The sequence below is a fragment of the Saimiri boliviensis genome, chromosome 11, assembly GCF_048565385.1.
Source record: "Saimiri boliviensis isolate mSaiBol1 chromosome 11, mSaiBol1.pri, whole genome shotgun sequence".
In the NCBI taxonomy this organism is placed as follows: Eukaryota; Metazoa; Chordata; class Mammalia; order Primates; family Cebidae; genus Saimiri; species Saimiri boliviensis.
In genome coordinates, this window is record NC_133459.1 from 19,998,818 (window position 1) to 20,111,976 (window position 113,159).

The 113,159-nt window shown below is 42.4% G+C and overlaps 2 protein-coding genes across 8 annotated transcripts; one reads left to right on the plus strand and one right to left on the minus strand.

Annotated features, from left to right (window-relative positions):
* Positions 1-9,053: 9,053 nt before the first annotated feature.
* Positions 9,054-112,916, minus strand: USP48 (ubiquitin specific peptidase 48). Of its 7 annotated transcripts, none has more exons than XM_039474155.2 (27): positions 112,556-112,916; positions 88,780-88,900; positions 87,308-87,464; positions 83,443-83,570; positions 82,970-83,094; positions 82,231-82,339; positions 78,516-78,649; positions 77,082-77,164; positions 66,381-66,560; positions 60,737-60,862; positions 59,617-59,766; positions 54,675-54,872; positions 53,420-53,534; positions 52,323-52,453; positions 47,454-47,525; positions 37,955-38,079; positions 37,684-37,806; positions 37,343-37,404; positions 36,952-37,062; positions 35,503-35,633; positions 34,410-34,516; positions 32,094-32,198; positions 25,517-25,672; positions 21,158-21,283; positions 18,495-18,543; positions 10,968-10,994; positions 9,054-9,588 (listed from the first exon to the last, which is right to left on the minus strand). In XM_039474155.2, exons 1-27 carry the CDS (start codon positions 112,687-112,689, stop codon positions 9,566-9,568), a joined length of 3,108 nt encoding a protein of 1,035 aa, XP_039330089.1. In that variant the 5' UTR covers positions 112,690-112,916; the 3' UTR covers positions 9,054-9,565. The 7 variants fall into 7 exon arrangements, with proteins under 7 accessions (XP_039330089.1, XP_039330088.1, XP_074236348.1 ...); XM_039474154.2 differs by having other exon boundaries at positions 60,737-60,865; positions 112,556-112,915; XM_074380247.1 differs by lacking the exons at positions 9,054-9,588; positions 10,968-10,994 and having other exon boundaries at positions 15,870-18,543.
* On the plus strand, positions 108,574-109,145 carry LOC120366031 (ubiquitin-ribosomal protein eS31 fusion protein). Its single transcript, XM_039474157.2, has one exon. It carries the CDS (start codon positions 108,620-108,622, stop codon positions 109,088-109,090), a length of 471 nt encoding a protein of 156 aa, XP_039330091.1. The 5' UTR covers positions 108,574-108,619; the 3' UTR covers positions 109,091-109,145.
* Positions 112,917-113,159: the final 243 nt, after the last annotated feature.

The following is a 113,159-nucleotide window of genomic DNA, read 5'->3' on the forward strand; positions in this document are numbered from 1 at the left end:
GGAGGAGAGTGGGATGAAGACGAGAGTGAAAACCCAGGCGCAGAGAGTGGATGCAGACACCACCTCAGCCTGACTTCCAAGGCCCTGGGAGAGTTAGACTTGCCCCAGGTCCGCAGCAAGTGAGCGGCCTGCCCACTCGAGTCCCCTCTTGGATGGTCAGCAGAGCCTGAGGCTCCCGTGCCCCACTCCTCACCAAGGGGAGCCCTCACCCACACCTCTTCCTGTTCACTGAGCTCCCTCCCAAGGGACAGCCCACAAGAAGCAAAGAAACACTCAGTGAGTCTGCAAGGCCAGAGCTGCGAGGGACAACGGGTGAGGGTATAGTTGGTGGCTCCAAGGTCATGAACTTAACACAGAACATTCATGTTCCAGGGGGATCGCTGAGATATCTGGATCTCACCCCAATGTTCTAAGAACTGGGAAAACAGGCTGCAAAAGGTGCAAAGACAAAGCTCTGTCTAAGTCTTTTGGAATTTGTGGGTCAAGCTGACAGGGTCCTCCAAGGTCAGCATGTCCAACAGGCCCACTTGACAGATAAGATTTAGGGAGGGGAAAGTCCAAGTCATGTACTCAATGTATTTTCTGGGCACCTGCTGTGTGCTTAAAACCACAACTGTCACTCCCAGCTCCCGCTGTTTTCCCAGCGACATGGGCTGCATTTCATAAAAGATCTAAGGTCTTCAACAACCCTTACATCAGCCTCTGGAGGATCTGAGACACACAGGTCTCCAGGTTTTCAGCCCCACAGGAGCTGGGGACCAGATCCCTGTTTCCCGGTCAACACGCTCACCCAGGGGAGAAGAGGTGAGTAAAGGGGAACAGCAGGAAATGCCCCACCCTCATCCCACCCACCCACGTGTGAAAGGGCAGAGGGGCAGGTGGGAAATCAGGCACTTGTTCTTTCCAGTCCTCTGTGTTGACTTCTCCTCCCTGCAAGCTTCCCCGGCTATGTGTGGCAAACAGACCCCTGCCCAGGGGGGTTTCTCAAACTTCTAAGAGCACAGGAGCGGTCTGTGGACGCAGATTCAGATTCGGTGGGCCTGGAGTCTGAGCTCCTGCAATTATAATGAAGCTTCGCAGTTCATTGCAGGTGCTGCCCGGCCGCAGACATCCTGAGCAGCACTGGTAGAAACAAGGCAAGTTGTCAGGGTAGGAGGAAGACTCCTGCAGCATCACAAGCTCACTCAGGGCACACCTGACCCCAGGGGCCCTTGGATCTTCTGCCTATGAATACACTAGGACTATATAGTTGGCTCAAACAGTGTAATAAAAAGGGAAGAAATGGAATGAGGCTGGCCAAGGCGCTTTGGGAGATGGTACAGAAGGCTGTGTGGGGTAGCAACTGCTCCAGACAGGTATGTCCTGCAGGGCTCTGGTCCTGGGAGATGCTTGGTGAAACACATCCTATTTACGAAATGCCAACTGAATGCCTATAGACCTTTAAGGGCAGCATGTACTGGAGCTGGCTCATCTACAGCAGGGGCGGGCCTTGCAGATCTCAGAAGTGCACGGATTCCAGGATCCTTTTAAATGCCATGTCTCTACCTATCCTTTGGCTTTTTTTTAATGCATTACTCCTTGAATTCAATTCGGAACACAATCTCAATGCTGTTTCTTGCTTCCGTAAGTCCTGTTCCAAAAGGGCCCCTTTCTTCTCCATGCTGTAAGATAGAGAGCTTCAACTCTAGCCAGGCATTGCTGATGACTGCTGATCCCAGAGTGCTGAGCGTCCCACCTGAGCTGGAGGGAGGGGGCAGATGGAGACCCTGGAGATGCAGAAATGCAGCCAGCCAAGGAGTACAGCTGTGTGACCTCCTTTATGGTCCCATAACCTTTTGGAGTCTGGATCTGCAGACTCCAAGGCCCCTAAGAGCCCATGAGCCTAATAGCATGGGGGTACTGAATGTCCCCAACCCTGACTGAGTAGACCTAAGAATGAAGGCTCTATTTCTTCTTTATAATCAAGGAGCTTTTCAATTACAGCATTTCCCCCTTTACAGAAAATCTCCCTCAATGCAAGAGGCCTATAATCTCCCATGTATCCTGGGGGGCACCATTCTGAGACTGCGAGGGCCGCTGGCGAGGAGGCAGCACGTGCTGTAGGGGGCTGGGCACAGAGCCTGGCATGGAGCCTAGCTACTGAGGGGGAAGATTGGACAAAGGCCCTGGAGCTTTGCTTTCCCTGCCCTATTTCAATCCAAACCACTTAGGACTGACCACTCATGCATGGCTGCCTCTGGGCACAAGCCTTGTCTCAGACACTTAATATGCTGCGACCCAGCCACCATCTCTGTGCCCCCTATCACTGCGAAATGAAAGCTGGCTTTAAAAATCTGGCATCCAAGAAGGCTGGAGAATGAAAACATGGGTGGCATCAAAGTCAACTCCAAACAATGCATGAGGCTGTGGGTGGGGGAGGGGGAAAAGATCCTAAAATGAGAATGATGCCTCTTGGAAATAACTCCCTATCTCTGCCCACCTACTCCTTCCCAGTCAGATCAAACGGGAGAAAAACTAAGACAGGGATGGCCCACTAGAGCAAGCAGGGAAACCAGACCCCAAAGCAGCAAGTCCTCAAGGTGTGCTGTCCATGGAGCAGCAGGTTAAGGTCTAGGAAGGGCCGGCAAGGAGGCTAGGCTTCAGGGGTGGCTTGGAGCAGGACAGTTCCACTCTAAGCAGAGCAAGACAGGATGAAGAGTGGCAGTCGGCACCATGGCACATGCATCAGGGAAGGACCGTAGGCCCCCGTCTGGGTGGGAGGCTGCCAAGCTGGTGCAGCAGACATGGCAGAGACTACTGGGAGACCCACCCTGGGGTTAGAGGTCCCTGGATCATGAATGTGAACAGTTAGGAAGTCCCTGTTTTGAGGACAATGAAAAAAAGCCTGAAGGTGGGGACAGGACTGGTCAAACCAAAGTCATAACAGGAGCTCTTCCCCAAGGAGCCACGGGAGAACTTCTAACAGATTCTAAAGTAGTCGTTCATTTTTCCTTACTGAGGACGAATCATGTGGGCCGCTGTAGGAATGCAGTGGTAAGATGGCCAGAGTCCTGCTCTCAGGGAGCTACCACAGTCTAGCACTAATTAGGCTGATTCACTTGGTGGGGATGGAGTGGTTTTAGGTGCAGACATAAAATCCAGCCTGGCCCTAACTCTGGCTTCGAGTTCAAGAAATAAACAATGCACTCTAGAGTTCCAGAACTGCAGACAGTGTTCTAGCATGACCTGGGGCCTCTTACATCTACAGTCAGAGACATGCTGTGGATGAGTGAGAAGATGCTACAAAAACTCCAGACACAAACCAACCAGAGGCAGCTCAGAGATTAATACAGCAGAAGTCCTGAGAGGTATCCTGTTTGGTGGCTTTCCAAACGTACTGCCTGGAGCTTCCTCAAGGGAGTGGGTGGGCGTGGGAGGCGGCCCCATTATCTCCATCCACGGAGTTCATGTTTGACAACTTCTACACATCCCACTTCCATTCAGAGAGAACACCGAGGCTCAAAGGGGAACAGACTTGTCCAGGATCATAAAAGGAACCGGTTGCAGTTCAGCATTCCCTCGGTTACAAAACACCAGAGCACCAGGGAAAGGAAAACCCAGATACCATTGTGCAGAGGCCAATGTGCCAGCAGGCAACAATCCAACCTAGGCAGTGGCTGCCTCGGCCTCTTGGCCTCCCTGGAGTGTGTGCCCCACTTCCTGTGGCTGAGGGCCTGCCTTGCCTGGCAGCACTAATGCAGATCTGGAATTCAAGCTGCCATTCCAGCTGCTGTTAGAAGGCTGGCTCCCTCCCTGCCCGAGAGCAATTTCACTTCAAAGGCCCTCCAAGTCCTTGAAAGCAGGGTTTTTTTTTTTTTTTTTTTTAAGCATGTTGGGGAGAAACAGATGATGCCCTCTATTTGAGATCAATACAGTAATTATGTTGGACAAGCTCTTAGGGCTAACTTCAGGGGGAATTCACAGCCTCATGAATGAGGAGTGTGAAAGCACACAGAATGAGAGGGACCAGCGCTTGTGGGATGTAGCCCATTCCTCAGTAGGATCCCCTTCTGCAGCAACCTTGGTCTGGCCTCTGCTGGATAAGACACAGCAGAGACTCAATCCATTACAAGCTGGTGCAAGTCCCAATTCTAATGTCAAACTAGGTCAAGCACGGTGGCTCACAGCTGTAATCCCTGCACTTTGGGAGGGAGAGGTGGGTAGATCACTTGAGCTCAGGAGTTCGAGACCAGCCTGGCCAACATGGTGAAACCTGGTCTCTTTGGGAGGCTGAGGCACAAGAATCGCTTGAACCCAGGAGGCGGAGGTTGCAGTGAGCCAAGATTGTGCCACTGCACTGAAGCCTGGTGACAGAACAAGACTCAACCTCTAAAATAAAAGGCAAATCAATGTCACTTTGAAGAGGTCATACAACTGGCAAGCCACAATGAATTCTGCAACCTCCTCTTTCCTAAAATCTAGTGAGGCTCAAAGAGATCAGATCCTTAAACCTCACCATATGCAGAAATCTCACATGGTTTATTTGATAAGAACTGGTTCTATCATTTGTTGGGGGAGGGGAGACATAAGAAATATCCGTTTCATGTACTCTACCCTTGAATGGTATTATTCATTAAGTATCACCAGGTAAATAAATAATGAAAAACCACAATTCTCAGACCAGGAAGTGACCTCTGAGTGCCAGCCACAGGACTCCGCATGGCTTTGCTTCCAGTGCCCGCAGAGCCCTGCCTCATAGGCTCGAGACATCTGTTCCTGATGTTCTTGGCAATGACAATCAAAACAACTGAAGCTGCCCCTTTGGGGCAGAAACTGCCCATCACCAAGACATAAATCTTCAACATGCATTCTAAGCGTGTTTGAAATACCTTTCAACATGACCCTGCGAATAACACCAAACTGATAAGCATTGGCTTCATTACCCTTATGGGCCAGGAGGAAAGATCTAATAACAGGATGCTCAAACACCTGGCTAGTCATCATTTTAGCTGGAAGGGCTTGAAGTAAAAGGTAGTTTCTAAAGTTCTCTCAGAGAAGACGCTCCAGATAGCTTGGCTAGGTAGTTAGTTAACAAGACCTGTTTTTGAAGACTTGCAAGAGATTTCCACAGCATTTCCTCAGAAAGGCTAGTTTTTCCAAAAACAAAGAATACAAAGCCTTTTGTTTGTTTGTTTTTTGAGATGGAGTTTCACTCTTGTCACCCAGGCTGGAGTGCAATGGCGCAATCTCGGCTCACCGCAACCTCCGTCTCCTGGGTTCGAGCAATTCTCCTGCCTCGGCCTCCCAAGTAGCTGGGACTACAGGGGTGCACCACCATGCCCAGCTAATTTTTGTATTTTTAGTAGAGACGGGGTTTCACCATGTTGACCAGGATGGTCTCGATCTCTTGACCTCGTGACCCACCCATCTCAGCCTCCCAAAGTGCTGGGATTATAGGCGTAAGCCACTGCGCCCAGCCCAATACAAAGCCTTTTACCTTAACAGTATTTATTATTGCTTAATCCTCTGAATGTAGTAAACAAAAATTGCAAATACTGCCATTTTTAGAGATGAAAAAACTAAGGTAAAGCAAGATTAAGTAACTTTTCTTAGTTACAAGGTCAATGGTGAAATTATCTGTAACACAGGTGGTCCGAATTCTATAGCTTCACACTTTCAACACTTGCCTATGTTTATGTGTTATCTGGATAGCCGGCAGACTCCTGAGCCCAATGAACGGCCATAACGGAAAAAAACCATCAAGGTTTAGGATATATGGGATGCAGAAGTGGTTCTCTGTCTTCCAACAAGACTGTCTACCTGCCACACAGGACCTAACACAGAAATGTTGCTCAGGGTAGCCAATGAAGCGCTACCTGCCATTTTACCAATGTTCATAATTTATACTTTTTTTTTTGGGGGGGGGGGGATGGAGTTTCGCTCTCGTTACCCAGGCTGGAGTGCAATGGCGCGATCTCGGCTCACCGAAACCTCCGCCTCCTGGGTTCAGGCAATTCTCCTGCCTCAACCTCCTGAGTAGCTGGGATTACAGGCGCGCACCACCATGCCCAGCTAATTTTTTATATTTTTAGTAGAGACGGGGTTTCACCATGTTGACCAGGATGGTCTTGATCTCTTGACCTCGTGATCCACCCTCCTTGGCCTCCCAAAGTGCTGGGATTACAGGCTTGAGCCACCGCGCCCGGCCCATAATTTATACTTTAATGAAAAACAGAGGGTTCCCATCATGTTGATAATCAAATCCCCAGCCAGTATTTCTGCCCAAAGAATGTCTAGATGGGTGGATGGGCAGGGGGTTAGTGATGCCAGCTTTCAGAATTATTAATGTTGCTGTTGACAAAACCCTGTACCCTGGGGTGGGGTCGGGAGTATGGGGTGTTACCATAGATGTGAAAAAAAATTTTTTTTTTTTTGGTGACAGGGTCTCACTCTGTTGCCCAAGCTGAAGGCAGTGGTGTGATCACAGCTCACCACAACCTCGAACTCCTGGGGTCAAGCAATTCTCCTGCCTCAGCCTCCTGAGTAGCTGGGATTACCAACATACCTGGCTAATTTTGGGGGGTTGTTTTTGTAGAGATGAAGTCTCATTATGTTGCTAAGGCTGGGAAAATCTTCTTAAAATGAAAAAATGCTGCCTTTTTGTCTGCATGCACTCTGTTCGCAGACCCCTGTAACACTGAATAAGCTGAGGACTGAAATGCCCCAGAGAAAGGATGTGATTCTGTAACAGGAAAGACAGGCTTTCCTGCTCACTTCACTTCAGCAGTTTGTTTAGTCAGAGATAAATCATCCCTTGGGTTTTTACAACAGGTCATTCAACCTGAGCGTTAGATTCCAATATTAACCAGAGTCTGATGGACAGATAGATCTACGACCACATGGACCAACCAAAAGGACATTTAAAATAACCGAAAAATTCACTCTGGATTATGATTCCACTGAAGTAAAGGGACACTCATATCTTTTTAATTTGGCAGGAAAGTAATTCTAAACAATAAAGTTCATAAATACACAGAAAGATACTTATTCCCCCAGGGAATGAAGACATCCAAACGCAACCTGTACTTCAGTTAATGGCAACAATCTGTACTAGTGTCGTATGTTGTATACATTAGTTTGAGATCAAAGAATGGTCAGAAATATAAAGAGGAAAAGACTCAAGCTTCATAATACAGTACCTCATACAGGAGACTGATCTAACATAAAAAAGTACACATGCATGGCATTAGAACCCCAACAGAAGGAGTCTCTGCACTTTTCACAGTCCAGAAGGCAAACAGACTCCATCTATTTGTAATTACAGATGAAATGAGAATTGGGCTTCAGGTTATACCTTTACCCTGTACAAAGTGAGAAGGGTGACAGTGCAAAGCCATTTAATACAAGCATATGCTTCTTAGCAACGCTGCCTACTATGGGTGGGAGAGGCCCAAGCCCAGGGTTTCTAAGAGCACGGGAGTGGCCTGTGGATGCAGACTCTGATTCAGCGGGTCTAAGGCCTGAGCTCCTGCCTTTGTAATAAGGCTTCATAGTGTCGCTGGAGCTGCTGGGCGGCAGACACTTTGAGCAGTGTTGACAGAACAAGGCAAGTTGTCAGAGCAGGAGTTAGACGACCCTGAGCCGAGGGCAGACTCCTGCAGCCTCACCCCTGGGCAGAGATAATAAATAAACCAATACCAAAGTAGGTACTGGCCTGAAAGATTTACAAAAGGCTGTTATTTTGTACCACTGCAGGAGGAAAAAATGCCCAAGTAATAAATTTTAAAACTGTTATCAACCGCAAATTGGGGAAAATGTTACCAGATTTCTGGGGGCTACTAACATTTTTATGTCAACCCCCTAAAAGCAGCTTCTCTGTAAGGAAAAGGAAGCAGCTTTATCAAGCATTGTGCAAACTTTTACAGAAGTCTTTACCTTGGGAAAGACTAAGTTTGTATTACTACTTTTAGGCTCCTGCATTCATTTCTTTGGAGCTAATAAAACAATGAGATCTAAAAATCAGGATCCGTCAGCTCAACTTCAAGTCCTTTCCCTGTGTCAATGCAAAGGCCAGAAGAGATGGTCCCTTAGTGCCGCTCCTAGGACGGTTTCTGAGGGGGCTGTGTGCCGCTCTAACCTTCCCCCACAGGCTCATTACAGACCCCCTGCCTCCTCAGGGGGCACAGACTGAATACATTAGAAACACGGAGGGGAAACACAAACACGAAGTTAGAATCTTACCAAGCAGCCATAATTACACTGATAAAAGGAGCTATTCAAAAGGGATGCTGCCAAGGTTACCGAGTCTAAAATCAAAATCTGCCTCCCCATCCATTATCTGAGTTTGAATTTTCATGAAAGGGGGGAAAAGGCTTGCACAAACCCAAGGCCAAGCAAAGTGTTAACAAGAGAGATGCCTAAGCTAGCATCTCAGCCACAGACATGTACATACCTACTCAACAGAGGGAACTTTGTTTTTGAGGAAAAACTCCCTTATTAAGTTCAATTTTTAAAAATCCTTCAATATTCTTAAGAATATTGCTTCAGTTAGGTGTTAAGAACAATAATCCTGAGTTGGATGAACAGCACATCCCATCCATATATTATTTTCCTTTTAAATACAATGATCTGAAAGATCCTCTCAGGGTATTTTGGAAGAATGCTTTCAAAAAGGGAACTGAGGTCCAAGAAACAGTGACATGGAGGATAGGAGGAAGAAATATTATAGAAACCTTGTGTTTTCCGAATGTACTTCAGTCTGATTTACTCTTCTGATAGGTAGATTTTTTTTTTTTTCAAACGTGCCAGGTACATTTCCCACTTTTGAATAACAGCAAAACCGGAGGAAGATGCTTTCACATGTAATAAATGTTCTCCATCCTTTCTGAAATGCACCAAAGCAAAAGCCTCTGAAGTCAAAAACTGAGACATAATTCCTTGCTCATTGCAGGAGACAGCAGGTGCCCCCTCCTGTACCCAACACCAAGAGACAGACGGCTGGGCAGGTGTAAGGCGGGTGGCGCTGCAGCGGACATGCAGGAGTCTAAATCTGAAGACACTTTTCCACACCTAGGACAAGTTCTTCACTTTCATGCTTTATTGAAAGTAGAATATGAATCAAAGACAGGCATCGGTAAGCAGGTTATGTCTCTAAAATTACTTTTCGTTCAGAGCAGAATGTTGTCCCATCTACTGTGATACAATCCTTTATGGACCAACGCATCTGGTATGAAACTCAAGCAAGGAAATATAACAGAACTTTATTCCCTCCCGCGGCTATAAATCTGGTATGTAAACATGATTTACTGTTACTGCTACTAAACTTGTTCTCTCTTTACTTGCCCCCTCCCACCCACCACCCCCCTTAAATATAAAATTGGAAACATTTCCTTCAAGTCTGATGTCCGTCAGTGCAATCTGCTTTATTTGACATAAGGCATTTGGGACAGTCACTTTTGAATGGATCTGCCTTTTGGAAGGGACATGTAATGGTTTAATTCTTAAATCCACCTTTGTTTAATGCCCTAACATGTCAAACTCCTCTTCCCCTCTGGTCATTTCTTAGCAGTCAGCAAGTATTCAAAGATTAATGTCCAAGAAGACCAGTACCTGGGAAAAGAAACACACGTGGAAGGATAGTTGTGAACTACAGATTAAAAGTTCACTGATTCCATTTACCAAGAACATATCATCAAAGGGAACATCCGACTTAATAAATGAACACAGCAGCAGCTTTGTGTTGGAGGATAAGAAAAAATATCAGCAGACTCCAGGCTCTCTGTTAAATCACATTTCTGTTGAAAGACATGTCCTTCCTATGTGCATCTTCACACAGCTAACCAGATTTTACTGATGCTTTCATTTAATGACTGTTTTTCTTTTTTGAGACAGTTTCACTCTTGTCACCCAGGCTGGAGTGTAGTGGTGCAATCTTGGCTCACTGCAACCTCCACCTTCTAGGTTCAAGTGATTCTCCTGCCTCAGCCTCCTGAGTAGCTGGGATTAACAGGCACACACCACCACACCTGGCTAATTTTTGTATTTTTAGTAGAGATGGGGTTTCACCACGTTGGCCAGGCTGGTATCAAACTCCTGACCTCAGGTGATCCACCCGTCTCAGCTTCCCAAAGTGCTAGGATTACAGGCGTGAGGCCCCCAGCCCGGCCAATGACTGTTTTTCATAAAGCCATTTTTTTTTTTTTTTGCTTTGTTTTGACCCCAACAGGAGTCCCTTTGCAGTGGTAACATGCAGACAACAAAGCTGTGCGTAGAGGAAGACGGGAGGCTGGCCAATAGGTTTGTCGCTTATCTCATTTAGCAAGGAACGCCTGGTATGCGATTCAAACTCATTCCTTAGCAAAATCACAGCCTGTCATGGACTTTTGGAGTGACCCGTAAAGAATCAACAGAGCAACAGTAAAATCCACGTCAAAGGTCTGTATTTGATGACTTCTTGAATCTTACTGGTGTGTGCAACTACATGGCCCAGATGTAGTATAAGCACCACCATGTCCCCTCTTGAGGTAATAATCCAACAGATGCTTCAATGCTAAGTGACTGATTAAATCTTTTCACTGGACCTGATAAAATCTGGCAAATTCTTGTACCACTAGTTCTTAATAGTTAACATAAGCAGTTTAGCTCTAGGAGGGGACTCATAGGAAGAACTGAGAAAAGGTTAAAAATAAATCTCAAAATGCCACTAGCTAATTTCCCAACCTCCTATAAAATAAGAAAGGGAAGGCCAAATCGACATCTGGCAAGAAACAGTTCTAACACACAGGCCCCAGCTGAGGCCCCATCTGAGGCCTGAGTGTTGAAAAAGATAATGAAGAAGCTTGAATAAGAAATGCATTTAACCGAAATTAATTTCAGTCATGAGACTCAGATTGGATTAAAATTTAAAATCAAATTACAGTCCTCGCTTTAATAGAAAATTACAGGATGACTCTGACATTCATGAACAAAACATGACAAATATAACTTACCTTTAAACCCTTCTTCTGGCATACAAACTGAAAAAAGGAAAAAAAAAAAAAAAAGAATTCCAAATTGGAAAGATTGTCGTGACAGACAGTATAAGATCACTTCAATGCTTAAGGATAAGAGTTTAAGTAACTTTTGATTACCTTAGTCACCGTGTAATAATCGTCTTTGAAGTTATGGATGTTACTAATCTGAGGACAGTCTTTTCTGTTTTTATCAAAGCAATACGCATCATCTAAAAAGTAAAACGCTGACAAGACTCAGTTTGCAACTAGAGCACACAAGGTGCACAACTCTAGGAGTGGCCTGGGGGAAAGCCACATAACTTGACTCCTGCGAAGCGGTCTCTCCCCTTCCTCTGCCCAAGTTCTGGAAGGAGTCGCTTTTGACTCATGTAGCAGCTTCTTCTGTATTTAGCCTATTTCTAAATAACATGCTTATATTGCTATTTCATAATTTTGTTTTTATTTTTTGAGAGGGAGTCTAGCTCTGTTGCCCAGGTTGGAATGCAATGGCGCAATCTTGGCTCACTGCAACCTCCGCCTCCTGGGTTCAAGTGATTCTCCTGCCTCAGCGTCCAGAGTAGCTGAGACTACAGGCACACACCACCACACAGGGCTAATTTTTGTATTTTTAGTAGAGACAGGGTTTCACCATGTTGACCAGCTGGTCTTCCAACTCCTGATCTCAAGTGATCCACCTGTCTCAGCCTCCCAAGATGCTGGGATTACAGGTGTGAGCCACCATGCCTGGGCTATTTCACAATTTTTCCTAAAATCTACTAACTTCCTCAGTGAATGATGCAAACGGCTCTTCTACTGCTCACACAGTCCCCGCCCCCACCCCATCCTCCTGATGAAGTGGCATGTGTTGTTGTTAAGCCAGTTTTCAGTACTGGCATTATGTTTACTCCGTTAATACCAGTCACAGTTGAATGCTTTGGTGCACCATGGTTGTATTTCCTATGTGGTATGACTTGGGTCTTTCTGAGCTTGGTAACTACTGCATTAGTGATGTGTTTCATTTTCTCTGTATTTATCACCAGTCTACATATAAACTCTGAAAGACCTGTAACCTCTTGAAGGCAGTCTTCATCACTTCCATTTTTCCTTGTGGCATCCCTCCCTGAAGCTTGCATCCCACTGCTCCAATATGGATCAGGTATCTTCGCTGCCTGCTGAAGAACAGCTCTGAGACTTCCCTTTACCATCTTCCAGGGCACCTTATCCTATGCTGATCCCCTGTTTACTGGGTCCACTCTTCATTTCTTTCTTGATTTAATGTTTAAGAAGAACAAGAAGAACACATCCTCACACAGTATCTCGGCAGATGGTGCATGACAGATCAATCTTTTGAGGCCTTATGTATGTTCAAAGAGCCATCAGGTGTGAGGGTAGAATAAAGTCAGTTTAGTTACAGAATTCTAGATTGGAACTCACTTTCCCACAGGATCTTGTGGGCACTGCTCCATTATCTCGTCTTCCTGACTTCAACCTGTGAATTCGATCGGCTTTCCCTCTGTACCTCTAGATGCTTTCATGACCATTTTATCCTTAGTTTTTCACTTACTGTAACAAACCCATGGTGCAATCACTTTTTATTTCCATGAACTCTTTTCTATTCTCCAAATGTTCCTTTTATATAGTTCCTCTTGCTATTGTTTGTTTGCTTCCTATGCTATTTCCTTGATATCTCTTGGTATCAGGCTCTTATTCCTCAACTATCTGGCTGCTCATTTCTACCTAAGTATGAGGTAGTAAAAAGATGTCTGGGCCGGGGCATGATGGCTCAGGACTGTAATCCCAGCATATTGGGAGGTCAAGACGCATGGATCCCAAGGCCAGGAGATCCAGAGCAGCCTGGCCAAAAAAAGTAAAACCTCATCTCTACTAAAAATACAAAAAACTAGCTGGGAATGGTAGTTAAGTGCTTGCAGTCCCAGCTACTTGGGAGGCTGAGGCAGAAGAATCGCTTGAACCTCAGAGGCAGAGATTGTAGTGAGCTGAGATCACGCCACTGCACTTCAGCTTGGACGACAAAGCAAGACTCCATCTTAAAAAAAAAAAAGATGTCTGTGAAGTCTGAGGATTTGGGTATAAACAAAAGGAAAAACAAATGTCTGAAAGCTCTGTTCAGTGGGCACTGGTGGGATTAACTGAAGGGTACCTGGGAGATGAACCAGCTTTTAAAAAATACCAACAAGGCAGGGCACAATGGCTCACATCTGTAATTCCAACACTTTGGGAGGCCAAGATGAGCAGATCACCTGAGGTCAAGAATTCAAGACCAGCCTGGCCAATATAGCGAAACACGGTCTCTAGTATAAAAATTAGCCAGGCCGGCCAGGCGCGGTGGCTCAAGCCTGTAATCCCAGCACTTTGGGAGGCCGAGGCGGGTGGATCACGAGGTCAAGAGATCGAGACCATCCTGGTCAACAAGGTGAAACCCCGTCTCTACTAAAAATACAAAAAAAAAAAAAAAAAAAAAAAAAATTAGCTGGGCATGGTGGCACGTGCCTGTAATCCCAGCTACTCAGGAGGCTGAGGCAGGACAATTGCCTGAACCCAGGAGGAGGAGGCTGCGGTGAGCCGAGATCACGCCACTGCACTCCAGCCTGGGTAACAAGAGTGAAACTCTGTATCAAAAAAAATAAAATAAAATAAAATTAGCCAGGCCACAGCTTTAAAAAAAAAAAAAAAAAAAAGCCAGGTATGGTGGCATACACCTATGCTACTCAGGAGAATGAGCCAGGAGAATCACGTGAACCCCAGAGGTGGAGGTTGCAGTGATCATGCCACTGCACCCCAGCCTAGGTGACAGACTCCGTCTCAAAAAACAAAAACCAAACATATTATTTGTACATATATATTGGGTACTGGTGATATTTTGATACATGCATTCAATGTATGATGATCACATCAGGGTATTTAGTATATCCATCACCTTGAATATTTATTATTTCTTTTTTTTCAGACAGGGTCTCAATCTGTCACCCAGGCTTGAGTGCAGTGGCATGATCACAGCTCACTGCAGCCTTGAACTCCTGGGCTCAAGCAATCCACCCACCTCAGCCTCCCAAGTATCTGAGACCACAGGTGCAGGCCACCATGCCTGGCTACTTTTTAAAAATTTGTAGTAGAGTCAGGGTCTCACTATGCTGCCCAGGATGGTCTTGAACTCCTGGGCTCAAGTGATCCACTGCGCTCGGCCTATCATTTGTTTGTGCTGGGAACATTTCATGATCTTTTCTACTAGCTCTTTTGAAATATACAACATATCACCCTACTGTGCTATTGAAAACCAGAACTTATTCCTTCTATCATATTGTATGTTTGTACCCATTAACCAACCGCCCTTCACACGCCCTTTCCCACTCTCTCATAACTATCATTCTACGGGCCCAAGGTTAGCTTTTGTAGCTCCTACGTATGAGTGAGAAAATACATTCTCTCTATTTTGGAGCCTGGCTTATTTCACCTTACATAATATCCCCTAGTTCCATCCACATTGCTGCAAATGACAGGATTTCGTTTTGTTAATGGCTGAATAGTATCCCACTGTACGTGTACATATAAATATAATGTTTTTTATCGGTTTATCTACTGATGGACACTTAGGCTGACTCCATACCTCAGCTGCTGTGAACAGTACTGCAATAGACATGGGAGTGCTGATATCCTTTTGATACACTGATTTCTTTTCCTTTGGATAAATACCACTAGAGGGATTGCTGGATCATATGGTAACTGTATTTTTAGTCTTGAGAAACTTCCATAATGTTTCCATAACGGCTGTACTAATTTACATTCCTACCAACAGTGTATAAGAGTTCCCTTTTCCCTTTTCTCTGCATCCTAGTTACATGTTATTGTCTTTTTGATAATAGCCATGCTGACTGGGAGAAGCTGGTATCTCACTGTGATTTTGATTCACATTTCCCTGATTAGTGATGCTGAACATCTTCCATACATCTATTGTCCACTTGTATGTCTTCTTTTGAGAAATGTCTACTCAGATCCTTTGCCTGCTTTTTAATGAGATTATATTTTCTCCCATTCTACAGGTTGCCCCTGCAACTCTGATTATTTCCTTTGCTGTGCAGAAGCTTTTTAGTTTAATATAGTCCATTTGTTTATTTTTGGTTTTGTTCCCTGTGCTTTTGAGGTCTTTGCCAAAATCTCTGTCTAGACCAATGTTTGAAAGCATTTCCCCCCATATTTAATTCTAGCAATTTCATAGTTTCAGGTTTTACATTTAAGTCTTTAATCCATTTTGAGTTGATTTTTTTTTTCTTTTCCTGAGATGGAGTCTAGCTCTGTCGTCCAGGCTGGAGTGCAGTGGCGCAATCTCAGCTCACTGCAACCTCCACCTCCCGGGTTCAAGCAATTCTACTGCCTCAGCCTCCTAAGTAGCTAGGATAACAGATGTTCACCACCACGCCTGGCTAATTTTTGTATTTTTAGTAAAGACGGGGTTTCAGCATGTTGGCCAGGATGGTCTTGATCTCCTGACCTCGTGATCCACCTGCCTTGGCCTCCACAGTGCTGGAATTACAGGCATGAGCCACCTCACCCTGCCTTGAGTTGATATTTATATATAGTGAGACAGAGGCCTAGTTTCATTTTTCTGCATATGGATATCCAGTTTCCCCAGCATCATTTATTGAAGAAGATAGCCTTTCCCCAATGTATGTTCTTGGTGCCTTTGTCATAAATCACTTGGCTGTAAATACATGAAATTGTTTTGGGGTTCTTTATTCTGTTCCATTGTCCTATGTTTTATACCAATACCATGCTGTTTAGGTTACTATAGCTTTGTAATATATTTTGAAGCCAGGTATCATGATGTCTCCAGCTTTGTTCTTTTTGCTGATAATTGATTTGGCTATTCATGGTCTTTTCTGGTTTGACATGAATTTTTTTTTTTTTTTTTCCTGAGACGAAGTTTTGCTCTTGCTGCCCAGTCTGGAGTGCAACGGTGCAACCTCAGCTCACCACAATCTCTATCTCCTGGGTTCAAGCAATTCTCTTGTTTCAGTCTCTCGAGTAGCTAGGATTACAGGCATGTGCCACCATGCCTGCCTAACTTTATATTTTTAGTAGAGACGGTGTTTCTCCATGTTGGTCAGGCTGGTCTTGAACTCCCAACTTCTGGCAATCTGCCCGCCTCAGCCTCTCAAAGTGCTTGGATTACAGGTGTGAGCCACTGCGCCCAGCCTCCATATAAATTTTGGGAATTTTTTTTTTTTTTTTTTTTTTTTTGGAGATGGAATCTCACTGTTGCTAAGCTGCAGTACAGTGGTGCAATCTCGGATCACTGCAACCTCTGCATCCTGGGTTCAAGCAATTTTTCTGCCTCAGCCTCCCAAGTAGCTGGGATTACAGGTGCATGCCACCATGCCTGGCTAATTTTTGTATTTTTAGTAGAGATGGGGTTTCACCATGTTGTGACCTGCCTGCCTCAGCCTCCCAAAATGCTGAGATTATAGGTGAGTCACTGTGCCCAGCCCTTCGATTTCTTATATTAGTGTTTTGTAGTTTTCCTTGTAGAGGTCTTTCACCTTCTTGGTTAAATTTATTCCTAGGTATCTAATCTTATTATTATTTTGGTAGCTATTATCATCAGAATTGCTTTCTTGATTTCTTTTTCTTTTTTGAGATGTACTCTCTCTGTCATCAGGCTGGAGAGCGCAGCGGTGCGATCTCGGCTCACTGCAATCTTTACCTGCCAGAGTCAAGCAATTCTGCCTTGGCCTCCCTAGTAACTGGGATTACAGGTGTGCGCTGCCATGCGTGATTAATTTTTGTCATTTTAATTAGAGATGAGGTTTCGTCATGTTGATCAGGCTGGTCAGGAACTCCTGCCCTCAACTGACCCAGGTGCCTCAGCCCCCCGCCCAAAGTGTTGGGATTATAGGAGTGAGCTACTGTGCCCGGCCGCTTTCGTGGTTTCTTTTTCAGCTAGTTCCTTATTGGTACAGAGTAATGCTAACTTTTATATGTTGATTTTTGTTAGGTGAACATAATAACCACTACACTACAGAAATTCACTTTGTACACTGATTTTTGTATCCTACAATTTTACTGAATGTTTATCAGTTGTTCTAAGAGTGTTCTGGTAGAGTCTTTAGGTTTTTCTACATATGTAAGATCGTGTAGGCCCCGCATGCTGGCTTACACCTGTAATCCTAGCATTTTGGGAGACCCAGGTGGGCGGATCACTTGCAGCCAGGAGTTGGGAGACCAGCCTGGCTAATATGGCAAAACCCAGTCTCTAGTAAAAATACAAAAAGTAACTGGGCATCGCGGCATGTGCCTATAGTCCTAGCTACTTGGGAGGCTGAGGCACAAGAATTGCTTGAACCCAGGAAGTGGTGGCTGCAGCGAGTTGAGATCCTGACACTGCACTCCAGCCCGGGCAACAGAGAGACTCTGTTTCCAAAACAAAACAAAACAAAACAAAACGTCATCTGCAAAGAGAGACCATTCAACTTGCTCTTTTCCAATTTTGCATGCTTTTTATTTATTTCTCTTTCCTAATTGCCCTGGCTAGGACTTCCCATACTAGGTTGAATTAACAGTGGTGTGAACGGTCATCGTTGTCTATTCCAGTTCTTAGAGGAAAGCTTTAAGCTTTTCCCCATTAGGCGTGATGTCAGCTGTGGGTTTCTCACATATGGCCTTTATCATATTGAGGTATGTTCCTTCTGTGGTTAATTTGTTGAGACATTTTACCATGAAGAGATGTTAATTTTTATCAAATACCTTTTCTTTGTCTATTAAGATAATCATGTTATTTTTGTCCTTCATTCTGCTGATGTGATATATTGATTTGTAAATGTTGAACCATCCCTGCATCCCTATGATGCAAGAAATCCCACTTGATCATACAGAACCAGACTTTTTACATCCATTGGTTATTTTCTTGACTTGGCTAGTTTCCCAGGAGAGAAATCCCTTCCCATCCAGAGGGTAATGGGCTGCCCAAATTTGAGCAAAGGGCTGGGAGATGGTCTTCTATTTGGTTTAGGCTTTGTCCCAACCTTTCTAGTTTAATTTTTGCAAGTGTGGAAACACATAATTCTGGGTGCCCATCTGAGGTCCAGGTGGGGATGGGTAAGTGACAAGGATGTGAAGGATAGGGAGCTATCCAACTGCTTCTTATACAGTTTTGCAAAGAAGTATCGTGTTATCTTGTTTTTAGGCTCACACCTCATTCTCACCTTCAGAGGTACCTGGGCCTCTAATTTGTGTGTGCCTGCAATTCGACTTGGCTTTGCTTCTTGTTGATCCCCTCCATCAGCAGGCTGACATTTACTTCAGCTTCCTCAGGTTAGCTTCTCAAGTTTTTGTAGCTACTGTTCCCTCCTTTCTATGATCTTTTAAGACAAACAATGTATTCTACCTTAACATGTGGAAGCTTTTTTCAAGGTTAAAAGTAAAAGTACTGTATGTTAACGCTCCAGTATGTAAAATCCCACCTCCTTCTAACACCTAACCAGCAGATTCCTAAAACAAATTCATCTTTACCTTGCATGACATCATCCATTGCAGCATAATCTGCAATTGGTTCATCAGCCTAGAAAACAAATGAAGACAATTCAAAACCACAAGGGAGTGGGAGTCTGAAATTGGAAGTATGGCCCATGATTCAAATACTGATATTGCTATAAGACACAAACACACTGTTCCAGCAGAGAACTCAGTTTGCAAGTTGAATAGTGGATGCCCCGTTGGCTATGGGTCTAGAATCAACACCTCAGAAATGGTATACTGCGTGTGAGAAGAGGAAAGGCAGGGGGGACTGTTTTCCCTTTTTTTTTTTTTTTTTTTTTTTTTTTGAGATGGAGTTTCGCTCTTGTTACCCAGGCTGGAGTGCAATGGCGCGATCTCGGCTCACCGCAACCTCCACCTCCCGGGTTCAGGCAATTCTCCTGCCTCAGTCTCCTGAGTAGCTGGGATTACAGGCATGCGCCACCATGCCCAGCTAATTTTTTGTGTTTTTAGTAGAGACGGGGTTTCACCATGTTGACCAGGATGGTCTCAATCTCTTGACCTCATGATCCACCCGCCTCGGCCTCCCAAAGTGCTGGGATTACAGGCGTGAGCCACCGCGCCCTGCCTGTTTTCCCATTTTTAAAGACCCATTTAGACATGGAAATGTTTAGACACCCTGGGGTTACTCAAGACTGATTTAACCAACGTGAGTTAAGACACTGGTAGTGGCAGTGAGGGGTAGAAATAAAGTTAGACTGGTCCTCTCAGAATACCAATTAGGTTAAAATTTTAATTTTGTCCCACTTCACCAGCAAGAGCAGGATACCTATTTCCTTTTTAGGAGGAAGCTTATGTCTGAGCTTACGATGAGGTTAGCTGCAAGGATAACGAGGCCAATGACCAGTACAGACTCTAGCTGCCCATGTGAAGTACAAACCCTTGAACCTACAGTTCCAGGAAATGCAGAAGGTTAAACAGAGGGAGGAGTAGGTGGTAGGAAGAGGGGTGTGTGTGCATGGATGGGGTAGATATGGCTATGCCTCATCATTCCAGGGCCTGACTTTATCACACCAGAACTGGGGCTCCAGGGTTTGGAAAGCACACATTTTCACAGTTCAAAATAAAAAACCTGAGCAATTATTCTACCACATGATGTGGTGGTATTTGGCATAGTAAGAATTCTTTTGGCCAAGAAGAAACAAAAGAGGCAATGGGAAGTGACTAGGCCTTTAGGGAGGGTACAAATTTGGGCAAGAGAGGCTGGTTCAATGCTTTTTGTTTGTTTGTTTGTTTGAGACGGAGTCTCACTCTGTCACCCAGGCTGGAGTGCAGTGGTGCTATCTCAGCTCACTGCAACCTCAACCTCCCAGGTTCAAGCAATTCTCCTGCCTTAGCCTCCTGAGTAGCTGGGACTACAGACGCATGCCACCACGCCCGGCTAATTTTTTTGTATTTTTAGAGATGGGGTTTTACTGTGTTGGCCAGGCTGGTCTGAAACTCTGGACCTCAGGTGATCCACTTGCCTTGGCCTCCCGAAGTGCTGGGATTACAGGCACGAGCCACTGCACCCAGCCTCAATGACTTTTCTTTGACAGTATCTTAGAGGCCCCTACTTTCTAAATCATCTTCCATATGTACTAAATCCAAAACCAATTTCCATACCCAGGACAAGAATCTTATTAAGTTGTGTATTTTGACTGCTGCGACGGAGCCTTGCGTTTTACCCTTGCTTCCTACCTTGGCTGGCTAGTACTTTTGAACCAAAAGGAAGAGAGGAGATGCTTTAATACTATGAAGTATGGTTAAGTAATTCTGCTGAACTGAAGTTAGAGAAAAGGTTAGGGAGGAGGTTGAATCTACTTTTAACAAAAACTATGAAAATCTCAGCAGAGATAGATTTTAAAGTATAAAATAAGTTACTATTCACACTGGTCACAAGTCTATCTTCTACCTTTTTATTATTATTATTTTTTTTTTTCTTGGTGGGGCAGCATTTCATATTAAGTTGCAAACATCAGTATCATTAGTGTGGTGTTAAGAACAGATCCATCTAGTCAAAAAAAGGAAAAAAAGTTGGGGTGGGGGGAGTGGAGGGCATTGGGGAAAGGACACCACAGAAACTTGGTGACCTGAGACCAGATCACTCAGCTTTTCCCCTTGAAATGACAGTCAATCCTCAGTGCTCAGAGGGCTACAACCCAACATGACTCCCTTCCTCCCAGTCTGAGGGGAATGGAAACTAGATTGGTATCTCGAGAAGAACCGGGGCACTTATGACAGAAAATCAAACAGGAAAAATCAGGTGTGGGGCTTAGCAGTTGGTGAGTGTGATTATACGACTGCCCTGCCCTACCAGGGAACAGGAAATCCCACAAAGGCATAGAAACTGAACTAGGTGATCCAGGAAAGGCCAAGAAAAGCCTTCACTTTCACCTTCTCAGGATACCAGCAGTTGCTGATGTTGTGGCATTAACAGCACCTACTGTAACACACAAGAACAAGATATGACGATGTTCTGACCTTCTCTAAGTCTCTTGCGGCTCAGCCAGAGCTGGGCTGAGCTGTAAAAACTCACAGCAGTCATTTACCACTACCCTCTGCTGAAGACCCAAGGCATCCTTTAACCACCATTTCACACAGTTTACACATACTTATGTAACATTTAAAACCTTGAGGCTAAGGAGCTGTTTGCTTACCTTTAATAAAATGACAGATTCAGGAATGACGCCAAGGGTGCCTAGGGTGGCACAGTCATCACTTAGAATCTTTCCATCAATCGACAAATTCTGGTCAAAAGGAGCAACTGAAAATGCATGCATGATCTGTGCCAATATAAAAGAGACAAAGTCCATATAATACAAAATACTGAGACTTACACCCTATTTGAATAAATTATGCACAGATTCTTAAAACACAAACAAAAAGGCTTCAGAGTACAAAACCACTATTGCTTACAGTCAGCCAACTTATTACACTCCTACTGAGGCTATCATCCCCGATGTATCTGGGAACATCCTTAGGAGGTCTGGTAGCGTACTGGGGAACAATTACACACATAGATGCATTTGTTCCTTACCATACCAGCTTCCCAAGGGTGGAGGTGTGGGGAAATAAAATGAGTAAAAAATGGGGCTGGGCTGATGGCTACTCTGAGGCTTAGGCAAGGTCATCACTCTCACCCCACCATTCCCAGGCCCCATTCCCTTTCATAAACAAGTCAAGTCAAAATCCTTTCTTTTTGTTTTTGTTGGGACAGGGTCTCATCTGTCACCCAGGCTGGAGTGCAGTGGTACAATCATGGCTCACTGCAGCCTTGATCCTCCCACCCAAGCCTCCTGAGCAGCTGGGACTACAGATGTGCGCCACCATGTCTGGCTGATTTTTAATTTTTTTGTAGACATGAAGTCTTGCTACGTTGCCCAGGCTGGTCTCAAACTCTCAGAATCAAGTAATCCTCCTGTCTCAGCCTCCCGAAGTACAGAGATTGCCACTGGACCTGATCCAAAACTCTTTCTTAAAACCATCTTTAAATTCTCTCTTTTGTTCCTATTCCTTTAGCAAATGGTCTGGGGTATATAATTCAGCCCTCAGAACTGTCACATATTCTTAGATTGAGTCTTGTCTCTAGGAAACAAAATACGAATTTCTGAAGGGTAGGGACCATATGCCCCACCCTAGTTCTGGCTAGGTGTTAAAAATTAAATACATTCCAGGATGAGTGTGGTGGCTCATTCCTGTAATCCCAGCACTTTGGGAGGCCAAGGCAGGCAGATCACCTGAGGTCAGGAGTTCAAGACCAGCCTGGCCAAAATGGTGAAACCCCATCTCTACTAAAAATACAAAAATTAGCTGGGTACGGTGGCACACGCCTGTAGTCCCACATACTTAGGAGGCTAACGCAGGAGAATCACTTGAACCTGGGAAGCAGACGTTGCAGTAAGCCAAGATTGCACCACTGCACTTCAGCCAGGGCAACAAAGCAAGACGATGCCTCAAAAAACAACAACAACAACAACAACAACAACAACAACAAAACCCCACACATTCTGAAATACTGGTATACATAATATTTAAATGTTTTTATAAATTCAGAAAGGTATTTTTTTTAATTTTATCACTTCTGGGTATGGGCAGAAAAACCATTCTGCCCTGTCCTGCACTCTATTCTTTGGATGTGGAAAGACAAAAGGAGCCTCACAAATCAACCCTGAACTATGCGTGTAACAGGGCCCAAGAGCTTGACAGGCCAGGGTGATGGAGACCAGAAAAGTGATTTTAATGATGGCACCAAAGACAAGAACAAGGATAACAGCACTGGCCTCCTCCCTAACTGCTGGGACAGAATCTTACCTGATTTCTCAAAAGAATAACAGCACCAGGATGACCTAATTAGAGATCTGTGGCTAGCAATGAAAGTGCACTGGCATCATCAATGGTCTTCATGAAGCAATAAGCAGGAAGTACCAACAGGACAGTTCTATGAAAGCCAGCTCAGCATGCAAACATGAAGCAGGGGCATATCCAGCCCTACACCAGCAAGTGTTCTGCAACCATGACGATCAAGCAGAGCTATGGTGGATGTGTATAATATCAGAGCTGCTGGACTGTAGAAATGCTCCTTTATGCCCTTAAATGCTAAGTGCTTTTGTACTATCCTATGAAACTGGACAAATCTCTCTAGATAGAAGTGCCACAACTGAGGTGCTGACGTTAACACATTATATTCTGAGAAGGGACAAGGACATTGAGATGATGCCAACAACTAATGAAGCATTTATTAAAAAGGTACCATGTGTCAACTACTGTTTTAGATGCTGATAATATAAAAGTGAGTAATCCCACCCTGGAGGGGTTCCCAGGAATGAGGTCAAATCAAAGTTGTGAGGATGGCAGCAAAAGGTATGTGCAGGATCTAGGGAGCACTGGGGGACAGACTGTTCCATGAAAGGGGCCAAGATAGGTTTCACAGAAGAGGCACTATGAAAGATGATAGGAGAAGATGGAACAGGCCTACCAGGGCAGGGAGGCCTACAGTAAAATAATCCATAAACTCTAAGTGCTAGGAGAATGCCTGAGTATAAAGAACACGATAGAGTCTGCGTAACAAGCAGGCGTGGCATTCCTGGTCTTTGGAGTGTAACAGGAACCATGAAAACCCTGTTGCTCTCAGGGAGGGGCTCTCCTCTGCTTGCGATGGTGGGAGGGGCTGAAATAAGAAAATACAGAAGCAATCGCCTCAGCTGCCAGCCATTTCACTTCTGTGCCAAAATGTTCTACTTTCTCAGGCAGGCACTACCACCCACCCACTAAAGATCTATCTTTGGGAAAATGAAATAATACAATTAAACACTGCACATCTTTTGAGAAAGGAGCTGAACAAATTGTACTTCATTAACTTCATGTGATCAAAGGTGGATGAATTAGTAATTAGACACAGCAAGCTTTAAAAGGTTTCAAGCAACTATATATGGTAGATATGTCTAGAAACAAACACTTAAAGATTTGCAAAGGCTGTTATCCTGCTAACTTAGAAATGCAGTATCCCCAGAGGAAAGGCCCCATCAATCACTAAAACATGAAATACACGCCTTAAGAAAATCACCCACCACCACCACTGAGGATCACGTACATGCCCACCACAAACTCCAATGCTATCCAGGCTACCAGGCTCATATCTAGTTGAAGCTTTACAAGCAACCATCACTATATAGCAAGGGGAAGTGGGTGACATTTCCCTGCCCCTTCTTTCACTCTGGTCTGCAGTGGTTCCTGAAGCAAGAGTGGAGATGAGAAAGCCATTTAAGAAGAGCACATCTGGGGGCTGTGTGAACAGCTGCTGTCTTCTAGCAGCTCATTCATGCAGGTAACATGCTCTCATATAGAAGGATTATTTCTGCTGACTTTTGGTTTATTCTTTAAAATGGTAGTCCATAATAAAAGCAGCACAGACTTTAAAAAATGTCTTTATGCACAGGGGTTCTTTTTTTAATTTAAAGGTTTTTCACGTTCGAGGTTTCCCAATGACAGGCAGAAAGCTGCTGATAGAAACAGGGTTTCTTAGATGTCAAAGGCACAATAACAGAGTAAAGATATTATGCCAACATGCTTATTTTCAGAGCCATGGGTTCAACCAAGGGAAATACTGTTGTCAGGACAATCTGGAACACATAACACCCTCAAAGGAAGCCTGTACTTTTGCCTCAATTATAATGATAAATATCAGCAACAAGAAAAATGTGTAACCAGTAAACTATGCCACATAAAAGTAGCAAAGAAGGAAATCTGGTCAACTTTTTGGATATCTATCAGTGACTGAAACAGATTAGGGGCCAGATTTTTTCATGGACATCTTGAATTTATCAGTTCCTTCTGCCTAGATTTGAGATTTACCACTGGAATGCCCATTTATAGTATTTCAGTATTGATACCAAGAAGTAACAATATCATGAAACCATTTAATAATGACTGCATTACAGCTACCGAACTGATCTGTAAAGCTAATGTATGCTTTAGGGTGGGGATGGGGATGGACAAGGCATCATCTAAAATGAATCTTTGTCACAATTTTGAAAACATCACTGCACAAAGAAAGGTAAAGATAACTTTAAAACTCTATCAGATAGACTTGTCTGCCACCAAAAACACTGTGACAGCCTAGTGAATAAGCAATCACTAATCGCTAACAATAAACTGCCTTTTTTCTCCCATTAAATTTCACAGCAGTTCCTGGTAACAGGCTCCAATACCTATTAAGTGGTCAAAGAAAAGCATACAGCACAATAAAGTGAGAGAACAGCTATCCTGGCACAACCTCAACATGTGACAAATTAAATGGTTCCTAATGTTTCTCATTATTGGAAAGCCACGCAGAACGGCCCACATTTCCAGAATCAAAATTCACTTTCATCTTCATAAAATGATTTTTGGCTATTTTGAAAACTTTAAGTCTTTTGGAAAAAAACACATATACACACATACATAAATATAGGTGGAAAGCAGGAATTCATGAAGGCCCTCTTAAGTCCAGAGCAGACTTGAACCAATGTTTTCCTCACCTGAATTTTCAATTCTTTTAACGTCTGGTTAGCAGAAACGAGAAGTGCCTTCTCACCACGAACTTTTCTATGTCGCATACTTCGGCGAATAACTTGCTTTTGATAGGCTATATAATTTTGATGGGATATCTTTTGCCGCTTTGTTCCACCATTGCTCTATAATGGAGATTGAAAATGAAGAAAGCACTGAAATTATCCAGTGTGATCCTTGCTCATTAAGTTTTTTAGGCAAACAAAAGCCGTTTACTTATTGGTCCCTTAAACATGTGAAACTCAATGTGAACAATGAGTAGAGACTAGTGAGACTTTCTTAGCAGGTTCACATATAATTGATAAAAGAATGAGTAATACACACCTCTAATTGCATGTAAGCAGTTTAAATGTTTGTTTGAAGAGACAGTTAAGGTTTGGCAAGGGGGCTCAGACCTATAATCCCAAGAGTTCAAGACCAGCCTGGGCAACATATTAAGACCCATCTTGACCAAAAATGAGCCAGGCGTGGTGGCATGAGCCTGTAGTCCCAGCTACTTGGAGGCTGAGGCAGGAGGATCACTTGAGCCCAATAGTTCCAGGCTGCAGTGAGCTACAATCACACCACTGTACTCCACTCTAGTGACAGAGAGAGACTCCGTCTCTTTTATAAAAAACAAAAAGGAGAGAGATGACATTTAAAATTAAAATGATTAAATCTGACCTTAAATCAGAAAAACATAATAAACTAAAAAACTTCAGGATTACAAAATTTAGTTCATAAACAACCTGAACTGTAAATATATTCTTCTCTTTTTAAGAATGACATGGAAACTAAGTATAAACTGCTGCAAATTTAAAAATATAAAACCTTTATTTAAAAAATTAAACTTAACTAAAAACAAGACTGTATCACTTGTCCTAATGGCAAAATATAGTCTCACTCATAAAATATTCTTGCAAAAATGTTAAATCTGGATGTAATCAAACATTTACACACACCTTTCAATTTACAGAAACTGAAATATAGGGGATATACAAATAAAATAAGTAACATAAGGAAACAGTCAGCCAAATATAGAACATGGGACAATCTAAAAGAAATCAAATTGGTCCAAGTTCAATGTCAAGAAGGGAAAGAACTGGGTGTGGTGGCTCATGCCTGTAATCCCCGCACTTTGGGAGGTCAAGGTGGGCAGATCAACTGAGGTCAGGAGTTCGAGACCAGACTGACCAACATGGAGAAACTTCATCTCTATTAAAAATACAAAATTAGCTGGGTATGGTGGCAAATGCCTGTAATCTCAGCTACTTGGGAGGCAGAGGCAGGAGAATCGCTTGAACCCAGGAGGCAGAGGTTGCAGTAAGCTGAGATTGTGCCATTACACTTGAGCCTGGGCAACAAGAGCAAAACTCTGTCTTATAAAAAAAAAAAAAAGAAGAGGAGAAAGAAAGGGGGTGGAGAGGAAGAGTAACTGTTCCAAATTCTAAGTCTAAAGTGATACAAACAACACATATCCTGAATATATACGGGTCTGAGGGGGGAAAAATGTTCAAGACATATCTGAGGATGGGTATTATAAGACAGTAGGGAGTTTTCGTTAGTTTTCTTATTTATGAGCACATTATTAGTATTATATAGGGCATTGTCTTCATTTTTAGAGGGGAAATGTCATGATGGCCATGACTACCTAATGGTGCTATAAAAAGGATGCACACGGGTGTGCATGATACATGCAGTACTAGTCAAAAAAACAAAAAACCCACAGATGACAACCAAATATCCGTCTACAGTACTCCTATAAATCCCTCATCAAGAGGTTAACAGTCAAGAGTCTGCCTTTTTTTTTTTTTTTTTTTTTTTTTTTTACCAAATGTGGTGGTGGTGGCCAGGGGGGTTGGGTGAGAGGTACGGGGGATATTCGTCTAACCAGGCTAGGGAATAAAAGAAGCAGGAATTTTAAGGAAATCTTTTCCTCTGGTTTAATTAAAATCTGGATGAGGTAACCTCAAGACCCTGGCTCTGGTTTCCACAGTTGTCACTGAGTGTCAGCTGTGCATAAGCAGAGTGGTTTAGCAGTCATTACGGACACAGATGCCACATATTCATTACGCACGGGCTCCACAGTTTACAAAGCAGAAGGTGATCAGGACCCAAACACAGAAGAGCATTTGTTCAGGGTGCTGACCACTGGTGAGACACTGCCTGAGGCTAGTTAAGCTCTAGCCCCGAATCTACAGAGGCAACTGGGTGGTTCTAAGATTCGCAAGAAAAAATTAAATGCACATGTGGGTTAAAAAAATAAAATGAAAGTTGATGAAACATTTTTCTCAATCAATTGAACCAAAATTCTACAATCAGGAATATAAGGAAAAATATCTACATCAACATATAATTTTATTTTAGAAGTACAAAACACAATCAAAAAACAAAACCCTAATCATCAAACGAGATAGATGGTTTAATAACTCTGATTTTAAATGGGTCTAAAGGCTTTTCCTGGAATTATTTCTTCTTAATCTAGAGGATTTAAATCCAACTTAGCTGACAAAAACAAAAACAAAACAAAACAAAAAAAACCAGCCCACCGGTTTTAGAAGGCTTTCAGTTACCTAAGTGATACCCAATACTGAGTATATTATTAACCTAAATTTCTAGATGAAGTCAAAGGAATCGGGTTGATCTAGCTTAGAGAAAAGAGGAAAGGGGATTTGTTTATCTCCACTATGGACAAGCAGAATTGCATCATTTTTTATTGCAGGGATTTAAAGCAGCAATTACAGAAGCTACGTATATACTGAGATATCTATGTGATGAGGAGGGTGACATTTTGAAAATGCTGAACATTTTTCAGGGACTATCTAGTCTTTTCCAAAGAGGAAGGTTACACTTGAGATTTTTTTTGAGCCAAAAATTTTTTGTGAGAACAAAATGTGAAACGTTCTAGAGTATTACAACATCCAAACAAGGAGAAGGAAGACAGAAGAAAACTATGAAGTATAAAAAATAATTACAGTATAAAAAGCGATGTTCCCCAACATTCTCTATCGTATTTATAAATGTGAAATCTGTTGTCATCCACAATTGAGCAGAGTGATTCCACATCCACTTTGAAAAAATTGCTGTGGTCATGACCACAGTGAATAAAAGTAGACATTCAAAATAAGTTCACTTTCTAAAATCTAAGTCACTTGAAAATATAGACAGTTTTTCTAAACCACTCTTAGGGTAAAAACCAAAGCTTGAAATAACAGAAAGTAAAGACAGTGAGAACATCATGTCAAGTTTAACAAACTAGTTTACAAAGTTAACCAGAGAACAGAGAATTAGTGACAACAGGCAATAAATGATGATTCCCAACTGATTATTAATCCACAGTACTAATAATAATAACTAAAACATATGGTACTGCCAGCCAAACAGACAAAAGAGAATGGAGTCTTGAATCAGGATGGATATGTACACCCACATGCATGTGCTTCCATGCGCTTGCGCGTGCACACACACCCCCACACACCCACTCTCTCTCTCTACTTTTTTTTTTTTTTAAGACAGAGTCTCACTCTGTCGCCCAGGCTGCAGTGCAGTGGCATAATTTTGACCCACTTAAACCTCTGCCTCCTGGGTTCAAGCAATTCTCCTGCCTGCGCCTCCCAAGTACCTAGGATTACTGGCCTGTGCCACCATGCTTGGCTAATTTTTTTTTATTTTTAGCAGAGACAGGGTTTCACTATGTTGGCCAGGTTACTGTCAAACACCTGACCTCAAGTGATCCGCCCACCTTCGCCTCCCAAACTGCTGTTATTACAGGAGTGAGCCACTGTGCCTGGCCACACACACACTTTTAATATTATTGACTAAAAAGCAAACAATCTAGTTTGCACAAATGTTGCTTGAAAGATGGCTTCTATAGACCACAGAGATGGGGACATGAAAACAGAGTTGACAACAGGGTAAAGAGGAGCAGCAAAGTCACTTCTGCAAACACTTGTCAAGACATGTTAGTACTGAGTTGACTAATACGTCTCGACAAGAGTCTGCAGATGTGATTTTGCTGCCCTTCTTTTTCCTGTTCCTTACACCAAGGAACACAAGACATATATATGCACACTGAGTTTAATAAGGGTATCATTTATTATAGAAAAATACCGCCTTTAAACTGAAAACCTGCAATCTCATAAAGTGTACAGATTTGGTTAGCACTGAAGCAAAGGTCCCTCCAGTGCTGACTGACTGAATGAAATACAGATTGGGAAGGACAAGAGTGGCTGAGCATTGTCACAAACTGCATGATTTTGCTTCTTCATAGGTGTTTTGAGTTTATTTTATGAGCTCCAATAAGCCATGGAAAACAAATGCTGATATCTCTTTTACACCAGTTGGGAAACCACAAGTAACATTTACTTCGGGGACACCAAGACTCAAATCAAGAGGGCTTTTCAGACTCTCTTAATCCATGTTAAAAATGAAGTAACAGTATCAGTGTGCAGATAGGCCAACAAGCCCAGATACCGCTGCTCTGTCACAGATGCAGCAGATGGCTATTATAACACTTTTATTCTTTCAGGGAGAACACTATCCATAATTTCACTACAGTATTTTAGTAGTAAAGACAGAAAACAAACATCTCATCTGTTAAAAATAAAACTTTAACTAGAGTAGAAAATCCATGAGTTTAAAGTACAAAATATCCTCCAATGTGGGGGTCTGACGTTTTGAGAAGCTGAAACTTATCTCCACCTACATTAACCATATTCCCATGTGATTTCCTATTCTCAAAAGACAATTTTTGAGACAGTGGCTAACATACGTAATCCCACTACTTTGGGAGCCAGAGGCAGGCGGATCACAAGGTCAGGAGTTTGAGACCATTCTGGCCAACATGGTGAAACCCCGTCTCTACTAAAGACACAACAACTTAGTCGGGCATGGTGGCGTGTGCCTGTGATGTCAGCTACTTGGAGGCTGAGGCAGAAGAATCGGTTGAACCCAGGAGGCAGAGGTTGCAGTGAGCTGAGATCATATCACTGCATTCCAGCCTGGGCAACAGGGCAACACTCTGTCTAAAATTAAAAAAACAAATAAAAAGACAATCTTCTAAATTTTCACCATGAATACGCAGAATATATTCAAGCCAACGAAATAAGAAAACCCTAACAGAAAACAGTCCGAACATTTTTTTTTTTTTAATTTATTTTATCTGAGACAGGGTCTCTCACTCTGTTGCCCAGGCTGGAGTACAGTGGCACAATCATAGCTCACTGTAGCCTCGAACTCCTGGGCCCAAGCGATCCTCCCGCCTCAGCCTCCAGAGTAGCTGGGACTACAGGCACATGCCACCATGTCCAGCTAGTTTTTTATTTCCTGTAGAGATGAGATCTTGCTATATTGCCCAGATTGGCCTCAAATTCCTGGCCTTGAGTGATCTTCCAGCCTTGGCCTCCTGAAGGGCTGCAATTTCAAGTGTGAGCCACCACACCCAGCCCAGAAAACAGTTCATGTTAGAAGAATCTAAAGTGTGCTACAATGAAAAATGAAAGACTAATGCATCAGCTCATCTGATGATTTGATTAACATCTTAATTAGAGACTTTACATACTCCATTAAGGTTATTGTTTGTAATGAGAATATCTGAGTTAAATAAGTTTTTCATAAAGTTTCTGAATGAGCAACAAACCAAGATATTTGTCTTGTTGTTTGTTTGTTTTGAGACACAGTCTTGCTTTGTTACCCAGGCTGGAGTGCAACGGCACAACCTCGGCTCACTGCAACCTCTGCCTCCTGGGTTCAAGCAATTCTCCTTCCTCAGCCTCCCAGCTGGGATTACAGGCATGTGCCACCATACCTGGCTAATTTTTTTGTGTTTTTAGTAGAGACGGAGTTTCACCATGTTGGCCAGCCTGGTCTCAAACTCCTGACCTCAGGCAATTTACCTACCTCGGCCTCCCAAACTGCTGGGATTACAGGCATGAGCCACCACGCCCAGCCTTGATATGTGTCTTGTTTTAGTCTTCTTTCTCAGCTAAAAAATTTAATAATTACATTGCATTTTAGCCTTTTTTAACTTAATAGCAAGAACTATATTCATTCTGAAATCATGTGGCCCATGGCTTTTCATGAGAAGTCAGGACAGCTGCAGCATGCCACCAAAACTAAGGAGAGAGAAAGGAAAGACAAGGATGGGAGCTAAGAATGAATAACCCGGCCGGGCGCGGTGGCTCAAGCCTGTAATCCCAGCACTTTGGGAGGCCGAGGCGGGTGGATCACGAGGTCGAGAGATCAAGACCATCCTGGTCAACATGGTGAAACCCCGTCTTTATTAAAAATACAAAAAATTAGCTGGGCATGGTGGCACGTGCCTGTAATCCCAGCTACTCAGGAGGCTGAGGCAGGAGAATTGCCTGAACCCAGGAGGCGGAGGTTGCGGTGAGCCGAGATCGCGCCATTGCACTCCAGCCTGGGTAACAAGAGCGAAACTCCGTCTCAAAAAAAAAAAAAAAGAATGAATAACCCATATAGGGTACAGAGAAATGCCCAGGGGCTTCGAGTAGCTGCTCTATGAGAACAGCAGAAAGTAAAACAATGAAAAGCAGCTTCAACTCGTACTTGATTGAAGTCTGGATCTTTTTCTCCATCTGGTTTAGCTTCTTCCTTGTCCTCCTCTGTTTCAGAACTACTCACGTTCAGCTCTGGAGCCGAATCCTTCATCACCTGAATGTGCCAGGACAACAAAGAGAAGTAGGTCAGACCCTAGGAAGGCATGCTATGGAGGATGTGGGGGCTGGGACAGGCAACCTTTATCAAGGGTAGGAATGCTTTTAACATGGTAGGACTATAGACTGGAGAGCAGATGAAGAATTAAGCCTTCTTGGTATTCTATGCTCTTTAAACATGTTAGTTTTTTTACCCTATTTCTTATTCTTGTAGTATTTAAAGTGTTCAACATACATTTAAGAAGTCTCTGCAGAGCAGTTATTATTATCAATCTTGTACAATGATGTTAACTTTACAGAAGTTTGAAGGTGCCTGACACCTTCCCGAGCATACTGATTGCCAAGCCTTTTCAAGTTCTCAAACTATTCAGGTGGCAGGAGTCGTATGCTCTTTAAGAACTGAGAAAATGGCCAGACGCGGTGGCTCAAGCCTGTAATCCCAGCACTTTGGGAGGCCGAGGCGGGTGGATCACGAGGTCAAGAGATCGAGACCATCCTGGTCAACATGGTGAAACCCCGTCTCTACTAAAAATACAAAACATTAGCTGTGCGTGGTGGCGCGTGCCTTAATCCCAGCTACTCAGGAGGCTGAGGCAGGAGAATTGCCTGAACCCAGGAGGCGGAGGTTGCGGTGAGCCAAGATCGCACCATTGCACTCCAGCCTGGGTAACAAAAGCAAAACTCCGTCCCCCCCAAAAAAAAAAGAATTGAGAAAATGAAAGAAAGAAGAAGTGATCCCTTGCAGAACACTATGAAATACTGCTATTAAACTACAATGAAACTTTAGCTAATTTGAATAGTATTTTATGATAGAGAACAAAAGATTTAAGAAAATTCTAGAGAGAGAAACAGAGACATTTATACTCATTAACTTCATTTTCTCAGCAAATTAGGTAATGAAGGCCTTAGTTTATTTGACTTGTAAAGCAGAACCCTCGGCCTCCAGAGCATAATTTGTAAGTTACTCTTCTAAACAATGTGTTTGAAAACCAACATCAAATTAAATGTATTCCATTTTGTCTTTAATCCCAAAACCATGGAATTAAATTATTAAACTATCTAGAGATCTGGGTCAGGATCTACCCAAGAGCCATCCCTAATATAATAAAAATGCTTGGAAATCCAATCCAAGCAAGTATTAACACCCTTACTTCCTAAATACATCCAGTTGATTTCACCTATCCTTGCAGGTCAGTGCAAGAGGCTCTAACTGGCCTCTCTTATTCCCATTAGGCCCTCACAGCAATTCCAAACACTATAGCCAGGGTGACTTCTTTTAAACTATAAATCAGATCATATCATGGCCTTGATTGAAACTCTCCAGGGGCTTATACCTACACTGGGAATAAAACCAAATCCTTGGTATGATGTATAAAACCTAAAAGAGTATGGGTCGCTCATTCCATATCATGATACCTTCTTGGAAAAAACTTTATTCTAGACCAGCAATAGCCACTCTAGGGTAACCATTAGCCATATATAGCTATTTAACTTCAAATCAACTAAAACTGAATTCTTCAGTCACACGAGCTACGTCAAACACTCCACAGCCACACATGGCCAGTGACTACTGCAGTGTGCAGCACAGATACAGAACCTAGAATCTGTTGATTGCCACGGAAAGCTCTATTGGACAACACTGTTTCAGGTGCAATGGTTTTCAGTCTGCTGCATAAGCACAACAGGCTTATCCTTTTGACCTTTGCATTCTTTGCCTGGAACACACTTCCCAGGCTGCATCTCTGACAGTTAGGGGCTTAGGTAAACACAACTACTTCTCCAAGCCTCCTCTCCTGTCCCCCTATCTAACACTAACTTCCACTTTAACCTGCTAAACTTCCTTCAAAACAATCATTTCTGTGTGAAATCATATGAATTTACAGTTTATTCCTGATCTTCCTCACTAGGTACCTATAATTTTGAGAGCAGGTATTATACCTGCCTTCTTTATCATTGTTACCTCCAGCACTGGGACCATTCCTGGCACACAGCTGACATTCAATAAATATCTATGTATCAATTATTAACAGACTAAATATGATCACACAACTGTTCATTTTCAATTGTTGTCCAATTTCAATTCTGATGCCAAACCATTCTGAAGGAAGAAAAATGCAGTTGTAGGCAGACCCTTAGTGCAAATACAAGAGCAAATCAAGTCAGAGCATGCTTGATCATTACTAGTCATCACCACAAGAGGGACCAGTACCTTTTTATTATCCACAACTTTATGGACATAGATGGTGGCTTGAGTGTACTCACGCAGGTCCCTCTGCTGCTGGCACAGTAAGCCTTCTCTGCATTCTGGACAGAGTTCTTTGGAAAAAACAAAAAGGGAAAACAGAAGTGGCTGAGGAATCACTGTTAAAGAATCAAAGATCTAAGAACATATATCTTCTAATCTTGTGGCTAAGAAAAAAAAGAAAAAAAAAACATATATCAAAGTTACTAGTGTATATTCATTAAACTCTTTTTTTTTTTTTTTTGAGATGGAGTTTCACTCTTGTTACCCAGGCTGGAGTGCAATGGCGCGATCTTGGCTCACCGCAACCTCCGCCTCCTGGGTTCAGGCAATTCTCCTGCCTCAGCCTCCTGAGTAGCTGGGATTACAGGCACGTGCCACCATGCCCAGCTAAGTTTTTGTATTTTTAGTAGAGACGAGGTTTCACCATGTTGACCAGGATGGTCTCCATCTCTTGACCTCGTGATCCACCCGCCTCGGCCTCCCAAAGTGCTGGGATTACAGGCTTGAGCCACAGCGCCCGGCTCATTAAACTCTTAATAACATTTCTTTTTTTTGAGACGAGGTCTTGGTGTGTCAACCAGGCTGGGGTGCAGTGGTATAATCATAGCTCACTGTAGCCTCAAACTTCTGGGCTCAAGCTGTCCTACAGACTCAGCCTCCCAGCAAGTAGCTCAGATTACAGATGTGTGCTACATTTTTATTATTTTGTAGAGATGGGGTCTTGCTCAGGCTGGTCTCAAACTCCTGGCCTTAAGCAATCCTTCCACCTCAGTCTCTCAAAGTATTAGGATCATAGGTATGAGCTAGTGTGGTGGCCCAAATTATTAATTATATTTTCAATTAACTGTTATATTCTATTACATGCAAATGATAAGGAAATCACTTTATTGTTCATAAATAAACATACAAATAATGAGATGATCATAAAAGAATTTCAACCTAGGGAGTTTGGACCACCACATGATCTTTAACTTTAAAGCAGACAACACTGACATACCCTTTCTTCTTAAAATGGCAGCTCTTAACTATAGAAACCAAAAGCAATATGAAAACTTACTAGGCTCAGAAATATACTGTGTTTCTGAAGGATTTACATCTCCCACTTCAATTCTTGTGATTTTAATTACATGATCCACAACAAAGAGCTTTTGTATCATTTGCCACTCGCTGGGCCATATGAGAGCTATACTGTGCAAAAAAACACAACATGCCTTAAGACACATGGAGATTAAGAGAAATAACATAATACATTACTCTACTAGACCATAACCATCAACACTAATATTTAATCAAAAGGAATTAGAGGGAAAAGATACATATCATGAAGAATAGTTTTTCATACAAAGGAATGTTACCACAGCAACAAAACTAAATGAACTGGAATTACACGAATCAACATGGTTAGATCTCAAAAACATAATTGAGTAAAATAAGTTAGTTGCAGAAGCATAAATACAGTATGATGCCATTTATATAAAAAGTTTTAAATATGCAAGACATTATGTGCTTTTTTTTTTTTTTAAGGAATACTTTCCGAGACAGATAAATTTTAAATTCAGGACAGTGGCTATTGTGAGAGGAAGAGAGGGATAAAGAGAGAGAAGCAGACACAGAAGGATAAGCACTGAGGGGTCTTTGATCATATCTCAACCATTTAACTTTTAAACTGGTAACGCACATTTGTTTATTGGTATAGATATTTTCCCGAAAGTCTGACATTTGCAACAATAACAATGACAGGAAGAAAGGGAGGGAGTGAAGAGAGTGAGAGAGCAACAGGAAAGGAGGGGAGCAGAGAGGGAGAAAGAGGTAGGTAGAAAACGTGGAAGAACAGATGAACTCTGAACTCCCTTAAATGATGTTAAAGTACTAAAATATGAATAATAAAACTCTAGCTGAACCCCAAAGGCATTTTTATTTATGTCTTTCAATTTCCTTTTCCTGATTTTCTGACAATGTTGGAGGTATTCTACATTCTCTTATATAATTATTTTTGGCAACATCAAGGGAGAAATTCACAGATGAACAAACACCTCTAAAAGTACTTAAAGCATGGAATAAAATTTTGGTTCTAAGACCCTAGGATTCCAGATGACCAGTGCAGTGGCTTTGCTCTGCCACCCTGCTATCCTCCTCTAATTGTCTGACGACTGGCAGCTGCAGGAAAAAACCTACAACCAAGACCATGTTGATTCTGTGATTCTGGAAAAGAAGTCACAGTGCTGGTCACCAGCAGGGGGAAGGTGGGAGAAGAAAGGGTGGCTGTGTTGTCTCCAAGAGGGACAAGGAATGAGCAAAAAGACAAATGGCCTCAGGTGGTCTCTTGTCTTTCCTGGAGAAGTAGTCTTTTTCTTTTAAAAGGGGGGGAAAAAACCCCACAATTCAGCAAAGGACTAAATTCTTAAAATAGACTATGTTAGATGAGAAATTTCCTAAACATACTTTATTAATCATCAAAAAGTTTAGAAAGAAAAAAAAAAAAATCACATGAAGAGAAGGAACTCACAGTTTAGAATCTTCTTTGGTCATGGAAGCAAATGTAAACATGAGGCCCCCATGGGGACACAAAAGAGCGCTGTTCCCAACAGATGACACAGGGCTGCACCTTGCAGGCTTTCTACTCAAATGAGACAAGGAGGAGAAATATACCTAATTACTGCATGATGAAAGAGAAGATTTTAAATAATTATTTCAAAATCAGAGATATATCTAAGAAAATATTAGTAATTACATGTCTTTCTTAGGACTATTCACTTAATAGAAAAGAAAGCTTTCAGTGTGTGCTGGTGAAAGTAACTATGAAGGGTACCACAAACAGAATCCACAAAATCTTAAAAAAATACCAGTCAACCAAACAATAACAACAATAAAGGAAATAAAACATGTTTTGTTTCTACCTAACAAATTTCCGCCACTCTTCTACAAAGAACTGAGACACGATATAGAGGACATCTGTATCCTAGAACACAAAAATCACAAAACAGTATCCGTCAATTCACCGCCTTCTTAACACAAATTCTTTATAATATACTTTGGTTATCCTTATTCAAGTTTTATAAATAAAGTGAAAACACAGTCCTCTACCAAAAAATAGCAGGCTGGAGTAAATCCCCTGGTTAGATAACTAAACAAACGAGAATATGAGAAGTTCTGGGTTGTTCTGAAATAGCTCATTGGGAACTTGGCAAGGGGCTTAAAAAGAAAAGATGCATTCTTTCCTTTGTGGGAATCATTATACCTCTGGCCAGTTACTGAGACACGGTCTGTTTTTATCCTGGAACAAATTTGGGAGAGAAGTCTTTTGCTCGTTTGCAATCATCTTATGTAAGGCTTCATTTTCTTCCCCTTCTCTTTCTAAAATCTGAAAGAGAATGAAGCAATCAACTGTCTCCTGCTGACAGCACATGACTTGCCTCCTCCCTACACCCCCGGCAGAAGTTGAATTCCCCTGGGAAGTCAACCCAGGGAGCTGTCAAGCCATTTTCCCAGATGTCAGCAGCATTCAGTACCTTGCACTGTGAACAGCACTCTTTGTAACTTGGAAACTCAGGAGCCTTTGGAAAGTACTGCTGCAGTTTGCTCCAAGCCTCTTTAGAAACAAGCCTTCTTTCATTTTCAGATATGCATAACTCACCTGAATTAAAAATAAGACATATATTTAAGAAAAAACAGTTGGAAAAAAGTCATTAACTATTTCCTATTTCTTAAACTTAATGAAAATCCATAGGTGTTCATTTCTTGCTTTGCTAAAAGTGTTGTATTTCTCGCTCTGTTTTCAAAAATTTGTGAATTTCCAATTTCATTTTATTACTAAAGGAGGTAGCTATTAACCTCAATTTTATGTCCTGAATCTAGGTCTGTGGTCAAAAAAAAAAAAAAAAAAAAAAAATCACGAGATAAAAAGAAATGTACAAAGCTAAAACCGTGCATTTTCTATCTTTCTCTCTGCAAGGGAGGAAGTAGCCAAAAATGGGATTCCAGGAGTCCTGGGACCTCTGTGTCAAAGCAGGAGCTGCTTAACAAAATTATACCTATCCCACACTCAAAGGTTATCATTTCCTACAGACTTTATTGTCTCCCATTTGACTAATCTTGAAATCATACTGCATTAAAATATTTTAAATCTGTGCCCAGCCATCACAGGACCATTGTTATCAATTCAAATAGAAGATAAAGCAATCTAATGTTCAATCTGAAAACCATCTCCAGTCAAGCAACAACTTGTTTGCAATTTGTTTTGAAGATCCCCTTCAATCTTCAAAAATCCCAGAAGACAATAGAAATAATGCTAGTCACTGCCACTCTTCCAGGGCCTTTCTCCTCTGGTGCCACTTGCGGTTATATTTACTATAGTTACAGCTGTTTCTAAGTGATAAATTAGTGAACTTCACTTATCTACCCGTATCAGTCATTACCCAGAAAACAATCTAAATTTCTCAAGTTATGTTTGTTTCTGTGCCCATTAGCAAAGTACCTACAGATTTATTAAGAGTAATAAGCCAGGGGCTTTCTAAATATGTCCTACACTTTACATAATAAATGCATTTAGAAAAATGAATATAACCAGGGAGAGTAAAACTAGCAAGTAATAAAGCTGGGATACAAAACCAGGTCTATAGGCCAGGCACAGTGGCTTGCTCCTATAATCCCAGAACTTTGGGAGGCCAAGGCAGGTGGATCACTTGTTAGGACTTTGAGACCAGCCTGGCCAACATGATGAAACCCTGTCTCTACTAAAAACACCAAAATTAGTCACATATGGTGGTGCTTGCCTGTAATCCCAGCTACTAGGGACACTGAGGCAGGAGGATCACTTCAGTCTGGGATGCAGAGGTGCAGTGAGCCAAGATAAGCACCACTACACTTCAGCCTGGGGGCCACAGAGAGAGACTTCATCTCAAAAAACAAAAACAAAAACAAAACAGATCTCAGGCTGGGCATGGTGGTTCACGCCTGTAATCCCAGCACTTTGGGAGGCTGAGGTGAGCAGATCACGAGGTCAGGAGTTCGAGACCAGCCTGGCTAGCATGGTGAAACTCTATCTTTACCAAAGACACAAAAATTAGCTGGGCATGGAGGAAGGTGCCTGTAATCCCAGCTAGTCGGGAGGCTGAGGCAGGAGAAGTGCTTGAACCTGGGAAGTAGAGGTTGCAGTGAGCCAAGATCCTGCCATTGTACTCCAGCCTGGGTGACAAGAGCATGACTCCATCTAAGGAAAACACACACACACACACCACCACCACCACCACCACCACCACCAACAACAACAACAACAACAACAACAACAACAACAAACCCAGGTCTATAGCTCATTTGAACCCCACAAGATACTTTAAAAAAAAATTTTTTTTAATTTATTAGAAAATAGAGTCTCATTCTGTTGCCCAGGCTGGAGTGCAGTGGCATGATGCCAGCCTCAACCTCCTGGGCTCAAGCAATCTTCCTGCCTTAGCCTCCTGAGTAGCTGGGATAACAGGCTCATATCAGCCACCATGCCTGGCTAATATTTTATTTTTATTTTGTAGAGAGGGAGTCTCTCGAACTTCTGGTTTTATGCAATCCTCCCTCCTTAGCCTCCAAAAATGCTGGAATTATAAGCATAACCCACTGTTCCACGGTCCCAATAATTTGTAAAACCTCAAAATGCAACTGAACTTCTACCCCTCACATCTTCTGGAGCTTTGAATAATCCTCAAAGGATTATTTTGCTTTAATAAACTTGTTACTAGAGAAATGAGGTCACAATGTAAACATGTATTTGCTTTCTGGGTAGACTGTTATTTAAATTTCCCATGAGTCTATGAAAACTTATTCTAACATACCATACCCATCCTCAGACACAACTAGGGAATTTATTTTTTAAAAATGAAAGAAAAAGTTAATTGGATTATCAAACCTTAATTTATTAAGGCCTTATGGTGAAATACAATGTAACCATAAAAAAGATTAAGGTAAATTTCCATGACCTAATTTTGAAAGAAGTCTATGGCAACTATAATATTTAAATGATTGCCGTTTTATGCTTTAAAAAAAAAAAAAAAGATTGTTTGTGTGTGGTGTAACCCCATTCGGCTTTGAGGAAACAGTAATGCAAACACACACTCATACTTTACTATGCAATGAACAGAGGAGACCCAGCCATTGTGGCTACATGGTTCATTTTCATGTGGGGGAACTTTTAGGTAGTGACTGGCTTTTATGTGGGATAAGCGTTTCTCATATGATTAGGAAAGAACAACCCAAATTCATTTCTGAAATCCGAATAATATTAGTCATTTTACTATAGTCTAGTTGATCATAAATATAGTCCTTCATTTTTTTTTCTTCTTCTTCTTTTTTTTTTTTTTGAGACGGAGTTTCGCTCTTGTTACCCAGGCTGGAGTGCAATGGCACGATCTCAGCTCACCGCAACCTCCGCCTCCGGAGGTTCAGGCAATTCTCCTGCCTCAGCCTCCTGAGTAGCTGGGATTACAGGCACGTGCCACCACGCCCAGCTAAGTTTTTGTATTTTTAGTATTCAGACGGGGTTTCACTATGTTGACCGGGATGGTCTCGATCTCTTGACCTCGTGATCCACCCGCCTCGGCCTCCCAAAGTGCTGGGATTACAGGCTTGAGCCACCGTACCTGGCTGCCATAGTCCTTTTCATTTTACTTCTTAGCTGAGTTTCTAAATTTAATTTCCCATCATTCTAAAAATTATTACCATAGTAGTTAATATATCATTACTATTTGCTGATATTAATGTAATTAATGACAATGAAATAAATATACTTGAATATTGTCTATGACCTCAAAACAGTTAATTAAATTTGGGTTGTTCTTTTCACTGTGACATATAAATTGTTAGAAATTAAACTTGTATCCTGCAATGAATAATGTTATTTCTTAAATTTTAAGAGGAAGCCAATCAACTATATCCATTCTATGAGCAATACCTCCCAAAACAAGATCAAACCAGTCAAGAGAGATTCAATTCACTAAATCCAAAGATTCTTTTGCTATAAAGAGAAATCTAGTTAACAATGAATTCAGAATCTGGATAAATGACCCTCAACCCCTCACCCTAAATCTAGCTCAAACTGTATATAAGAATTTGGACCTCAGGACAGCTCAAGAAGTACTGTACTTTCAAAATAATAAAACAAAACACAGTCATCATCAAGCAAACTAGGTGTAATAAACAAGATATACAAGGTAACACTTAAAAAATACAAAGTATTTATAAGTACAAAATACAAAGTATTTTGTTACAAAGTAACAAAAGCATCACTTAAAGGAATACAAAGTAAAATGGATAAGAAAGCTTGATACATATACTATCTATATTATAAAGCTTGGTATCTGCAGCAAATACTGAACTCTACAATAGTAAATCTTCCAATGGAATATAATTCAATAATTAATTCACACAAAATCTGCGATATATCAACTACATACAAGACTTTAGAAACATCATTAAATCACATCACATTAAACATCATTAAATCACAATAAAGAATTTTTTTAAAAAACTTTTATTTTTAGAGATAGGATCTCACTCACTCTGTCACCCAGGCTAAAGTGCAGTGGTGTGATCATAGCTCACTGTAATCATAGTCTCCTGGGCTCAAGCAATGCTCCTGCCTCAGCTTCTTGAGCATCTAGGAATACAGGCGCATTCCACTTTGCCTAGCTAATTTTTATTTTATTTTTTAAATAGAGATGGGTCTCACTATGTTGCCCAGGCTGCTCTCAAATGCCTCAACCTCTTAAAGTGCTGAGATTAAAGATGTGAACCACCACACCAACGGAGTCATTAACAACAAAAAAAGACATATAGCTACAATGATGAAGAAAATAGAAGGAACAACAGGGATAAAAATTACAAGGGTTTCAAAGAAGGTGAATGCGACACAATTTAAAAAAACTAACTCTAAGCCGGGCGCGGTGGCTCAAGCCTGTAATCCCAGCACTTTGGGAGGCCAAGGCGGGTGGATCACGAGGTCAAGAGATCGAGACCATCCTGGTCAACATGGTGAAACCCCGTCTCTACTAAAAATACAAAAAATTAGCTGGGCATGGTGGCGCGTGCCTGTAGTCCCAGCTACTCGGGAGGCTGAGGCAGGAGAATTGCCTGAGCCCAGGAGGCGGAGGCTGCGGTGAGCCGAGATCGCGCCATTGCACTCCAGCCCGGGTAACAAGAGCAAAACTCCGTCTCAAAGAAAAAAAAAAAAAAAAAAAAAAAACTAACTCTAAGTTGGCAAAAGTCAAGACGTAGCCAGATTTACTACAATGCAGAACTGTCTCCACAGACCCAAGAATTGGGGGCTCGTGAAGTAAAGGTAGGGATTTATTAAAATGAGAGAAGGGGGCCAGGCGTGGTGGCTCAAGCCTGTAATCCCAGCACTTTGGGAGGCCGAAGGCGGGTGGATCATCATGAGGTCAAGAGATAGAGACCACCCTGGTCAACATGGTGAAACCCTGTCTCTACTAAAAAATACAAAAAATTAGCTGGGCATGATGGTGGGTGCCTGTAATCCCAGCTACTCAGGAGGCTGAGACAGGAGAATTGCCTGAACCCAGGAGGCGGAGGTTGCGGTGAGCCGAGATTGTGAGATCGTGCCATTGCACTCCAGCCTGGGCAACAAGAGTGAAACTCCGTCTTAAAAAAAAAAAAAAAAAAAAAACTAAACTAAAATGAGAGAAGGGATGGAAAGTCTATTTAAGAGGTACGTAGTCAGATGCTCAGTCCCCTTCTCTGCCCTTGAGATCACTGTCCCCTCTAGCCACAAAGGACTACATGCTTATTCTTGGACAACAAAACCTAAGGCCCCTGCACAGGGGACACAAAACGCAGAGACGAATGAGGTGACAAGCTGAGACAGGGATAATTAAACCTTTCCACTACTGAATGCAGGAACTCTTAAGTCCTCTTCTCTCCACATCTTCAGAAGAGTGATAGCAGGTCTGAATTTTCCAGGCAGGCAAACGAAAGATGCTTACGGAAAAACCTTAGTGGCCCAATAGCAGACACTGCCACTGGAATTTCCCAGTGAAACATGCTGGCCAGGGCAGCAAACTAGTGAAGCTGTCACCAAGACCCTCCAAGACACACTTGGCTTCCACAGAGTGCCTAGCATAATAAATGAACCCATACAACACTGGGGACAAAGATCTTACAAGTCTACCAGAAACTGAAGTGGAGAAAAATTACCTATAAACAATGGCTTTGGACTTTTGAATGGTACACCCAGAGCAGTACTACAAAAGTCTCTCAAATGTTCACAGAAAAAATATTTCCAACAGACAATTAAAAACCTAGGAAAAACTATCCATTCAGTGTGGTGATCAAGACAGGTGACTCTTGCCTTTCCATGCCTCAGTTTACTTACTCATCAGTACAATCAATGTGATAATATACCAAGTGTCCTCAAACTTTTTACACAGGGGGGCCAGTTCACTGTCCCTCAGACCGTTGGAGGGCCACCACATACTGTGTTCCTCTCACTGACCACCAATGAAAGAGGTGCCCCTTCCTGAAGTGCGGCGGGGGGCTGGATAAATGGCCTCAGGGGGTCGCAGTTTGGGGACGCCTGTAATATACTGATAACACAGGGTTGTTACAAGATTAAGTGAGTTGGCCAGGCACTATGGCTCATGCCTGTAATTCCAGCACTTTGGGAGGCTGAGGCAAGCAGATCAGCTGAGGTTAAGAGTTCAAGACCAGTTTGGACAACATCTCTACTAACCATCTCTACTAAAAACACAACCATCTCTACTAAAAATACAAAAATTAACTAGGAGTGGTGGCGCACAACTGTAGTCCCAGCTACTTGGGAGGCTAAAGCAGAAGAATCAGTTGAACTCAGGAGGTGGAGGTTGGAGTGAGCTGAGATATTGCACCACTGCATTCCAGCTGGGCGACAGAGTGAGACTCCATCTCAAAAAAAAAGATTAAGTGAGTTAATATTTATAAATGCAGAAAACTAAAGGCAAATGGTAAACATTCCGTAATTGTCCACTATAATCCTCCTCCTACCAACATCATCAGTACACCTCCAGAAAGAGGTTTTAATATAAGCACTTTAGTAAGTAAAGTGAATTTCTTAAGTAAGGCAAGGTATCCTAAACTAGAAAAATTTCATCCTGGACACATGGTACACTGACAGATAATGTAACACAAAAACAAAGGTAGAAAACTATCCTTTAAAATTAAACTAGAGAACAAAGTATGGCATCAAAGCACTAGAGTTACAGATCAAGACAACGGCCTACAAAAATAACAGCCCTTGGATACAATTTATTTCCTTCTTTCCTTCTTCCTTTCTCTGCCTTTCTCCCTCTCTTTTCCTTCCTCCATTTCCTTCCTTCCCTCCCTCTCTTTCCCTTCTTCCTTCCCTTCTCTCTCTCTTCCTTTCTCTCTCTCTCGCTCTTTCTCCCTTTCTTTTTCTTTAATTTTATTTTGAGACAACGTCTTGCTCTGTCACACAGGCTGAAAGCACAGCGGCATGCAAATATGGCTCACTGCAGCCTCAACCTCCTGAGCTCAGGTAACCTTGTCAATGCAGTCTCTCATGTAGCTGGGACCACAGGTGCACAGCATCACCACTCCAGGCTAATTTCTTGATATTTTTGTAGAGATGGGGGTCTTGCCATGACGGCCAAGCTAGTCTCAAATTCCTGGACTCAAGTGACCCTCCCACCTTGGCTTCCCAAAGTGCTGGGATTAAAGGTGTGAGCCACCGTACCTGGCCTGTTATGTACAATTTCTGACAGGGTGGAGAGTACAGCATGTGTCCTGAAATGACATTCAGCTTTGCCATGCTTTGTGGTCAAAACTGTCAGTACTGAAATAACGTGGTCAGAGGTGGGCCGGAAGAGTAAAGGTTAGTGAGCTGAGGAGCATGAAGACAATCTAAGTTCCAGCACTGTTTTAACCAGTTGGTAGCACCAAGCATGAAACAGTATTTTGCCACAGATGCTTCAACTGTCAATGTGGAGGCACTGATCTGTGCTGTGAAGGTTAGAAAAGGTGATATGTGAGCGTCACTAAAAACGACACCTCCTTTTAGCTATTCACCCAAACTTTCTTCCCCTGTTCATTTCCTCATGCTATTCAGCACTCACAAGGTCAGCTCACCTTCTCCTGCTGTGTACCTGTAGTGTAAAAGGTCAACTGGTAGACAGGGTGATATGACAGAAAAGAACAGAGGAACTGGGGATCCACAGAGACCAAGACCCAAAGGTACACTCCACTGTAGCCCCTTCCTAGTTGTGTGGCCTATAAATGGGAATGCCACTTACCTAGCAAGCTACAGTGCAGTGAGATAATCCAGAATGCAAGTACCACTCTAGTGACAATCATCACTAGTGTCATCAAGGGCACTTCATATAAAAGTGTTACTGTGGGCTAGGTGCGGTGGTTCACACCTGTAATCCCAGCACTTTGGGAGGTCAAGGCAGGCAGATCACGAAGTCAGTTCAGGACCAGCCTAACCAACATGGTGAAACCCAGTCTCTTCTAAAAAATACAAAAAATTAGCTGGCTGTGGTCATGCATGCCTGTAATCCCAGCTACTCAGGAGGCTGAGGCAGGAGAATCACTTAAACCCAGGAGGCAGAGGTTGCAGAGAGATGAGATCACGCCATTGCACTCCAGCCTGGGCAACAAGAGTGAAACTCCAGCTTTAAAAAAAAAAAAAAAAAAAAAAAAAAGTGCTTGTGTACATCAGGGATAAGAATGAGACATCATCCATCCACTGGCTCATACTGAACTGATGAAAGAACTAAAATTATAAATTTATTAGGATCAACAGGAATCCCAAATATTAGCAGTAAATTAGCACATAACAAGAAATACATGAACATGGGTTAACAAAATGAACCACTGACAAGTCAACTTTACTGTGTCATATTTATTGTCCTATTGATTTTATTTTAAAGAGATGCGTACCGCACTCCTGTCCAGGCTAGAGTGCAGGGGGGTCATCATAGCTCCCTCTAGCCTCAAATTTGTGGCTCAAGTGATCCTCTCACATGACCCTCCTGAGAAATTGGGACTGCAGGTACATACCACCAAGCCCACTTAATATTTTTTAAGAAACAGGGTCTTACTATGTTGCCCAGACTGGTCTCAAAATCATGGGCTCAACCAACCCTTCTACCTAAGCCTCCCTAGTAGCTGGGATTATAGGTGCAAGCTATGGCACTCAGTGCTCAGATTTTTTGAAGGTGAGAAGGGGAACTTATTAAGTAGAAAGCTTTGAGAAAGAGACATCTGCTTGACTTTCAGAGTGCTATTAGAATAGAAAACTGTGTCCAATATATGAATCCCTTGTACAATCATCTTGTAAAAGCTACTTATTAAAAGCATTCACCAAGAACAAGCAAAAAAACACATGAATACATAGGATTAAATAAGGATTTAGAATTTAGTATGTTAAGACTATCTAGCACATAGTACTCAGCAGCTGGTCAATACACAAACAAGAAACAAAACCAGGCGGAGCCCCAGTGGCTCATGCCTATAATCCCACCACTTTGGGAGACAAAGGTGGGAAGCAATTTAAAAATTAGCTGGGTGTGACAGCGAATGCCTATGGTTCCAGCTACTCAGGAGCCCAAAGCAGGAGGCTCAGCTGAGCCCAGGAGGTTGAGGCTACACTAAGGACAGTGACAGAGCGAGATTTTGTTGCACAGATAAAAAAATAATAATAAAATAAATTAAAAAACCACAGATAGCTCTAAGAAGATGAAGAAGAAACATACAGGCACTATTTTCAAAGTGTTTAACTTGGACAATGACAGTTACGGGAAATAACTGAAATTCATTAAGTCAAATTCAAAAGTATTTCAATAGGACAAGTGAGAAGAAGTTTTTTCTCCAAAGATTTCCTCTAAATATGGGGAAACTGTATTTGAAAAAACTTCTTTCCCAGGTAAGATGTGAGAGACACTGGCATGAAAGCCAGGCAGTAGAAGCTAAAAAAGGATAATAAAACAGAACTCATTTATGCTTCTAGCTTACCATGTGGACACAGAATGTCTTCATTAAAATTTAATTCCTCCTCCTCTTCTTTTCTTTCTTCCTTTGATTCATCTATTCAAAAGAAATACAAATGATATCTGCTGCGGTTATTGTACTTAAACTTCAAAGCAGCAGAGATACTACGCTGCACAATTTGGAACAAAGAAAACTTTAAAAATCTGAAAATTAGACCCAAGTGATTCCTACACAGTTCTGCTAAAAAGTGTTATATTTCTTTCCCTTAAAAGGAAACAGGAACATCTCAATGACAGTTAACTTTTAAAGATTTAGGTTATGCAAGAAAATGTGCCTTTTTAAATTAAAAAAAAAATGGAATGTTTCTATTAATTCTAGTTAAGGTATTGAGAATACTGTGTCATAAGCCAAGTTAATCATCTACATGTCATGGCATTTTCACCTACCCACACTTGTAGGGAGTGAACACAAAGCTTTAAAGGCAAATGAAATAAGGACTTAACCTTTAACATCAAACATAGTCGTCCCCGCTGATCAGTGGAGGACATATGTTCCAAGACCCCAATGGATGCCTGAAACCTCACATACTACCAAACTCAATAAAAATCCATTGGCACATTTCTGTTCATGTCTTCCACCCACAAATTTAATGCCTTTTCCATCTTAACAGTTATCACACTGTGGCCATAACTTGCAGCTTGAAGTTTGACAACAAAATTATCATGAATTTTCTTCCTTCTTAACAATTTCACAGACAGATTTGTTCCTGCAGATCTTAGCAACCTCAGCATACAATTTTTTTTTCTTTCTTTCTTTAAGTTAAGAACTTACTTCCACCTTTCCACTTAAAGGAAGCACTTTGTGGCTTCTTTCTGACATACCTGAATTGCCAACATTACCACTCTTCCACTTTGAGATCATTATTAGGTAAAATAAGGGTGACTTGAACACAGGCACTTCTACAGTCAATCTGATCACCAAGAGGACTGCCAGGTGACCAGTGGGTAGCATGTATAGCATGGAAAAGCTGGACACGGAAAATTCACGTCGCAGGCAGGATGAAGCAGAACAGCATGAGATACGATATCATCATACTACTCAGAACAGTGTGCAATTTAAAACCTATGAATTGTTTTCTGGAAGTTTCCATGTAATATTTTCAGACTGCAGTTCACTGCAGGTTAACTGAAACCATGAAAAGTAAGATCTTGCATGAGGGAGGACCATTACATTTTGCTTTTCTTGTTAACATTTCTCTTCCAATATCTGCTTTTCCTACTTTTCTACACTGTGTCACTATCAATATGTAGTTGTATCTACTGGGAACAGAATCAAATGAAGAAACCATTATCCATGGGTTTTCCAGGTTAATATTTCACACCTTTTTTACTACAATTAATGCATACAAAGAGTATTTGCTAGTCATTTAAAAACTGAAGCAGAGGCCAAGGACAGTGGCTCATGCTTATAATCCCAGCACTTTGAGAAGACAAGGCAGGCATATCGCCTGAGCCCAGGAGTTTGAGGACAGCCTGAGCAACATGGCGAAATCCAATCTCTACAAAAAGTACAAAAATTATCTGGGGGGGGGAAAAAAGAGAAAAAAAAAAATAGAAAAAAAATTATCTGGGCATGGTGGCACATGCCTGGGGTCTCAGCTACTCAGGAAGCTGAGGTGAGAGGACTGCTTGAGCCTATGAGGTGGAGGCTGCATGGAGTTGCGACTGTGCCACTGCACTCCAGGTGGGGTGACAGAGAGATCCTGTCTCAAAACAAAAACAGAAACCAAAACAAACAAATTACCACCACCAACAGTAAAAATGCCCATGAAAGTAAAATTTAAACATGGGCACAGGAAGAACATGACTGGATAATTCTGTCTCTTCTTTTTCTGTCACACATACAAATCACTTCTCAAACCTAAGAAGATGGTCAACCTCAGTAATATTTTGAAAAACGTTAAGCCACTGCACTTCAACCTGGGCAAAAAGAGCAAAACTTCATCTCAAAAAAAAACCAAAAAACAAAAAAACCTGATGTGACTAATGTATTCTCTATATTGACAAAAGCATGCAAAAATGAACCCCCTAATACGTATGTATTGAAAAAAATTTATAGGTCAGTATGTGGCAATTATAAATATTTATAATTTATAATATTTATAATTCTCTGATCCAGCAATTTCCAGGAATTTATTTCTCAGAAATAATCTGAAAATTCTGTAATGATGTTAAGTACAGTACACAAAAGGACCCGCATAACATCAATGTGTATATACTAATCATAAAAAAATTAAAATAGAACCAGACGAACATAATGGATCCACAAAATAAAATGCAGTCAATAAAAAAATTTAAGGCCGGGCGCGGTGGCTCAAGCCTGTAATCCCAGCACTTTGGGACGCCGAGGCGGGTGGATCACGACGAGGTCGAGAGATCGAGACCATCCTGGTCAACATGGTGAAACCCCGTCTGTACTAAAAATACAAAAAAAATTAGCTGGGCATGGTGGCGCATGCCTGTAATCCCAGCTACTTAGGAGGCTGAGGCAGGAGAATTGCCTGAACCCAGGAGGCGGAGGTTGCGGTTAGCCGAGATCGCGCCATTGCACTCCAGCCTGGGTAACAAGAGCGAAACTCCGTCTTTAAAAAAAAAAAAAAAAAAAAAAAAAAAAAAAAAAAAAAAATTTAAAAGAAAAGGCTGTATGTTTTGACAGGGAGAGATGTAGAACTGTGCCCATATGAGCTCCATTATAAACAGCCACTATTTACAGTGATTGTATCTGATGGGAAAGCTTTGAAGTCCTGCTCTGTCATATTTGTGCTGTCTGAAGCTTTTGAAATTTTTAACGGGAAAAGAAGAGAGGCATATTACTATGAAAGAAACATGAAAAATAGTTTTAAGCTAGGCCAACATGAAGGCAGTTTCTATTATGGCATCCACTTTTACTAAAGATGAAGGCACACTGATAGATAAAGAGGCTTTAAAAAGTAGTAAATAAATAATTACCACTAAAACCACTAAAATTATAGTATGGTTTTTCAAATGACAGGACAATAAAACTCAAATTGATGTTAAGTTCATGAATTATATAGCACAATAAAATGTTTCAATTTAAAAAAAAAAAAAAAAAAAAAAACAACTCAGCTGGGCATGGTGACTCACACCTGAAATCCCAACACTTTGGGAGGCCAAGGCAAGTGGATCATGAGGTTGGGAGTTCAAGACCAGCCTGGTAAACATAGTGAAACTCAGTCTCTACTAAAACACAAAAATTAGTTAGGCATGGTGGTGCATGCCTGCAATTCCAGCTACTTGGAAGGCTGAGGCATGAAAATCACTTGAACCAGGGTGGTGGGGGCATTGGGGCAGAGGCTGCAGTGAGCCAAGATCAGGCCACTGCACTCCAGCCTGGGCAACAGAGTGAAACTCCATCTCAAGAAACAAACACAAAAAAAAGTAAAAACTTTTCAAGTTTGAAAATGTTAACAATCACAGCTCAAGGAGTTTAAAACTAATACTGGGTTGGTTTCCTCAAAAAGTAAGCTAGTGATATGTAAAGATCAATACCAAATAAAATATAAAATGATAGCAATGGGCCAGGTGCAGCGGCTCACACCTATAATCCCAGTACTTTGGGAGGCCAAGGTGGGAGGATCGCTTCAGCATAGGAGTTGTAGACCAGCCTTAGCAACATAGTTTGGCCTCATCTCTAGAATTTAAAATAAATAAAAACTGGCAGGCCGGGCGCGGTGGCTCAAGCCTGTAATCCCAGCACTTTGGGAGACTGAGGCGGGTGGATCATGAAGTCAAGAGACTGAGACCATCCTGGTCAACATGGTGAAACCCCTATGAGGAGGCTGAGGCAGGAGAATTGCCTGAACCCAGGAGGCGGAGGCTGCGGTTAGCTGAGATCGCGCCATTGCACTCCAGCCTGGGTAACAAGAGTGAAACTCCGTCTCAAAAAAAAAAAAAAAAGCTCATTTACCTGACAAAGGCAGTGTGGCGGATAATCCAAAACCCAAATGTACTGAGCATACAATATACTATGCCAATGTGCAGTAGACTTAACCTTTCTTTAAACTCAGCCTACAGCAGAATTAATATTCATTTTGCATGTGATTAACTAGACAGAGCTTGAGCCCAAAGCATGACAGGTTATAAAGGAAAATTTTACATGTGAGTTGCTGAGTCCTTGCTGAATTTCAATGGCTTAAAAATCTTTTATTTGTTCTAAGCTATTTTTGAAAGCTGGTAGTTTAATAAAAATTGTATTTAAAATTACATGGATGGGTATTAAACCTATTTTATTATTATTATTTTTTTTTTTTTGGGGGGAGGAGACAGAATCTCACTGTGCACAATCTCGGCTCATGAAAACCTGCAACTGCAACTCCTGGGTTCAAGCAATTCTCTTGCCTCAGTCTCCCGAGTAGCTCGGACCACAGGTGTGCAGGTAGATCACCTGAGGTGACCACCCCTGGCTAATTATTTTTGTATTTGTAGTAGAGATGAGGTTTCACCATGTTGCTCAGGCTGGTCCTGAACTCCTGACCTCAAGTGATCGACCTGCCTCGGTCTCCTGAAGTGCTAGGATTACAGGCACGAGCCACTGCACCCAGCCTAAAATTGTTTTTTTGAGAAACAGGGTCTCTCCAATACAAGATGCAGGGAAAAAGAGAAAAAAAAAAAAAAAAAGAGAGAGAGAAACAGTCTCACTCTGTTACCCAGACTGGAGTGCAGTGGGGCTAGCATTAACTCACTGTAGCCTTAAACTACTGGGCTCAAGTGATCTGCCCACCTGAGCCTCCCACATAGCTGAGACTACAGGCATGAGCGACTTACACTTCCATCATAATTTCACAATGATCTACACATAGGTTTAAAGTGTTACCTTTATTTAAGGTGCTGCCGTTCATCTTTCCGTTGCTTTGTTCTGCATCACCGTCTTGCTCATCTAGCTGTTCAAGAGCTAGCTGGCGCCAACTCCGCAAAGAAGACTTCCCCACCCAAAATCCATCATTGCTGCGGAAGAGAGAATGTTAAACCATACAAGTAACATTCCCTTTTTTTTTTCTTTTTCTTTATATTTATGGACACACTGGATACTGAGTAAATGAAGAAACCTACAGCTGTATTTTGGAAGGGAGATGTGATGTTATGTGCTTTACTCAGCCTATCTCTCCAGGGAAAAAGAAACTTACGGAAGTGCTTCTGACCATTCTGGGCAGTATATTTGAGCCTACAAGTAACATTTCCAAACGGGGTCCTCCCTTATTTCCCCATAAAAACAACTGGCAGGGTACAGTGGCTCATGCCTGTAATCCCAGCATTTTGGGAGGCTGAAGTGGGCAGATCACCTGAGGCTGGGAGTTCAAGACCAGCATGACCAACATGGAGAAACCCCACCTCTACTTCTAAAAATACAAAAATTAGCCAGGCATGGTGGTGCATGCCTGTAACCCCAGCTACTCAGGAGGCTGGGGCAGCAGAATTGCTTAAACCAGGGAGGTGGAGTTGTGGTAAGCTGTGATTATGCCATTGCCCTCCAGCCTGGGCAACAAGAACAAAATTCCGTCTCAAAAGAACAACATCAACAAAAGTAAATTACAAACACTCAAAATTGGCTACGGTGTATGTAATTGCTTTTAACCTACTTCCTACTTTTCATCATTTTCACTGTTCACTATTGAACTGCAGGGATCTAATATTTTGTTTCCATTCTAAATATTATCCTGCTTTTCCTACATTCATGCCAATCAGACCAATCAAATGGCAGGATGGAATACAGTGGCAAAGGCTACCTGACCCAGCTTTCTTTATCATTGTCACAGGGCAGTCACTGCAAAATTTACTTTTGATCTGGCCCTGCCATCCACTTTATCACCCTTCTAAAAATCCCAACGGCCTATGTTTAACAAATAGTGGGCTGCTTGGTTATGACCTCTTAAAAATGTCTTAGTTTATCATAATGTTCACTGTGCAACATACCCTTTTACTGCTACTTTTAGCAGATTATTAACAGTTTTATAATCTTCATTTAGTTGGTTCTTCAGACGTAATATGCGACAACGTTCTACTACACATTCCTTACACAGGGCTTTCACTACAGGCAAGAAAGAATAAAAGGAAATATATTTCATTCAAACAGATTTCCTGTTAGGAAAATGTTTTCAGCACTTCACAAACAGAGACATATTCTAAACCAAAGTCACAAATTTGGGCAATATAGCAAATAATTGATGTATACCCTAAATTATTTTACTAAGACAATTAGATACCAAGATAGCAATATTGTTATTTGAATAAAGAAAAGAAGAATAACAGACAAAAAGTTGTATTATACTAAAAGTACCTAAGTATCTGACAAGGTTTACATGCAATTTTTATGAGATGATAATCAAATAACTAAGGTTCTAGGTGGGGGGAGTAAATATAGTAGATAATTATAAATCATGATCTTCAGGTGAAAGTTATCTTCAAAGCACACTAATGGGGAAAAGAAAAATGAAGGGCCTGGTTTAAAACAGAATTTTTAGGAATCATCTAAAATGTGAAAGCTCTTCCCACTGCATGGTTTATCAGTTGTGAATTAAGAAGAGAGGCAGGTATAGTGGCTGCCAGCCTGGCCAACACAGTGAAACCCCATATCAACTAAAAATAAAAAACTAGCCAGGCGTGGTGGTGCATGCCTGCACTCTCAGCTAGTCGGGAGATTAATCAAGAATCACATTGCTACCTCACAAATCATCACAACCCAGGAGGCAGAGGCTGCAGTAAGCTGAGATCACACCACTGCAACTCTAGCCTGGGTGACAGAGCAAGACTCGGTCTCAAATTTAAAAAAAAAAAAAACGAAAAGAAGAAGTCACTATAACATGGAGGTACAAACGTACAATTAACCAGACAATGGCTCGAGTACTTTAAACAGTATTATCCAGATTAACTAACTACCACCAGACAATTTTCTCAAAAGGGCCCTATTTTGTCTTTCAGAGGGTTTAACAAAATAAAAAACAAACCAAAAAAACCCCAACTACATTCACTCCCCACTACCTTAGAACCTCAACCCTCTAAGAATAGCATCAGTGGCTAAACCACTTTATTTAGCAAATCCTTTTTGCAAAGTGTAAGGAACATCTGATCTAAATAGCTGGGGTCAAATCATCATACCACACTCAAAAAACCGTAAGATGAAGATTTAATGAGGTGCTGTTTTTTAAACAAAGAGGACATCTTGAATTACCAGTTAGTCTTGGACCTCCTCCATATCTACTATAGAAAATGTCAGCTGCATATTCAGATATCCTCTTCATAATCGATATTTTATCTGGGTGAAGTTTGTCATGGGAACACAGGCAAGCGTGATTATCAATGGGTTTGGTAGGTGTTGATTCATCCAACCACTTTTGCAGCCACTCCAGAGAGACAAACTCATAGGGCTCTGAGAAAGCAAGCATCGGAAAGAGCCTATGTATTTTTACAGTTTTTTGACTAAGTGATACATTCATTTTTCTCAAAAGACAATGCAAACTCTGTCCAGAGTTAGCAGAATCAGAAGAATTGTTGTGTGGGGGAAGATGTTTGATTAGTATGACACAAAGCTCCAGTTAGGTGCCACTCCTCTGAGTTCAATGCTGAGTCTGCACAGTGCCCTATGAGATCGGCTGGTATTATTAACCGCATTCTACAAGACGCATCCACAGAGAGTCTTGCTTGACAGCACAGCAGAGCTTTGATCAGGACACGCATGTTGGTTGACTACACGTCATGCTCCATTACTACCTCACAAATCACACAACCTCATGCCCTACTATGTTTATTTCATGAATTATTTTTTGTGAGTACTTCTCACACATACATGATAAACATGTGAAAATTAAAATAAGCCAAACTGAGCTCGAAGTTAGAAATTAACCTTACCGGCTATGACCACACTTCAGAAGCCCCTTTTAACCACTGAACTTTCTTCATCCAAGATAATACTGATAGCAATTTTGAAAAGGTATTTAATCCCCCCCACATCCATGTCATGATCTATTCATTATATTATTATTTATTTCAAGAAAGTAACCTATTTTAAACAAGCTCCAAGATAAAGTACACTAGAACTGAGTTATCATCAATTTTGGATTTGCAAAAACTAAAAGACAAAACCAAACACCTCAAAATGAATTTTAATTTGGGCAAATGAAGTCCCAGAGTTCCCTAAAAGCCAAAATCAAAGATAAAGGGCCAGCTTTGATTACTTACAAAGATTTCCAGTGAGTCCCAGCATAAAACATAGAAGAAAACATACAGAGGTTGAATTTATATTTTTGTATTATATACTCCTTCTGATGAGATCTGAGGGATAGATACTGCAATGCAAAGCCCATTGTGACCAGGTTTTATACTCCCCAGAGAGGTACATGTCTAGAAAACTAACTCCCATTTTAATTTTACAGTAAATCATTTCAATTTGTACAAAAACAAAATTTGGCACTGTACATCAACTAAGAACCTTCTGACTGGTCAACTTGAATGTGGCTGCAGAGGTAGAGCACAGGACTATGAGTCGAGGCCACGGTCTAATCGAAGTTCTGCCACAAAGAAAATGAACCTAAGCAAGTCACTCAAACTCTCTTTGCTTCAAGGCTTTTATTTGTAAAATGAAGGTAATAATACCTGCCTTCTACCTACCTCACAGGGATGTTGTTGAGTATAAAAGATAAGCTATGTGAAGCATTTTGAGCTTTTTGGAAGAAAAGAGATATGGAAAAGTTAATTATACATTCACATAATCTTAATACATAAGAGAGGAGACCTTGGCCAGGAACTGTGGCTCATGCCTGTAATCCCAGCACTTTGGGAGGCGGAGGTGGGTAATCACCTGAAGTCAGGAGTTCAGACCAGCCTGACCAACATGGAGAAACCCCGTATCCACTAAAAATACAAATTTAGCTGGGCGTGGTGGCACATGCCTGTAATCCCAGCAGAGGCTTTGGTGAGCTGAGATAGCACCATTGTATTCAAGCTTAGGCAACAAGAGTGAAACTCTGTCCCCCCCAAAAAAAAAAGAGAGAGAGAGAGAGAGAGAGAGAGAGAGAGAGAGAGAGAGAGAGAGACCTTAAGATGCACTGGATGTGGCCGGGCGCGGTGGCTCAAGCTTGTAATCCCAGCACTTTGGGAGGCCGAGGCGGGTGGATCACAAGGTCGAGAGATCGAGACCATCCTGGTCAATTTGGTGAAACCCCGTCTCTACTAAAAATACAAAAAATTAGCTGGGCATGGTGGCGTGTGCCTGTAATCCCAGCTACTCAGGAGGCTGAGGCAGGAGAATTGCCTGAACCCAGGAGGCGGAGGTTGCAGTGAGCCGAGATCGCGCCATTGCACTCCAGCCTGGGTAACAAGAGCGAAACTCCGTCTCAAAAAAAAAAAAAAAAAAAAAAAAAAAACCAAAAAAAAAAAAGATGCACTGGATGTAACACAGCTGTTGCACTTTACAGTATATCATGGTATGGCTAATTACATTCAAAATGCCTCTCCACTTTATTTGCCATTTATCAGGCTTATTCTGCCAGGGATACAGAGTACACTGGGTATCTGGGGAATGCAAAGATAAATGATCCCTTTCTGAGAGCAAAATAAAAGTCTTAGCATTCTCTAATCTCTTCTCAAGGACAGTCACATAGATTAAAATGGTGAGTAATATGAAGGCTATCAAAGGAGAAAAAAACAGGATTGTGATAAACAGCAACATTCAAGAAAAATTCACTCGGCATTCTAGTTTCCCCAACAGCTGGGGAAGAGTGGACTGAGGGCAGTATCTGTTACCGCTAACTGAAAGAATAAACCCTAGGAATCCTGGCCGTCACAATGAAAAGAATCTAGGAAAGCTAAAAATGCACAATGCCCTCCTTGCCAGGGATGTCTGCAGGAATTCAAAGCCTAGGGTGACTGTGACCCTGACTGTTCAGCAACAATGTGACTCAAAGGCAGTTACTTCAAGACAACATTTTCCAATCTCATAGAAAACTTCCAAGGGAAGCATGATGTTTTGGTTTTTGAATTGCCCAATATAAATTTAATGTAAGATACAATGATTAGAAAAACTATGTATGGTTTTATAGTTAAAGGAGTAAGAAAGAAAGCAGAGAATAGGCCTATAATTCTAACCTAATACCATGCTTATTGCTAACTCAGCAAGTGTTCCAGATTTCATTTTAGTGCTCTGCGCTGTGGGCTCCATGAAGGAAGAGTGAATATGGTCACAGAAGTCTTTCTTTCCATTTTCAGTCTCTATCATCACAAAGAGTTGCACTGATCTCTGCCAAGAGCTTGCCTGAGAATACAAGCGGAGTACAAGTCTCATAGTTAAGGCAGATTTTGCTTGTGGCTAAGTTTTTACCATACAGATGTTTCCGCACTAGAAAAAGACTCTAAGTAGGCCCCTCTAATATAACCCTCGTATTTGTGATTCAGTAAACTACAAACATTGTAGTTTATATCCTTCCAAAGGCCATAGATATAATCAACTCCAAATGAGGAGCTGATTGTACACAGGGAAATGTACATTTTGGTTCAAAGTTCTTCCTAATTTAAAGAAACAAAACAAAACAAAATGTAGATTTTGAACATGACACACTTTCTTTGAAAAGTTATAAAGTCTAGAACAATTAAAGCATCAAAAACACTTGAAACATTTTACCTAGAGATAATTTAAGTATATATTTCATGGAAATAAAAAGGGCCAAAAGCACATTTCTAGTGAGGCTTAGATTTTAGGATAAGTGATCTTTCCTTAGATATGTTCACACACAAAAATAAGATTTAGAAAATGCGTGACAAAAGATTTCTCTTGCCAGCACAAAACCATGCTCGTTAACTTTGAGATTCTACATAATTTTAGAATGCGGATTTTCTACAATATAAATTTACTGCAAATGGAAAATAATTATATAGCTCATAATTGGTAAAAGTATAAATAACACAGAGAAATATTCTAAGAATATACGCATATTCTAAGAACATAAGGTTCTTATATGCTGAATGAAAACATCCAAAGGAAGCACAGTACTAACTTGACATATATCATCTTTGAACTCTGTAGTTCTAAAGAGTGGTTCAAATGAGTATTTCACTTTAGACCCAGTTAAGTCCCTTTCTCTTGTCCAGTGGACACAGGAAACCATGAATAAAGTTCAGAAAATAGATTTCTAGGTCCTGACACCTTTGAACAAAGACCTATAAATTTATAGATTTAAATTCTGGGTTCATTTCCAAATCATTTCCAGTTAAATTAAGGTCAGGTTAATTGATAATGCCAACCCTTGGACAGAATTAAAGTAACAGATTACAAAGAAGGGTCAGAATCAAATTAAAATTCAGTTAAAATCTATTCTTATAGACTCAGTAATTTAGGTTTACATTTTAAGTTATACTAGTAATGGAAAATTAACATATTAAAAAGACAAACAACAAGTATAATTATGCTTAAGTATTTATTTTCTAAAGTAAGGACTAAATTGTCTCTCTTCCTTAAGTAGGAGTTAGGTTTGGGAATTCATGTCTTTGAAATGACAAAGATAACTTAATACAAATGGCACATCAGCCTTTAAAAAGGCTTAATTTGGTTTCATTTTGAGACACCAGGTAAACCTGAATAAGCATACACAGAAAAGGGATAAACTGGATTATGTAGGATAATTCTAAAAAATCAGGGGTCAGCAGAAAGCTTTTCTACTCTCAACATAATATGTGATACTAAATTTCAACTTAATCTAATAGTATTAAAAAAAACTGTACTCATATAACAGAATGTCTGTTAATACTGCTAGGTCACAAAGTATCCAAAGAAACAGAATAGTCAAGTTGCTTTTTCCATAGTAATCCAATCGGATTTTTCTTAAACAAGTCAGTATCTCACAAAATATAAATATCTACAATACTCATGGATGCAGAGTGCTGACCTAAATGTTATAATTTATTAACAGCTTCCCGTTTTTAAAAGTACAAGGTAATGAAATAATATGGTATGCTACACATCAAGTTACTGCTGGTTTACAGAGTACTTTTAGAGTGTTTAAGCTGGCTTTAGTGGGTTATCAGAAAGAGTAAGTTTAAGCAAGTTTCTTCATATACATTTGTGAATATAAAAAAACAAGGCACTTAATGGCAACAGTGCTGTCCCAGAATATCTTACAGACCAGCTCCAGCAGGTAACCTTTGGTACAGCTCCTTAACCTCTTCGTGTTTTGCTTTTCCTTTATCCACACTTTGCTTACGCATCTCAGCCATTTCAATACACCACTCCTCAAATTTGGAATTATCCCGATCTACCAGCTCTTGAAGAAAGGCTATTCAAACAGAAAAACAAAAAACAACTTTATCCTTGTATTCAAATACAGTGAATCATGTTAATCTCTAAATTATATCAAATACTGATTAAAACAATGGCAGAAATTCCAACTATGGTTTCCTTGTCTGATAGAAACCTCCAACCTGAAGGCAGAAATAAAACTGAAGACAGCCACTGGAATACTAAGTTGATTCTCCTCACCTAGCTCTCCATGGTATCAGCCTCCCAGAAAATTCAAATGGCTCAAAATCACCACTTTAGAATAGATGACACCACCAAGCTGAGAAAACTGCTGAGTAAAATGACTAAGACTATCTTCGGGGCAGCAGCAATGCTACCTTTTTATTAGGAAGTCTAGAAAATCCATAAATAATTGGATAAAATTCACAAATACTCTATAAGCTGAACCAAAGAAAACCAAATTATATTTTAAATACATGTCTTGATTACCTTCCCATTTTTTCATGATTTCATTGCTTTGTTTCAGATGTTCATTTCTTTCTTTTTTTTTTTTTTTTTTGAGACAGAGTTTTGCTCTTGTTACCCAGGCTGGAGTGCAATGGCACGATCTCGGCTCACCGCAACCTCCGCCTCCTGGGTTCAGGAAATTCTCCTGCCTCAGCCTCCTGAGTAGCTGGGATTACAGGCACGTGCCACCATGCCCAGCTAATTTTTCGTAGTTTTAGTAGAGACGGGGTTTCACCATGTTGACCAGGATGGTCTCGATCTCTCGACCTCGTGATCCACCCGCCTCGGCGTCCCAAAGTGCTGGGATTACAGGCTTGAGCCACCGCACCCAGCTGTTCATTTCTTAAAAGTAAATATGTGACTAATATTTACTTTCACCAACATTTATCATATGGAATCAATTTATCATAATAAATAAAAGCAATCTATTTGTTATCATTAATGTTTGAGCATGGTACTCTAAAACACCTGCCTGATATAATCCAGGAAAATTGCCTTACCTGGAACTTGAACAGTAGTGTTGGGCTTTTCTTGAGTCTGCAGTCTATAAACCAACATATATGCATTTCGAGAGCAATGAGTTCCTTTGCCGCACTTGGGTTTACGTGTCTGAGACTTAGAAGGTTCTGCTGAGATAGAGAAATCAAAAGGTACCTTAACTTAAATACATAGAGTTTGCTTATTCTTTAGTGGGGCTATAGAAAACAATTTCCAAAATATACACCCAAGTCACATTAACACGAATCTAAAACAGTCAAAGGCCATACAAATTTGACAGATTCGTTAGCTTTTAACATTTAAAAAAGTTTACTGCCCCTATTGCCTGCCACATTCCATTTTCAAAAGATGAAAAGAAAATATATTTTTCTAGGGAACAAACCTGGAACAACAAAAAAATCACTCTTGCTATAAGTTGATTTTAATGTTAGGCTTAATTACAAAAATTAACTGAAGCAGGGCACAGTGGCTCGTGCTTGTAATCACAGCACTCTAGGAGGCCAAGATGGGCGGATCACTTGAGGCCAGGGGTTCAAGACCAGCCTGGCCAACATGGAGAAACCCTGTCTCTACTAATAATACAAAAATTAACTGGGTGTGGTGGTGCACACCTATACTCTACATACTTGGGAGGCTGATGCAAGACACTTGATTGAACCGGGGAGGCGGAGGTTGCAGTGAGCCGAGATTGTGCCACTACACTCCAGCCTGGGTGACAGAGAGAGCCTCTGTCTCAGAAAAGAAAAAAGTTAAGGGCCGGGCGCGGTGGCTCAAGCCTGTAATCCCAGCACTTTGGGAGGCCGAGGCGGGTGGATCACGAGGTCACGAGATCGAGACCACCCTGGTCAACATGGTGAAACCCCGTCTCTACTAAAAATACAAAAATTAGCTGGGCATGGTGGCGCATGTCTGTAATCCCAGCTACTCAGGAGGCTGACGCAGGAGAATTGCCTGAACCCAGGAGGCAGAGGTTGCGGTGAGCCGAGATCGCGCCATTGCACTCCAGCCTGTGTAACAAGAGCGAAACTCCATCTCAAAAAAAAAAGAAAAGCCGGGCGCGGTGGCTCAAGCCTGTAATCCCAGCACTTTGGGAGGCCGAGGCGGGTGGATCACGAGGTCGAGAGATCGAGACCATCCTGGTCAACATGGTGAAACCCCGTCTCTACTAAAAATACAAAAAATTAGCTGGGCATGGTGGCGCGTGCCTGTAATCCCAGCTACTCAGGAGGCTGAGGCAGGAGAATTGCCTGAACCCAGGAGGCAGAGGTTGCAGTGAGCCGAGATCGAGCCATTGCACTCCAGCCTGGGTAACAAGAGCGAAACTCTGTCTCAAAAAAAAAAAAGAAAAAAGTTAAAGTAAGTTTTAAGCCGGGCTTGGTGGCTCACGCCTGTAATCCCAGCACTTTGGGAGGCCGAGGCGGGCAGATCACAAGGTCAGGAGTTCCAGACCAGCCTGGCCAATACGGTGAAACCCCGTCTCTAAAGAATAAATAAATAAATAAATAAATAAATAAATAAATAAATAAATAAAATAAGTTTTAAAATAAAAATAGGCCAGACATGGTGGCTCACATCTGGACAGCATGGTGAAACCCCGTCTCTACTAAGAATTCAAAAAGTAGCTGGGAATGGTGGCACATTCCTGTAATCCCAGTTACTCAGGAAGCTGAGGCAGGAAACGCTTGAACCCTGGAGGCAGAGGTTGCAGTGTGCCACTGCACTCCTGCCTAGGGAAAAGAGTGAAATTCTGTCTCAAAAGAAATAAATACATAAAAATCGAGACTGATGCAATCACTGAAGGGAACATGGGACTTCAACTCTCCTGGAAATATTTTATTATTATTATTATTATTTTTTTTTTTTTTTGAGACAGAGTCTCCCTCTGTCTCAGGATGAAGTGCAATGGCACGATCTTGGCTCACTGCAACCTCTGCCTCCTGGGTTCAACTGATTCTCCTGCCTCAGCCTCATGAGTAGCTGGGATTACAGATCCCTGGTTCATCTTTGTAGTTTTAGTAGATATGAGCTTCTACCATGTTGTCAAGGCTGGTCTCGAACTCCTGACCTCAGGTGATGTACCTGCGTCAGCCCCACAAAATGCTGGCATTACAGGCATGAGCCACCACGACCAGCCCATTTCATTCCACTTTTTAAAATCATGTTATTTAAGGCCGGGTGTAGTGACTCACACTTATAATCCCAGCACTTTGGTAGGCCAAGGCAGGAGGATGACCTAAAGTCAGGAGTTCAAGACTGGCCTGGCCAACATGGTAAATCCTTGTCTCTACTAAAAACACAAAACTTAGCTGGATGTGGTGACACGCACTTGTAATCCTAGCTACTGGGAAGGCTAAGGCAGGAGAATCACTTGAACCCAGGAGGCAGAGGTTAGAGCGAGCAGAGATCATGCCATTATACTCCAGCCTGGCAGATAAGAGTGAAACGCCATCTCAAAACAAGAAAACAAAATATGCTATTTTATTTTTTAGGTCAATTAAATTTAGATTTATTTTTATGATTTTGACTAAATTAAAGAACTTCTGTTTACTAAAATGATTACTGAGCTAATTTTTATTTTTCTAACTGTACATATACATTTTATATATACTTTTATTAAAAAATAACATTAAAACAAATACTTGTACACCAAGCAATCATTTAACAATAAAAATATTTTCAGCTGGCCACGGTGGCTCATGCCTGGAATCCCAATTTTTTGGGAGACAGAGCCGGGTAGATCATGAGGTCAAGAGATCAAGACCATCCTGGCCAACATGATGAAACCCGATCTCTACTAAAAATACAAACATTAACTGGGTATAGTGATGTGTGCCTGTAATCCCAACTACTTAGGAGGCTGAGGCATGAGAATCATTTGAATCTAGGAAGCGGATGTTGCAGTGAACTGAGATCACACCATTGTATTCCAGCCTGGGTGACAGAGTGAGATTCAGTCTCAAAAAAAAAAAAAAAGAATTAAATGCTAACAAGCAGAAGCATTAGCCACCCGTCTCTATGAAGTAAACAGCAAGTGGAAAACATGAAGTATTTCAGATGACAACTACAGCACATGAAAATGATTTTCCAATTGGGTTTCAGTGTTCCAGGTAACTTTCCAAGAGGTTATGGAGGCAGATCATTTGAGGTCAGGAATTCAAAACCAGCCTGACCAACATGATGAAATCCCATCTCTATTAAAAATACAAAAAATTAGCCAGGCATAGTGGTGTGCATCTGTAATCCTAGCTACTCAAAAGGCTGATGCAGGAGAATCACTGGAAGCCAGGAGGCAGAGGGTGCAGTGGGCCAAGATCATGCCACTGCACTAAAGCTTGACCAACAGAGTGAGACTCCATCTGAAAAAGAAAAAAAGGGGCTGGACGCAGTGGCTCACTCTTGTAATCCCAACACTTTGGGAGGCCAAGGCGGCGGATCACCTGATGTCAGGAGTTTGAGACCAGCCTGACCAACATGGAGAAACCCCATCTCTACTAAAAATACAAAAAATTAGCCAGGCATGGTGGTGCAGGCCTGTAATCCCAGTTACTTGGGAGGCTGAGGCAGGAGAATCGCTTGAACCTGGGAGGCGGTGGTTGCAGTGAACCAAGATCAAACCATTGCACTCCAGCTTTGGCAACAAGAATGAAACTCTGTCTCAAAAAATAAAGAGAAGAAACAAAGAGGTTATGGGCATTTCTAAAGAAATCCAGTTTTCAGATCCTCAATTAACCATGTTCTTTCCTAAAATGGATCTGCCTCAACACTGAAGTCCCATGATGGTTTCTACTTCTCTTTCACAATCATTTGATTCCCATGTCACAAAAGAAAGATATAACCTCTCAGTGACAGACGAGGGTCTTAACTATCACATTAAGATATATTTATAAAAAAATACATTTACAGTAAAAAATTTTACTGTTTAATAAAATTTATAACATACCTTTATGAGTTTTATCAATTAAGTAGTAATATTCATAATTTTAAAAACACCACTCTATCCAGAAGTACTTTTTTTTCTGAGACCGTGTTTTGCTCTTGTTACCCAGGCTGGAGTACAATGGTGCGATCTCGGCTCACCGCAACCTCCGCCTCCTGGGTTCAGGAAATTCTCCTGCCTCAGCCTCCTGAGTGGCTGGGATTACAGGCACGTGCCACCAAGCCCAGCTAATGTTTTGTATTTTTAGTAGAGACGGGGTTTAACCATGTTGACCAGGATGGTCTCGATCTCTTGACCTCATGACCCACCCACCTTGGCCTCCCAAAGTGCTGGGATTACAGGCTTGAGCCACCGTGCCCGGCCCAGAAGTACTTTTTAACTATTTAGAGCTTTATAGTCACAAAAAACTTAGTATATTCCAGAAGAATAAAATTCTCCCCAGCGGGTGGATCACGAGGTCAAGAGATCGAGACCATCCTGGTCAACATGGTGAAACCCCCGTCTCTACTAAAAATACAAAACATTAGCTGGGCATGGTGGCGCATGCCTGTAATCCCAGCCACTCAGGAGGCTGAGGCAGGAGAATTGCCTGAACCCAGGAGGCGGAGGTTGCTGTGAGCCGAGATCGCGCCATTGCATGCCAGCCTGGGTAACAAGGGCGAAACTCCGTCTCAAAAAAAAAAAAAAAAAAAAAAAGAGTAAAATTCTGTAGGGTAAACATAATGATGAAAATACTGGTGCAGAGGAAATGGAATTGTTAAAAACGCCTACTATAAAACAAGACCTTTTCGGGTATCCTTGAAAAGGTTGGTGGTGCATATCTAATCTCTATGCTATTTAATGTCATCTGGACATTCTTCTAAGAGTGATGTTACAAATTAAGTTTCAATATTTATAATCTGTCATAAATTACAGCATTTGGAGATAACTTAAAATTTATGATGAAATTTGTTAGACTTTAAAATGTGCAAAGAAAAAATAGTTGTTCAAAGGCGTAGGGACACATGCCTTTAATCTTAGCTACTTGGGAGACTGAGGCATGAGAATAGCTTAAACTCAGGACGCTGAGGTTGCAGTGAGCCGAGATCTTGCCATTGCACTTCAGCCTGGGCAAGAAGGCAACAGGAGCAAAACTCCACCTCAAAAAGAAAGAAAAACCATTAGCTGAGCATTGTGGCACATGCCTATCATCCCAGCTACTCAGAAGGCTGAATCATGAGAACTGCTTGAACCCAGGAGGCAGAGCTTACAGTGAGTCGAGATCGTGTTACCCCAGCCTGGGTGACAGAGTTAAGACTTTGTTTCAAAAAACAAACAAACAAAATTCTGCCAAGTTTGGTGGCAAACATCTGTAGGCCCAGCTACTATTAGGCTGAGGTGGGATGATCATGTGAGCCTAGGAGGTTGAGGCTACGATGAGCCATGATTGCACCACTGCATTCCAGTCTGGGCAACAGAGTAAGACCCTGACTCGAAAAAGAATACAAAACAAAAAAACAAGCATTGCTAATACAAGATGATTTTACATGTGTTTAAGAAATGCAAATATCTTAGCTTGGAAAGTTAAAAAAAAAAAAAAGAAAGAAAGAAATGCAAATATCCTTGCTGGTCCACAACATAACAATCTTGAGCCAGAATAATGCATCACAAATATTTCTAGTAAAATAAATTTATATTTTAAAAGGGCACTCACAACTTAAAGGTTTTACCTAGATCTTCCTCAATCCCTAGTTGCAATTTCTTCCCCTCCATCTTTTCTATGTCTTCATCATTAAACTTATACCATTCACCAGACTGTGGATCTTTCACGTGGGCGATGTAGTGGCCAGAATAAGCACTCACTCCTCTGTGTATGAGGACTGCACTGAGTTCATACACATAGGACCCACCTGGAGAGAAAGGGAGAAAGTAAAAGAAACACTGGATAACAGTATTCCTTATATCCTGAGCCTCAATTGTAAAGATTACGAATCTTTATACATCTGGTATAACTAAAAACACATCACCTACAATTTTTAAAAATTAGTTTTACAAAATAATGTATAAGTACACTCCCTTAACACTCTCTTAAACACATCTCTTAAACAGCACACTGTATTAACTCTCCAAGCCCTCTGCAAAATACACAGATGAAAAACCACAGCCTCCTGGGCACTCGGGGAGTATAAGCTACTGTGCTCTTCAGCACAGACTAGAGAGGCCACACTTTTACCAAGAAAGGTGTTCATACTCTGATTCGTTACAACAATTAAAACTTAATTGACAGTGAATGAACATTTACATTTTAAAATGAACTAAAATGTCTTGAAGTTTGAAAAACATCTTTCAAAGATCTTAAACTTAAAGCAATTATGAAGAAATGTGTTAGAAAAGATCACTTCCACTATATATGTTCTGTTATTTACTAGAAAACAAAAAGAATCATTGATAAACCCACATAATCACAACTAATACTAAAACCTACAGTTTTTTCTAACAAATATTATCTTTTAATATCATTATTATTCTAAAAATTATTTATACTGACTATATATAATTACCATAATGTACCTAACCACACCCATATTAATGAACATTTAAACTGGTAGCATTTCAGGGTCTTTATAAGCAATAATAATTAACTTTGCAGTACAGATCTTTGCACAGATCTTTGACTGTCCCTCCCTCCCTACCCCCACCCCCCACCCCCTGCCCCCTGAGTCAGGGTCTTGCTCTGTCACCAGACTGTATTACAGTAGCACATTCACCTGACTGGAGTACAGAGCACAATCACAGCTCACTGCAGCTTCAACCTCCTAGGCTTAAGTGATCCTCCCACCTCAGCCTCTTGGAGTAGCTGGGACGAGAGGCGTACATTTTAATTTTTTCAAATTAATTAATTTTGAGACGGAGTTTTGCTCTTGTTCCCCAGGTTGGGCTCCCCCTCCCGAATTCAAGCAATTCTCCTGCCTCAACCTCCCAAGTAGCTAGGGTTACAGGCACCCAACAACACGCCCAGCTAATTTTTAGTAGAGACAGGGTTTCACCATTTTGGCCAGGCTGGTCTTGAACTCCTGACCTCCCGCCCAAAGTACTGGGATTATAGGCTTGAGCTACTGCACCTGGCCTTTTTTTTTTTTTTTTTTTTTTTTTTTTTTTTTTTTTTTTGAGAGAGTTTCACTCGTTACCCAGGCTGGAGTGCAATGGCGCGATCTTGGCTTACCGCAACCTCCGCCTCCTGGGTTCAAGCAATTCTCCTGCCTCAGCCTCCTGAGTAGCTGGGATTACAGGCACGCGCCACCATGCCCAGCTAATTTTTTGTATTTTTAGTAGAGAAGGAGTTTCACCATGTTGACCAGGATGGTCTCGATCTCTTGACCTTGTGATCCACCCGCCTCGGCCTCCCAAAGTGCTGGGATTACAGGCTTGAGCCACCGCGCCCAGCAACCTTTTTTTTTTTTTTTTTTTTTTAAAGATGGAGTTTTGCTCTTGTTGCTGAGGCTGGAGTACAGTGGCGAGATCTCGGCTCATTGCAACCTCTGCCACCTGGGTTCAAGCAATTCTCCTGCCTCAGCCTCCCAAGTAGGTGGGATTACAGGCACCTGACACCACGCCCAGCTAATTTTTTGTATTTTTAGTAGAGATGCCGTATCGCCATGTTGGCCAAGCTGGTCAACTCCAGGCTTCAAGCGATCCACCTGCCTTGGCCTCCCAAAGTGTTGGGATTACAGGCGTGAGCCACCGCGCCCAACATCCCCCACCTTTTTTTTTTTTTTAATACACTGGGTCTCACTGTGTTGCCCAAGCTAGAATTTGACTATTTCATTGGTATAATTTCCTTAAAAATGCAAAGAGTAAGTCACAGCAGAGTATAGTCAATCACTCATTAGATAAACAATAAACATGCTGGACACAGTTTCAGGCGTGAATGATACAGCAGTTGACTAAATGAACAAAGTCCCTGCATTGTTGCAGCATAGTGGGGGAAAGAGTAATGCAGATTAATACCTAAAATTAAGTGATCAAAACCCACTGAATTCACCCAAGCAGAAAATACTGAAGATACTGGGTAAGATAAAAATATTTTTAAATATTTCTAAAAGCACTAATTATCTGGCAAGAAAGAATTCTCAGAAGCCCAACGCCATGTGACAGCAATAAGCCATGTAGTAAGGACAACAGAGTTTCCCTCTGGGAGCATTAGGGGAACACTATGATCAACTTCAACTCTGTTTTACTATATCTCAAGGGACTTACGGGATCAGAGACAACAGCTAAGGTTCATAAAAGTTGAGGTGTCTAACAGGGGACTCCCACCAGGAAACTAAGGATCTTTTAAAATCGACAAATAATATTTGTACATATTTATGGGTACAATGTAATGTTTGATATGCTTACATCATGGAATGATTAAATCAAGCTAATTAATATAACCTTTTTTTTTTTTTTTTTTTTTTTTTTGAGGTGGTGTCTCGCTCCGTGGCCCTGGCTGGAGTGCAGTGACATGATCTCGGCTCACTGCAACCTCTGGCTCCAGGATTCAAGCAATTCCCTGTCTCAGCCTTTCAAGTAGCTGAGATTACAGGTACCCACCACCATACCTGACTAATTTTTGCATTTTTAGCAGAGATGGGGTTTCACCATCTTGGCCAGACTGGTCTTGAACTACTGACCTCGTGATCCACCCGCCTCGGCCTCCCAAAGTGCTGAGATTACAGTCATGAGCCACTTCGCCTGGCCAACATAACTATTTTTTGTGGTGAGAACATTTAAAACCTATTTTTTTTTTAGCTATTTCAAAATGGACAATGCATTATGAACTGTAGTCACCATGTTGTCCATAACTCTCCAAAACACATTCATCCTGTTTAACTGAAGTTTTGCACTCTTTAAACATCATCTCCCCATTCCTCAATGTCTCTGCCACCCACCACCCCATTCCCTAGATTCTAGTAACCACCATTTTCTTCTCTATTTTATTTTTTAATTGTCTTTCTTCTCTATCTGTACGTATTTGACTTTTTTAGATTCTATATATAGTATAGATGAGATCACACAGTACTTGTCTTTTTTAGCCTGGCTTGTTTCACTTAGCACAATGTCCTCCAGACTCATCCATGTGATCACATATGACAGAATATCCTTCCCGCTTCCCATTTAAGGCTGAATAGTATTCCATTGTGTATATATACCACATTTTCTTTGAAACTAGAATTCTTTGGTTTAGAAGAATATCAATGGTAAGAGAAAATTATCTGCCTTATACTTACACTTTGGGACCTATGGATAAAAATGAAAAACGAAAAGCAAGTCTCCATTATAACTTCATAAGAAGTTAGCCCTCAAAAAGATTTATTTACCATGAATTCACACTACCTATGAAGTCAGAAAAACCTCAAGCCAAGAGTTTTGTTTGATGTGGTCCTGGGATGAGTGACAGTCCTAAGGAATGAATTCCATCAGAACACACAAACACACGCGTCATGTAACACAAGTCACTCTAACTGCAAGGCAGCAAACAGCAACAAAAGCAAACTGATGGAGATTTTCACCTCAGTCAGTGGAAACAGCAAATACATAAATAAAATTTTAAGTATATTTAAAGAAGTAAATGATGGGACTAGATGAAAATCAAATAATGATGAACAGAATCAAACTTCTAGAAATGGAAATTACAGTCACCGACAGTCAAAACTCTATAAAAAGGTTAAACCTCAGATCGGGTTCATCTGAACAGAGAATACATAAAGTACAAGGTGGAGATAAAGAAATCATGCAGAACGCAGGACAAAGCAATGTAGAGGCCGGGCGCGGTGGCTCAAGCCTGTAATCCCAGCACTTTGGGAGGCCGAGGCGGGTGGATCACGAGGTCGAGAGATCGAGACCATCCTGGTTAACATGGTGAAACCCCGTCTCTACTAAAAATACAAAAAATTAGCTGGGCATGGTGGCGTGCGCCTGTAATCCCAGCCACTCAGGAGGCTGAGGCAGGAGAATTGCCTGAACAAGGAGGCGGAGGTTGCGGTGAGCCGAGATCGCGCCATTGCACTCCAGCCTGGGTAACAAGAGTGAAACTCCGTCTCAAAAAAATAAATAAATAAATAAATATAAAAATAAAGAATATCTGTTATAATTTCTAGGTTAATTATTAGTATTAGGTGGCCCAGGCTGTCTCTGCCCTGGGGCTTTTTTTTTTTTTTGAGACGGAGTTTCGCTCTTGTTACCCAGGCTGGAGTGCAATGGCGCGATCTCGGCTCACCGCATCCTCCGCCTCCTAGGTTCAGGAAATTCTCCTGCCTCAGCCTCCAGAGTAGCTGGGATTACAGGCACGTGCCACCATGCCCAGCTAATTTTTTGTATTTTTAGTAGAGACGGGGTTTCACCATGTTGACCAGGATGGTCTCGATCTCTTGACCTTGTGATCCACCCGCCTCGGCCTCCCAAAGTGCTGGGATTACAGGCTTGAGCCACCGCGCCCGGCTGCCCTGGGGCATTTTTATACTCCACATTTTAGGGTTTACCTGGAATCACCTTCTACTCTTCTCTCTACTGTACTGCACTCCACCCATTACTTCATATTAAAAGTGAACCAGAAAAAGCCTATCTTCCTAACTTCAGGGAACCATAAAGAAAACTACTGGCCAGGCGCAGTGGCTCATACCTGTAATCCCAGCACTTTGGGAGGCCAGGACAGGTAGATCACCTGAAATCAGGAGTTCTAGACCAGCCTAGCCAACATGGTGAAATCTTGTCTCTACTAAAATTACAAAAATCAGCCAAGCACAGTGGCACATGCCTGTAAGCTCAGCTACCTGAGAGGCTGAGGTACGAGAATTGCTTGAACCCGGGAGGCAGAGGTTGTGGTGAGCCAAGATTGCACCACTGCACTCCAGCCTGGGTGACAGGCTATGTCTCGAAAAAAGAAAAGAATAAGACGGCGGGGCGCGGTGGCTCACGCCTGTAATCCCAGCACTTTGGGAGGCCGAGGCGGGTGGATCACGAGGTCAAGAGATCGAGACCATCCTGGTCAACATGGTGAATGAAACCCCGTCTCTACTAAAAATACAAAAAATCAGCTGGGCATGGTGGCGTGTGCCTGTAATCCCAGCTACTCAGGAGGCTGAGGCAGGAGAATTGCCTGAACCCAGGAGACGGAGGTTGTGGTGAGCCGAGATCGTGCCATTGCACTCCAGCCTGGGTAACAAGAGCGAAACTCCGTCTCAAAAAAAAAAAAAAAAAAAGAATAAGAAACCTCCTGAGTCCTGAACAGAGCAGTAAAATAAAAAGGGCAGGGGAAAGAATGTCATGGTCTTAGATTGGCCATACCAGGTTCTTCCAGTTTGTGTAAGCCAGTGAACCTCAAGCCTTAACTTTGTGATCATACCTAACTAGTGGAGGCCCCAAATCACTGACAGAAATAAACCTAAGGGCTTTGCAGAGGAGATGGCATATATCCCAGCCTTAGGGGAATCCCCATAAATAATTCTCTCTGTGCAGTAACCAGCATGCAGTCAAAAACAACCAGGAACAGAAGAAACAAACCAACATGAAAATAACCAGCTCAGACAGACAGATCAGCCTGAACAATATTCCAACAGTGTCAGTCATGGATTATAAAAACTGGATTTTTAATGTTTGAAGTGGTTAAAAAAATTTTTTTCTTGGCCGGGCGCGGTGGCTCAAGCCTGTAATCCCAGCACTTTGGGAGGCCGAGGCGGGTGGATCACGAGGTCAAGAGATCAAGACCATTGTGGTCAACATGGTGAAACCCCGTCTCTACTAAAAATACAAAAAATTAGCTGGGCATGGTGGCGTGTGCCTGTAATCCCAGCTACTCAGGAGGCTGAGGCAGGAGAATTGCCTGAACCCAGGAGGCGGAGGTTGCGGTGAGCCGAGATCGCGCCATTGCACTCCAGCCTGGGTAACAAGAGTGAAACTCCATCTCAAAAAAAAAAAAAAAAAAAAAAATTTTCTTAACATTCTGGATGCCTTTAATAAATTTATGAGGAAATATTGATGACAACAACATTTTAAATACATCAATAACTGAGAAAGGTGATACATATCTATTTGTGGCTCTACTGACCCTAATTGGTCAAAAGCACATCATTTTGCAAGACATGAGAAAGGAGGAAGGGAAGAGAAAAGGAAAGAAAGCTGAAGGGGAACCAAAGCCCAGGATTTTCCAGAAATGCATGAGCCTCCAGAGTATGGAAGTCTGCAGTACACTGGGTTCCAGCAACCTCAGCGGGACCTAGTTCTCAGAAACACAAGCATGTCCAACAGATGAAACCTCAGCTGAAAATGCAGAAGTTAGTAGTATTTAAAGACATTCCAAGGTCTGGGAGGAACAAAGTACGATATGGTTAACGATCAGGGACTTAGCAGGATCTGGAGGCTGGGGTTCTTCTCCCACTACCTTCAATAATCCAGGTGAAAAAGCAGGGACAGCAGAGGAAGATTTAATTATGGGTTACGCTGTGGCTGGCAATATCCCAGTAGAAATATGAGTAAACTATGTACAGGGATGCATGCTTATACAGTAAAATGCCAAAGAAGAAAAACAATAAAAGAAGCGTTCAACATGAAAGTCAGATTAAGTGGTTACACTTAAGAGGAAGAAGGAGGTTTTAACTGTGCAGCTGGGAGGGGCACAAAAAGAGGCTTCTGGGGAACCAGAAATGTTCTTCTTTCTTCATCTGGGGAGTGTACATAATTCATAATTCACCAAGCCATGCATTTTTGCATGTTAAACTTTTAGGAATAAGATCCATTTCAAAATTTAAAAATAAAAAAATAAAATAGACTGAGATACACGAAACTTCAACTATGGAAGGATAAGGCAAGGTAAGGCACTGAGTAAGGGCTGATCGAGGGTGGAAGGCAAGATCACTGAAGGAGAGAAGATCCTATTAGGTCAGCTGGAAGGAGCATCCAAAGGAATCTTACTAGTATTCCCCGTATCATTAATGAAGACAATAATCCACAGGTATTAGCAGTAGCTGTAAATTTATTACCAATAGACTGCATTAAAAATGCTAACATCGGCTGGGCACGGTGGCTCAAACCTGTAATCCCAGCACTTTGGGAGGCCGAGGCGGGTGGATCACGAGGTCAAGAGATCGAGATCAACCTGGTCAACATGGTGAAACCCCGTCTCTACTAAAATTACAAAAAATTAGCTGGGCATGGTGGTGTGTGCCTGTAATCCCAGCTACTCAGGAGGCTGAGGCAGGAGAATTGCCTGAACCCAGGAGGCGGAGGTTGCAGTGAGCCGAGATCACGCCATTGCACTCCAGCCTGGGTAACAAGAGCGAAACTCCATCTCAAAAACAAACAAACAAAAATGCTAACATCACATTACCATTCTTAGAGAGAACCTGGACTTATACTTATCAATTCATTAAACTAATCAACTTTAAGGCTAGATGTGGTGGCTCAAGCCTGTAATCCTAGCACTTTGGGAGGCTGAGGTGGGCAGATCACCTGAGGTTGGGAGTTCAAGACAAGCCTAGCCAATATGGTGAAACCTTGTCTATACTAAAAATACAAAAATTAGCTGGGTATGGTGATGAGTGCCTGTAAACGCAGCTACTCGAGAGGCTGATGCAGGGAGACTTGCTTGAACCCAGGAGGCGGAGGTTGCAGTGGGTAGAGACCGCACCACTGCTCTCCAGCCTGGGTAACAGACCATGACTCTGTCTCAAAAATAAATAAATAAATAAATAAATAATTCAGAATTAAGATAGTTTTAGACCGGGTGCGGTGGCTCACGTCTGTAATTCTAGCACTTTGGGAGGCCGAGGCAGGCAGATCACATGAGGTCGTGTGAAAATACAAAAAATTAGCCAGGCATGGTGGCAGGCATCTGGAATCCCAGCTACTCGGGAGGCTGAGGCAGGAGAATTGCTTGAACCCAGGAGGTAGAAGTTGCAGTGAGCCGAGATTATGCCACTGCATTCCAGCCTGGGCAACAGAGTGAAATTCTATCTCAAACAAAAACAAAAACAAAAACAAAAACAAAAACAAAAACAAAAAAGGATAGTTTTTAAATCCCCAAGAAACATGGCAAGACTTGAGTTACAGAGTCAGGGGCTAATATTCGAAAATGAGGACCTCTCCTTCTGAAGAACTCTGCATATCTGCAGGCTCACCGTTTAAAGAAACAGGTGGATTCTCCTTTTAACTATAGATCATCTTTTAGATCCACCTTTTGAACTATGATGGTATGTGTGTACAGCTTTGAGTGGTTATGTGAGTATGGGAAAATATAAATATTAATTATCTGGATGACAGAAATACATGTGGCTTTTATTTTTTTCTTTATGCTTTCTGAATTTCCCAAATTATCTAGAACCCTAAGCAAATTAACAAAAGTTGTTTTTATTCTTCTACCTATATAAGGGAGAACAAGCATTATGACAGCATGTAAAAGACAAGCCTATAACTATAAACCACTAGGTTGCTTTTACCAGTCCTAGCAAACAATTCTAAAATAAGAATATTTATTTATTTACTTAAAAATTAAGGAGACGGGATCCGGCTCGATGGCTCATGCCTGTAATCCCAGCACTTTGGGAGGCCAAGACGGACGGATCACGAGGTCAGGAGTTCAAAACCAGACTGGCCAACATGGTGAAATCTCGTCTCTCTTTAAAAAAAAAAAAAAAAAAAAAAATGAGACGGGTACAGTGGCTCACGCCTGTAAGCCCAGCACTTTTGGGAGGCTGAGGTGAGAGAATCACTAAAGCCCAGGAGTTCAAGACTCTGACTCTAAAACAATTTTTTAAAATTAGCTGGGCATGGTGGCATATGCTTGTAGCTCTAGCTACTCAGGAGGAGAGGTGGGAGGATTGCTTGAGCACAGGAAGGTGAGTCTGTAGTGAGCAGTGATCGCATCACTGCAATTCAGCCTGGGCAATAGAGCCAGAGCCCATCTTGAAAAAAATTATAAAAAATAAAAACTTACAATTAAGAGTTTACTATATTTTATAAACCAACATACCAAAATTAAATATTTCTACAGGTTTTGATCTAACACATCCTTTTGATAAATATTTTCTTTATAGTATAAACGGGGCAAATATATATAAACTTAAGAACTATTAATACTAACAATTCAAACCTATCTGGTAGAGTCAAACAAAGTGCTCATTCATTTCATATCTCCTAAGTTTCTAGATTAGAAAGCCACTAACCCATTAGATTTTCCTCAATTTCCATTACCTGAACAAAGGAAGCAGGAAGCTAACTACTACATAAAGTGAACTAGAGCTAAGTTTATTTTTTCCACAAAATAGAACAATATAACAATGAAGTCCAAAAGTGAAGTTGGTAACAATTTCCTTCTTCCATGGAGGTACAAATTTTAAAGCACAGTACTGAGAGTATCATACATTTGAAAGCTCACATATTCATTTAGCACATTCCTCCCCAACTTTCCCATGTCTTTTAAAGGTTTTTACAGCTTGCTTCCATTGTAAGCTGCCTCTAGAAATTTTGTCTTTTTGTGGAAAGAGACAGAGTTTACGAAATAATTTCTGTATAAAAAATTTCAGGCCAGGCTCAGTGACTCATGCCTGTAATCCCAGCACTTTGGGAGGCTGAGGCAGCTGGACTACTGGGGGCCAGGAGTTTACAAGCCTGGCCAACACAGCAAAACCTTAAAGTGCAAAAATTAGCTAGGCCTGGTGGTGCGCACCTGTAATCCCAGGTACAAGGGAGGCTGAGGCAAGAGAATCACTTGAACCCAGGAGGCAGAGGTCGCAGTGAGCTGAGATCGTGCCATTGCACTCCAGTCTGGACAACAGAGCAAGACTCCGTCTCAAAAATTAATAAATAAATTAATAAATAAGTAATTCAACCTTAAAGGGAAGTAAAACATTTCTTTCTCTAACAAGACTCATCCTGTTTGGTAGGAAGACTACCAAAAGAAATAAGCAGTACTTATTTCTTGTTAAAACAATGATAGCATCCTAGGACATATCAGTGGTTACAGATATGAAAAATAAAAGCATAAATACAGGAATTATGCCACCTAAAGTTTTTGGGACAACGTTTTTAAAAAGTGAATGGAGGCAGCTTGGAGACTGTTAGTTTTGAAGAATGACAAATAATAGTATTTAAACTAAGGTGGCAAATGTGGGTTCAGAAACAGTAAAATATCTTTTTCATTTTTAATCAATTATTTTTATACCCTTAATTCTGTACGTATAGATGAACCACCTAATCTTTGCTATGTGCCTACTCACATAAAGTGGAATTAACATCTTGGTTCTCCTAAAAAAAAGTCTTTGTTTCTAGACAGAGGTTCCCAGAGAGACATTAGCAAACAAAATTGGCAGTTGACTGCTATTCTGTATTCATCACAAGCCAGTCACAAGTTAGAGTCTCTGAGCATTATAATGTTTACTCCTCAGTAAAAATATTACCTTTATGTTCCACGTAAGGCTCCATATCCAAAATTTCTGAGAAGCCAATGTAGGTATTCAGTTTTTTCTTATGTCCAGTTTGCCTAATCAAGAGGAAAGCTGATTTTATTTATATTTAAGCAATCATAATACAATATATAAGCTCTATTAACTATTTCAGTAAACTGAACAGTAGTTAGCTTTCACTTAACAATCTTCCTCTAAAACCTGTACAATTTTTTTTTTTTTTTTTTTTTTTTTTTTTTTGAGATGGAGTTTCGCTCTTGTTACCCAGGCTGGAGTGCAATGGCGCGATCTCGGCTCACCGCAACCTCCGCCTCCTGGGCTCAGGCAATTCTCCTGCCTCAGCCTCCTGAGTAGCTGGGATTACAGGCACGTGCCACCATGCCCAGCTAATTTTTTGTATCTTTAGTAGAGACGGGGTTTCACCATGTTGACCAGGATGGTCTCGATCTCTCGACCTCGTGATCCACCCGCCTCAGCCTCCCAAAGTGCTGGGATTACAGGCTTGAGCCACCGCGCCCGGCTAAACCTGTACAATTAAAAGTAAACAGAATATTGGTTTATAGATGGACAAATAATAATAGGTTAAAAAATGTGAATTCAGGCCAGGCACAGTGGCTCACGCCTGTAATCCCAGCACTTTGGGAGGCCAAGGCGGGTGAATCATGAGGTCAGGCGATCAAGACCAGCCTGACCAATACAGTGAAACCCCATCTTGTCTAAAAATACAAAACATTTGCTGGGCATAGTGGCGAGTGCCTGTAGTCCTAGCTACTCGAGAGGTTGAGGCAGGAGAATCGCTTGAACCTGGGAGACAGAGGTTGCAGTGAGTCGAAATTGCGCTACTGCACTCTAGCCCTGGCAACAGTGCAAGACTCCATCTCAAAAAAAAAACGTGAATTCAAAGTGCTGATTCCAAACACAGCTTATTTTTCGCAAGTTTCAACTTAATCACAAAAGAAACAAATTCTGCTTTATAAAAGACATGCACATGTGCTAACACTGCCTTGATTTTGATTATAAAATGAAAAGTACAGTCCATGGGTGTAATGATTACAAAATTTATTCTATTTAAAATATCAGTACAGAAGGTCAGGGTAATTCAGTTCCTTGCAGTTTTTCTTTTTCTTTTTCCCTGAGACGGAGTTTCATTCTTATTGCCCAAGAATTCTTTATTCTACTTTTTGAGAATAAAAAATGTAAGAATTTTTTACCTGTCTAGTTATCAACTCTATATGGCTGGCTCCTTTAAAATTTTTATGATAAAATCATGAAATATTGACATTTCAAAATGGCAAGCTCCATCTATAACGTTCATTCTCAAATCTAGAGTTTCAAATTATAATCATTTTATCATCTCATCTATCTATGGTAAAGTCTGTACATATTAGCACATAATGAACAACAAAGCTACTATTTGCACACATTTACCTGTCAAAGACAAAACGCATGAGCTGCAAGTTGAGAGTGCAAGGAAGGCTAAGAAGTCGAATCTTTCTTGTTGCATTCTGTTTGCTTTGACAGTTCTCGCAAAAATAGCGATTGTCTCCCTCTAATTTTTCTTCCTGATCAGGAATAAGACACATTAATTTTAAAAAGAAGATGGGCTTAAAACAAGTGATAAAACTCTTTCATTTTAGTTAATAACTCTCACTTAAGCTATTTAACAATAGCTGCTATAAATAATGGACACACAAAAGTAATGGGAACTGCTCAGCAGTGATATTATCAATTTGTATACAATGATATTTAAGACCGATGTGCCTGTTTCCCAAACATATGATGTTGAAAATGCTTGTTTTAGGTTATTTACCTTGGTAGTCCCATGTTCTTGGGAATTCTAATGTAGGTTTTAAAAAGAAACGTCACATGTATTTTGACGCACATTAATTTAAAAACAGCAAAAAGGCTGGGCAGCATGGCTTATGCCTGTAATCCCAGCACTTTGGGAGGCTGAGGTGGGCGGATCACTTGAGGCCAGGAATTCAAGACCTGGCCACCATGGTAAAACCCCATCTCTAATAAAAATACAAAAATTAGCCAGGCGTGGTGGTGTACACCTGTGGTCCCAGCTAGTCGGGAGGCTGAGACATGAGAATCACTTGAACCTGGGAGGCATAGCTTGCAGTGAGCTTAGATTACACCTCTGCACTCCAGCCTGGTACAAAGAGTGAGACTACATCTTGAAAAAATGAAAAAAAGGCCAGGCCCGGTGGCTCATGCCTGTAATCCCAGAGATCACATCATTGCACTACAGCCTGGTGACAGAGCAAGACTCAGTCAGTCAGTCAGTCACAGACAGATAGACAGATAGATAAAAAATGGGGGGTGGTAGTAAAAACTATACATGGGCACCAGAATACAAAATTATATACATATTTGGTTAAAATTCCGGAAACACATTCATGAGACAAAGCTAAAAAGAAACGTGTAGAAAAATCAAATATTTTCGCTGATAGTGGTTTCTTTTTAAAATTTGCCTCGGCCACGTGCAGTGGGTCGCGCCCATAATCCCAGCCCTTTGAGAGGCTGAGGTGGGCGAATCACGAGGTCTGAAGTTCAAGCCCAGCCTGGCCAACATGGTGAAACCCTGTGTCTACTAAAAATACAAAAAAATTAGCTGGGCACAGTGGTAGGTACGTATAATCCCAGCTACTCAGGAGGCTGAGGCAGGAGAATCACTTGAACCTGGAAGGCAAAAGGTTTCAGTGAGCTGAGATTGCACAATTACACTCCAGCCCAGATGACCGTGCGAGACTCTGTCTCAAAAATAATAATTAATAAATAAAATTTGCCTTTATATTTCTATAAAGCTAACTGCAGCCAATCACAGCTAACCGAAGCCTCAAACTCCTGAGCTCAAGCTTTTTGCACAGTATTACTTAAGTAATGCAATACTGGTACCATCATCTTTTCACTTGGCTCCCAGGATACTAGTCACACTTTCCTCCTAATTCACGCATTCCTTCACAGCCTCCGGTGCCAGCTGCTCCTACCTCCCTGATCCCTAACATTTGAATGTCCCAGGACTCAGTCCTTGTCTCTCTCCCACTCTCTTGGTGATTTTATCCAGCCACGACTTCTCCCTGGAACTATACCACTCAAATGTAACATGCTCAAAGCCAGCCCTGCTCCTCCCAGGTCCTCCCCATCTCAGAGCAATTCCATTCTTTTAGTTGATCAGGCCAAAAACCTTAGTAATCCTTGACTCTTACTCTCCATGTCCACTCTGCAAATTTTTTTTAAAAACTTTTTTTTAAAAACAGATGAGGTCAGCCGGGCTCAGTGGCTCAAGCCTGTAATCTCAGCACTTTGGGAGGCCGAGGCGGGTGGATCACGAGGTTGAGAGATCGAGACCATCCTGGTCAACATGGTGAAACCCCGTCTCTACTAAAAATACAAAAAACTAGCTGGGCATAGTGGCGCGTGCCTGTAATCCCAGCTACTCAGGAGGCTGAGGCAGGAGAATTGCCTGAGCCCAGGAGGTGGAGGTTGCGGTGAGCCGAGATCGCGCCATTGCACTCCAGCCTGGGTAACAAGAGCGAAACTCCGTCTCAAAAAAAAAAAAAAAAAAAAAAAAAAAAACAGATGAGGTCTTGCTCTGTCACCAAGGCTGGAGTGCAGTGGTGCAATCATAGCTAATGATAGCCTCAAACTCCTGAGCTCAGGCAATTTTCCCGCCTCAGCCTCCTGAATCGCTGGGACCATAGCTGTTCAACACCATGATTGGTTCATTCTTTTATTTTTTGCAAAGACGGTCTATCACTATGTTACCTAGACTGGTCTCGAACTCCTGGTCTCTAGTGATCCTACTGTCTCAGCTTGTAAAGCGCTGGGATTATAAATGTAAGCCATCACAACCAGCCCCAGCCTGTAAATTCTAACTGCTCTTAGAAAATGTATCTAAAAGCCAAAGAGTGGTTATCACCTCTTCAGTTAACCCATGGTCCAAGCCACCATGCACTCCTCTCTGCCCTTAACCCATTCTCAGCCTATTCTCAAGACAGCACCCACAGTTAACCTGTTAAAACAGACTGCATCACTCATATGCATACGACGCTGATGACATCTCAACCTCACCCAGAGTAAAAGTCAAACTTCTGACCAAGGTTCACCAGGCCCTATCTGATAAACCTTCTAACTGACTTCATCTTCTATCATTCTCCCTTTGCTTATTCACTTCAGCCACATCCACCCACACCCCCTCAACCCCCTACCTCGTTCCTTAATCCACCAGGCACATTCTCATCTGGAGCTCTGCTCAGGACACTCTTTTCCTTGATTCTTACGACGCTCACCGCTTTGCTTTCAACCACTTTATTACAAATTGCCCCCACCCCACCCTACTCCCTAGCACATTGCCCAGTACCACCTTCCCTGCTTTCTTTTTCTCCACAGCACTTACTACAGTTGACCCACTATATATTCTAACTTTATTTATTTTACTGTCCCTCCCTGGTGTCCACACCACTACTTTATAGGCTCCATAAAGGCTAATCCCCAACAGCTGAAACAGTGTCTGACACAGAGTAAGCACTCAATAAATATTCAGCTAAATGAATTCAATGACTATTTCAGGCATGCTCTGGATGAGCTGAGGAAGTCAGAAAGCACAAAAATATCTGAAGACAGCTAGCTGGATAATAAGCTTGTCTATTATGCTACGTATATATTCCTGCTTGACAACAAAGAGTTCCTCTTAGCAGTTTTCCACTCAGAACAGAAAGGAATCACTTAATTATCTCCACATGAATCTAAATATACAGAAAGCAGAAAGACCATGTCAATGTAAAAAAGTTTTATATTTAACACATTCTAGTTTTCATTGCAAAAAGGTAAATTATCTTTACGATAACCGAGCTTAGCATTCTTTCAATAGCCCACTACCCACAATCACAGAATAATATCTTTTGACACATACATAACTTTACATATAAAATAACTTGAAATAACCAAAATCATTTTTAAGACACAGCCTGCTCTGGTACTTCATAAAGTTTCTTCTGGATCATTACACAAACACAGACGCTTCTTATGTAGAAAAAGCTGACACAATAAAAGCGCTAGCCACTAAATCAAAAAATCCTTCAGAATAACATTTAACTGTTAATGGACCAATATAATATATACACCAAAATTTGAATACCTTCAAAAATTCCGAGATACAATCTGTTAACTGTTTGTGGCCTTGGATATTTAACTCCAGTTCATAAAATTTTGATAAAAGCTTAGATTCTCTGCCACACTGGTTGCAACTATAATAAAATGACAAAATTCAGATCAGAGTGGGGAAAGCAAGAAAGTTCTATTGGAGTACATTCTAGAAAGATGGAAAAAGGCATTTATAATCTTAACTAATTCTCTTTCACATAAATTACTTGCTATGTATACTAAAAATGAAATAAAAACAGAAAGTGACTGGTGAGGCTAAGTATTCGTTGGGAAATTTTCTTAATATAAATTTAACAGGTACAAGTATGGGTTTGTTACATGAATATAACATACAGTGGTGAAGTCTACGTTTTAATGTAACCATCACCCAAATGTTGTACACTGTACTCATGGGAACTTTTAAGGAGGCATTTTACATTTACTTTTAGTATTCTAGCCAGCTCCAATCTTACTCTTTAGCTCACACCACACAGCCAATAAAGCAAGGGCAGATGGCAAGAGCTTACCCAGACACAGTTCCTAAAACCTGGATGGGTTCAAATGCAATTACCAAGTCACTTGTTTACATGTTCGCATGGAAATGTATTACTATAAATATTTCAGGTCCCATGATAACCCACTAAAGCTATAACCAGGAACTGCACTGAAAAATAGTTAACATGAGTAACTGTTTCAGAATGAAATGTACCATGAAAAAGTCGAAACAGACTTACACAGTTACATAGGCATATTCTCCACAGAACTGCTGTTGAACAATGTTCCGCACATCTGGATTCTTTTGTTTAGACAAAGTATCTTCCAATAGAGACATAAACAGCTTTGAAAATTCTTGAGCATCCTTCAAGTTTAGGTTAATGAAAAGAAAAATTATTACCTTGCTTTTCAACTTATATTACAAATGGCAATACAATCAACATTCCAGAAACTGCCTATACTTTCAACTCAGCATTTTCAAACAGGGGCTACTGCTGTGTTCAATCGGTTTGTGCCCACATATGAATTTCCATAAATGGAATCAAGTATAATGTATAACATACTAGACAGTAATTAAAGGCTTTCATTCAAAATAGAAAGAAATTAATTTTTAAAAAGCATTCTACTTAATCTCCCTTTATAAACATTCTAAGGAATGCATAGGTACCTCTGAATATTAAAAAATAAAAAAAAAAATATATATAGTTCTTACCTGCTGTTGCCCAGTGTCCAGGCCCAAGGCTTTAACAAATCCTGATGGATCAATGTATCGCCTATTACTGTTTTGTAACAAGGCAAACAAGTACTGGAGGTGCTCACAAATTGTTTGAGGCTCATAATCTATTGAAAGAAAAATATAAATTTGCCTTTTTTTTTAAGTTGCTACTTTTCTTTTTTAAAAATGGTACTTCCTCTTCACGTGAGAACATAAACACCCTTACATCCAAACTATATTAATACTTTATTATCATTTTAAAACTTAGAAATAGACTGAGCTCAGTGGCTCATGCCTGTAATCCCAGCACTTTGGGAGGCCAATTAAGGCAGATCACTTGCTTGAGATCTGAACCAGAGCCTGGCCAACATGAAGAAACCCATCTCCGCTAAAAAAAATAATAGTAATACAAAATTTAGCTGGGTGTAGTGGAGGGTATCTATAATCCCAACTACTGGGGAGACTGAGGCAGAATTGCTTGAACCCGGGAGGTGTGGAGGTGGCAGTGAGCCGAGACTGCACCACTACACTCCAACCTGGGCGACAGAGCAAGACCCCGTCTGGGAGGGAAAAAAAAAAAAGAAACAGAATCAGCAACCATGTTTTGTGGAAGTCATGAGGCAGCCAGGACCGTCCACACACACTCCTCAAATGCAAGAGCCTACCTGTATCAAAGCAACAACAGCAATCATGACTACAGTGTCTAGTCATGATTACTGAAGTCCAGTTAATTCTAAAGTGCCACAAACAGAACAAAAAACAGGAATCTCAAGCACAGCAATTCACACTTAAGTGAAGAATAACCCTAGAATTTTAGAGTCGCAAGTTTATTGAGCTAGTGCAGGGAGTAGAAATAGAAAGTATGGATCTCAAGAGCCCCAGAGACCTAAGTCTTATCTTCTTTAAGTTATTAACCTATTGCTTCTCAGCTCCAAATCCACCCTTCTCTGCCTGCTCAGTGATGAGAGATGGGCCCTGTAAATAATTCTCCTTTGCCAGTTATCCAGAAGGTAAGGCTTATCAGTGAAGGGCACTGCAGGGTTTGGTTGTGCCTCTCTCACCAGCCTGTTGCAGGTCAGCTTCCTCCAGGGCTCCAGGTTCCTGAACCTAATAGTGGTCAGCAGCTTCCCCAGCACCTCTTCTGATAGCTTCACAGTACATACAGTGCCTCCAGAAAGGCACTTTCTCCAAATGACCACCCTGTGAATGGCCTCTTAGACACTCTTTAAGGGGACTCTGTAGGGGGTTCCAGGGCCCAGCACCTTCTCATGGACAGTTTCCAGTAGGAATGCCCAGGGAGGGATCTCAGCACTTTTTCAGCCACCCAGTGTATCCCAGCAGTGTCCAAAGAGGTCTGGATCTCAAGCCTGGGCCATGGGGATGGCAGATTCTTCCTTGGATGTTCCCTTTCAGCCCCATGGACACAGGCTGTTTCCTGTATCTGCTGTCCTTATATTCTTTAAAATCATCTTTAATCTTTAACTCTTATTAACCAATTCCTCATTTCTCTAATTCCCTGTTGTTAATTCTCAGCTTTCCCTTTTCAAATTATTGTGTAGCTTCTGTCTTCTAATTGGACTCTAAATATTTCTACTTACTACCAACTGTGGCTTTCAGCAAGTCAATATATCATCTGCAAAATAAAAATTAAATATTACTCCTTAGGCTACAAAAGCATTGCAGGTAGATAAAAGCTATTCAAGACCTGGTGCTGTGACTCATGCCTATAATCTCAGCACTCTGGGAGACCAAGGAAGCCGGATTGATTTAACTCAGGAATTCAAGACCAGTCTGGGAAACATGGTAAAACCCTGTCTCAAGAACTAAAGCAGATCTACAAGAAAAAAACAAACAAGCCCATTCAAAAATGGGCGAAGGATATGAACAGATACTTTACAAAAGAAGACATACAGGAGGCCAACAAACATATGAAAAAATGCTCATGATCACTGGTCATCAGAGAAATGCAAATCAAAACCACATTGAGATACCATCTCACACCAGTTAGAATGGCGATCATTAAAAAATCGGGAAACAACAGATGCTGGAGAGGATGTGGAGAAATAGGAACACTTTTACACTGTTGGTGGGAATGTAAATTAATTCAACCATTGTGGAAGATAGTGTGGTGATTCCTCAAGGACCTAAAAATAGAAATCCCATTTGACCCAGCAATCCCATTACTGGGTATATATCCAAAGGATTATAAATCATTCTACTACAAGGACACGTGCACACGAACGTTCATTGCAGCACTGTTTACAATAGCAAAGACCTGGAACCAACCCAAATGCCCAACGATGATAGACTGGATAGGGAAAATGTGGTACATATACACCATGGAATATTATGCAGCCATCAAAAACGATGAGTTCACGTCCTTTATAGGGACATGGATGAACCTGGAAACCATCATTCTCAGCAAACTGACACAAGAGCAGAAAATCAAACACCGTATATTCTCGCTCATAGGCGGGTGTTGAACAATGAGAACACATGGACACAGGGAGGGGAGCACTACACACTGGGGTCCGTTGGGGGGAAATGGGGGAGGGGAGGGGGGGTGGGGAGGTGGGAAGAGATAGCATGGGGAGAAATGACAGATACAGGTGAGGGGACGGAAGGCAGCAAAGCACACTGCCATGTGTGTACCTATGCAAAACAATCCTGCATGTTCATCACATGTACCCCAAAACCTAAAATGCAATTAAAAAAAAAAAAAAAATTAGCAAGAGGTGGTGGTGCACATCTGTAGTTCCAGCTACTTGGGGGGCTGTGGCAGGAGGATTGGTTGAGCCTAGGAGGTTAAGGCTGCAGTGAGCTGTGTTCACACCAGGCTGGGTGAAAATGTGAGACCGTGTCTCAAAAAACAAACAACAACAACAAAAAAAACCTTTTCCTGTTCAAATTATTACGTAGCTTCTGTCTTCTAATCAGACTCTCAATATTTATGTCCTTACTACCTATTGTGGCTTTCGGCAAATCAATATATCATCTGTAAAATAAAGATAAAATATACTCCTTGGGGTGCAAAGGCTTTGCGGACTGGTAAAAGCTACTCAAAGACTGGCACCATGGGTCATGCCTGTAATCCAACGCTTTTGGAAGCCAAGACAGGAGGATCGCTTGAGGCCAGAAATTCAAGACCAGCCTGGACAACAGAACAAGACCGTCTCTATAAAAAAAATAAGTTTAGGCCAGGCATGGTGGCTCATGCCTGTAATCCCAGAACTCTGGGAGGCCGAGGCAGGTGGATCACCTGAGGCCAGGGAGTTCAAGACCAGCCTGACCAACAGGGAGAAATCCTACCTCTACTAAAATATAAAATTAGCCAGGCATGGTGGCTCATGCCTATAATCCCAGCTACTCGGGAGGCTCCTGCAGGAGAATCTCTTGAATCTGGGAGGCGGACGTTGCGGTGAGCCAAGACTGCACCATTGCACTCCAGCCTGGGCAACAAGAGTGAAATTCCACCTCAAAAAATAAAAATAAAAATAAAAATGTTTAGGCCTAACACAGTGGCTCACACCTGTAATCCCAGCACTTTGGAAGGCTGAGGCAAGTGGATCACTTGAGGTCAAGAGTTCGAGACTACCCTGGCCAACACAGTGAAACCCTGACTCTATTAAAAATACGAATGTTAGCCAGGTGTGGTGGCCAGCAGCTGTAATCCTAAGTACTCAAGGGTCTGAGGCAGGAGAATCACTTCAGCCCAGGAGGCGGAGGTTGCAGTGAGTCACTGTAGTCCAGCATGGGCAATAGAGCAAGACTCAAAAACCAAAAAAAAAAAAAAAAAAAAAAAGATGATGCTGTTTAAAAAAATGTTCAGGAAGAGAGCTCTCCCCGACCCCTTTCCGCCCACCTTTTTCTTTTTGGATGTCGTCTTCCAGCCTGTAGTCACTACAGGTGCTTGGACATAAGTAGAGTGCCTGCCGAAGCTCCAAGTTGAGAAACCACACTTGAAGAAACGTGTTGACGTAACAAGTGGCTCCAAGGTTAGTCAGGCCGACAAATGAGTTCTACAAAAATACAAAATTTACAATTATAAAATCCATTTTTCTTTAAACAACAAATTGCTAAGCATTATTCTTAAATTTTCAATTAAAAATTTGTAAGACTGTCACAACCAACATGGTATAGCCACCTTAAGTTTCTCTTGGCTGGAGGGGGGGGCATAATTTTCATGAGAGCCCCATTTTGGGTTGGCCACAGGAGTGAAAAAGACTTCGGACAGCATCACTGCTCATCTCTAGCATATCGTCTTCTCCAGCCACTTAAATCTAAAATTAGAACAGTGGATTCTAGAAAAGATCGGTTTTGAACAAGCGTATATAGGCTTTACGTCTGCTGTATTTCTAAGCTGCCAGCATTCAGTAGAATGACAAAGTAAAACTTATGCAGAAAACTTCCTTTACAGTCTATACAGATTTTTGAAAGATTGGGGGCAGTAGAGGGAATTGGTTACAACTTTTTCCAAAGATAAGATTGAGAATTCCTGACCTTACAAAGAATTATTCTTTTATTAAACTATCTAGACAACAAACTAGAATATTTTGTGAATGCTAAGCTTTATGTTTAGAAAATTTCATGTATATTTTTTAAAAGCAACATTATATATAAAATACAAAGCCAGGCCAGGCACGGTGGCTCAAGCCTGTAATCCCAGCACTCTGGGAGGCTGAGGCGGGTGGATCACGAGGTCAAGAGATCGAGACCATCCTGGTCAACATGGTGAAACCCCGTCTCTACTAAAAATACAAAAAATTAGCTGGGCATGGTGGCGCGTGCCTGTAATCCCAGCTACTCAGGAGGCTGAGGCAGGAGAATTGCCTGAACCCTGGAGGCGGAGGTTGCGGTGAGCCGAGATCGCGCCATTGCACTCCAGCCTGGGTAACAAGACTGAAACTCCATCTCAAAAAAAAAAAAAAAAAAATACAAACCCTAGAAAGCAAAATGCCATCATTATCAGTTTGTTCCCTTGAATTACCATCTCCTTTAAAAAGACTTTAGTATTCTGTGATACTGAGCAGGAAAAAAAAGACTTTAAAAGAGTTTGAAATAAAACATGCAATGTTAAAGCAAACATAGAATCAGCATTCAAACTAAAAGTATTATTAAAAGGCTTACTGAATTATGCAGCTGCCTGTTTTAAAGCATACCATTAAAAACTGTTCTAATTCAAGTGGCTTAGAGTCTTAAGTTCTACTATTTATCTTAAAGTTGCACAGGTTACCTGAAATCAGTAGTGTTTTCTGATCACAGGCCCAAAACAAAAGCAAAAACAAAGACAAAAAAAAATAGCATATAGCAATCGCTTTAAAAATGATGGTTTACCTTTTTTCTCCTCTCACAGTTGGGATCATCGATGTTATGAAAACTATTTTCATCTATTTCTCCTAACCAAATATGCTCACCAATACCAACCAAGCAATTCGGATTTCCTTTGCAGTTTCGTCTAAGGAAAAAAAAATGTTTAATTTTTAAAAGACTGTAGTTTCATAAGAGATACGCAAATTAAAACTACAATGAGATACCATTTCTCATCTATAAATTAGCAAAAGTGAGAAAGCGTAAGACACTCCGTTTGTGAGGCTATGGAGAAGTAAGCCTCACAAAACCACAAAGACAACTACCTTTAGACCTAGCAATCTCATTCCTGAGGATTCACCTGTAAGACATACCTCCAACAATGCAAAATCTCATGCATAAGGTTATTCCTTACAGCACTGTGATAACTGCAAAATATTGGAAACAACCCAAGTGCCAAAACAGACGATATGTTACATTTACATGACAGTGCTATGCAACAGTAAAACACCCACACACACACAGCATGGAAAAGGTCTCTATGAACAGATGTGGAGTACTTTCCAGGACACATTATTAAGTGAAAAAAGCAAAGTGCAAAGGAATATCTCTAGTATACTGTTTTTATGTCTAAGAAATACATAAGAGAATATACATATACATATACCTGATCATTGCGAACAAAAAGAAACACAAGATAAGCCAGAGACTAATGAAATTGGTTACTTACAGAGCATGAGTGGGAATAAGGTTAAAATAAAATGTACTGTTTCGGCCAGTGCAGTGGCTTACACCTGTAATCCCAGCACTTTGGGAGGCCAAGGCAGGAAGATCATGAGGTCAGGAGCTCGAGACTAGACCAGCCTGGCCAACATGGTAAAACCCCGTCTCTACTAAAAATGCAAAAATAAGCCCGGCGTGGTGGTGCGGGCCTGTAATCCCAGCTACTCAGGAGGCTCAGGCAGGAGAATTGCTTGAAGTTGGGACCTGAAGGTTGCAGCGAGCCAAGACTGAGCCACTAAACTCCATCCTGGGTGACAGAGCAAGACTCTGTCTTGGGGGAGAAAAAAAACAAGAAAACATACCTTTTCCTGTAATGTACAATTTGGGACCATGTGAATGTTTCTCACACTACTTCATGCACACACACAAATGAAACTAAATCAACTGGCTGGACGTGGTGGCTCACGCCTGTAATCCCAGCACTTTGGGAAGCCAAAGCAGGTACATCACTTGAGGTCAGGAGTTTGAGGCCAGCCTCGACAACATGGTGAAACCTTGTCTCTACTAGAAATACAAAAAATAGCCAGGTGTGGAGGTGCGTATCTGTAATTCCAACCAGACTGAAGACTGGAGGCTGAGGCTAGAGAATCACTTGAACCCGGAGACAGAGGTTGCAGTGAGCCAAGATCGTACCACTGCACTACGGCCTCAGCAACAGAGGGAGACCGTCTCCAAAAAAACAGAATAAAGAAAGAAAAGAAAAAAAAAGGCCAGGCGCGGTGGCTCAAGCCTGTAATCCCAGCACTTTGGGAGGCCGAGGCGGGTGGATCACAAGGTCGAGAGATCGAGACCAACCTGGTCAACATGGTGAAACCCCGTCTCTACTAAAAATACAAAAAATTAGCTGGGCATGGTGGCGCGTGCCTGTAATCCCAGCTACTCAGGAGGCTGAGGCAGGAGAACTGCCTGAACCCAGGAGGCGGAGGTTGCGGTGAGCCGAGATCGCGCCATTGCACTCCAGCCTGGGTGACAAGAGCAAAAAAACTCCGTCTCAAAAAAAAAAAAAAAAAAAAAAAAAAATCAACAAGGATGACAGGAACCCTAAATTCAATACAGAGAAAACGTATTTCAACTAAATAAAGTATCCAAACTGAAGGGAGAGCAGGGGTGGGTGACCAACCAAATAACTTGAACATCCATTCATTAGCAAGCTCATTCAGTAGTACCCTCTGGCTAAAGACAAAAGGAACAAATACCCAACTCTAATTAGTAGGCTTCTTTTCCACAGAGACAGGTTAATAATTCTGAAACACAGGCCAGGCATGGTGGGTCATGCCTGTAATCCAAGCACTTTGGAGGCCAAGGTGGGTGGATCACCTGAGGTCGAGAGTTCAAGACCAGCCTAGCCAACATGGTGGAACCCCATCTTAAAAAAAAAAAAAAAAAAAAATTCTGAAACACAGATCTGAACTTCTAAATATTATCCACTAAAAGAACCCAGGGCTCCTTGGAAAAATAAATGGCTAATTTTAAGGCCAGGGCAGTGAAATTAGAAAACAAACCTACAACATCTTACTGTGCCCTAAAAGGATGTACTACTGAAAGAATGATGGGGACATGTTAAAAGAACACAAGAGTTGGCTGGAACGGGAGGTCCTACTGGCCAAATCTGGCAATCAAATTTTGCAAAAAAATAAATAATAGGATTATAACCTACTGAATAAAGTAAGAATCCATCACTCCATGGTGAGACAGAAGAAAAACCTCTTCCTTTAAACTATCAAAGTGGAAGGAATGACAGAATTAAACATCTCCATTTGGCATCCAGCAGATTCAGAAAAGAATCAGGCAAGAATCATCATAGACGAGAATGTAGGCAAGTTGGAGGAATAACAATACTTACAATTTCTCAAAGTATCTCAGCACAAGTTAATTACAAAGAGAAAGATAGTAACTTTCAGTGGAGAAATCTGGCAGACACCACCTTAACCAAATGCATAAATTTAACACACCCAGTAACAGATCTTATTGACACTACACACCCTCTGGTATAATGTACACAGAATCACTTCTGCAATGTTCTAGCCAAAAAATGCATAGCCTTAATTGAGTCATAAGGAAACATCAGACAAACCCAACTGGAGGGGCTTTCTACAAAATAAGTCAGTGTCATGAAATACAAAGAAAGATCCACTAATCGTTCCAGATTAGAAGAGACCAAAGAGACACAACAACTGAATGTAAAATGAGCTTAGATTTTTCTTTTGCTATAAAGGAGCATTATAGAACAAAACTGTGCATATTTCTGTAGGATACCCACTATAACAGTAAAGAATTGGAAATTTATATGAAACTGATAAAATAAATTACAATATAACCAAACAATAAAAACTACTGCTGTCAAAAAATAAAAAGATAGACCAGCAGGTACAGTTGCTCATGCCTGTAATCCCAGCACTTTGGGAGGCTGAAGTGGGTGGATCATGAGGTCAGGAGTTCAAGACCAGCCTGGCCAGCATGATGAAACCCCATCTCTACAGAAAATACCAAAATTAGCTGGGAATGGTGACGGGTGTCTGTAATCCCAGCTACTCAAGAGGCTGAGGCAGGAGAATCACTTCAGCCTGGGAGGCAGAAGTTACAGTGAGCTGAGATGGCGTCACTGCACTGCAGCCTCGGCGACAAAGCGAGTCTCCATCTCAAAATAAATAAATAAAATAAAAATAAATAAAAAGGTAGAGAAAGCTTTTAATGTTGTGATATATAATGATATCATTAGATGAACAAAGGAAGGTACATATTACTGCATATGATGTGGCGATTTTTAAAATTTACAAATGGGGTAAACACACCTGTTTGTTTAGACATAAGAGTATACTGAGGCCGGGCGCGGTGGCTCAAGCCTGTAATCCCAGCACTTTGGGAGGCCGAGGCGGGTGGATCACAAGGTCAAGAGATCGAGACCATCCTGGTCAACATGGTGAAACCCCATCTCTACTAAAAATACAAAAAAATTAGCTGGGCATGGTGGCACATGCCTGTAATTCCAGCTACTCAGGAGGCTGAGGCAGGAGAATTGCCTGAGCCCAGGAGGCGGAGGTTGCGGTGAGCCGAGATCGCGCCATTGCACTCCAGCCTAGGTAACAAGAGCGAAACTCCGTCTCAAAAAAAAAAAGAGTATACTGTAAACTGGAAACAAACATATCTGCAAAGGTAATCTCTGTATATGCCAGCTGCAGGTCAGAAGTAAACAACACTCTGTACTTTCTCTTTTATTTTTGGAGACTCCCACACTGAAGTGGCATGTTCATGGCTCACCGCAGCCTCTACATCCTGGACTCAAGTGATCCTCCAGCCTCAGCCTCTCGAGTAGCTGGGACCACGGGTGCATGCCACCATACTTGGATAATTCTTAAATTTTTTTTTTATACAGACAGGGTTTCACCATGTTGCCCAGGCTGACTGCATCACTTTTTATACCTTTCAGGGTTTGAACAATTAAATGTATTACATATTCCAAAATTAAGTAAATAATTGTTTTAATGCCCTTTTTAAACATCCTGTCTTCTAAAACATAAAAATGAAGCTGGGGCCGGGCGTGGTGGCTCAAGCCTGTAATCCCAGCACTTTGGGAGGCCGAGGTGGGTGGATCACGAGGTCAAGAGATCGAGACCATCCAGGCCAACATGGTGAAACCCCGTCTCTACTAAAAATATAAAAAATTAGCTCGGCATGGTGGCATGTGCCTGTAATCCCAGCTACTCAGGAGGCTGAGACAGGAGAATTTCCTGAACCCAGGAGGCGGAGGTTGCAGTGAGCCAAGATCACGCCATTGCACTCCAGCCTGGGTAACAAGAGCGAAACTCCGTCTCAAAAAAAAAAAAATGAAGCTGGGTGTGGTGGCGCATGCTTATAGTGCCAGCTATTCAGAAGGCTCAGGCAGAAAATGGCCTGAGCCCAGGAGTTAAAGGTTGCAATGAACTATGATTGCATCTGTGAATAGCAGCAGCACTCTAGCCTGGGCAACGAAGTGAGACCCTGTCTCTATTTTAAAACTTCTGAAAGGGCCAGGCGCGGTGGCTCAAGCCTATAATCCCAGCACTTTGGGAGGCCGAGGCGGGTGGATCACGAGGTCAAGAGATCGAGACCATCCTGGTCAACATGGTGAAACCCCGTCTCTACTAAAAATACAAAAAATTAGCTGGGCATGGTTGCGTGTGCCTGTAATCCCAGCTACTCAGGAGGCTGAGGCAGGAGAATTGCCCGAACCCAGGAGGCGGAGGTTGCGGTGAGCCGAGATCGCATCATTGCATTCCAGCCTGGGTAACAAGAGCGAAACTCAGTCTAAAAAAAAAAAAAAAAAAAAAACAACTTCTGAAAAAATAAAAATGAAAACAAGTTTGACCAATTTAGAAACAGTTTTGTCAAAGCCAGGAGGTAAAACAGCTTACTAAGGAAATAAAAGTAGAACCCATTCACTGTGGGGAGAAGGATCTAGGGTTTTGTTTTCGTGCTTATAACTCATCTATAATGGGAAAGGTCTACTATAAGGGAGTTAAAGAAACAAAACTGGCTGGCCATGGTGGCTCCTGCCTGTAATCCCAGCACTCTGGGAGGCCAAGGTGGGTGGATCACTTGAGGTCAGGAGTTCAAGACCAGCCTGGTCAACATGGCAAAACCCCGTCTCTATCAAAAATACAAAATTTGCCAAGCATGGTGGCGGGCACCCATTAAGGCCAGGGCAGTAAAATTAGAAAACAAACCTACAGGCCGGGCGCGGTGGCTCAAGCCTGTAATCCCAGCACTTTGGGAGGCCGAGGCGGGTGGATCACGAGGTCGAGAGATCGAGACCATCCTGGTCAACACAGTGAAACCCCGTCTCTACTAAAAATACAAAAAACTAGCTGGGCGTGGTGGCGCGTGCCTGTAATCCCAGCTACGTAGGAGGCTGAGGCAGGAGAACTGCCTGAACCCAGGAGGCGGAGGTTGCGGTGAGCCGAGATCGCGCCATTGCACTCCAGCCTGGGCAACAAGAGCGAAACTCCGTCTCAAAAAAAAAAAAAAAAAAAAAAAAAAAAAGAAAGAAAACAAACCTACAACATCTTACTGTGCCCTAAAAGGATGTACTGAAAGAATGATGGGGACATGTTAAAAGAGCACAAGAGTTGGCTGGAAGGGGAGGTCCCACTGGCCAAATTTGACAACAAAATTTAGCAACAAAATAAATAATAGGATTATAACCTACTGAATAAAGTAAGAATCCATCACTCTATGGTGAGACAGAAGAAAAGGCTCTTCCTTTTAAATTATCAAAGTGCAAGGAATGATACTGCAGGCTGAGTGCCAGAGCAAGACTCCAGGAAAAAAAAAAAAAAACAGACAAAAAGAAAATTAAAGCTAGCAGCAATAGACTCTCCCAAGCTAGTGGTAACGGACTCCCCCAGACGTCTTTGGGAGATAGTAACCATGGTGAAAATACACCTCTAAAATAAAGTGGACAATTATTTTGTCAATTCCTTCAACTCTGCTTTTCAAAAGTATAATATCAAGTCTTATTTGTTCACTTCCTCCTCCTGGACAGGTGGGGGGTAAAAATTTTTCAGATGATTTTCCTGGGGAGACAGACACTCCCATGGGTCAAACACATACATTAGTCTCAGGAAATAGTTCCAGTGGAACTGTTCAGATTCTAGTCTCCAGTTCCTGAGAGCAAAATAATTCAAACAATGAACAAAAGGTAGGCTCTTCCTGTCCTCACCTCTACCACTACCTACACACAAAAATAATGCATACTCAATCGGTTCTAAAGCTGGCATCGAAAGGCAAACACAACCAATGGCCTAAATATTACCACAATAAGACTTTCAAAAGCTACTATGAGAAGCTGGACGCAATCTGTATTATCAGGCCCCAGAAGACTGGCATTGTTCTTTTTAAATCAATGTCTTAAATTAATCGCTTGCTAGGTACTACTAAATAACTCTTCAGTCAGCTAGAATGTCATCACGGTAGAGGTAACCTGTGATAGAGCACCATCCCAGACTGAACCTATGGCTTCCAAGTCTCTATGGCCACACTTCAGGTGGGAACCAAAAAGCCAATGATGGTGCTTTGCATTAAAAGGGCTTGGGCTTTCTAAATTTCTAAATTGTGGCTAAGCCTTTCATACATAGCACAAAATTGGGCAGGGGGCAGGGGACACCTTTGTGTTTGTTCTCTTACTTGGAGAGGTGAAGAATCTACTTAAGAAACACAAGGCTGGGCACAGTGGCTCACGCCTGTAACCTCAGCATTTTGGGAGGACAAGTTGGGCGTATCACCTGAGGTCAGGAGTTCAAGACCAGCCTGACCAACATGGTGAAACCCCACCTGTACTAAAAATACAAAATTGGCGTGGTGACGCATGACTGTAATCCCAGCTACTGGGGAGCCTGAGGCAGGAGAATCGCTTGAACCTGGGAGGCAGAGGTTGCAGTGAGCCAAGATCGTGCCATTGCACTCCAGGCCTGGGCAACAAGAATGAATCTCCATCTCAAAAAAAAACAAACAAAAAGAAACACAACTCACACAGTCATAATTATAAGCTGTTACTTCTAAAGCCAGCCTTAGTAGCACAGTAGAATGTCAAGTACACAAGACTGTCACCTCCCCCATTCATCATTCTCCAATGCCCCTAACTCCATTTTATCTCTCATTAGGAGTAGGCCCTAAGTGTCAAGGATCATTTGTCATCAAGTGTGTGCCAATTTCCTTACAGTACAAAAATAGTTCTGTGTACTTGTGTCTACCAAGTAGAAAGACAGATCAAAGAGACTGAATGTTTCATGAAATATGGGACAGTGGCCTGGAGCAGTGGTTCACACCTGTAGTCCCAGTACTTTGGGAAGCTGAGGCAGGCAGACCACTTGAGGCCAGGAGTTTGAGACCAGCCTGGCCAACATCGCAAAAACCTGTCTCTACTAAAAATACAAAAAGTTATCCAGGAGTCGTGGCACATTCCTGTAGTCCCAGCTGCTTGGGAGGCTGAGGCAGGAGAACCGCTTGAACCGGGGAGACAGAAGCTGCACTGAGCTGAGATCCCAAGATCCCGCCACTGCACTCCAGCCTGGGCAACAGAGAAAAAGAGACCCTGCCTCCAAAAAAAAAAAAAAAAAAACTTGATTACATAGGTGTGACTGATTGAATCACTGGCCACTGGAGATCAACAACCTTCAGCTCCTCTTCCCTACCAGAGGTCAGACTAAAAAGTTTTAACCCTCTTATCACATGGTTGGTTTTTCTGGTAACCAGCACCTATCTAGAGGCTACCAAGAGCTCCCAGCCATCAGTCATTTCATTATCATACAAAGACACTTAGTCACTTTGGAGATTCCAAAGGTATTAGGAGCTTTGCCAGAAGTAGTACAAAGACTAAACATATTTCTTATAAATCACAATATCATATAACCCTTCAGAAAAAATAACTGGCCGGGCGCGGTGGCTCAAGCCTGTAATCCCAGCACTTTGGGAGGCCGAGGCGGGTGGATCATGAGGTCGAGAGATCGAGACCATCCTGGTCAACATGGTGAAACCCCGTCTCTACTAAAAATACAAAAAATTAGCTGGGCATGGTGGTGTGTGCCTGTAATCCCAGCTACTCAGGATGCTGAGGCAGGAGAATTGCCTGAACCCAGGAGGCGGAGGTTGCGGTGAGCCGAGATGGCGCCATTGCACTCCAGCCTGGGTAACAAGAGCGAAACTCCGTCTCAAAAAAAAAAAAAAAAAAGAAAAGAAAAGAAAAAGAAAAAATAACTAAAGAAAACATTTCAAAAATATTAAATGACACCCGTGTTTTTGTTTCAGTAATTCTACCTGTGGGCAGATGTCCACAGAACTTGCAATAACAGCACAGTGGCAATGCCATAGTATGGTAAGGAATTCGGATAGCCCTAATGGGTACTTTGTTCCAGGACTACACTGTATGAGAACACCAAAGGGGTAGGCAGAGGATAGGTTCCAAAAGGTTTGGATATGACATGTTAAGGAGACGTTTACTGTGATTTTAGGCCAGAGACATACATTGGCAACAATAAAAAGGACAGACTGGGCCGGGCGCGGTGGCTCAAGCCTGTAATCCCAGCAACTTTGGGAGGCCAAGGCGGGTGGATCACAAGGTCGAGAGATCGAGACCAACCTGGTCAACATGGTGAAACCCCGTCTCTACTAAAAATACAAAAAATTAGCTGGGCACGGTGGCACGTGCCTATAATCCCAGCTACTCAGGAGGCTGAGGCAGGAGAATTGCCTGAACCCAGGAGGCGGAGGTTGCGGTGAGCCGAGATCACGCCATTGCACTCCAGCCTGGGTAACAAGAGCGAAACTCCATCTCAAAAAAAAAAAAAAAAAGGACAGACTGAAGCTGAACAAGGCATGAGACATAACTCTGAAGCTAAACAAGGCGTAAGATACATGTAACAATTTTTCTAGTGGAAGATGAGGTCTTAAAAAGCCAATTCAAGGCCAGGCGCAGTGGCTCAAGCCTGTAATCCCAGCACTTTGGGAGGCCGAGGCGGGTGGGTCACGAGGTTAAGAGATGGAGACCATCCTGGTCAACATGGTGAAACCCCGTCTCTACTTAAAATACAAAAAATTAGCTGGGCATGGTGGCACGTGCCTGTAATCCCAGCTACTCGGGAGGCTGAGGCAGGAGAATTGCCTGAACCCAGGAGGCGGAGGCTGCAGTGAGCCGAGATGGCGCCATTGCACTCCAGCCTGGGTAGCAAGAGCGAAACTCTGTCTCAAAAAAAAAAAAAAACTGGGAAGCAGAGGTTGCAGTGAGCCAAGATTGCGCCACTACACTCCAGTCTGGGCGACAGAGCAAGACTCTGCCTCAAAAAAAATTTTTTTTTAATTCAATTCAATACTCTGATGGCAAGAATAGAGAGAAAGGAATATTCATATACAGTACACAGCTGTGGGGCAAAAACCTTGCAAAGGTAATGTGTATCAAAAGCCTTTTCAACACATATTATGTTCATGCTATTTTCACAATGTTTTTCTTTTTTTTTTTTTTTTTTTTTTTTTTTGAGACGGAGTTTCGCTCTTGTTACCCAGGCTGGAGTGCAATGGCGCGATCTCGGCTCACCAACCTCCGCCTCCTGGGTTCGGGCAATTCTCCTGCCTCAGCCTCCTGAGTAGCTGGGATTACAGGCACGCGCCACCACGCCCAGCTAATTTTTTGTATTTTTAGTAGAGACGGGGTTTCACCATGTTGACCAGGATGGTCTCGATCTCTCGACCTCGTGATCCACCCGCCTCAGCCTCCCAAAGTGCTGGGATTACAGGCTTGAGCCACCGCGTCCGGCCTTGAACATTCTTTTTTTTTTTTTTTTTTTTTTTTTGAGATGGAGTTTCGCTCTTGTTACCCAGGCTGGAGTGCAATGGCGCGATCTCGGCTCACTGCAACCTCCACCTCCTGGGTTCAGGCAATTCTCCTGCCTCAGCCTCCTGAGTAGCTGGGATTACAGGCACACGCCACCATGCCCAGCTAATTTTTTTTGTATTTTTAATAGAGACGGGGTTTCACCATGTTGACCAGGATGGTCTCGATCTCTCGACCTCATGATTCACCCGCCTCGGCCTCCCAAAGTGCTGGGATTACAGGCTTGAGCCACCGCGCCCGGCTAATTTTTTCTTAATGATTAGATGACTACCTCAGGAAGCCAGGGTAAATAAATGAGGTATATAGAGGGTTTGCAAAATACAAAAAAGTCTCAGCAGGTACCACACTCAGCTCCAACATGGAAAAAACATCCAGGCCTACAGAGACTGAGCGGTGCATCAGGTTCCGGATTGCTGTTTTCCAGGATGTTGGAAAGGATATCACAACCGCAAACTCTCCAAGACGGGAGTCCCTTAGTTTCGTGAACACAGAACTGGCTGCCCTCACACAGAACCACAAGGATCCTGGTGTCCTTGAGCACATGATAAAGAAACTAGACCTCACTGTGACAGGCAGTTAGATTTCCGAGAATTGTTTCATATTTTTTGTTTCCATTAAGACTGAAAAATGTCTTAATCTTATTGGCAGCATGGCTGTGGTTCACCATAAGCCATGACTGCTTTATCATGGCTAGCTATTCCCAGAATCAAATCTAAGGAACCCTTAGATCTGGTCTTCAAACCCCACCCACCCCCTTTTCCTTCTAGGCTCTCCATCACCATCTCCTCCTCATGGCTCCTACACACCCTATGCCCAGCACACCCATTCCATGCAGGCCACTCCTCCTAGTAGTAATAAAACAGTACGGTTTTGGTTTTGGTTTTGGTTTTGGTTTTGGTTTGTGTTTTTTGGTTTTGGTTTGTGTTTTGTTTGTGTTCTTGCTCTGCTGCCCAGGCTGGAATGTAGCAGTAAAATCGTAGCTCACTGCAGCCTCATCCTCCTGGCCTCAAGTGATCCTCCAGTCTGCCTCCCAAGCGCTGGGATTACAAGTGTGAGCCACTGCACCTGGCCCAGTATCATTTTTTGAAAATCTTAAGTAATCGTGTTTGTTTCTCTAAACAACAACTTTTGTTTAGAGTTGTTGCTTTTGCTAACATCAGACATGTTCATGATTAGCAGTCATTCAATTCTCTACTTTGCTAAAGTCATAGAGAGCTAATAACCTCAAATTATTTCATGATCTCAGGAGACTGAAGTGGGAGGATCGCTTGAGCCCAGGAGTTCTGGGCTGTAGTGCACTATGTGGGTGTCCCCACTAAGTCATCAATATGGTGACCTCCCAGGAACGGGGACCACCAGGATGCCTAAGGAGGGGTGAACCAGTCCAGGTTGGAAACGAACCAGGTCAAAACTCCAGTGCTGATCAGTAGTGGGATCGCGCCTGTGAACAGCCACTGTATTCCAGTCTAGGCAACACAGTGAGACCCCGTATCTAAATAAAAATAATAATTATTATTTTTAAATAATAAATAAAAATTTAAAAAAATTTTAAAAGGGCCAGATGCGGTGGCTCACGCCTGTAATCCCAGCACTTTGGGAGGTCGAGGCAGGCAGATCACAAGGTCAGGAGATTGAGACCAACCTGGCCAACATGGTGAAACCTCATCTCAAAAAATAAAATAGAATTAAATTTTATTTATTTATTTTTTTTTTTTGAGACGGAGTTTCGCTCTTGTTACCCAGGCTGGAGTGCAATGGCGCGATCTCGGCTCACCGCAACCTCCGCCTCCTGAGTTCAGGCAATTCTCCTGCCTCAGCCTCCTGAGTAGCTGGAATTATAAGCACGCGCCACCATGCCCAGCTAATTTTTTGTATTTTTAGTAGAGACAGGGTTTCACCGTGTTGACCAGGATGGTCTCGATCTCTTGACCTCGTGATCCACCCGCCTCGGCCTCCCAAAGTGCTGGGATTACAGGCTTGAGCCACCGCACCCGGCCTAGAATTAAATTTTAAAAAGGAAAAATTATTTCATAATCTTACTTCCTGACTGATGAGAATAAATAATCAATTCCAGGTTGATTGTAGTTCTAAATATGAAAGATAAAGCAATACAGTTCATAGAAAATATAACAGGAGGGGGCCGGGCGCGGTGGCTCAAGCTTGTAATCCCAGCACTTTGGGAGGCCGAGACGGGTGGATCACGAGGTCGAGAGATCGAGACCATCCTGGTCAACATGGTGAAACCCCGTCTCTACTAAAAATACAAAAAATTAGCTGGGCATGGTGGCACGTGCCTGTAATCCCAGCTATTCAGGAGGCTGAGGCAGGAGAATTGCCTGAACCCAGGAGGCGGAGGTTGCAGTGAGCCGAGATCGCGCCATTGCACTCCAGCCTGGGTAACAAGAGCGAAACTCCGTCTCAAAAAAAAAAAAAAGAAAAGAAAATATAACAGGAGAATATTTAAGAGCCTGGGAAAGATAAATCTTTATCTCAGGGGAGCTTATAGGACCTACATGATGAGAACTTCTGAACACACAGAGAAATACTGAACACGAAAAAGAGAAAACAGACACTGGGGTCTTACTTAGGGGTGGAGGGTGAGAGAAGGGAGGTGAGCAGAAAAGATTTTGAGACAGGGTCTCGCTGTTACCCAGGCTGGAATACAGTGGCAAGATCTCAGCTCACTGCAACTGGGTTCAAGCGATTCCCTCACCTCAGCTTCCCGAGCAGCTGGGATTACAGGCGTGTACTACCACATCTGGCTAATTTTTGTTTATCTGTAGAGACGGGGTTTTGTCATGTTGCCCAGTCTGGTCTGGAACTCCTTGCCTCAAGTGATCCACCCACCTGAGCCTCCCCAACTGCTGGGATTATAGGTGTAAGCCACCGTGCCAGGCATATAGAAAAATTTTCAAATTAGCCAAGCACGGTGGTTTATGTCTGTAGTTTCAGCTACTCGGGAAGCTGAAGTGGGAGGACTACTTGAACCCCAGAGGTCGAGGCTACAGTGAGCTGTGATCATATCATGTACTCTAGCCTGGGTGGTAAAATGAGATCCTGTACTCAAAAAAAAAAAAAAAAAAGCACCAGAAAATATATATGCAGAACGTCCACTGCAGTAGCTTTATTCGTAATGGCCAAAGCACGAAAAACTCAAAATGACCATCACTACTAGAAAACGAATATAATATATAGTACATACTCACACACAGTTGCCATTTTACTATCTGTATGTATCCCATAATATGTTATATATCATTAACATACATCACAAAATTTATTTTTAAAAAAAGAATAGAGTAGGCTGAGGTAGCTCACTCCTGTAATCCCAGTACTTTGGGAGGCCGAGGCAGGCAGATCATGAGCCAGGTATGGCGGCATGCACCTGTAGTCCCAGCTACTCAGGAGCTGAGGCAGGAGAATCGCTTGAGTTGAGATCCCGCCACTGCACTCTGGTGTGGCAACAGAGCAAGACTCTGTTTCAAATGAAAAAAAAAAAAAAAAAAGAATAAGCCGGGCGCGGTGGCTCAAGCCTGTAATCCCAGCACTTTGGGAGGCCGAGGCGGTGGATCACAAGGTCAAGAGATCGAGACCATCCTGGTCAACATAGTGAAACCCCGTCTCTACTAAAAATACAAAACTTAGCTGGGCATGGTGGCGCATGCCTGTAATCCCAGCTCCTCAGGAGGCTGAGGCAGGAGAATTGCTTGAACCCAGGAGGCGGAGGTTGCGGTGAGCCGAGATCGCGCCATTGCACTCCAGCCTGGGTAACAAGAGCGAAACTCCGTCTCAAAAAAAAAAAAAAAAAAAAAAAGAATAAAGCGGCCAGGCACAGTGGGCGTATCACCTGAGGTCAGGAGTTTGAGACCAGCCTGGCCAACATGGTGAAACCCTGTCTCTACTAAAAATACAAAAATTAGCCAAGCATGGTGGCACACACCTGTAGTCCCAGCTACTCGAGAAGCTAAGGCCCAAGAACTGCTTGAACTCAGGAGGCTGAGAATGCAGTGAGTCAAAATCACGTCACTGTACTCCAGCCTGGGCAACAGAGAGAAACTTGTCTCAAAAATAAAATAAGGCAGATTTACATGCACAAATAATAAAAACAAGTTGTAACAAAGTATGTATTGCTACTCCCCTTTTTGCTTTTTTTTTTTTTCTTTTTGAGACAGGGTCTTGCTCTGTTGCCTAGGCTGGAGTGTAGTGGCATGATCTCAGCTCACTGCAACTCCACCTTCCAGGCTCAAGCCATCCTCCCACCTCAGCCTCCTGTGTAGCTGGGACTATGGGTCCTCATGAGGGATTTGTGTTTGTTTGGTTGTCCGGTTTTTACTGAGACAGAGTCTCGCTCAGTCACCCAGGTTGGAATGCAGTGGCTCAATCTTGGCTTGTTGGTTGGTCTTCTTTTTTTTTTTTTTTTTTTTTTTTTTTGAAACTAAGTATCACTCTGTCACCAGGCTGGAGGGCAGTGGCACAATCTCAGCTCACTGCAATCTCCACCTCCCGGGTTTAAGGGATTCTCCTGCCTTAGCCTCCTGAGTAGCTGGGACTATAGGCATGCGCCACCACGCCCAGCTAATTTTTGTATTTTTTAGTAGAGATGGGGTTTCACCATATCGGCCAGGATGGTCTCCATCTCTTTTTTTTTTTTTTTTTTTTTTTTTTTGAGGCAGAGTTTCGCTCTTGTTACCCAGGCTGGAGTGCAATGGAGCGATCTTGGCTCACGGCAACCTCCGCCTCCTGGGTTCAGGCAATTCTCCTGCCTCAGCCTCCTGAGTAGCTGGGACTACAAGCACGTGCCACCATGCCCAGCTAATTTTTGTATTTTTAGCAGAGATGGGGTTTCACCATGTTGACCAGGATGGTCTCGATCTCTTGACCTCGTGATCCACCCGCCTCGGCCTCCCAAAGTGCTGAGATTACAGGCTTGAGCCACCGTGCCCGGCCGATCTCCATCTCTTGACCTCATGATCCACCCACCTCGGCCTCCCAAAGTGCTGGGATTATTGGCCTGAGCCACCATGCCCGGCTGTTGGTTGGTTTTTACTGAGACAGAGTCTCAGTTGGACTGAAAGTAACTAACTAACCTAGGTTGGAATGCAGTGGCTTGATCTCAACTCACTGCAACCTCCACCTCCCGGGTTCAAGTGATTCTCGTGCCTCAACCTCCCGTGTAGCTGGAATTACAGGTGTACACTGCCAGCATGCCCAGCTAATTTAGTAGGGGTGGGGTATTCCCATGTTGACCTATGTTTCCCTCAAGTAATCCGCCCACCTCAGCCTAACAAAGTGTTGGGATTACAGGGGTGAGCCACTTCGCCTGGCCCTCACTAAGGTTTTAGACTGGAGCTACAGAGCCACTGAAGAAAGGTGGCCTGACACTGGCTTTCTAGAATGCTTCGCACATTTCTGTAAGGTTTTATTTTGGTAACAGTCATATGCTATTTCCCTAATGAAAACAATATAGACATTGTACTCCTATAAACGGCTGGAAGTATACATAAATCCAGTCTTTGAAAATTCTTATCAAGGCTGGGCATGGTGACGTGCACTTGTAATCCCAGCTACTCAGGAAGCTGAGGAGGAAAGATGGCTTGAGCCCGGGAGTTTGCAACCAGCCTAAGCAGCATAGCAAGGCCCTGTCTCACAAACAAAACAAACTTCACATCAAAAGGTTAACTGTAACAAATAGAAACTGTAAGAAAAGAAAAACCAATTAAACATATGACAACATTTGCACTTAGATCAGTAAGTGTGACTAACATATTCTGTTGGTGAGGGTATGATGTAAATGTAAGATACTCTTACACGTTGACAGGGAAATGCAAAGAGAAACTCTCATTCTTAGGGGCAATTTAGCAATATGGGTCAAAATGAAAAATGCATATCCCTTACCCCCAAATTTTACTTCCAGGAACTTACTTGACCACTAACCTCACTGTTAGCCAACAAGTCTGGCCTCAATTAAGACACACAATATTTGCAGAATTCTGTGGATAGAGGATTTAGTACACATTGCTTTCATCCTGTGATTGTCCTAAGCATTTTCAGAAATGTAAGTAATAGTCCTGACACATGTGGTCTTTGAATACGGTCAAACACCTCACTCTTCAGCTTTGGTATCTCCTAACAAATTGTTGCATAAAGTATTAAAAAATACATATTAGTGATACTATTTATTTAATCTCTTCTTGCAAAGAAAAGAAATAAAAGAAGAAAGGCTCATGCCTGGATTCCCAGCAATTTGGGAGGCTGAGGAGGGAGGATTGCTAGAGTCCAGGAGTTTGATACCAGCCTGGGCAACATGGCAAGACTCCGTTTCTATAAAAATTTAAAGATTAGCCAGGTGTGGTGGCAAATGCCTGTGGTCCCAGCTACTCAGGTTGGTTGATCGTTTGAGCCCAGGAGTTTGTGGCTACGGTGAGGTATGATGGCACCACCGTACACCAGTCTGGGTAACAGAGTCAGATCCTGTCTCAAAAAAAAAAAAAAAAGGAGAAAGCAAGTAGAAAGAGAGCTTTTTTTGATATCTAAATAAAAGCTGGAAGGACCAGGGACAGTGGCTCACACCTGTAATCTGAGCACTTTGTGAAGCCAAGGTGGGCGGACCACCTGAGGTCAGTAATGAGGTCAATAATTTGAGCCCAGCCTGGCCAACATGGTGAAACCCCATCTCTACTAAAAATACAAAAAGTAGCCAGGTATGGTGGCGGGCGCCTGTAAGCCCAGCTATTCAGAGGCTGAGGCAGGAGAATCGCTTAAACCCAGGAGGCAAAAGTTGCAGTGAGCTGAGATCGCACCATTGTACTCCAGCCTGGGCAAACAAAATGAAACCTTGACTCAAAAAAAAAAAAAAAAAAAAAATCAGCCAAATGTGGTGGTGCATGCCTGTAATCCCAACAGGAGGCTGAGGCAGGAGAATCGCTCAAACATGGGAGGCAGAGGTTGCAGTGAGCTAAGACTGTGCCACTGCACTCAGCATGGGCAACAGAGCAAGACTCCATCTGAAAATAACAACAATTAGCCGAATATGGTGGTGCATGCTTGTAGTCACAGCTACACTGGAGGCTGAGGTGGGAGGTTGGCTTGAGCCCCTGGGAGGCAGAGGTTGCATTGAACCAAGATTGCACCACTGTACTTCAGCCTAGGTGACAGAACCAGACCCTGTCTCATAAAGTTAAATAATTAAAAGTGCTCAGACCTTGGGTGAGGTGTGGCTTTTCACAAGACCTAAAGCAATCAAAAAAATAGTAAAAAGTTGGGGCCAGGTGCTTCACACCTATAATCTCAGTACTCTGGGTGGCTGAAGCAGGAATGATTGAGGCCAGAGGTTTAAGACCAGCCTGGGCAACACAGCAAGACCCCATCTCTCCAAAAAACTACCAAAAAAATTTGCTGGGTGTGGTGGTACATACCGGCAGTCGTAACTACTAGCAATGCTGAGGAAGAAGGATCGCTTGAGTCCAGGAGTTTACAGTTGCAGTGAGCTCTGATCACACCACTGCACTCCAGCCTGGGCAACAAAGCAAGGCTCTGCTTTGTTAACAATAATAATAATAGCCGGGCGCGGTGGCTCGAGCCTGTAATCCCAGCACTTTGGGAGGCCGAGAAGGGTGGATCACGAGGTCAAGAGATCGAGACCATCCTGGTCAACATGGTGAAACCCCGTCTCTACTAAAAATACAAAAAATTAGCTGGGCATGGTGGCATGTGCCTGTAATCCCAACTACTCAGGAGGCTGAGGCAGGAGAATTGCCTGAACCCAGGAGGCGGAGGTTGCGGTGAGCCGAGATCGCGCCATTGCACTCCAGCCTGGGCAACAAGAACGAAACTCCGTCTCAGAAAAAAAAAAAAAAAAAAAGGAAAAAAAAAAAATAATAATAATAATAAATTGGACTACACCAAAATTAAAAGTTTTTGTACTGAAAATGATACCAATTAAATGAAAAGCAGAATTAGAAAAAATATTTGCAAATCGTAAATCTAATAAGGGACTTGTATGCAGCATGTATAAAGAAGACAACTCGGCAGGGCTCAGTGGCTCATGCCTGTAACCCTATAACTTTGGGAGGTGGAAGTGGCTATATCATGAGAGGTCAGGAGTTTGAGACCAGTCTGGCCACCATGGTGAAACACTGTCTCTACTAAAAATACAAAAAAAATTAGCTGGGCATGGTGGGGGGTGGCGCGCCTGTAGTCCCAGCTACTCGGGAGGCTAAGGCAGGATAATCACTTGAACCTGGGACGCAGAGGTTGCAGTGAGCTGAGATTGTGCCACTGCACTCCAGCCTGGGTGACAGAGCAAGACTTCATCTCAAAAAACAAACAAACAAACAAACCACAAGTCAATAATAAAAAGACAAAAGACAACTCAATTAAAAGCTTGCAAAGGATTTAAACAGGCATTTCTCCCCAAAAAGCTATATGAATGGCCATTAAGTACACAAAAAGATGTTCAACACTATTAGTCATCAGTGAAATACAAATCAAAACACAAGAAATCACTTCACACCCACTAGAATGGCTGTAAGAAAAAAGGCAGTGACAAGCGTAAGGATGTGGAACAACTGGAATCCTTATACATTGCTTGTGAAGATGTAAAATAGTGCAGCCACTTTGGAAAGCAACCTGATAGTTTCTCAAAATATTAAACACAGAAGCTGAGGCAGGAAGATCGACTGAGCCCAGGAATTCAAGGACAGCCGACACAACATAGCAAAACCCCCATCTTTTTAAAAAAAAAAAAAAAAAAAGGCTGGGCATGGTGGCTCACTATAATCCAGCACTTTGGGAGGCAGAGGCCAATGGATCATCACAAGGTCGGGAGATAGAGACCACCCTGGCTAACACAGTGAAACCTCATCTCAACTAAAAATACAAAAACTTGGGCCGGGCGCGGTGGCTCACGCCTGTAATCCCAGCACTTTGGGAGGCCGAGGCGGGTGGATCACGAGGTCAAGAGATCGAGACCATCCTGGTCAACATGGTGAAACCCCGTCTCTACCAAAAATACAAAAAATTAGCTGGGCATGGTGGCACGTACCTGTAATCCCAGCTACTCAGGAGGCTGAGGCAGGAGAATTGCCTGAACCCGGGAGGCGGAGGTTGCGGTGAGCCGAGATCGCGCCATTGCACTCCAGCCTGGGTAACAAGAGCGAAACTCTGTCTTAAAAAAAATAAATAAATAAAAATAAAAATAAAAAAAAAAAAATAAATAAATACAAAAACTTAAGCCAGGCGTGGTGGCACGTGCCTGTAGTCCCAGGTAATCGGAAGGCTGAAGCAATAGAATCGCTTGAACCCGGGAGGTGGAAGTTGCAGTGAGCTGAGATCAAGCCACTGCACTCAAGCCTGGGCAACAGAGACTCCGTCTCAAAAAAAAAAAGGCCATGAGGAGTGTTTCATTCCTGCAACCTCAGCATTTTGGGAGGCCAAGGCAGGAAGAACACTTGAAGCCAAAAGTTCAAGACCAGCCTAGCCACCAAAGCAGGACTCCATTTCTACAAAAAAAAATTTTTTTTAATTAGCCAGGTGTGGTGGCGTGTGCCTGTAACCGCAGGAGGCTGAGGCAAGAGGATTGCTTGAGTCCAGGAGTTGAAGGCTATAGTGAGCTATGATTGTACTGCAATCCAATCTGGGTGACAAGAGTGAGACTTTAAAATAAATAAATAGGTTCTTCCTTTTCGATCCGCCATCTGCGCCTCAGGTGGGGCCGCCACCAAAATGCAGATTTTCGTGAAAACCCTTACGGGGAAGACCATCACCCTCGAGGTTGAACCCTCAGATACGATAGAAAATGTAAAGGCCAAGATCCAGGATAAGGAAGGAATTCCTCCTGATCAGCAAAGACTGATCTTTGCTGGCAAGCAACTGGAAGATGGACGTACTTTGTCTGACTACAACATTCAGAAGGAGTCTACTCTTCATCTTGTGTTGAGACTTCGTGGTGGTGCTAAGAAAAGGAAGAAGAAGTCTTACACCACTCCCAAGAAGAATAAGCACAAGAGAAAGAAGGTTAAGCTGGCTGTTCTGAAATATTATAAGGTGGATGAGAATGGCAAAATTAGTCGCCTTCGTCGAGAGTGCCCTTCTGATGAATGTGGTGCTGGAGTGTTTATGGCAAGCCACTTTGACAGACATTATTGTGGCAAGTGTTGTCTGACTTACTGCTTCAACAAACCAGAAGACAAGTAACTGAGTTAATAAAAGACATGAACTAACAAAAAAAAAAAATAAATAAATAAATAAATAAATAAAAGTTAAAAGTTCCCACATAAACCAACAATCCCATTTCTAGGTCTATACCTAAGAGAAATAAAAACAAATGCCCACACATAAATTACTACATAAATGTTCACAGCAGATTATTTATAATAAGCAAAAAGTAGAAACAACCCAAATGTCTATCAACAGATGAATGCTAAAAAATGTGGTAGATAGAGATATGATGGCATATTATTCACCAATGAAAGGAAAAAAGGCAACAAGCACAGGAAAAGACGCTGAACTCATTAGTCATTAGAAAAATGCAAATCAAAACCACAAAGATATATCACACTTGACACCCAACTAGGAGGGCCTAATCAGAAAAACAGGAAATAGTGCATGTTTATGAGTATGAAGATGCATTTGAACCCTCATACATCACTGGTGGGAATGTAAATTGATACAACCATGGTGGAAAAGTTTCACGGTTCAGTAAGTTAAATTCGGAATTAACTGTGTATGACCCAGCAATTCCACTCCCAGGTAAAAAACTGAAATCAGGTGTTCAAACAAAAACTTGTATGCTGGCCAAGCATGGTGGCTCAAACCTGTAATCTCAGTACTTTGGGAGGTCGAGGCAGATGGATCATGAGGTCAGGAGTTTGAGACCAGCCTGGCCAACATAGTGAAACCCCGTTTCTACTAAAATACAAAAATTTAGCTGGGTGTAGTGGCAGGCGCTTGTAATCCCAGCTACTCGGGAGGCTGAGGCAAAAGAATTGCTTGAACCCGGGAGTCAGAGGTTGCAATGAGCCAAGACAGCAACACTGTACTCCAGCTTGGGTAACAGTGTAATATTCCATCTCAAAAACAAAACGCAACAAAAATTAGTGGGGCAATGCAGCGGGAGCCTGTAATCGCAGCTACTCGGGAGGCTGAGGTAGGAGAACTGCTTGAACCCAGGAGACAGAGGTTGCAGTGAGCGGAAATTGTGCCACTGCACTCCAGCCTGGGCAACAGAGTGAGACCTTGTCTCAAAAAAAATAAAAATAAAAATAAAAGGCCAGTGCTGTGGCTCACGCCTGTAATCCAAGCACTTTGGAGGCCAAGGCGGGCGGATCACCTGAGGTCGGGAGTTCAAGACCAGCCTGACCAACGTGGTGAAACCCTGTCTTTAATTTAAAAAAAAAAAAAAAAAAAAAAAGATAGTTATAGTTGGCCAGGCACAGTGGCTCAGGCCTGTAATCTCAGCACTTTGGGAGGCCAAGGCGGGCGGATCACCTGAGGTCAGGCATTTGAGACCAGCCTGACCAACATGGAGAAACCCCCATCTCTACTAAACATACACAATTAGCTAGGCGTGGTGGCACATGCCTGTAATCCCAGCTATTTGGGAGGCTGAGCCAGGAGAACTGCTTGAACCTGGGAGATGGAGATGGAGATGGAGGTTGTGATTGCGCCACTGCCCTCCAGCCTGGGCAACAAGAGCAAAACTCCATCTCAAAAAATAAATAAATAATAGTTACATTTTTATGTATTTCTGCACTAAAATATCAAGGATAATTTTCTTTAAATCAACAAAGCACTAAATTTTCTTTTCTTTTTTTTCATTTTGAGATGAAGTCTTGCTCGTCTTGCTTAGGCTGGAGTACAATGGCGCCATCTTGGCTCACCACAACCTCCGCCTCCCAGGTTCAAGTGATTCTCCTGCCTCAGACTCCTGAGTAGCTGGGATTACAGGCACCCGCCCCCCATGCCCAGCTAATTTTTTGTATTTTTAGTAGAGACAGGGTTTTAATATGTTGGTCAGGCTAGTCTCAAACTCCTGACCTCAGGCGATCCACCTTCCTCGACCTCTCAAATTGCGGGGTTACAGGCGTGAGCCACTGTTCCCGGCCTAAGTTTTCTTTTTTAAAAAAATATTGTATTTATGGCTGGGCACTGTGGCTCATGCCTGTAACCCCAACACTTTGGGAGGCAGAGACAGGCGGATCACTTGAGGCCAGGAGTTCAAGACCAGCCTGGCCAACATGGTGAATCCCGTCTCTAACAAAACCACAAAAAAATCAGCTGACCGGCCAGGCGCGCGGTGGCTCAGCTTGTAATCCAAGCACTTTGGAGGCCAAGACGGGCGGATCACCTGAGGTCGGGAGTTCAAGACCAGCCTGACCAACGTGGTGAAACCCCGTCTTTAAAAGAAAAAAAAAAAAAAAATCAGCTGAGCATGATGGCGCATGCCTGCAATCCCAGCTACAAGGGAGGCTTAAGTGGGAAGATCTCTTGAGCCTGGAAAGTGGAGGCTACAGTGAGCTGAGTGCCACTGCACTCCAGTCTGGGGCACAGAGTGAGACCTGGTCTCAAAAACCACCAGAAATATTAACAGTTTACATTATCTGGTTAGTCTATAACCTAATTACGTTGAAAAATTGCCTGAAGCTTGATTATTTCTATTATACACAGACTTCAGCCATTCCTGAACTTACTGTTGAAGTCAGAGGTACACTCCTTGTGTGACAGATACCCAGAGCTTGGACGTTTGCTTTACAGAAGCTCCCTAACTTACTTCACTTCTCAGACTAGACTTTAGCTCCAAAGCCAGAGACCATGACTTCCATTCCTTCTGGATTCCCCCGGCAGAATTTCCTAAATGCCTGAACTCCAGAAAGCATTTCCTAAATGCCTGCCGAAACACGGATACTGAGCATGCCCGGCTTGGCCAAGTCCATTCAACAACATTCTGAAACAAACACTCTATAGTTCCCGCGTTACAAGGTGGAAGAACGGGAAGAAACGGGAGCAAAGCCTAAGGAATCAATCTCCAAGAGGGGGCTCAGGAAAGGCAAGGTTCAAGGGTGGGGCGCACGTGAAGGGCAGCACTTTCACAGCTCAAACTTGGCACTCAGTAAAGTGGTGTCGAACCAGAACGACCAAAGAAGGCTAAAAAAAGAAAAATACTAGATTAACGAGTGAGGGAAGGTCAACAAGGTTGCAGGGTATCGATGACGTAGGCTTGACCACAGTTTTTCCTAAAGCTGCCCGCTCCAAAAATAATACTAAGATGATCAGGCCTTCGGTGTCAACACCAACAAGATACCCTGTGATGAGGCTCACTTCCTAGAAGTTCCTTTTTACAAACGAAAGAGCCATGCTGTGGCCAAGACACCCCAACCATCAACGCTTACTAAGCTAAGCTCTCGGTTCCTGCCTTCATCTCCACCGCCATCTTCTGGATGGGAACCCAAAACCCTTCCTAAAGGGCTTTCGCCAGCATCACCTCCGCGCAAAGCCCAGGAAAGCTGCGTTGCCCTGGTCGCGCGGACAGCGCAAAGGGGGAAACTCCACCTTGCTCGGTTCCGCGCCTTCCAAACGCACGCAAAGGGCTGCCGTCTTCCTTCCCCGCACCCCACCCAGGCTTTCCAGGGTCCGGCGCGAGGCGCGAGGCGCGGGCCTCACCTGCACACGCCGCGAATGCATGGCTCCAGCCAGATGCGGTAGGCGGTCTCGATGTGCTCCTGCGACACCTCCTCGGGCCGCACCGTCTCCGCCCAGCGCCAGGCCGCCTTCTCCAGCTGCAGCCGCGGGGCCATGGCCTTGGCCCCAGGAACGCCTCCTGAGCCAGGCCGCCGCTGCCGCCGTCTGCACGGCCGCCCCAATGGGCTCCGCCACCTGCCAGCGAGGAGGACCGGGCGCTCCCTCAGGCAACTGGCCAGTCAATCACCTGTGCACGCCACTGCCGCCGCGCCCGACCCGCACGACCGGCCGCAAAGCGCCGACGCCGACACCCGACACCCCCAGCACCCGCGGACGTTAAAGGTGGACTCCCCGCCGCGCTGGGCGCATGCGTGTTCCCAGCACCCTCTGCGCCGCCCGCGCCTTTAACCCGACGGGCTGAGGAAGAGGAAGCGTCAGTCTGAGACAGTCCTGCCACGTACCCACTGGGGCTGTTGGGAAAGCAGCGTCTCAGCCCCCGTTTAGGGCAGCGCCCTGCGTACCACTACTCTAGCAAACCCGAGTCTCGAAAGCGATTTTTGTCTTCGGTACTTCCCTTCTAACCATG

Bases quoted from the DNA above. Each gene is read 5' to 3' on its own strand.
- USP48 (XM_074380245.1), bottom strand. From the start codon at position 112,689: ATGGCCCCGCGGCTGCAGCTGGAGAAGGCGGCCTGGCGCTGGGCGGAG. The intron at 87,465-88,779 runs GTAAACCATCAT...GTATTTTTGTAG, and splicing joins ACTGTGAGAGGAGAAAAAAG to AACTCATTTGTCGGCCTGAC. The intron at 54,873-59,616 runs GTCTGTAAGATA...TTGCTTTCTCAG, and splicing joins AAGGTTACCTGCTGGAGCTG to AGCCCTATGAGTTTGTCTCT.
- LOC120366031 (XM_039474157.2), top strand. From the start codon at position 108,620: ATGCAGATTTTCGTGAAAACCCTTACGGGGAAGACCATCACCCTCGAG.